This window comes from Strigops habroptila, chromosome 12 (genome assembly GCF_004027225.2).
Source record: "Strigops habroptila isolate Jane chromosome 12, bStrHab1.2.pri, whole genome shotgun sequence".
NCBI lineage: Eukaryota > Metazoa > Chordata > Aves > Psittaciformes > Psittacidae > Strigops > Strigops habroptila.
Window position 1 is genome coordinate 19240164 of NC_044288.2, and position 144179 is coordinate 19384342.

Sequence of the window (144179 nt, forward strand, 5' to 3'; positions counted from 1 at the left end):
TGCCTGTTCACCATCTTTTTAACATGAATGGTTCATGATTACTGCTTACCCAGGAGCACAGGAAAGATCACACTGATTAGCAGTGGATATAGGTCCTGAACTATGGCAGCATCTGCTTTGGAAGAGGGATGGTAGCACTGTTACCCAGGAGGTAGAATATCAGGGGAGAGCTTTGTAAAGCTGTGGAGTCAGCTGAGATGCAGAAGCCAGGTCTTGCCTGATGCTGCCATTTTTTTCTTGGTTGTTTCAGCTTTCTCTCTCCTCAAGGATCAGGAATGTTTTTCCTCTATGCTGCAAAATCTTCAGGAAAATGAATGTATTGGACTATTTCATTATTCTCTTCCACAACAAAATTAACAGATTGTAGGTCTAGCTGTAGAATTACGTAAGGCAGCCATTCAAATCTGGATTCTTTCTTTTAACTGAAGTAACTATTTTTGGTCACAGTCTAGAAGCTACTTAGGGACTGTCTTCTACTTATTTCATCCCCTGACATAGCAAGGACTCCATCACCATAGAGCTTTTAAGGGCTATCTTGCTGGAGATCATAAGCAATCCTTCTTCATTCCATTTCTCAAAGGGCCCTTATTTAACTATATGCCATTTCTGAACCTAAGCCCAGTGTCAGGGCAAAATGCATGGTAGTTTTGCAGAAGCTGTGATGAGAAAATGTGGAGCTAATTGTTGCTTTAAATTCAGGAATGTCTACAGGTCTTCCAGATTTGCTTAAGCATAACCTGTCCGGCCCTTTTCCATATATGTTCAGCTCCTTTGCACATTCAAATAAATTTGTTATCTAGTTTTTATGGTAAGTATTCTTATAGCGTGGTCTACTAAATAGAGGAGTGACCTCTAAGAACTCATGGATGACACAGGAAAACCACTTCTCTGCCTCTGTTTTTGTCCTCTCAACAACACACCAAGTCATGACTGTATTACATTTATTATTATAAAAACACTTCACATTTTGTAATAAAATGCATAAGAAATTGACACCTTTAAGCTCAAAGGAAATGGACCATTTAATGTAAGAACATGGCTGTGAATTGTGAAGGCTTCATCTTAAGTCTTGTCACCCAAGGTCCATTCCCAGCTAGTGAACAAACATTTGAGCAATCTCACAGTCCATTAACAATAATCTCAGCTATGCCTAATTCCTTGCATTTTGTATATCCTGCAAAAAAATCTCTTTCTGAATTGTTTTACAGCTGACAGTTAATACTTTAACAATTACAGTTCTAGGTATGCTCTTGCTCTGGCTACCAGAAAAGCCAGTGGCAGATATGCTACTTGATTTTGCCTGAGTTGCTTTAAAGTAACATCTTGAAGACTTTAGTTAAAGTAATTATTATAACACACACAAGTTAAACTAGTATTTTCTAAATATAAGGTTATTAAAGAGATCACACATTGTGATAGTAAATAGCCAAATTAATATAGCATGTATAAAAAAATGCTTAAAACCTACTTAAGTCAGAAGCAGCTGTAGATTCATAAAAGCATAGATGGCTTGAATTTAAAACAGTTCAGATTTCACCCCACATTGTGAAGAAAAACTTGGGAAATGGTCTTAGTAGTCAACATTTCTATAAGAAATACCAGTCACCTTTCATTGCATTGCAATAGGTAGTGATGATGGTGACATTTTTTTCCCCCCTGCATCTTGTTGCTCTGCGATACTGAAAGGGATGAATGTATTATGCATATTTTGGTCATTCTACGCTATTTACTTACTGCAATGTGATTAGTGACCTTCATATATTGCTTGTCAAAATCTTCATTATTGAGATCTCCATCAACTACTGAATGTAACCAACTGTGGGGAGGAACATAATTTATACTTGATTGAATGCAGCAACACTACATAGTAATATAGAGAATGTAAGGAAGAAACTGAATTTCTAGATGAAAAAGCAGGGACAAGTTTCAAATTCTAGAACACATATCCTTGAATTTGACTTGTTATATCTATCTCCTTCTGTAGGTATGAAGTAGACTCCACTTATCCCTGAATTATTCTCTCAGTTCTTGTAATTCAGTATTTGCATGTTTCTACTTCGTAAATTCATTTGTCCTTTTCTTAACAGTATCAGGTCAAAACACTGGTTGCATAAAAATAGTGAGCTTACTGTTCAGGGAAACAGACTATAAACTTAATATTGTTATACTTATGAATTCCATATGTTAAAACCTGGAACATTCTGTCATCTCTTTCCAATGCTGTTATTCTGCAAATATCTTTAGTACCAGGATGTAACATCTTTTCCAGGCAGAACTGTAATTTTTAAGTTAGTAAGGTCTTTTTAAGACTTTGATAGTAAAAGCTAGAGTGGGATGTGTTGCTCTAAGACTTAATATAGAATGGATTCTCTTTCTATTACCTCAATAGCATAATACCATTGAAACATCACTAGTACAATTACTCCCTATTACTGTGAAAGAAAAATATCCCTTGATGAAATAAAGTAATTGTGCATTTCTCAGCAACTGTGTGATGCTCATGTAATATTCCTCCAATAAGACAAAACCAGGAAGATCACGAAGTCATGTAATGACAAACTACATGCACACTTAGGAAAAGTCACGTTAGAGATGTTATTGCACTACTCCACATGCCTCTCTCTACTTTTGTAGCGAGCATCATGGTTAAGTATAAATAGGCTTTTAATTTTTCTTATAGTATCCTTCTCCACATGGACTGTGGATCCCATTTCTGAATGTTTCTTCAGAGTGTCACTGCACTTACAGATCGCCGATGACTTCCATGGTTAAAATTGTTCACGTTACCTTTAGTCAGTTTGCCACTGTCCTGTCCAGGAGTTGTTACCCTGCTGGGTACAAGGGGGTAATGGCCACAGAAAGGTCCTGCCGAAGGGTCTGTAGCAGTAGATTCTTCCTCTGCCCACCTATTAAAGAAATAGTAGCCTTTTTCAGGAGTCTGTTTCCTGAGAGGATTCACTTCGGAGGTTGAAAGTCTCTGACTTTCTGTGTCCCTGTGAGACACTGCTGCTGCCACTGGATGTAAAAATGGTGACACACATAAGTGTCTGATGTTTTGGTCAAGATCATCATTAGATGTAGGTGATGGTACAGGTGCACCAGAAGTAGGTTGTTTTCTTGATCTCAGTTTCTGGATTTCCAGGTCCTGTTGCCCTTTAGGAAGTTTATCTAGTTGCTGTGCTTTCAGAATCAGAGATGTTCCAATGGTTCCTCGTAGAGCAAAAATAAAGAACCTGATGAAACAGGAAAAGAATGGATTATTTTACTAGAGGGTTACTTCCATAATCTGCATCACAGAACACAAATCCAGTTGCTAATTTTCCATTGCTCTACAGGCATCTAGTAAGCACCTTATACCTGGGTAGATGAAAGTTGACTCCTGAATCTTAATGCAAGATGTAACTATACACTTATCTTGACCTGTCAAGTCAACTACAAGTATATAAATACTAAATAAATTATAATAGAACCACTTGATTGCTGAACACTATAAGAAAGCTTCACAGAAACTTACCAAGAGGTGCGGTTTTTGAGGATTTTGAGTTATATTTATACTGCTAAAAAAGGCTAAAGAAGGGATCTTGATTTGATAGATATCATGAACCCAGAAATTTAAAAACCTCAGCTTGTGTATTTGCTCAGGAGGCAGTAAAAAAAAGAAAGTGTCCTACCTGCGTTTTGCAGAACAGAGAACTAATATAAGCATATATTGTGTGCAGTGAGAAAGCACACAGCCTCTTTCCATGTCACGTCAGTTTTGTCTGAAAACCAAAGTCTCTTTCAAAGCATCTTTTTAATAGGATTCGACCTTTACATAGATGGCCTCAATATGCATTTTAAAACAAACATGGAGACTCTTTGAAATTGCGTTAAGAAAGCTGCTGTCTTCACATCCCGCTGCTAAATGTATGCATAAATAAGTATAACAAGATTAAAAAACCTAACAAGCTAGACATAGTACAGAAAGGTCTTTTAAGGCAATGGATTTCTCAGGCCTATCTGCACAAGTAGGAGTGGATAAATATATATTTGTTGTGCCTGGGCTCAGGCTGGTTAATCCCACAGCATCTCAGGACTGGGAACTGTTCAGTTGCTAGTTAGGGTTGGGCAGCTGAGAGCACAACCACAATGAGCCCAGGTCTGTCTGTGCAGATCTGGTGTGGATCATATTGTCCTCTCTCCCCTCAAGCTGTCCTCTGTGTCCTCTGTGCAAGCTGCAGGTGGACCAGACAGGAAGACAGAGAAGGGAAGGAGAACTCTGTATTTCGTCCCATGAACCGCTTTCATGCAGGGAGGGCACAGGCAAGCTCCCACGGAGCGCCTGCACTGTCTCAGGAATGTCAGCTAGCACAGAAGGCAGTAGCAAAAGAGAGAACCAAGGAGAGCAAGGATTTTAACAAAACCTCTTAAAAAGAAAACAGAATCTCAAGGCTCCACGGTTTCTGAAGGAGACAGGGAACTGGCAGTGTGGCGAGATGAACAAACTGAAATTAAGTGCACTTTAACAGAAGGTGGTTTCACCACTGCTGTGATACACTGACACAGGTAAATTATAGCAGAAACTGGGGAGTAGATATTCTGTGAAGTGAAGGAGTCTGCGGAAAATAATTTGGGGTACTTACATGTAGGAACTGTAGTTCTCCAACTTTGAAGACAGGAAGATACAGATCTTTAAGCTCAGTATCCTGCTAAGGCAGCAACAATCTTAACCTTGCTAAATTCCCAAGATGGAGATACAAGTTCTCCAACCACGTGTTTAATGCAGCTCTCAGTAGAAAGCTCAGGGTCAAAAATGACACTGTGAATGAGGGCTGATAGGAAAACAAAAATCACACAGGGGCAGAACAGACTGGGAAAAGATGCCCTGCCTAGAACACATGAGACCTTACTGAACTATGCGCTGTTTATCCTGACCTGAAGTTATATAATGCAACATGAAATCATAAGAGCATCTCAACTCAAATGGGGAAATAATAATAATAATTTGAAGAAAAATATTATCTGGTCTTGAAAGGTTCCTTTTTAGACAAAGTTAAGGCTCAGGTTCTAATGCTTTAAAGCACTTGCAGAATCAGATACTAAAAATATTTTCCTGATTCTTGCAATACCAGTGTGCTGCATTACATGACAATTAGAATGAAAAGGACACTACCAAGATAGTGAAACCAAACATTTCTGTCATTATCCAAGGACAAATAAAGATTTTAAATAAGTAGTGAAACTCAGACAAAGCATATCTGCTTAAAGAACGATTAGGATATTAAGTATCAAAAGTAGTATGGTTACCATATACATATATAGGAACAGAATTGTTATGTTTTTCAAACAATTTTTTTCAGCGACCTGTCAAAATAACTCTCTCTCTCCAAATATTATTCAGCCTCAGTTAAAGCTATCTTTATTCTACCTGATTTGCCACACAGAGTAAAACTAAAATTCTGGATGCAGAAAATTATTTAACATAGAAGCATGTTTTTTAATTTGGCCTAGTAATGCACTGTAATGTACTTCAACTGAATACATTCTGTAACTTTCAAAGCATATAGGACTATTTCAAAGACTCACTTTCTGGTCTTGATCAGCTCAACAACATTGTGTTTATGATAGGGAACAATTATGTAACAGATTTGTACTGGTAAACTTTGTTAAGCACTCCAGAAAGAAAGGTTTTCCTGGTGGAAAACCAAAAGCGTTAGATATAAAGTGACTTTTCTAGGGTCGCATAACTGAATAAATTGATGGTTCTTGAACTGCAAAGTTGAACCCAGGCATCTGACTTCCACACTGATCACTTATCTGTGTGCAACACGTGTCCAACATATCACCTATCTGTACCGCAGCGTTACTGTTATTTCACTCAAATGCCTCCAAATCCACAAAATGAAAACTGAGAGGAAAACAGTGCATCATTCAAACCTTGGCAAGAGTGCAATGACGGGGGTAATAAGACAAAGTAAATAGAAGGTGGGGTCTGAAAGCTGTCTCTCCATAATCCAGTAGGGATTGGCGGGAGGGTTGCAGAGCACGCAGGAGGCATTGTAGATCAGAGAGAAGACCAGGTAGAACACCACACTGCCGATCATCGTTACCAAGTGGAACAGCGTCTGTAAGCAGAATGCACAAAATGACAGTGATGCTTGTGACTGTGGGTAAAAGGACATATGGGTGTAAAGTCAGATTAGAAAGAACATATCCAATAGTGCATCTGCTACCTACTTTTTCGAACACAGAATTCAGGTAGATGACTCTGATAGACAATGTCTACACAGTATGCTGTGTTCACAATAGAAAAATAGTCAGCGTGAACAGGACAGGTCAAACACATACCCATGTTTTCATTTCTAGAGCCTGGTGCAAGAGAATGGTCAGGAGGGAGATGGTATTCATGGGGTTTCCAAAGGAAAACACATCTATATCAGAGTCCTCATAGGTCTAGAAAAAAGGCAGGTAGACTGTGATGAACGCTGACAATTCAGAAATGAATTTATCTGGGTTTTTTTAAGGAGGATAGGAAAATGAGAATATTAATGACCCTGGTACTTACCAAGTAGGGGACAAAGAAGCAAACGAGGCTCTGATAGAAGGCATCCAACATTGTAATAATAAAAGTTGATAGGTTGTATATCTGTAGGAGTTTATAGATAAGAGTCATTATGTGGGAAACACATCTCTAGGCTGTCCTGAAGACATAATTGCTGTCGGTTTTTCTTCTATTCATACTACTGATTCTAGCTAACTGGTCTTTCTTCATGAGTAAACGCCTCCTGAGCAGCTGATTTAGACCAAACACTTATCTCTGAAAATTCTTTTTTGCTATGTTAACTGAAGACAGACCTTTACTAAAGACGGACCTCAGGAAGATTAGCCAGTCAGCTAGGAGTCTTATAAGCTGAGTGTCATGAATGTCTCCCACCTCCCCAAAGGACCCCATTCCTCAAATATTTTTTCAAACAAAGATCTTACTAGAGCTATAGAATTGGTCAGATACCCTTTCTGTTAAGGTTCCTTCTACTGAAACATCTATTTTGTGCCATTTTAACTTGATTACTTGTCATATTTAAACTTATCTAGTGACCTGTGGGACCACAGCTCCTGTGGAGTGGGGTGCATTATTGGAGTGAGAGAAGACTGGACTCATGTAGTTGTAATGCAGACAAAATGCCAAAACAACAACAATAAGCTCTTCAAAATGATAAAGAACATATATTTTGCACATATATGAGGTCCAAGAGTTCCTAAGAAAAGTAATGAAAAGTTCTAAAAGCCTCAAATTCTGCACTCCCTTGCCTTTGTTTATTAAACTATCATTAAACACAGTGTGAACCTCCAGTGTTCATCAGTGCCAAAAATCACAGTCCAGGATAATGAAAGTAGATATTAGGAGAAAAAAAAGCAAATTCCTAATCACCCTGCAATTTCGCAATTTTAAACTAAGATAACTCTAAATTTTGCTCATTAACGTTCTCATAATTTCATATTACAAATGTTAAGACAATTGGGAATAAGTGCTACTGTACTGTATGTATCTGCAAAACCAGGTATGTCTGTCTGTATATGTGTCCTCCTCGCAAACATACAGATATCAGACTGGTTCTTGAAACCTGATAGGCAAACTGAGGTAAAATCATATCCTATTTCATGCATATTTTCTGAGGGTTATCAACACTGAGTAGTCAAAGTAAAAGAAGTAAATAAATGAAACAGTTCATGCCTGTAACAGCCTGGACACCGAAATGTGACAAAATCCTTTAAGTATCAACAGGTGTATTTCTGAACTTGAGAGCAGAAAAAACCCCTGTTGTGTTGTTTATTGATTTAAGGGTTTGTGTTTCAAATCACTTTGCTGTAATCTTTTTAAAAAGCTTTTCTTCTTCAGTAGGTTGAGACTGCTCAAAGCACCGAATCTGAGCAGAGATTAATCATGGACCAGCAAAACTGTTTTAGCCTTATTTGTTACATTTCTTATCTTGTTTTGTTATTTCTCCCTATGCCTTCGCTGAGAAATTTTCTATCAATGTGGTGTGTACATACACACACACACACACATTTGCTCCATCATCTCCTCTTCAAATCAGAAACACCAAACACAGGGCTGATTCACTAGCACATCACTTACTATAATGCAGCGTGCTGGTATCAAACTGGATTGCTCCCTATATTTAATGGCAGAATAAACCTTCCCATTTACTTCTTCCAACTATGGAACAAGCACCCAGCCTCACTTCCAGGAAGTAACTTCAATCATATATTCCTTACCAGTTCTTCTGACAACTACAATTACACCTTCTTTTAGTGGACATCGGTAAACTGGAAACCATAAATAGATCATTTGGTTCCAAATAAGTCTCTAATTCCCTCCTCAGAAAACCAAGACACCTGCAGTTCTTTGGCTTATCAAGCAGCTATTTCAACAATCAAGACATACCTCTGAATTTTGTCCATTCTTATACAACTCAGGCAAACCTAGAAGTGTTTCTGCAGAAACATCTCTATCCAGAACTCCAAAGAGAAGAGGGGGCACTGAGGTGAAGAAGAGATTGAAAAAAATCATCTGCCAGTAATCTATCATTGTGCTGCCTGAGAATCCGCAGAAGAACTGGTACCAGAAGAGCAGGTTGACATAGCTCTGTGTAGAAACAAATACAAACACAATATAGAATCACAGAATAGTTAGGATTGGAAAGGACCTTAAGATCATCTAGTTCCAAACCCCTGCCATGGACAGGGACACCACACACTAAACCATGTCACCCAAGACTCCATCCAGCCTGGCCTTGAACACTGCCAGGAACGGAGCGTTCACAACTTCCTTGGGCAACCCATTCCAGTGCCTCACCACCCTCACAGTAAAGAACTTCTTCCTTATATCACACCTAAACTTCCTCTGTTGAAATTTGAACCCATTACCCCTTGTTCTGTCACTACAGTCCTGAACGAAGAGTCCCTCCCCAGAATCCTTGTAGGCCCCCTTCAGACACTGGAAGGCTTCTATGAGGTCTCCATGCAGTTTCTCTTCTCTACGCTGAACAGGCCCAACTAAACTATCCTCTTACAAGCTGAACCGTGAATCCCCACACGAGCAGAAGCAAATCCTTCAGGCTGATATGATTTCATTTCTCTGGGTTGTGGGAGTTTTGAAGCTGCACCTTTTCTGGGGCCTCTCCTTTACATCCTCTTCCTTTCCCTACGCTGTTCCTAGACATTGCAGCTGATCTGGACTTTAGTTTGCAATGCATAGATGATCTATGTCTCTCATAGTTTCACCTATGAGGTTTATGTAGTACACTGATTATTAACAGAGTCTCCCAAGAATATGTTATTTTGGTTACAGGTACCATCAGGAGACAGTTCTGCACTTTATTTCATAAAGCAGTATGTACTAAGGATTGTCTTCACACTGATCCACCATGATACAGCTTTCTAAAAGCCATTAAGTTTGTTTAAGAACATATCTTAGAATAATTAAGTAACTGTTCACAGCTCTGAGCACCAGATTTTAAAATCCTTTTGCAAACTGCTTGTCCAGGCAGAATCAAAGGTCTCCTGTGCCCTAATGGTACTGGAGAGATAATAGAACAGCAGCATCCCAGACTGGAGAGCTGTTTTGCATTGAAGATGACTATCCTTTGAACTCTAAAAGGATGCCCAATCAAGAAAAAAGAAGTTTCCATTTCCACTATAAATTTTAACAGTGATAAGAAGCAATCTTTATTTATAATTATATACATAAATAAAACCCAACCCAGATACTTTGAATTCTAAGTAAACAGTCTTTCATGCTCAGAGTGTATTTCATGTCAAATAGACTTGGTTGCACAGTCTTGTAGAAACTGTATTACTATCAGGTTTTTCCACTTTACATTATTCTTCAATGCACAGCTCATTTGCATATACATTAAATTTTTAATAAAAATGCCAGATATGACCACATCATTACTTGCAAGTGGTTCCTATCACATTAAATTCAAAAATTCAGAGGTTTCACAGGCAAACAATTCTTAGTGCAGTGTCATCTTATATATTCCAGCACTAATAATCTGCTGTTCCTTATGCAAATTTTATTTTGAGGCTCATGGGTATTATTAATAAAGTTTCTTGAACTACCCTATAAAAGTTACTAAGCCTGGAGTCTTTTTCCCTCTGGAATAATGCTATTTCAAAATATATTTAGAACCCATATTTTCCTCAGTACTTTCTACAGCACATTACTAAGAAGGAGGTAGCATGTTAAAAACTTGCAAACTGAAGAAACAGGAACTCTAGTTTCATAAAAAGTAAGAACCAAAACCAAACCAACTGACCAAAAAATCCCAGTCCTGGGCTTAACCCTTGCTAGGATGAAAATTTCCAGAGTTTGAGTAGTCTTACCACATTTTTGTAGAAAAAGTAAATCACCATCTTTGCCAGGCGAGCATAACACCAATGTCCATGGACAAGAAGCAGTTTTTTGAGATGCTTAAATCGGGATATTGCAAAGTCACTCGCCATGACTGCCTTTGGTAAAAAAAATAGAAGTTAATTTACAGTATGTCCTTTCCCAATCAACATAATGAAATCTGAACATGGACACTGAAATGATTTCCTACTGTTGAATATTGTAGAAAAAAACCCAAACCCAATAAACCCAAACCTTGAGAAAATAATTGGAACTTTCTATCCCTGCAGAGCAGTCTATCTTAGAAGAATGAGGAAGAGGGATACATAGGAAGATATTCGGGGCACAAACCACTGAAAGAGAATCAACGAAACCTGGAAATGCTATAGCAGAGAGGATTCGGAAGCCAGATGCTGACCTAACACTGGACAAGCATCTGTTAATTTTCCAGGCTTATGAGCAAACGCACGTTTGTCCATGCATGGTAATTGTTGGCTCAAAACACTCTCTTTTGGCTGAACCCATAATTACAAACTGCATATTAATTTACAACAGTAATGATGCCAAATTACATTTTTAAGATGACACTTGAGTATAGGGCTCCTATGAAACTTATTAAGCAGCAAGAGACCATGTGACAAATGAGAAAAGGAAATAAACTGAAGGCATACTTGCATGCCTTCTTGGCCAGATATTCCAATTCCGATATCAGCTGCTTGAATCATGCTTACGTCATTTGCACCATCACCTAGAATGGGAAGACAGGAGGGAACAATAAAGGTGCAAGAAAGGGTCCTTAATACAAAATACCTATATCAGAACAAGAAAAACCCCTTAGCTATGCTGATAAACAAAGGCTATTCTGTACTACCTTGCATCTTAGGTTTGAGATACTTATGGTAACTCATCATCAGCAGCAAACAATCATGACTTCTAGGCTCTTATCTTGGTTGGAACATCTTCTTTCTCAGAAGACCTGGATCCACCAGGGCTAACCCCAACACTGGGACCATCTGCGTGGTGGTATAGACACCCCAACACCATCTACATCTGCATTGTTTTATGTTTCTGCTTAGTGAATTCCTTATGCTCAGCAACATGCTTTGCAGCACCCCACTTCACTGAGTTCTCTAAATTATACGATAAATTTGGTTGCTGCTGACACTGTAACAAGCCAGTTTCAGGAGTTATTCTGCTTATTTCAACTTGCAGCCATGTGTTATATACATAACCAAATTTCCATGGAAAGAACAGCCATGGTTTTTGCCTGCAATGTGGAGATTTTGAATTAGGTTAGCTGGCAAAGCAAAATAAATGAAGCGGAAGGCTGAAATCTTGTATTTTGAACTCTAAGGCAAAGCAAGAAATTTTAAAATACATCAGATGCTTCCTTTTCTGTTTGGTCCAGAGAGGTGTATTTTTTAGTTTTAAGTCTTAAAAATCAATTCTGCAAGGATTTTAGTGGGAACACTTACCAAAAGTGAAGCAGGAAACTTAAAGCATTTCACATTATTTGGAAGTGAAAAGCAAAAGGTTTGGTGTTTAATACCACTCTTGGGATAACTCTGTTTTCATCAGTTCTGATAATCTGACAGGAAAAGGGCTTTATGAAAAGGCAAAACAGTGACTACTACTGACTGCTTTCCATGCCCAAAGGAATGTGTACATACATTTGTACTGGTGAACATGAAAGGTACTGCCGGGATATTCTGAATTTGAAGTGCCTTCATCTTGTTTAAATGGGGGACAGGTTTGCTCAGTGAAAGCTGAAGAAGGACTTTTATACGATTTTTGATCAGGAAAGAGTATTCAATGATGTTTTCCCACTGTATTTATCTGAGGCACAAGGAATAATGCACACAATATATTCCACACACTTCCATATCTGATAAGGAAAAAGCTTCCCCTTTTCTCCTGTGAGATTCAGAATGGAGGTACCTATTGATAGGGTCATCACTTTAAGCTGCCTCCGGACAAGCTTGGCCACCATGCTTTTCTGAAGAGGTGTGGAACGGCAGCACAGCACTGAGTGGCAGTGTTTCGTCAGTGCTAGGAACTTCTCCTCCAGACCCCCCTGGAAGATGACGTTCAGTGTCCGTCCATCAATCACCAGCCCGAACTCAGGGCCTGGGGCCTCAGAGGATGCAAAAGATGCTGGGATAATGCCAAAAAATTTCCTCCGTGGTTTTTCAACCTCATAGTTCTTCCTAACCTCTTCCAAGGTTAAATTCAAGAGAGATTCACAAGTTTCCTGTGAGAAAACAGAAGTAGTTCTAGAAATAGTTATCTCCATCTCCCTTTACAGCATAGCACCTTACAAAGTGTATATTTGTATAATCACGCCAGTGGGTTTAAGCCTATCAGGTAAACGTTAGAGAAAACCAAGAAACTCACTGATTCATCAGATTGGAGATTATTTCAATGACATTGTCAAATCCTTCAGTGAAACACCGTGGATCTTATCAGCTGGCTAACTGTAGTAAGAAATTATTTTAAAAGAAAATAATCTTCCCATCAGGAGGATATATTTGTATTTGCAATGCTGAGAGTTGAGAAATTTAAAAAAATTCCTTTTTTCTAAAGGACATTTTCATAATCTAGTTCTGACATGAAAGGCGTGAGGTATTGCAGCATTTACTTCCCTCAGAAATAAACTGGTAGAGAAACAAGAGGTTCGGATTTTCAAAATTACTTGGTAGCTTTGACAGTTTGGCCTTTTCTAGGTAGCAAATCAAGTGTGTGTCACAGTTAAGGACAGAAATAAAGCTTCACATTGCCCAGCACTGTGCCACAAACACAAACTAAGTCTTTTCCTCTTCGCAGATCTGCCTCATTTTTGCATCTAAAAGTCCCCTTTTAGATGCAAACAACTGGAATTAAGTTAGTCAAATACAAAAAGATTTAAGGGGAGTGCTTTTACCTCTCCTATACAGATCTAATATGGCACACTACTATCAGAGAAAATCCAGAATGATCTGAAAGTATTTTTGGTGCCTGTTAGTACTAAAAGTCCTCCTTCCATGGCATGGCACTGAATACCTGAGGAGCTAATCACTCCCTGTTCTACCTTTTCTGTCAGCTTTATTGAGAGATGATTCAGTTCTAAAATGTTATTTTCACTTTATGTTGCATAAGGTACATGTGTAGGATGTTTGCAAGATTTAAATTACACTTAAGTGGGAGGTTCTGGAATCAAATGTACCTCTGACATCTAATAAAAAGCTGCATCTAGCCTGCACACTTAAAACCTATAAAAAAATATCAAAGCAGCATCATCTTTCCATGAACAAACCAAAAATTGTAGTGGAAATTCCTGCTTTGCCTTGGCTTTCTTTTTTAAATGAATCCCCCAAACTACCTCCTTGTGTTGGTGCTTCCTGGAAGATATTTAATTTTCAGTGTTTGAATAAGCTGCTGGGCTCTGGGGGTAAAGAGAGTCCCTTCCCACTGAAGCCAGTTCAAGGGTTAGTTCTGGCTAAATTAATGAGTTAAACGTTTTGTATGCATTATTTGTTTTTCCCTGCTGCTGCCATTAGGAGACCCTTTCAGAACCAGTGTCCTCAGCTTCATTCTGAAAGGGAGGGAAATAAATCTTATTGTGGAGCAACTCCAGTGCCCACTAAACCACATGTATTCACACTAGCGCCCATATGTGAGCAGCTTGCATCTGAGCCTGGATCAAGGGCCATATAGGGTGCTATAGGTAAATGCACACGCCTCTGATTCCAGGAGCCAGGGTGGTCCCGCCTGCAGCACTTCTCTGACAGAAACCATCTTCTAATTTCCATCCTAAATATATTCATTCTGCTTTCCATTAAAGCAGATATGCGTATCAAATGAAATTACACATTGAAGCAAGGAATGTATTCTGTGCCAAATTCCTTATCATCTTTGCGTGTTTCCCTATTTCCATGACATTAAAAGAGACAGACATTTGCATAGGATTTTATTCTTGTTTGGAGAGCTACTAACTGCAGACAAAAGCATTTAGAAAGTAGGCCATCTAACTGCTCTATACAATTGTCTATCACAAGAAAAACGGTCAGCATTTTAACTATATTTAATTAATCCTCACAATAGCTTTATAGAGAAACGTGAACTTGTGCCACTAACCCCTCTTTTGTGGGGAAAAAAAAGCTGAGGTAACCAAGATCTTGTTGAGGCTTGTCTTATGTAACTCCTGATACTGCTGAGTATGGGCCACAAGTGTAGGCTGCATAGAAAGGACAGAGCAGCACACTATCAAAAGAGCAGCGGCTGCTGCCTGGAGAACCCCTGGGCATCCAGAGCTATATGAGAAATGAGAAGTCACTAGCAAGTAAATAAAGAAGGGCATCACAGCTGGCATTTTGGACCCTGCTTTTGGGTTTTAGAAATGATCTCGACTAACCTCTCCTTAGCAAACAGGTCTGGTTTAACCATAATGTCTGATCTCGCTCTCCCCTAAATCCATCTCACAAAGCTATTTCTCCCACCAGGATGCCCGGAGGGGTGAGATGTTAGGCTGTACACAGTGGTGACCATTTTGCTTTCAGAAAGCAAAGTGTGGTTTTCCTGATACCCTACATTCACAAACCTGCTTCACAAACTGTAAAAGCCAAGAATGTTTTTCCAATGTCTTTTACTCTCACCATCCTCAATGGCATTTATCCTCTTTGAAGGTTAAGACTCTTCTTTTCTCTCTTCCATTCATACAGTTTCAGGAACAGCCATAGATTACACCACACACTTTTCACTGTATTTCAGTGAGGCACAGGAGCTGACAGATGCCCCTTGAAGTGATTACCCTCATTTTGGAGTATGTTTGCTTTGTCTATTGCCTTTTTTATTGCCCAGGGAAATTCAGGGAATATCTGTACACATCAACAACTACATGCATCACCAAGGAATGTCAAGAAAGTGACTGTTTTTTAACTGGCCCACAAGAACTGTATTCAGGTTTCCAAGAATGTGAAATGATGCTTACTCAAAAAATACAGATTAAATTGTTCACTAATAAATTTCTAATTAAGTCTAACCCTATTAGGGAACATGCAACTAGAAAGTTCTGAATTTAATTGAAACTACACCTGCATACCTTTTCCAGACTGACTCACACAGTACTTTCCAAATGTCTTCCTACAGGTACCACGTAGGGTTAAAATATCATTGTAACTGAAATTTCCATTGCAAGATCAAAACCCAGATATCAATATTATTAAGAACTCAAACACTTAACTTTTTTAATGAATATTTTCATTTGGAAAAATCATTGTATTTTAATTGAATAAAACTCTACCTAACTGTGGTGTATTTAGATTCATCGTGTTACATGTGATCTAAAGGGTTTCTGGCCTAATGCTGCTATGTAGGCTTTGGGTTGGCTGTTTTGTGTTGGATACAGTCTAAAGCAAAACACTGCCAAGCTGCAAGACACAAAGAGAGGGAAAGATAGTAAATTCTGTGTGTCTCTCTACTCACCTTACTTTCCGTGTTAATGGTGAAGACAGTGTCTCTTTGGTTCAAGAGTTTACAGGAATATGCAATGTTAACTGCTGTTTCCTGTTTGTCTCCTGTCAGCACCCAGATTTGTATTCCGGCTTCTTGAAGAGCTGCGATAGTGTCAGGCACTCCATCTTGCAGTCGATCTTCAATCCCTGTTGCTCCTGGGCAAACAGGAAAAGAAGTAAACTAGTTTTCTTTCATTCGGAAATCATGTTGCTATTTTCTTTTTTAAGAGGAGGTCTTTGACTTCCAGTCGTGATCCTGAACTTATCAAGAGCTGAGCCAAGATATTGTCCAGCAAACAAACACACAGGTGCAAGATCTGCATTTGGATTAAGATCTGAATGTGTCAGCAATCAAGTTCTGGCATTTCATTTTACTCATTGCTAGAACAATGCATTTCATTTATTTTTAATAATCCAAAATGACAATGTACTGGCAGAGAAATTACACCATATGCATTTTTTAAGTACTGCATTAAGTCCCATCAAAGCAACCAGAAGATGAACTTCGACTATTTAAATGAATGCTATCCCTATTGTCAAGTCAGATGCTTCACCTATCAAAGAGAGAAGCACTGGAACAGTAAGTTTTCTTTTTGAAAATGCACAAACTTAGAAGCAGATGCAAACACTCATCCTGATGACAGGTCACCATCTGTGTGTTACAATAATTCTCCTCTTATCTCTTCCACTAGAGGTCAGTTTGAAGATGCAGCAACTCTGATATGTTAAACATGGATATTGATTTAAGCTAAAAGAACATTTTTTGTGAAATTAAGAATGAAAGCACACAAGATCCTTAAGAGTTGGCAAAGGTAACAGATTCTGACAAGATCAACATTACCTCTTACATGGTTCTGCTTATGGCATTTACTGTTATTACTCTAATTTTTTAAATCACTACAGAGATTATGAGAAGCCATAATGCTAATAGCTTGCAATCACAGAAATTCAGAATAATGAAGTATGGGCACAGATTGTATTCACAAAGATGAGACTGAGACAACTCCAAAAATCAAAGTCCTAAAGAGCAAAATGTTTGGAAACAAAATGAATTACTCCATAATTCAAAGAATAGTGTTAGGTACGATGGTGATGGATGATGCACAAGTGCCAATGAACGTAAGCTTTAACATGAAATATTCTTTTACAGAGTGCAGAGAGCAAACATGACAATACAACAGCAGCAGGAATTCAGTAGCAAAAATGTCTACATGTGTAAGTTACCATTTTTTATAATACAGTTAATTTATAGTAATTTAAAGGTTTATCTAAGGACACAGACACATGATTGAATTATGGGAACTTCATTATCTACTGTGTCAGCTGAGCCACAGTAACAGCTGATGTACATGGATTTTGCTCCTGGCACGTGATAGTTTCAGTACACTTTTTCAAAGTTAACGCTGCTCAAAATGTTTAGACACTGTCATTGGTCTGTATACCCTAGCCCTGAGATTTCCAAACCTCAGAGGAAGGCTTTTTGATATAAATTAGTATAAGGTGTTGTCTGTCTGATTGCCAAGAATATCACAGGAAAGCAAGTGAGATACTTCATGCGATGTCAATTCTTATTTTTAGCTACCCAGCAAGGTGAGCTTGGTCTCCAGATGCTGTGCTGTCTCCATTAACAGCTCATCTCTGTTGTCAATTGCAGCTTCTGCCTCCCGACGAAAATTGGCCCATTTCTGAAAGTCATCTTCATTCAAGACCTGAATAATACAATTCAAACAGAGCTCATTTAAAATTTAAATAAGAGAAGAATGCCAACATTCTGGATCACGAAGACTTAACTCCTATCCAGGCTGGTAAAGTTCTGTGTTGTCTTCAAAAAAACATAAACTTTTCCAAGAGAAGACTGCATGAACTAGTAGTAATGAGAAAAACAGACCTGCCTTCCTGTTTGTATACATGGCCTACAGCTGAGACTTTAAAAAAGTGACCCAGAGAAACTCTTGAACACCCAGCCCTTCGTTAGCACTCTGAAGTGGAAAACACGGTTTCTGAAGGTTGCTCTAGGTTTCTGCAGATCTTGAATATGACCCGTGTGCTGCACATAGGCAACTTCTGTATTACAGTATCAGGCTAAGATGTACTAACCCAGTCTGAGAGCAAGATTTTTGAAAGCTGAATGCTAAGCAAAACAGAAATAGGTTGGCTCCTCTGTGGGCTTTTTATTTCTTGCTTGAAATCATTGTAGAGAAGGTCAGCTAAAGTTACCGTAAGAGAAACAGAAATTAATGTTTTCGAGGCTGACCAAAAATCCATCATCTGCTCACAGTGAGGAAAAAGGAAAAAGACTGCAGAGCAACCAAATAGAGGGACAAAAAGATGGTCTGTGTCTGACTTGTTCTTTGAAGCACAAAGACTTATAACCACTATATTTTTCTAATAAATCTATTGACATGTACAGAGCAAAGCTGTCAACAGTATTAGGCTAATGCCCTCCTACCTTCTTAGCTATGCACAGAGTTCGTAGGCCATCACGGGCATAGTAGTCCAGATGCTTCTGTGTTTTTTCTTTTATTCTTTTCATTTTCTTCTCTTTGCTAATGTCATCTGTGAAACACAAGGAAAAAAATCCTTATTTTAAGCAAGACCATTTCAGATCTAATGGCCTAAGGTTAAAAAGGAGTGGGCATTAGTGAAAATTGGATTCCAATATAACAGCAATTCCTTTAAAAGCCCAAAAATGTTGGCAGTGCATAAGCTGAAAGCTTGCTAAAGACACTTGTTTCCCTTAAGATAACATTGCTTGGATTTTTTTGTTTATTTGTTTGTTAATGTTATAGCACTCTTGCTGACAAGCTGAAATACGATGGTCAGGCCCTTATGACAGTATTATTGCAGAGTACACAACCCACATGGGTTGGCACTGTCAGTGAATTTTAATTAGCCCATTCCATATTCTGAGCACTACTCAGGTTAAATAAATACCTCACTTTTGATCTGCAAAGATAACACTAGAGAAAGCTGCTTCTTTTTTTATACTTCTAATGCCTAGATATATTTCATGCAGAAAAGAGTACTGCAAACTTCTTGTGCTTCTTTAGAAAAGACACAACAAAAATACCTCATCAGCTAATTACCTTTGGCAGAGTCTTCCAGCATGTCCATTATAACAGAGTCAGCTCCTTTTGTGTAGACAACAATCTCCTTGGTTAGAGGGTGTCTCACCACTACAGACATCCTTTTCCTTACTGAGTCAAATCCCAAAGTGCAGAGAATATCGAAAGTCAGGAGCGTGCCTTGTGGCAACCGTACTGTCACCTGTTCAGGAGTTCGGGACACTAAAGTAAAACCGTATGCCTGGGCAGCATAGACAAGTGCTGCCTCATCTGGGCTCTCAGCCTCATAACAGAAGTCTGTTGGCAAAGAGCTGTTCGTCACAGATTTAAAAACTTCATCCAAGGAAGCACTACCGATATCTGTGCTGTCCTTGCCCTGGAGTTCATCGCCTCTACCGCTGGCACAGCAGTCATTGCCATTGTCACAGCAATCCAATGCAGCAAGCTGCTCTTCTGTGTTCCTTGCACTGAAACTAGCACCTAGATCTGAACTAGACTGAGATGATGAAAAAGACTGGCTAAGGCTTGCTAATTTTAGCCGCTGAAATATTTGGTGAATCTTCTCCAGGGTGATTCCTGAAGGTTTTATTGGTGGTGGGACTGTGACCTAGAAATATGAGAAAACCTATGATTAAAAAATAAATAAATGTGAACTACAAGATACTTTTCAAAACCTCAACATATTTTTCCGTTTCTAAATAATGATAATGAGAAAATCAACTTTTTTTCTATTTTTTTTTTTTTTCTATTTAACCGTGATGGGGAATTCAGTAGAGGAGTCACAGGTGAGTTAGCATCCAAAGTTGATGGTGATTTGTATCTCTACCTCTGAAGCAGAGACAGAATCAAACCCCTTGTAGTTCTGTCAATAGCCTGGGAGATCAGAGAAAACCCAGTATATTCAACATATTTCTTATAGCATATGTAATAGAAAATCTAAAAGAAAAAATGAAGATACGTGGTAGCCATAGCTATTCGTCAAACATAAAAAGCCATGTTAGGAAGAGATATTCACAGGCAGGGAAACAGTAGATATAACAAAAAAGGTTAAAGAACTAGAGGAGAACTTCCAAACAAATTATTTTTCACCATTTCAGGTTTCACAGAACACTGCATTATGTTGTTAAATGGAAGCATAATCAATTTTCCTCATATACTTGAAGTTAGATTACCCTTTGTCTTGGCTCAGTAGCTGTGGAGACCAGGACTGTATTGCAGATGGCAAGGGCAAGAAAAAAGTCAGTGAGGGATGTGGAAGTCTTCATATGTATAAAAGGAGAAAGGTTTTCAGTCTGGAGTGCAGCTTCTCTCACTCGCCTCAGCAGCCTGCTATCAGGAGTCACATCCTTTTCCTGGAAGAGAAATTACTTAATGAAGATTTTTCCCATTTGCCCTTATCCTTAAGGAATAACTACCAACTTGAGAGCTGCTTCTTGCCTCTTACTGAATTTACGCCTAGAATTACATAAGGTAAACACCTTTTGTACTTAACATCTAGGGAAAAAGGATACATTTCTAAAAGTTGTATAACTAGATTATTTGAATGAAATACATCTTGAAATAGAAGATGATTTCAGAATTTAATTTCTTTTGAGGTCTACTGAAAATCAAGAATAACCTATACTGCGTCCCCTAACTTTGAAACTGCTGACTACTGAATTAAAGAGCATTCCAAATAGATGTGTACTTGGGATATCCTATTTCAGTTTGGGAGCTGATTGTTATTTCAACAGAGAATACTGTGCTTATGGCTTACAGCAGTAATGGTTACAGCAGTATCACTTTTACAGTATCTCTTTTACGGCAGTATCACTTTTTGTTTCCAGAGTAATTTTGCTTTGTGCCCAGAAGAAGAAGCTGTCTCAAACTGTTTATCTTCAGTTTTTACAATACATACATACATACTTCATTTGTTCCTGAAATGTTACTGTAATTTTACTACCACACTTTTTCTAATCAAACTTAAATTTGCAAGCCAAACTACTTAATGTCATTTACCTATGATTTAATTTGATGTAGGGCTATGGGAGTATTACTTTTAATGGAAATTTCATGTTAGCAGAGCCATAGTTAACAATTGCTTCCAAATTTAAGAGAGACTTTCTTGTGAGCCAACACTTTCGGATGCCTTCTTTAAGGAACTGCCAACGTGATTTACCTGCTTTCTAGTTCATCTCAGCTATTACCCTCTCATCCTTCAATCTGGCACAGTTTTCCTAAGTTCCATATATATGCAACAGAAGTCAGGCATTCACCTTCATGGCTGTGTTTTGCTGAGCTCAATATGTTGCATAGTAATTCCTGCTTGCTAAAGTGAATAGTGGTTCTTAAATCATCCTAATAATTACAAATAAATCTACTGTTCATTTTGCAGCACAGAGCTCAGTTGAAATCCAAAGGGGGAACAAGGTTTTGCACTTTCTCTGCTGCAGGAGGCTCTGGTTCCGGTGGCTCAGTGTTTTCATGGGTTTTTTTGTTTCACGTATGGGGAAATATTTGAAGTATAGATGCAGTTGTTTCTCCAGAAAACTGGTACATACTGAGGATAAGCCTGATTTTTTTTGTTATCTTCTCAGGTCTATTAAAAGGAATCAGAGGCTGAAAAGTTAAAGCTGCCATTCTTTCACAATACTGCACTGCAGGAGACAATTACTGTGGGTAACTGTGTCTGTTGCCAATACTGTGCTTTGTCCATATAGCAATCTCAAATAGCTTAACTGGACAATTCCAATGAAGAACACATATGCACAGATACAACTGTCAAAACAGTTATGTTGGGAATTATATTAGATTTAAAACATGAGAGATCAGAAACTCACTGACTTGCCCAGCTATTCATATAATGTCCTCGTGCATTTTCACAATTAGAATGAACCTCATGAACCACAAATTACTACTCACAGATCTCAGCCTCTCCTATCTGTCATCATCCCATCTAATTTCTTTTGCATCTATATCCTCAACATCTGCCTGTAGTTCATGCCAAAATTACAATGCACTAGTGGATATTCTACTTCAGCAGAAACTTTCTGAACCCAAAATTTTCCTCTGGAAAAGTAGAAAATCATCAGGTTAACTGTGGCCTCAGAGATAGGTTTTAAAAACAGTGATATAAGAATAAAGATTTATCAGAAAATAAATTTTCTTTTTCACAGTGAAAATGGGGTGAGCTGAATTTCCAGCCTTATGGAACTTCAGGAGATAAAAAATATTCAGACAAACAAGTCTGTTCATTGACCAGCCTGAACTTATATGAAAACAAACTAACAAAGCCAAACAAAAAGGTAAATTAAAAAACTTTCATGATGATGATCAGTTAAATGTACCACCTTTTCAATGTTAGCAATTTTTTAGGGAAAACACTGTTATAAAATGGCTAGTACCATTCAGTTTTTTAAATATCTGCATCAATTTCATAACATCTCTTCTAATTTATGACACTAAAACCTCGTGACGATAGGACAATTGAAATCTTCATGAAATGTTTTTAATAGCAAGACACTTAAATAGAATTATTAAATCTAGAAGGAATGTACTGTCATGATCTTAATTCCTAAGAATACCTAAAAGGCAGAGTAAATGTTAATTGTCTATCTTGTTCTGTTGTTCAAAGATGGATTTTTTTTTTAAGAAACTTTGGCTACTGAGGTACATTCAGGCACATGATACTCTCTGTGTAACTGGATTTCTCAAGATGTTCCAGATTTGTAGTAAAGTACAAATGTATCAGAAAAGGTGATAAAAGTTCCAAAGCGCAGGAACCACAGAGACATAGAAAATTTTATTATCCCCATTTCATTAATAGGGAATTGGCTTGCCTGGTAAAGAAAGATACCACTATGCATCATTTGAAGGACATCAACACACATTACGCCCTCTGGGCAATTACTACATGTTCGTATTTGTCGTAGAGGTTAAACGATTTATCCAGATAGAGTGACACCTATTAGCAGCTAAGGCTGGTTATTTCCATAACAGAAGCTTAATCTTCCTCTGCACAGGAGATTTTTGATACTAGTTCCTCAGATGTTGCTTCTACAGTGGAAAAATAAGAATAACATGGCAGTGTATTTATAGAAGAAAATGAAGATGTCTGGCAGCAAAAACAATAATTGGTGATATATACTGGCAAGAAATTCATTTATCACACTTTGGAAGTCTTATGAGGACCATAAGAGGTCCTCAAAAGTCACAACCTATGGTTCTCAAGAACCAGTTGAGGGGTTCTCAATATCCCATGAGGCCTGGGCTGGCAAATGCTAGGATAACAACTGACAAACACCCGATATTTCAAGAACAGAAGTGCTGACTGATATCTGCTACATGACAGAGGAACTGAATGGGGCAAGTAAGAGCTTATAATAAATTTAAACTTACATCCTCCCCAAAAAAGTCATTAAGTCAAAAACTTTGCCAAGAAGTTTTGAGAATTTTGAAGGGTTTTCCAGGCATTTAATTTTAATTAAATTCTAATTTTGAAAGTGTTTGACATTCTCTTAGAGTCCACAAAAGCCTTGTCTCAAATGTCTGTTAAAAAAGCTTTCAAGAAGAAAAAAACAATCTGATTTTACTTGGGTTGTCTTAGATTTTAAGACGTTTCAGATCTAAAACTCATCAGAGTCCAAGATTTTCCTAGAATTGCAATGAAGACAATGTGTACTTCGAAGTCAGTACGCGCTGGGTGAGGCAGAGGCCACCTAGCTACTGAAGGAGGACAAAGCTCTTCAGCATCTTGCAGATTTCAACACTTTGCAGGGTTTAAGACCTAATCCTCATTAAGTCCTTTTAGTTTAATTTCTAATATCTTTGTGCTGCTTTCTTTTTTTGCCTTGAAAAATGCAATATTTATCTTTGACACACTAACAGACTCCCAGAACTGCTCTGGAGAGTGAAGCTTGGGCATTTTGCAGGCACAGTGCAGGCATGACTAAACTTTGTTTAATGGAGATAATATTTTGCAGTGCTAGTTGCAGAAGTAGTTTGTGGCTATCTGAGCTATGTTTGAACTCAGACTTCAAAGCCATATTCTCTTCCTGACCATCATCTCCCAGGAGGACCTATGCCTCCTGTTTCTGCATAGCCAGGCCCCAGACTCACATCTCTGGGTCCTCCTGCACAATCCCAGCCTAGAGTCCCCACTTCATTTTGGTGCACCAGAACAGCACAAAGAGCTCATTCCTCTTTGTGCAAAGTACCTCTTGTTGTTATGAACCACAGCCTCAGTCCTTGGACTCCAAATTCATGTCTCCTCCTCCTGTCTAGCAACCATCACAAAAACTCACCTGTATGTTCCCTCTCTTCTCCTGCAGCCTTTGATATACCAACCCAGATTCCCAAACCCTCACCTAGGTCCCTGCAACTGCAGCCTGCACACTCCAAGCGAGGACCCCAGTGCTTTGTCTCCCCCACAGCTCCTCTAGGGCTTGGATTTCTCCTGTCCACCTACTGGATTCCCACCAGAAAATGCAACAGAAAGAACTTAAAAGCGGTTAGCTCAATCTGTTTGTACTCACAATGGGACTGCTGAACGCCACTTGAGACTGGTTGCTATCACGACGACCAAGCGACCTGTTCCTTGTATGTCCCTGAAAATGAGCCCTAGCACTCTGGCACCTCCTTAAAGGTCTCATGGTCTTCTGCTTATAAGTGTCTGGTGTCTCAATATTAGTGGGAGGAAGAGTGAAGTGCTGAAGTTTTGCAAAGTCTTCATCATCTAAATCCAACTCTTTGTGGGTTTCCAGGCGCCTGGCTGTAAAAAGAGAAAACGAAACCTTACTTCTTACTCTGGCTGTTTTTTTTTTTTTGCATTGCTTGAGAGAAATTCCTTGGCTGGTGAAAAAAACTGAAACAAACCAAAGCCAAAACTTCTCAGGAGCCAACACTAGAAAAACTTCCCTATCCACTTCAGTTACTGTCAACTCCCACTCTCCAATGACTATTATTGCAAGAGAACAAAAATACATTTTCAAACCGATCAGTCATTTTTATGGACTTCTGCTAATGCTTGGTCTCTTTGGTTGCATTTTGCAGTTGACTGGAAGATGAGAGTGAAATATGGTAATTCACAGATTTGCTAATGTTTTCAGTCACAGAGCACAGACATCTTTTTGGCAGCTGCTTGCCAGATTAATAAAATCCTTTGTACTATGTAGAGAGAAAGCGACCAAGAATGGGCCTGAGTCAAACCCCCAGATTCAGAGCACTGAACTCCAAGAGACTTCAGACAAGGACTGCAACTAGGGTCAACTCAAGAAAATGTGTAGCTGTAGCTTTCATATCACACAGAAGACTACGGTAATTACTTTTGGACCCACTGAGTTTAATTACTAACTAATCTCAGTTTGTGAGCTTATGAAAGGTTGGCTGGCATTCATTTAGAAATGAAAGAGAAAATGTTCTCTCTGCGTGCTCAAGTGGGTATTGAATTGCGGGCAGAGCCTGAGATGTCTGCAGAGGGAACTGGAAAACTTTTCCCATCTGACTTCTGAATCATTTAAAACACCTTCGCTTTTGTGACTCTCTGTAATAGGAGTCCCTCACAGAATGAAGACAAATTCACAAAGCTCTGCATTCAGTCAGAGGGCTCATTAGGCTTAAATATGAATATTTAAATTAATAACAGTTAGTTGCTTTGAGAGAAAAGCTAATACAAAAAAGTCTCTCACCATTTTCCTGATGTGAAAACTCAATTCCATCAACAGTACAGCGTCGGAATACCATTTTATTTTCTGTTAGTGTCCCAGTTTTGTCTGAGAAGATATACTGGATTTGTCCAAGATCTTCAGTAATATTTAGGGCACGGCACTGTATGGGCAAATCTGCTTCTTCATTGTACAAGTCAACGTCATTGTGAATTAAGAAAACTTGGCCCAACTTGACCAATTCAATGGACACGTAAAGAGAAATGGGGATTAAAACCTGAAAGAATTTAAATTGTTACTGAGGGATGAGATAAGTCTTACTGCTTTCTGTCAGCAATGTCCTGGCTCAAGTATACCAACATTTTTCAGAGAAACAGCTCTTCCTAGAGACTGTTGGACTCAATAATACTAATAGTTCGGAGTAGAAAAAAAATATCCTGCACAGAGCAGCAGAGGATAAACAGGGACAAGAAGTGGCAAATTTAACAGAAAATTTCTATAATACCAAATGCAAAGATGGGTCCTTCAGAAGACTGTCTTACAAAGCACACTGTCTGGACTGAGGAGTATGCTTGCTCTTACCCTCCTGAAACTCTGAAAGGAAGCAATAGCACAGGCTAACTCTTCATGTAAAGAAGTTCAACAAGCAACTCCTTTGCATGCAACACTTCCCACCCACTAGGTTTCCTGCCCTGAATAATGAATCCTTAAGATGCACAAATATTCTGTTTCAGTAATGAAGAATAATCCCCCAAGAAACCCCTGAGCAGCTCTGAAAGTTATCTTCACATTTCGTTCGTATTAAAGAAATTCTGTCCACTTAAATCTCAGCAGTTACTTCAAGAAATTTAGAAAGTGAATGTGATTTTTTCCACCTATCCCATAAAATGTTCTCTCCCAATTAGGCTTAATCAGACTCAGATATGCAAGCATCCTACTTCTAATTTAGTTTCTTCCTTAAACCAGCTGAACTATATCTAGTTATTATTCCCTGTTGGGAAAAAATTACATTTTTTGTTTCACCATTTTCCTGAGATATTAAGTGGTATTCTATTTTGGAATTCTGGACATAGGCAGGGAAAAAAAAAAAAAGGAAAAGCTGGCATTTGGATGTAAACATCCTCTCTATTGCATATGCTAGAGATTCTGGAGTTATTTAAAGATATAATATGCATCCTTCCTATCTATATCCTTGTGGGTTTCAACTGCAAGAAAGAAAAATCTGCAGTTAGAAAGAAAGAAAAAAAAAAGATACATTATTTCGCACTTGGATGATTTGAAACACTCCTAACAATATTTTCAAATAGGATTAAGGATGTGCTGCACAACGATTAATTGATATTAATTGTTCATTAGTACTTATACTCAGTATTGAATAGCTTCTTCCTTGAAGGTAACACAGACGTTTTTGTCTTTTACCTGCAACAGGATTATCATTGTCAAGAACATATAGAAACCAGCAAGAAATGGAGACAGATATTCGCCATTCTCATCTGGGACATCATAAGGTGGATGCTCTGAGAAGCTTCCAGTCCAAATGCCATGACCTGTAGGAATGACATACAATATTGAAATATGCTGAGAAGTAAGGTGATTGGCAAAGCTTCTGAAATTTGCAGACATGGACAGCTATGACAATTAAAAAAAAAACCATTTGCAAAGCAACAGACCCCAAGCAATGCTGTAAATCTATTGGAGAATGCAAAGTACATGCAGAGCTCTGTAACACATGCATATAGTTGATATGCTAGTAAGAAATGAGTGGTCATGGATATTTTTCTTCTCCTCTCCTTCAGCACATGTTTCCTAGGGCTCCCAGCTCTGCACAGATCTTTCCTCATTCTACATCTTGCAGCTGGAGGACTCCATGTCTACCACTTATCTTTAAAAATTCTCAGTGCTGAAGACTCCCATTCCTCTTTCTAACAGAAAGAAACCTTGTAACCTCTATGTAGACAAACTGAAATATTCCTTACCCTTCCTGACCATTCAAGATTTCAATTTGTCTTTAGAGTTTACAGCCCCCGTATAACTCAGTCTGGGCAGCTTGTTTTTACTTTCCTTTCAATGAAGTCATACCCCAAAGCTGCTTCTTCCCCTTCTTCTTAAATATCAGTAGATATCATTGCACTACTACAACAAAGCCTTCACTTCAGGACTTAACAACATCCCATCGTGATTATTTTACCATCTTTCACACTGCCCTTACTGAAATAAACTTTGCTCAAGGATGTTACTAAATTTATAGCAGCAGAAACTTCACACAGAGCTAGGACAAACAACTCAGTGGCCCTCCTTGCATCATAGCTCCAGATACCAAAAACCTCTATTAGTCCACTTCCCATATCCAGCTCTTATAAAACTTGCATTAACATCAGTTAAGCAAGCAGTTGCTTCGCAGCATCTGCCTACTAAGATGCTGCCAAAGAAATGTAAATTATTTCAGCAATACTCTCTGGCTGCTAGAGACCACAATTGGTCTGAGCAAGGACAACAACAAACCACTTCTTACTCTATTTCTTACCCTATTTTTCCCACTGTGAACATCATTTTACCTTTGTTGTTATACACAGGGAACAAACATCCACTCAGGAGGCAAATCTCATTTGGTAAGTACCAATTCCTGCAATGCGTTAAACCCAACGGATTTCGCTTGCTTGCTTTACACACATTTTACCACAATGGAGATGGGTCTTATCTGAAATAGTTATAACCATGGATGAATTTTCTTCCATCTGAATTGCTCAGATTTTCCATTTTAACTTGTCTATTGGAAAGACCAAGGAGCCTAAAGACCCCAAGAGCATTCAGCTCTAGATCTGGTCTCACTCATGTCTATAAAATCAATTTTAACCATTATTTAGAAAAAAGCAATGAAACAGAAGATGATTTTTGTCGGTGCTTCATACCTACAGCTCCAACAAGACACATCACAAACAGGAGTCCCACACATAAGAAAATATCCATATTCATCTGTCGCTCAATCTTGCTGCGCTTGTAACGAGGACCGTTGTTATTTAGCATGGCCTTAGTTTCATGACCTTCAAAATACAAATGAATATCATCAGGTTTATGTAATATTTTGTAGGGTTTATTGTGTTGTTTGTAGTTTGGTGTGGGTTTGTTTTTTTTTTTTTTAAGTATTTTTCTCACAAAGTGAGAACATGAGATTCATGACTAATGTTAATTTAATTCTACTTTCATTCAGTAATTTCATTGCCTATCGTCTCATTTAACTGAATAGCAGAATATATAAGAGACTAAATCTAGAAGATTACGGAAGACCTCCATTACATTACAGATTTCAGCTGTCATACACATTTTATTTTCCCAAAGACAGCAGATTCAGTAGGATCACAAGGTTTATATAAATATTCAAAAACCAAACCTCCTTGTGAATAAAACAAAAAAGAACAATAATAATATATTTTTGTATTTTACAAATAACTTGATTAAGTGCTATATAGAGTCCTGAAACCTATGTTTGAATATTTTTCAGCAGCTATTTAAAAGCCACCAGACACATTGAAAGTATTAACTTAAATAAAAATCAACATGTAAGATCCAGCAGTGAGAGACACTAAAGTTATATAGTTTTTTGTTATGTGATAGTAAAGTGCTAACAAAGCAGTGGGACAAGAAATAAACCCACTCCCCCACCCCAATCCTTAAAACTTACTGAATTAGAATTGAGTTGGTATGTTTGTAATGGAAAAAGGAGTGCTGTGAGAAGCCAAGAAGCAGAAATTGCTTTGATCTAAATATTATCTAAACTGTGGCTCCTCAATTGGGATATTTGGATACCATCTGTTTTTATATTAAATGGTATCTTTAATATTTATATTTCTACAGTCCTTTTCCTTGAAAATACGGACCCTGTAGACTTGTATTTAGTTTTCATTTGTATGCACATGATGTGTGTAAGAAGGACCATTTTCCAAGGTACCTATTGGTTTTCTCTAGGTAAGTGATTGTAACTAGAAGCTGGAAGTTAGGTGCTGCTCAATCACTCGTGCTGGATTCATTCCAGGTTTACATCAAAGGTTATTAATTGAGGCAGAGAACAAGAGAGAAAATTACTCTCCAGCCTTATGTTCAGGACATTCACCCAAGAGCTGGGACTCCTGGCTTCCTGTTCCAATGAATATGTAATTACTTACATTACACAGCCTGGAGCTATGTCAGAGGGACCAGCTTATACTACCAATGCTCCTTCCTTTCCAATTCATGTCTGTGTACATACCCACTCATTCCACACAGTCAGGTATTCAGGCTGGAACTTGTGAAGCAGGAGATGCATGTTCACTCCCATATGGGCAGAACTGACAGCAAAACCCGTCTTCCCTTCAGCGAACAAATGTTCTAACCACCAAGCTACACAGAAGAGGAGGGTACTGCTGCCTGCACTTCTGTTCCTCCAGCAGCTGTGTGAATCTTGTTCCTCACTTTTCTTTTACGTAAGGCTTAATAGAATTGTGTTGAAAACACAGCCCCTCCCAGAAAACCCTCAAGGAAATGTTGATGGATTCATTTCAGGAATTTAATAGGAAGAGATTTCTTTCCAAATATCAGCTCTATCATTCCCTTCCATTTCAGCTGACCAACAGGAAAAGGACACATCTGTAATACAGATATCACCTTGCAAGAAACAGAATATTAAGAATAAGAGGAATAAACTACTTTGTTCTCCACTAATCCTCACAGTTCCATATGCTGTGCAACACAGCTTCTCACCTACTACCCCACTAGTACCTTGTCTCTCTATTGCTGGATGCTGATGGGCTTATCTAAAACTTCATAATGGCACTTTATTATCCGAAAAGCATATAGATCTTGCTGCAGTCCCTATCACGGTGGGAAAACTACATTGGCTGTCACTCAGTAATGAAGTTTTTGTGCATTAATGCTATTACTTTGTGCAGAACCATGGGTAGCCATGAAAAGTATAACCAGATTTGGGTCAGATGAGAACTGCACAGGTTAAACAATCACATTAAGTGATGGCTGTATTCTTCCATTAGAAAGGAAGTTTGAGGAGTAATAGAGTTATAAAAATTGAGAATGTGCCATATTATTATGTGGCTGATTTTGATTGTTCAGAAAAGGTCACAGACCATGATTAAAAGCCAGGGTATAATCAAAGAACCCTAGAAATTAGGCTGGTACTGGCTCAAGTGAGTCTATTTTTAGACGAAAAAGAATAAACTTTTATACTGACATTAAGAATAAGATGTCAGTTGGAAATTGAATTGAAGACTTACTCAGATCAAAGACACCATTATCTTGAGAATGACTTTAAAACTCCAACCTTTGCTACTAGCATTTTCAGCAACATTAACAGAGATCCACATTAGGATCTGTGCTGCTAGTCAAAGGAACATACTGGGAAATGTTGACTAAAGAGAAGAAAAACAGGAATTCTGTCAGGAAAAGGGAAGACAAGTTACTCCAATTGTATAGGGAATGATCCCTACAGAGGTTTTTATATAGTAGTTGCACCCAAAAAAATGAGTGATGAATTTGGCTCTGGCTTTCCTCCTCTAACTGGTAGGCACCATCTTTATATGTGGCATCCAGAGAGACAGGCAATGAAGGATCCACAAAGAGAAGGCTACTTTAGAAACAAATGAGAGCTCTGGACATTCAGAGTCCATGTCTGCAGTAATGAAGTAAAATGGTCAGTTGTCACGTAAAATAATCTGGATTGTCGAGATTAATCTAAGATAAGTGACTCTTGCAGAGATGGTGATTTTTCTCTTAGGTGGCTTAGCCTTGAACCCCTTGCTGCTGATTAGACATAAAACAGGTGACGCGATTTTACTGGAAAGATAAAGATAACCAATAATGGAATTAATTGTTGTGTGTAAATTGATTTTTATTTAATCTACAAATAAAGAGCATACCTGATACACTTTATCTGAAGCAGAAGAGGGAACAGCTGGCAAAGTCAATGATAAATCATGCTCCCTGAGAAAAAGCAGTGGTAACACTCCAAAGGTAAAAGACTCTGAGAAAAAGATGGACTGACCTTCTGCTGAACCTGGCACTGCTGCATTTGATCTGGGTACTGACACTGTCTTGCTTGGTTCATACCTCTACTGCGTGAAAGTCATGGTTGCATAGACACACTATATCTATGTCAGCACAAACCTGTGCTGCTGCCGCATCCGCTATCACCTCCAGCTGCTGCTCTCACTGCCTCCTGTGTGCTGGCACTAGCACAGCTTGGCTTTGTGATGATGTTTTTTTAGCTGGGTAGGTCTTCAGCTGCACCAGTTTCTACCCTAAGGAGCCAGTGAGACCTCCCTTGGGGCAGCTGTGTAGATTTTGTGCCAGACAGAATTAGTGTTCTAATCAGAGCTGCAGAGCTGAGAGTAAACTCACCTTAGCAATTCTTTACTTGTCTAGATATTTTTGCAAGGTATTGCAGAGAGCAAGATATTTGACATACACAAGGATGCTGTCACTTGCCAGAGACTCAGTTCAGGACCTGCTGACTTTGGAGATGGATGAGTAATATCTTTACTTCAAGAAGTTACATAATTTTCCCATGCACAACCAGTTCTTAAAACAAACTGTTGTGCAATATCAGACTACACTTATTTACTGAAAGATATTTACTGGGAAATTCTATGTTTACCTAGATAGAAAGTATATTTTACCTGCATATATAACAATTCCTATTGCAACCTCAGTATTTCTGATTGTACATCCACGAAGCAAGAGGCTTTCAATGTTAAAACCAACCCGTTCATGATTTGGCTGCTCCCTAGAAGAAATAAAATAAAACAAAAAGAAACGATGCCATTTTCTGTTCTAATACAGAAATAAACAAAATTTTTGTGTGCATTTCTGTTTCAAGTTGAAATCAAGAAACTGTGAACGCCCTATTTTGCTTGTATTTCACTCAGCTTCAATAAAGACCTCAAGACTGTTCGCATGGTGTGAGTATCATGATGTCAATACAAATCAAGTTTGGCTTTCAATTGGTACCTTATCTGGCAGATTGAACACCTCATAAAGAAAGCCAAGATACATTATGCACCTTCATTCAGATTAAATTCTTTTAGAAAGCTGAACAGGGTTTGCCTGTTGTTGGAGGTTCAGATGAATACATCTGCACCCTGCAAGAGCCTCTGGCTCTCTCTCAGCCACCAAAGGGCAAGCCAGTTGAGCCTCAATAGTTTATTAACTGTTCTTGGAGATAAATGTAACCTATTCCAAGTAATTTGTGTTTACAAAATAGCTAAAATAACAGTAGACCAAAGACAAGCTCCACTAACTGTTAGTAAGTAATTTTCATTGGCAAATTCTTCCATTTAGCCCTGAAGCAGGGAGAGAAAGGCAGCTAATCCCATATTCCGCCAAGCAGGCGAGATAATAGGCATTTACAAAAGAGATTTCTGTTACAGACTTTCAATAGAGATTTGAAGATCTTGAAACCAGTCCTGGGGCTTAAGAGTATGTATTTGTGTGTGTTTTCTTGTGACTTATCACCTACATTTCTGCAATCTCAGTGCTCCTGTGCCATATTACAGCAGGATAATTGGAAGGATTGCTTCAATTTAGATTATACCCGATGGTCCTCAAAGCCAAGAACCACAGTCAGCGATCAATACAAACCTGACCTCTTTTTCCCTTTTAAGATATCACAGTAGAGGGGAAATGGCATTGCTATTAGAGGCATCTTACTTGCAGGGCATAAATTCTCAAGACAAGAATAAGCACAATCAGTGCTAATGGGTGATAACCCCCTGGTTTACTCATGTCAGAGAATCTGTCCATTTGCAGCTACGCCAGGGCAACACTCCTTGCATTCTTGCAGAGTTCCTAGTATAACTACTAGTAACCTTAACAAGGCATGGATAGGGATGCTGACACATTCATACAATTAAATTACTTGCATGATGTGGGACATGCATTTGGTATGGGGCACTGGGTATTTCTTTGATGTGGTGTGGGAACTGGCATGGACCAACAACTGCTCTGAAGAGGGTCTTGGGAAACAGCTGCTGCATATTAGAGGGTAGAGAATTTAGCACATGAGCCATGCCAGACAAATTTGCCTTATAGCCAGGAAGTGGCCTTAAATCTGCTGAATTTGCAAATTTATCAGTAGAGATTTCCCTGTTATGCCTGTTCCAGAAATATTTAATGAAGAAAGAACATAAGGAACAGAGGATGTAGCTTTTTCCTCACATACATAGTAAAAGACACTTTTTTTATACCACTTGAACACATTGGTTTGGTAGGATTTTGCTTGCTTGCTTGCTTTTTCTAGCTGTAAGAAGAAAATCTGATTTGTTTGTTAGACCCTGGATACCCTTTCCCTGTGGCTGTAAATACGAAGAAACCAGAGCCATGCAGGTGAATATCTTTAAACATTGGGAAGGGTTTAGATTTAAAATCTAGCCTAGCCTGACCCTCAGGTAAAACATAAATGAGCTTATGTGTGAATTCTGAAAAGAGCTGAAGCCTTGTGAGAAGAGTGTATATGAAACAACAGCAAATTCATTGTCAAGCCTTTGTTCTGCCTTGCTTCAAAACACATATTCCACTCTACATTTTACATTGACTTCTGAAGCCCGGAATAGATAATAGTGACATATAATCATTTTCTGCAAAATATGTTCCTTCCATTCAGTTCCTCCAAGAGAAATATTAAAGTTCAGATACAAAACACATTTGCAGATAACAAATACTTACATGTACCCTTTGAATTTATTGAGATCATTGTTGGGCATTTCACAGATGATGGTGTTTTGGAAAAGTTCGGGTTCAAAAAAAGTATTCTGCTAGATGAAACACAGTGAGAATGACTGTCAAATATGATGCATACTTGAAATGCTAAAACACTAAGAGCAGCAGAATAAATGCCACCACCATAGTTGGGGGCTAGAGCACTTGCCTTACCAGAGGCAGAGGGAGTTTAGCTAATTCAGCCTAAAGCAAAGCTTTGGAGGGGCTGAGTAAAGATCTGAGATTTTCCTCTCTTGGATTAACAACTGGTTAAATTAAACACAGAAAATGATGTGCATTGGACAAGACATCACAGATGCCAATTAGTGAAAACATCTGTCTTCATTTAAAGAAAATGTAACAAATAGTTCAAATTATTTATGAAAGCAAACCAGCCTTCAACCAAAAGCAAACTCAAATGAAAATAATTTCAAGATTTATCATGACTTTAAAATACATTAGATGAGTTTTGTTACTGGCCAGGATGGTATAATCATAAAATAAGAGCCCACACATTTGAATAAACTATTACATTCCAATAAGACTAAAAGCAAGACTAATATTAAATAAAACCCACCCAAAAAACAAACCCAAAATGGACAAACAAACAAACAAAAGCAAAAGAGGGAAGGCAGTAGAATAAGCCCAAACCACTGGGATAGACAAAACAAGACAGCTTTTCAGGCTAAGTGTTCACTTAAAAAGAGCTTGGAGCTGAACTGAGACACACAATTTTGCTTGATTTCCCCTGTGTTCAAGGAAACAGGCATGGGTTTTGGACTGCATGAAGCAGTCTGGAAAACAGAGCGTGAGAGGTACTTGACTGACATAAATAGTGTGGTTTTTCTTAAGTGAAAAAATACAGAGAACTTTTATTTTAGATTAGAAACATGTAATAAAAATGGGAGGTGAGAAATGTGAAAAAGAATCATTATTGCTGTGTCATAAAATCTTTAAAAGAACCAAAACTCACTTAAATCCAAACTTCTCCCATTAGGAAAGCCAGAGATCAAATTTGCTGCTGGGCCTCCGGCCTCCCTACCTTTTTCTACAGCAAGAGAGACTTCCAGAGATTAGTTTCCTTCAGAACTTGCAAACCATGGGAATCCTTCATCGAAATTCACAAAACTTTGCCAGACTGCAGGAGAGCCTAGTTGATTCTATGATTCTATACCTTCCTTACCCTGCCAGTCCTCAAGTCTCAATTTTTTTCTCCACTGTGTTTTAGTGTTTTAATTTTTATGTTATTTTCTCTCTTCAGTTCTTAAGGTTTTTTTTTTCTGAGCAATACATATATATTTAATATATGTATAATACCTAAGTACAAGCAAGTAGAGAGTCTGATTTAAAGAAATGTTGGAGGAAATATAAAAGCTTAATGAATATAAGGGTATCTTGTATACCTTCTGACTCATGTGGCTGAATATTTTTCAAATCTCTTTTAAGAAATATTGCTCATCTCTGCTGAATCTTGTTCAACTCAGTGAACTCATCAGGAAAATCAGTACATACTTGGTTGTGTTAGAAATAGCTGTGCAACAGGAGAACAGGAAGATGCAAAAGACAAGTTGTGGACTCATTACTAACAAAGAAAAATAATTGGCTTCTAGATAGGGGTAGAGAAAGATGATTCTTCTCCCAAAATTTTTTTCTCTTGATGACAATAATTTTGTATTTGAAAATTCAAGTTAAAAAATTGCATAAGAGAAAAAAAGATATAATCCTTCCTCTCAGTCTTTTCCAGGTGGGTGAATTCCATATTCATAAGCATATCTTAAAACAAAGAACTAACCCCAGTTCATGTATATTTCCTTTTCCTCCCTCCTTAAAGACTCACACTTTATAGACACAATTAAATCTGAGTAATTTATGCAGCACATAAGTTGCAGGACTAAACAAACCTCAAAGAACAAGGAAGCTAGCACAATAAAACCTGTACATGTCATATTTAGGGCACTGGGCTGGTTTTTGTTTTTTTTTTTTTTTTTTTAGACAAGGTATTTCCTACACTAATACGTTAAAATAATAGAGTAACATAGTCGACTATTTAAGCTTTGACCTTCCCGAGCACTGGCTATCACCACGCTCAGAACTACATTCCACTCTGCCAACGTAACAAGACTTTGTAAGTATAAACACTCCTGGACATACAGTTTATCTAAATAACAACTCAAAGTTTAAAGAAAATAACCAGGAAGAGGTAATCTGGAGCATGATTTGGCACGGGGGGATTTTCTGATTTAAAGAAAGACTTCCTCATATTAGAAATGTCTGAGGCAAATATTTCATTTTGTGTGATGGTAGAGTATTGTTTTCTTAAAAAAGCAAAAATACACAATGCAGCATTTTAATTTTTTTCTATTGACAAAGCCAGGGTTATTTTTGATTTTTTTTGTTTGTTTGGTTGGTTTTGGGTTGTTTGTTTGGTTTTTTTTTTTTTTCTAGATCTCAACATACTAAAAAATTTCAGTGATTCTCAGGGAAAAAAAAAAAATGCTCCCTAATCATCATTGCAGGGCACTGGAAAAGGAATGCTTTATATTATGGCATCCACCTGAGAAAGTCCATAATTGTGCTTGCAAAGTAATTTCCTCTTGAGCAAAGAGAAAGTAACACTGGAATCCAGTATCTGACCACACTTGGTTATGGAAATGGTGTACTTTTATTTAATAAATCTGATTGCTCACTGGCAACTGTGTCCCACCCACCCCAAAAAGTCTTCTTAATGGCACTGCTACTAATGGATAAAAAATTGGATATAATTCCTAGAATTATCTGCCAGGTTTTAAGATTTCTTGTCTGCTGGAGTGATTCCAATGGAACAAAATATTCCTCTTCACATGCTATAGCTTCTTCAACTTGTTCTGTGTTATTTGAAAAACGGCCCTGTTATGTTTGAAAAGATATTTTAAAGTGTAACAGGTACAACTGTCCCTAAGTTATATTTTCTTGTTTACTTCAGGTTTGTCAAACATGAGTCAAGAGACTATTCCAGTAAACTGTTTGCAAAAAGGAAACAATACAGCCTGTGGAAAAAATATATAGTGATTTTAAGCATTCAAGCTGAATTCCTGCTAACAATCAAACTGATGTCAACCACGTAACTTTTATTTAAGTTTTCACATTTTAGCTTACCTTGAGTTCCTATTCAATTACTTGCTACACTCCTATAAAAGATTCCATTATATCATTACAACTTACAGTGCCTTAGAGCAGATCCTAGTTGAACTGCTGTACATTTACCCGCCTAGCAAACAAGCAATGGTACAGCAGTTGCAGAAGAGATGCAAAATCTGTAAGGAAGCCTGCGGCCACTTTGGAAGCCGGGCTATGAGCTCTCTTCCAATTTCCATAGAAAAATAGTTCATTCCATAGTAGTGGCTTTGCTGTGGGATGTGCTGTGTGCTGTGACAACCTGTAGGGTATGGATGGCTTGTACATAGAAAAAACTTGCTGCTCTCTGGAATGGTGGTACTGTGTGTGGTTGCTTAAGCACCTGCCAATGCAGTCTGCTGCAAAGAACAATTGTCTGAGCTAATCTTTCTTTTTATACAGCCATCCCTGTGCCAGAATAACAAAAATCTTTTAGGACTAACTGCTCCTTTTCTTACAGTGCGTTAACTCCAACAGCAAAACTCCATCATTGCTGTATCAGCACAACCAGCCGGTCAGGACTGGTGCACTTTGTGGCTGGAGCTGGTGGGCAGACGAGCCCAGACCAACCCTGCACTGCATGGACTGCATTTTCAGCAGGCTTACCTGGCTGGAGAAGCCCATCACAACTTGTCGTTGTTTAAGGTTGGTCTCCCCATCAAGGTTGGCAGTTTCCAAGTGACAGATCCCATTCTGATCAGAGGAGTAAAGCAGTAGGATATCAGCTGGGATGGTCTCATTACACTGCAGCTGCACAAAATCCCCCACTTGGACATCCTTCCAGCATTTCTCAACATAAGCATGTTCTTCCCTGTTGCATTAAAAACACGTCATGGGTAAATGGCAACATTAGGCACGCAGGCTTCCTGATTAGTGGGGTTTCGAAAAAAGAAAGAAAATAGGGGTGTGGGGTTGCACATTGCTGTATTTTGTTTTAAAAGACACAGCACAACAGCTAGAAATCAATGATTTAAACTCAGTATCACTTCACCATTTATCACATTCAAATAAAATCTTTACATGGAATAAAAAGAAACTACAACAAAAGTTCTCGTTCATTCTAGCATTGGCCCTATAATCTCCACAGGAAAAGATAGAAAGTCATTCAGACTAAGAAAGGTGTTTTAAACTGTCTTATTCAAGAAATCTAGACACTTTACCAAAAAACGCTGGTTTTGACCAAGTGACTATTTCTCAGATACTTTCAACAACACAGATCCTGAAAGAAGTAAACTGATATCTCAGCTACACTTGCTTCAGGTCTTTCCAGTTTGTAACTCACAAAGGCAATTACAAATCTGAGCTTAGCCCACAGAAACAACCTGAAAAGGTAGAGCAGCATAACAAATGACCTCTTAGTATTATGCAAAAGAAATGCAACTAGAGCTCAAGTTTAATGGAAAAGTTAAGGTAAGAAACAAAGAGTTTCTAAATTAATTAAAAAAAACAAACCCCAAAACTAAACAAACCAAAAAAGGAGTAAGGAAAAAGAGCTTAAGGGTTTCAAGGAAAAGAAATTACTATTTCATCAACAAACCAATGCTCAATGATTCAGGAAACAGCAAACTTTTTTGACATTACATTTTCATGAATTGATCCTTCAACTGTTCTTAATCATCTAAGCAAACTGAAAACTGCACGATAAGCAGGGGCAACAATGGCCCAGGTCCTCTAACTCTTTGAGAGGAAATCGTTTTTCAATAAGAGTAACTGAATCATCTTATGTCTTGCTCTGTAAGAGAAACAAATGCTAATGATACTTTACCAGACAGACAGTAAAAGACTTTTTATAATGACTCAGAGTCTTATTTTTGCTTAAGTTTTTAATCATCCTCATCTATTGCCTGAAGAACACTGTCTTTCAATTAAGTGCTTGTATCATGAAAAGGAGAGCAGTGATACAGTTCAAAGCACAATTCCAAACATTGCTCCAGAGCCAGGTCAAAGGCTACTTCCTGCTAACCTATTTTCCTGGCCTTCCATAAAGGAGAGCCAGGCATGATGCTGTTAGGCAAACCCTTGCACTTGGCTGATATCCTTATCTGTAAAACAACATGAAATAACAGCTTCCTGAAAAGGTTATGCACTCAGTTAATTTCTGCGCATTTCCTAGTGGCATCCCATTTTTATTCAAAAAAAGACACTCCTCCACTCCCTGCACCCTAACTATTTTAATCCCTTTAATGCTGATTATGAGGAGCTTACTAAATAATGGTATTGTAGCAATCATTTTTCTTCTTACTTTAATTTTTAATTCCTGAATTTTTCATTCGTCTTTCTTTTGTCTGACTCTACTTATCTGCATGTCTTTTGCTTTTTTGCTCAACAACAGGCATAAAAGACCACACTGAAGAACAGAGGTTTGTTTTAAGTCAATTTGACACTGTTGCACATTTAAAAGAAAAAATCCAGATCAACTTCTATTTGAAAAGTATTTAAGCAGATGCATGTTAAGTATTGCTCTACAAAGTAGATTCTAATGTTAATATAGCAAATCAACTAATTATGAATCCTCCATGTGTCAAACATTTTCTGGGTAGAACTTCTCAATTTGCTTGCTTAAAACATAAAAGTGAGAGTACAAAAGCGGTTTAGAGCAGGAAGATGGCTTGTCTTGCTATCCTAGACATATGGGTGCTGTGTATAGTTTGCATATAGTGTTTGCTATGGCTTCTGCAGAGCAATCCTACCTCTCTGTACGTCACCTCTTACACAATTCTGAGGTTTATAGAACACACTTCTGATTTTTTCTGATGATAAAATGCTATAGAAGGGCCTTGCCCAGCTGGCTGTCTTCCACATCAGCCTAAAGAAACCAGGTTAGCAAAAATAATCCACAGAAATCACAGATTCGTAGTAGTTTTTCCAATAATTCCCTATGAAACATACATTACACATAAAGCTCCAGGTTCTGCCCATTCACTAATTACAAAGGAGACAGTGAGTCAGTAAAGCCAAATGACCTCTTTCAGAACAGAGTAAAAGTTTTAGTTAGCACAGGGACTGGAGTTCAGGAACTATTAGAATCCCAAACCTGCATTCAGGTGAACAGACTGTCCCTCTCTCCCAACAAGCATTGAATTTGGTAAAGAAACACATTTGCTTTTCCTGAAAGAACTATTCGGCTGGAGCTGTAAGATTAACAATTTCCTACAGTACAAAGGTTTTCCACAACTTTGTAGAGAATTACCAATGGATGAAAGGAAGAAAAGTACTTCAAAAGGAATCTGGTGCACCCCACAGCAGCACGGGCCCAGTTGCCTAAAAAGATTTTTCAAATGAAGCAGTTTCCTTTTAGCAATTCCTGTAACTGGGAACACTGCCCATTTCCTGTTCAGTGATTAAAGTTCATAGCACAAGCTCCAGTTGCTAAATAAACAGAGGAGCTTCATAAAGATAAGATGGTCTGACAAGAAACATACAAAAAGGGCAAACACATTTATCCAGTAAAATAAACAAGATGTGGTGGTTTTCGATAGGTGGAAAGCTGATTCTTATACCACATGGCATAAGGACTGTGACACATCAAAGACGTGATCCAAGATAAAAGTTTCTCAGTACCTTCTCTCATTTACCAGTCAATTTATCAACAGCACACTCAGAAAGTGTTCCCTTAGTGTCCTGGGATAATGGGTAGCATGGTAATGCCTATCATAGGACAGTGCTGACAAAAAGAAGCAGTTAGCCTTGAACAGTTGAAGTCTGCCACAATTTGTTATTGGATTCATTGTATCTTACCAGAAGGCCTGAGCTAAATAGACTTTACAAAGTGATTTCTGGGAAGAAAGGATCATAAAATAATGCTGCTGTGGTTGGAGATTGTGGGATAACATGAATAAATTATTGACTTTGTGTCAACAATTCCGTTTCACATTCTTCGATTCAATAAAGATAAATCTCAAGCAAAAACTGGGTTAAAATGGATGGTGAATGGGAACAAATAAAAATTATTGTTCTGCCCCCCAGAGAGATTCAAATAATTTTTCATGTGAACCCCACAGCACATTCATGAGTCCTAGATTGTCTTAGAGAAAGATCTTCAGATCTTTCTCACTTTATTTACTACCTAGAAGTATTATATCAACCAGCTAGTTCAGTGAAACTTATTTCCTTGAATTACTAGAAGCTCCAGCTAGGATCCTTTTCAAATTGAAGTAAAGACATTGTTTGCACCTTCTAAATTGCCACTAGGTTGTAAGACTTATTAAAAATAACAGTGTTACAAATAGACAAACCCAAATGTTTGTACTTTATCATATGTAAACTCACTAGAATGTTATATTTGAAAATGGCTCCCCTCAAAAATCACCTGCTTTATAAAAAACGCTAATGTTCTGAGATTCTCTGTTCTACGCAGACCACAGGTGTACTTAACCTGTACAATCAATTTTTGCAAATAGAAAACCTACATATTTTTAGGCTATCAAAGATTATTCCAGCTTTTACATGGAAAAACGTCACAAAATGTTTTCAAAGACCACTTTATGGCCATGACTTCCCGGATAGAAGCTAATGGCAGAAAACTTTGAAAAACTGACAATAAAGGAGCAGATTTAGGACTTGAGGCTGGACTTGAGGCACTAGACTGGAAAGGAATCAATTCTGAAACCTGTCCATAGGTCAAAGTGCAGGCAACCTGGCTGACTATATTCCTAAGCAAGGGGCATTATCTGAGCATAAGAAGATACTGTATTGTTCATGCCAATTCATCACCGGCTTCTGCCACGTTACCATTAGAGGAGCTGCGAAGGTTGTTTTTGTGATGTGGACATCAGCCCAGCAGCATCAATGATGTCATTTAGCAGGGGCCAGTCCTGTAACAAGCTCTCATTAGCAAGCAGGTATAGTCTTTCCCCATAGCCCCAGACTTTCAGGATTTCAATACTACTCTAAGACAGCAATGAGCATCTTTTAAAGATAATGGGAGTGAAATTTTTCTGAGGTCTAATAAAATGCATCTTTAAACCATTTTGGCATTCCAAATTCCTTAACGTTAGGAACAGATCCTATCTTTTTATGTGCTAAAACTGTCTATAGGATCCTAATGAGGAAGTTATTCTCTCAATAATAAAAGCCAATATTAAACTTCTGTAACCAATTCAAGTTTATGTGAACTTTAAGTAAGTACCAGAACTTTATAAATGTATTATACGTCCATATACAAGGTTTGGGATTTCTTTTAACTCGCCTTTTTTAAATCTGTTTCAATTTTATAATGACCTGTACCAAATGAAGAAATAAAAAGTTATGGATTATTGTATTGAGGAAAATCCCATGTTTTTTTAAAACTGCCTTGAACAAAATGCTATTGCTATGTTTTTTCTGGCATTAGTTGGAATGAACAGGTAGCTCCAAGGTCACTTACGTAATGACTGCTAATCATGAACATTAGTTTCTAAGGACTCCCGTTAACTTATCAAGTTTCTAGAAGCCATAGCCTAGATCATTCTTTTTTGCTACAATTGTCTCCTTACATGACCATGTAGCTCTTGAGGTAACATGGTAGAAACCTGCTTCTCTCTGAGTTTTAACAGTATTTTAAAAATTCAGACAGTTAGGATGGAATTCAATGCCATGAGATCATGATTCTGCAGGTCTCTGAGCCAAAACCATAGGTTCTTATTTATTTGCCCTTTGCCTTTAGTCATTAGCTTCTGCTGCTGTCTGCTAAACCATTGCACCTTTTCTGTGAAGCAGCTTTAAATGCCTTGGCAGGTAACAGATCTCAAAGAAAGCTCTGAGAAAGCAATACACAAACCAGTCGTAGCATTAGTAAGGTATTTATGGATTTTCTTCCATAGAGACTGAGGACCCTCACTGTAGCAATACACACTGACAGACAAAAATTTCTAGCTCACTGCTCTTTGACTTGCAAGTGCTGCTGCCTGGACAGCTGAGTGCTGAAAACATGACATTTTAGTTTTGCACTTATTCAGTTAGGCACGTCACATATTTCTTCACCACACAATCAGCATGATCACCATAAGCGGAATTCACGTTTTAATTATTCCTTCACAATTTTGGAACCACTGGTTTCAAGCACTTGCATGGTGACATAATAAACCTGTTTAATGTTGGTTCAGGCCATTTTCTCAGCTCACTGGAAGTTTGAAGAATGTCTCAGCTTGTGCAATCAGAAGGCACATCAGTAAAACCCACTGCTAATTCAAGTATCCATAGTTAAAGTAGGTACAAAAATTGCTTAGTCCTGAAGTACATACAAAAGTTATACAGGTGACAGAATGATTGGAACTGCCCTGATGGATAGTGAGTTGCAATAACATCATACCACAGAGTAATCTTACAGTCATTGTGAGTTATTCATATTGCTACTTTTATAAGAAATAATTAATGTATCAATTGCTCAAAGTTCATGCTTTGTGGCTGCCACAGGAATGAACCTCAGCCATGCAGGATTGGAGATCTTCAGGAGATCTTAAGCTTCCAGCTGATGAAAATAATGCACTGTTCAGACAAGGCACCACTGAGGTGTAGAAGCCTTGGTATTGCTATGCCCAATAGCAATTGTGTAGTGTATAAAATGAACTCACTAAAACATCCAGCAGTCTCCTAGTCTTTAAAGTTATGCTTTATTAGAAAACAAAAATAATAAACAGAAAGAAAAAGCACCTTAACAGGTGAAAACTCAGTGCTGCTGAACAAGACTTTAGATGAAAGCATTGACAACAAAAGTCTTTTTGCTTATTGTGCCCTTGGCAGAATGGTATTTTCCTCTCATCCTGCTTTCTACTCTACAAGCTTTCAGGTTCATCCTGGGTTGAATGAGCTGCATGTGATGTCTCTGGGGTCAAGAAAAACTGTCTTTTTTATTTCACCTCTGAGATTTGACAGCAGGTCAATTCTTTTTTCAAGCATGCTCCCTACTCTTTGCTGTGTTCCAGAGGCCACAGACCTCTGTTGGTCACTGAGTCCCTTGCCAGTCTCAGTTGCTCTCCCAGACATGGGCAAGATCCAGGGGAGGTGCAATCTCTTCTCCCTTCAGAAGGTCCAGCTGATTAAAGCATATGAATGTTGAAACAGAAATGCAGCCTTTGTCTTCACTACCCAGTTTTCCTAATTTTAAGAAAATATAAGGTATACTATACATATGGGGATTTCCATTGCTGTCATGGAGGTAAATTGCCACACAAAACTTCAGTTGACTGAAATGCTTTAATTCTCTTTCAAATCAGTGAGTCTAGCTTAAGCCAATTCCAGCTTTTCAGCTGTTGGCAGTTCTGCGGAGATGTGTTCTTTGTATTTCCATATTACTGCTCTAGGACTAACCCAGAATTAGTATTGATGCAGAAATCTTTAAATGCTGTAAAACTTTACACTAGGCAGATAAAGAGTCACAGCAAAAACCATCCTGAAGTTTTTGTATCACAGATGTCAGCGGACCTACAGAGGAGGAGGAGGTTGGTGCTTTTAGGAACTACTTGAAAACCACAGGGCCTGAAAGCAACACAGAAGAACTTTCTACTGGAAGAGTAATCAGGCTGTTTTATTTCGGATGCCTATTGACTTAGTTATCTGACAGCCCTACAGGATCATTCAAAGCATGTAAACAAGGCTCCTCTGAGTCACTGTCTCAGATATCCAAGTTTAGGTGATTAAATGTGAATAATTTAAATAATGTTAATGTTTTTATGGCTGCTGCTGTCTGATGTACGTGCATTCAGCCAAGTGTGTTGCTGTGCCATCTTGAACTGGGCATAGTCCTTGCATTTGTATCTGAATGTCTGTTGAAACTCTGAGAAAAGAAATAGGTTAAACCTTTCAGAAGTGTGAGATTTTGTCTGGAAGCTATGAAGTTCAACAAAGCAAAGTGCAAGGTCCTACACCTGGGTCAGGGCAATCCCAGGTGCAGCTACAGGTTGGGCAGAGAAGAGATTCAGAGCAGTCCTGCAGAGAAGGACTTGGGGGTGTTGGTTGATAAGAAACTGAACATGAGCCAGCAGTGTGCGCTCGCAGCCTAGAAAGCCAACCGTATCCTGGGCTGCATCAAAAGAAGCGTGACCAGCAGGTCAAAGGAGGTGATCCTGCCCCTCTGCTCTGTTCTCATGAGACCTCACCTGGAGCACTGTGTGCAGTTCTGGTGTCCTCAACATAAGAAGGACATGGAGCTGTTGAAGCAGGTCCAGAGGAGGGCCACGAGGATGATAAGGGGGCTGGAGCACCTCCCATACGAAGACAGGGGGATAAAGTTGGCGCTGCTCAGCCTGGAGAAGAGAAGGCTGTGTGGAGACCTCCGAGCAGCTTCCAGTATCTGAAGGGGGCCTACAAGGATGCTGGGGAGGGACTCGTCATCAGGAACTGTAGTGATAGGACAAGGGGTAATGGGTTCAAACTTTAACAGGGGAAGTTTAGGTTAGATATAAGGAATAAATTCTTTACTGTGAGGGTGGTGAGGCACTGGAAAAGGTTGCCCAATGAAGTGATAAATGTTCCATCCCTGGCAGTGTTCAAGGCCAGGTCGAACATAGTCTTGGGTGACATGGTCAAATGTGAGGCATCCCTGCCCATGGCACGGGGTTAGAACGAGATGATCCTATGGTCCTTTCCAACTCTAACCATTCTATGATTCTATGATTTACAGACTGTTATATCTTAATCTTAGGGGTATATCAGATCCTGGCAATATATTAATTACATATCAAGTAGTTCCTTGAACATTGTAGAATGTCGAGAAAATGAAATAATAGCTTTTAGCAACTGTTGGGTTGACATTCACTTACAGCTTACTTACATTTAGTGCTGGCCCACGTTGTTAGTAAGTTAATGACAAACTGGAGAGAGTTCAGAGAAAAGTAACCACAGTAGGTTTGGAGGGATTGACTGACAAGAAAGATTAAGAGTGTGATCTATTCACAGATCTCGAATACAAGGTGTCTGGGCATAGCAAAATGAACATGAGAAAAATCACACATATTTGAAGATTATAATTAAGTGTTCTGGATGAAGAATAACTGCTTAAGTTTGCATGAAACCAGGTGATCTGAGGAATTAAAATGCAATTAAAGAGGTGTAATAAGGCAGAGCATCATAGAAAATGCTTTGACAATTTTGTAGTAGTGGAAGCTCCCTTGCTTGTAAAAATTTAAAAGCAAAGTATACTTTGAAGAATACCAGGAGAAAGGAGGCAATTGAACATAGGTCTGTACCATCTGTAACTGAATCTTTTGTTCTCTTCTTCTGGTGTTGACCGATTCCTTCTGACAGCACAACAGCTGGTATACAATTATTATGATTCCAGAAGTTTTGGTTCAGAAATTAAAATCTCCACAATCAAATATTAGATCTAAGTTATTGCATCTCCCCAAGACACTTCAATGACTATTGTCTCCCATTTTCTCAATTAAATGTCCTTTAAATACATTACTTGAAGTGTCTTTTCCTTCATTTGACTAACAGACTAGATTCCCCAGTCCAGCTGATCTCTGTAAAAAGAAAATGAGGAGAAAATGAGAAGAAATGTGTTTACAGGGCAGCCTATTTAATTTAAATTTCCCTTGCTCTGTGTTGAAAGAAGGCAAGTTACTTAATTTCCCCTAGTCTTCAAGAAAGTTTTAGATAACATTCAGCATTTGGTAAAGATTGTTCTGCCTTTGTATTTATTTGGGGTTTTTTTTGAACAGGAACCAGAGTTCTTGTTACTGAAATCTGAAATAAAGACTCTATACTCTTCAAGATTAACTCTTAAATTCTAAGTAATCTTTCATCTTAGAATGAAAGATCAGTTGTGTTATTAAAAAGAATATTTTGCTGCCACAAGACTGACAAAATTTGCAGTGTTTTTAAAAGGACTTTCACCTATGTTAAAAAATTATCTACAGAAGATGATTCATAAGGAAGAAAATTGGAAGACATTATGCTCTTCCATGACTTTGCAGGTAGCAAGAAGAACAAGAAATATCAGCTTCCCAAAGCGCTATAGAAGCCTGATTAAAATTATTCATGATATAATAAGCTGTAGCTACTGATCCAATGGCAATTATAATTACTAATGATTTTTCCAGACAGGATGAATGCTACAGTCTGAAGCTCTCCTCATTTTCCTTTCCTTACATCATGTTTTTGGGCAATAAAATCTTGGTGATAGACAAGATTCTAGACAACACTTATTCATAGACCAAAATCTCTTTTATGGGATGGGATAACCAATTTTAAGACAGGCCCATGTCAAGTTTTAAGTACTCATGGCTATAATTTGAATTTGTTCCTGTACATATGTTATAATTCCATGATGGACATTTTTCTCTTATACAAAACAAGTTTTATTGTATTCCCCAATTCTCATGTTCCCATGCTAAAAGGCTTTCACATAATTTATATTTAACATGGTTGCTTTATATAACGCAGTAAGATACCTATGCAGATTCATTCAGTAGTACCTACTGCACCACCTACTCTCTCTCCTACTGGTTTTAACCAGTATTAAGAAATAATCCATTGCTTCATGTCTTAATGCAATATTGAAAAGATTAAAAAAATACAACTAGATTGCAATCTCAAAGGTAGGCAGAAGAGGCAATTTTGCGACCCCACCCAAAGAGCTACAGTTATTGACAGGCTTCAGGGAAGAGAAGAAATCTTAAAGGAACAATATTAAGAAACTTGTAAAATGTCTGCTTTTTTGGACAAGTTGGCAAGGAAAGCAGTGAGGTTTTGTTTCTAACAAGGCATTATCTATATGTGGGGATAAGTTTAGTCCCCTGACAAGCAAATCCATTGTTTTCCTATTTAACCAGCGGGGTACAAAAATAAAAATCTGACAAATACATACAAGCGAAATAAACAGAAATGACAGCATTGTGTGATAAAAGCCAGAGTTCTGCAAGATCTTGCTTATGAAATTGTACATTATATAAACCACTCTTGATTAATTTGAGGTATGACAGGCAGCATTCACAGAGATGGAAAGTTTTGCTCTTCTGACTTTCAGATGTGATATTTTAACAAGGAGAAGTAATTTTCCACTTTGCTGAGAGAACAGTATTGATACAATTTTCATTGTATCGAAACATAATTTTCAAACTTCTCAAAGTCCTAAAAGCAAGAGGTCATGAAACATGTCTAAGTAGTGAGCATAGACATGAGCTAATTCATTTGGAGATGACTGAGCAAAGGCATATATTACTATCTCCCATTTTTAAACTTCATTTTTACAGTTTTATTTTACACACAACCGAGTAAAAGAGATACAACTGAGAACTAGTGTACGTGTAGAGAATAAAACTAAATGTATTTCAAAGGGTTATATTTTTACGAGGTTTTCTTTTGCATCTAAGAATGTAAACAGGTCCTGCGACACCATCTATTTTCACTCCATGTTTAAAAGGCCATAGCCAGACCGATACCATATAACTCAAACTTACCTTCCCCAGTCTGAAAATGAGGTTTAAACAAAAAAGAAATATCTTTAGTTGTATCAGAACAAACACCAGGTGAAATATAGTCCCTGTGATTTTTCCCTGTTTCATTTAATCACTGTGATTGTCCCTGCCCATGGCAGGGGGGTTGGAACTAGATGATCTTAAGGTCTTTTCCAACCCTAACTATTCTATGATTCTATGATTTTCCATCAGTTATTTATTAATTTTCATAAACACAAAGCCTCACCATTGAGAAAAGATCTCAAGCCAACTTTTTTTGAAAATAAAAGCTGTATGAAACTCACCTGCTGTAGATGTAGCAGCCCATATGATTGATTTCTTTGTCTAATTTATACCGCCGAAAGTCCTCCCAAACATCTTTAATGGCTGTAATGGCCATTATAACACAAATTGGGATCATAGAAACTTCTGGTTGGAAAGCATTCACCACTGGCACAAAATTCAGCAGTGCAATGACCACAAAATAAATATTAGCAAAGCGGTGAAATTGCTCATAGATATTTTTAGGGAGGAAAGTCAAGATGGTATATTTTGTGGTCTTAATTTTATTGGAGCCATAGTATCTGTTTGGATTTTCCTTCCACTTCTTGCTTTCAAAGGGCAAATTGGAGATGATCACTCGTTTATTTTCATTTTTCTTCTTTTTTTTCTTTACTTTTCCTCTCTTCTCCAGCTCTTCATTTTGGATTTCAGTGTCTGGAGTACCACACTGGCAGCAGGTTTCCTTGAAAAAATGTTTTTTCCATATCATTCTAGAGAAGCAGCCTGGAACACTTTTCCTTGACATCTTGTTTTCCTCTCAAAACACAGCCTCAATTTGAAATCCAACAAAGTTAGAAGAGTTCAATAATCCAAACAAACTCCCAAGTGGCAGAGAGAAGCGTCAAGGTGTCTGAATCCCAGGGCTGCCTCTCCTTCCGCTCCAGCCTCCACCTGCCTAGGGACAGGTATTATCCTGACTCAGCTGCGCCGGGTCCTATAGACTGCTGGGGAGGCTGCACCTTGCATATGACAAAAGCATCCTGAATGTTTTGTTATTCCTGTTAGCATACACCTGGAGGCCCCATTGAGAGCATTTTCCTGGCATTGACTGTCTGCTCACATGGAGTGTCTCTGTTTTAACACAGAGCAGTAACAAAGCTAGGAACACAAACACAATTTTCACAGTTCACTCCATGAGTTTCAGAATCATTTTATAAGCTTGGGTGTTGCCAGGAAGTTCAAAGGTAATAGGCAGAGCTGTGTCCCAGAAGTCAACAGGTGATTGCTGTAAGTCTCAGTACTGACACTATTTCTCTCTTCTACTTCCTCTATCTGCTGTTTGTTTTCATGACCATAAAGTGGATTATTAAACAAACAAACCTATGATATGGTAGTTGCGAGAATTATACATAAACATAGGCAATTGAAGGGCACCTTACCTAGATTTCCCCTCAGCCTGATCCTTCTCTGATAGACCTCCTGCTTCTGGACACCTAAAGCATCCTTCTCTACCCCAGTCACCCCTTCCAGCCTCTCATTTCTTCTTCCTCATTGGTTGCTGTGTCTCTGACACATAAGTATGCAAGCACAGATGAGGGCTATTTTCCATGAAAGCTAATGAGATGTGTGCAAATCATAGTAATTTTTCTCTATGACCTGCGCTTAAGGAGATGAGAAAAAAAGGAAGAGATCCAAACATTCAAACTTCTTTTAAGTGAAAACTCCTATCTATTTCAATACATAGTCACAAGCTAAGTACTCTCAAGTCAAGTTAGCACTTGGACAAGAAACTATGATGAAATAAAAATGTTGCAATAAGAATTGCACATGAGAATATTTCTTCCTTCTGAGTCAGTACTGAGCAAACGTTGCAGCTTACTACAGGTGTTTTACCATTTCCAAAGTGAAACTGTGCTGTATTGATCACCTGTGGTTACTGTAAATCCTATACATTGTTTTTCAGTTCCTGGTTATTCTTGGATGTAGTTGATTATTAATTTTTGTATTAATGGTTTTAGTGTGAAAAGTCAGAAAGACATTGCTCCAATTTGTTAAACAGCCCCAGTAATCCTTTCCAGACTTGGATACATTTCATTTTCCCTCTGGATTCTTCTGCTGCCTGGGGAGGATGTTGTGTGTGTTGGCAAGATGATTTGGAAACTTGGAAAGAAAACTTGTATTTCAGCAACACTGCTGTGATATGAAACAGAACTTCAGTGATCTCAGGATGACTAAAGTGAGAGAAATAAGGCATTTCTAAAGGCAGAACAAAACTCTTTTATAACAGCTTTTCCAAACTTATTATACTCCAAAGGATCAGTGCGGGAATTATTGCAAAATCAAATAAGCAGTTTCCACCACATCAAACACAAGGAGAAACAATTGGTTTAGTTCACTTACTTGTCATATACCCTGGTTTTAGAGGAGTTTATCATCTTATCAAATTGGTATTTTCTATAGTCTTCAACAGCATCTTTAATCATACTGGCAAGCAGCACTACAATTAGAGGCATCATAGTAATCTCCCTGTGGAAGACTTCCACTTGTGGGAACCAGTTCAAAACCGCCAGAAAGAAGAAATAAAGATTACCCAGCCTGAAAAGGTATAAAATAAATTAAAAATAGTCAGAAATTAGAATGTGTCCTTTTCTTACTGAACACCTCCTATTTTGTGTCAAACGAACATTAATCATTTCAGTCCTTTACCCTCCTCTTCCTTTCCCAGAATGAATTAATCAATTGCTTAACTGAGATGCTAATTTTCTCTTTAGAAGAGCCAGTGATGTACATTTTAATAATATTACAGCTACCTCAATTTTTCCACTTATTACAAACACCTTTTGCCTTTAGGAGCTGAAACTTCTTTAATGATCTCCCACTGCCTGAGTCCTGAAAGTAAGCACAAAATCAAACAAAAGCTTCCAAAACCTTCAAAACCCCAAACCAGTGTAACAGAATGGGTGTAAAACCCCACATATTCAGAATGGAAGGATCCATAAAGTATTCCACTGGTCTAACATACAGAATGAAAATTTCAAAGCTAGAGATGTACATACAACTTTCATTTATATTTATCATAATGATATTTCCATGAGCATCTTATTGACACAATTCATTATGCCAGGCACATAATTTCAAACCAGCACTTGGAAAGAAACCTGACCTAGCATTTGCATATTCATGCATACTCTTTATAAGCTAGTAAACAAAGTTACTTGCATGCCTCTGAAATCTACAGAATTTCATGGGTGTCCCAATACATCCAATGAATGTTTTTTCATCTTCTTAAAAAGTAAGGTTTATTCAACACAGAAACAGAGGAATTTTTAAATAAAAACTTGAAATTTTTACATAGAAAACTCTTCTAGCACTCAAACAGGAAGCTGGCCACAGCATCGGTGAAGTACACCTAGTGTTTACTTGTTTTAAACATTTCAGTGTGAATTAAGTGGCATTTGGTTACAAATAATCATCACCTAGATTTTAGTAATGTGACAACTACAAAAGCAGCCCTTCTCCATCACTCTCACATTACTGACTCAGAGAGACCTCTTAAATCTCATGTATCACTGAATTATTTTTTTACCTGTGAAACTGCTCAAAAAGATTTTTGGGCAAAAAAGTGAACCACGTGTATTTTGTGGTCTGTATCCTGTTTCCAGCATAAAATGGAGAAGCTTGTTTCCAGTCTTTCCACTGTCTCTTATTGTCAGGAAACACAATCCTCTGTTTGTTCAAGTTGAGTTTTGGTTTGTCTCTTACAGAAGACAGCAGTGGTGTTGATTCTGAGAGAGTCTGGGAGGGACTTTTAGCTCCTAGTCGTCTCCAGCGGTACAAAGCTGCATCCACAGACAAAGCCATTCACAGCAGGGATGTCAGGCTGAAAGACAAATGCATGGGAAGAACTAAAACCCAATTCCATTCTTGTAGTAAATTAACTTCACGTCTTGCTAGCAGAGTTTTAACGCAGCAAACAATACTCAGTGCATTGCATGTTCAGTCTTTGATATCAGCACTTTCTGCAAAGAATGCACAGAATAAAGATACAACAAAATCTTCAATATGGAAAGAGCTATTTCTATCTTGGGAGGAGGTGGAAATCCCAAAGCTATTTTCTGTGTGTTATAACAGCAAACTACCTTAGATAAAGCCACTTTAACAGAGGTGAACAATGGCTTTCGCATCACAAATTCTGTATCATTTCCGTCAGTCATAAACTGCCACCAAATCTATTCAGGTATTTTTCCTCAAATGTCTGACTTTCTTACAATACTTTTTCTATTCACAGTTACTTACAAAGGGACCGATTCAGGTGTTGAATCTTAAAAGCTCAGATAATAAAGAACCACAGCATCGGCTTAATCTCATTTACACTCACATAATAGTTTTCCAGAGTCTCTGTAGAAATATATTTTGAACAGAAAATGCCAGCCAGTGCTAAAAAAAATCGTGTTTTATTGGTTGGAGAGATAAAGGAATTAAATCTCCCGGTGCTAATCCTATTATCATTGAACATTTGTCTTTTGATTTGTTCACACATCCGCAACTGCAGTTGCGATCCAGCGTGCAAAACACTCAGGCTCCAGCAGCAGAGGTGTATCTACCGTTATGTTCAATCTAAGCACACGTAAAATCTCGAACCAACAGCAGGAGTTTGGGGACTGGAAGCTGCTTTACAATGATGAGGCACTAGACGTAAAAAAGCAAACTGGAAAAATTGCTGGCCTTGAGCAACTTCAAGGTTCCACTAAACAAAAAGTGTGAACTGAACCCACCTCACTTAGACTTGAAATACACAGGAAAAAAAAAATTGAACTTGGACAATGGTCATTTAGATTAATTCATGGAGTAGCAGGTCTAAATTTTATTTTATAGCAGCTGTATTTGAAGCAGACTGAGAATATCTGTATGTGTTTGTACCAGTGTAAACAAACATATTTCAAATGAGTTAAACCTTTGAAATTGCTTATACCAGTAAGTCCTTTGTTTCTCCAGCTTTCCCTTCCAAAAAGCCCACCTTCTACTGCATGCAATATATGACTTCCTTTGGAAAAAACCCTTATTAATATTTAAAATATGTACATGTTCGAGCTTGGAAGGGGGAAAAATATACTGTGCTGAATTTCTCTAACACATTTGAAGTGTGTTGTTTCATCAGCAAACAAGAAGTATTGTTTATACACTATTACTCACTAGCTGCTCAAAAACCTTTAATTCCAAGTTCAGGTTGCTCAGTAGTGCCTGGGGAACCTCTACAATGTTGGGAATGGCTGGTGATGAAAGATAGAAGATGCAAATATGATACTTATTATTTCGGATCAGTAAGAATTAAAAAGGAGCCTAAACTTGCCATCAATGTTAGGAGACGACCTAGCAGGAAAGAAGAAAGTACTCAAAGATATGTCCTTCTGAAAAATGATCATTTTCTATAGTTCAGCTAACTGCTTACATGAATTTTCTAACTTACTGGCACTTTGATGTGTTATGAACATAACACATATATATAAAAATATTGCATTCCTCTGGCAATATACCTAATGCATCTGTCCCAAATCTTTCTAAAAGAGCTTCATAAGATCCCTTTTCTGCAATTCTAGTATATTTTACGTGTCTAGACCCATTTGATTTATACTTTTACAGAGATAACACTAAAAGAACCATTCAGTGTGGTTTTTTTCAACATTCATTTACTGAAGTGATTGGTTTTCTTCCATCTAGCATGTTCAGGATTTGCCATATATTCCAATTCAGCACAGATGAGGTCAGAAATGACAGAGAAGCATCAGGCATGGCTGCAGAAAGTTGCATTATGCTCATTTACCCTTTAACTGCTCGAGGTGCAACATGATGAGAAATACAAGGAAAGCATGTGGCTGCGCTTCAGCTCAACACCTGTCAGACTTGGAAAGTAGGGGACAAAAAGAACTCCTTAAAATCACAAAACCTAATAAGTGGGAGGGAGCCTGGAGAAATTATTCACGAAGTCATACAGAGGAATATCCATTACAATTTCCCTCTATTGCTATATAATCATGGCAGCATAAGCTTTTAGTGTCTCATTGTCCAGTCTTTTGTGAAGTTCTAGTAAATTAATGCTATTACTATCATTCCCACAGAGTTGTAATCAACAGCGTAGAAAGCCTCAGTTTCAAGAAACTATTTTCCCTCTTTCTTTCTATTCCATTATTGATGGATGTACTGCAGGCAGGTCTCAACAAGGCAGACACATATTTCCCACATGATTTTCCAGGGAGAAAAAATTAGACAATCTAACCTAGGACAAGTTGTGTCGCTTCTTGTGTAGGTGCCACTCCAGTTTTCCACAATCACAGACATATATTAATTATATAGATTATAATTAATCATTACTTACCTTATTCTTCCTTTTAGGAAAGACACTCCTTCCCTCAGTCCTGACTTTTGTCACTGTTCTTTGACCTTCCAGTGGAGCTAACAGGGTCTCAAGAGACAGGCAAGAAGCTAAAACATGTCTAGGTATCTCAGTTCCTGAACTTCTGCATTTGGAAAAAAGAAAAGCAAGGTATAAGCAATTAAACTAATATCTCTTTATAGCAAAGGTATAGAAGTGTGTCAGCTAGATACCCAGTTACATTAATATGTGAGATGAGAAATGTGTAAGCTGGTCTTAGCACATGAGGTTAGATGCAGTAGTCACATTATTTCATAAGCCTCTATCAGTATTTTTGAAAACTGAAGGAATAACTAAAGCTCAAAAATCTTTGTACCTTGCCCATAAAATTATGGAAGAATGTATGTCCAAGAAATCTTTCAAGACTTCTGCTTTTTGATGGAAGAGTGAACAATACACTGTAAATTAAAATGGCATCATTCACACTGTCATCAGGAAGGTCTTGAAAGATCAGAATTTCTTTACAACAAAAGGAGGACTGACATATTCTTTCTGTAGAGTCTGGGTTGCATCAGGCAATTCAGAGGGATAACATCATTTAATATTTTTTTTCTTTTCCATCTGCATATGAATTAAAATATCCAACTTCTATTAACTAAAAAAGAGTGTATCCTGCTATTCTTGGAAAATATATACATTTTGCCTAACAGTTCTGTAATGGTACTCTGAAAAAATACTGTTTGTGAAAAGTTATTGAGTATCCTGTCTCAGAGAGATGATTTTGCATATGCAATAAACACAATAGGAATGCATTTATTGCAACAAGCAGCCATTAATTATATCTTATAAAACCTAAGGTCACCATTTATGTTTTGAAAGCCTCATCTGTTTTCCTCTTGCTGCATTTAATCAATGAATGAAACTGCCACCATTGTTAAGATTAGTGCTACATTTCTGCCCTAAACATCTTCTGAGAAGCCAAAGCACGCTCAAGATTTAGCAGACCCTGTGGTAAGTTTTCACAGGTAGCCCTTGCTTGTATCTATAACATAAGGGCATCCAGGGGATGTGAATGTATTTGGGAACTAGAGAGAAACAGGATAATTATTTATTCCTTCTGTTGAGAGAAGAGCTGAAAGACAGAAACAGAAGAAATGATGCTGAGTCCTTTCCAAGTGTGGATTTCAACATATTCGAGTGATTCAGCATATCAGAGATGAACTACTGTATACTGCTCTGTCTCAAGCCCTCTCAGACAGGCCTATTTTTGTTTTTTTATTATTTTTTAATCTCATAACATAGTGGGAATATGTAGACATTCTTATACAATTATGATTTTTTTTGACAAGAGACATACCTTAAATAAGAAATAAACCAGAAGCAAGATAGCATTAGACCTAGCATGCACTTGGTATAATTTGGAGCATTCTCAATCTTAGAATGCTCAATTGAGAACTTCTATTTGTGAGCACTGCAATTACAAGCCAGCAAAAATATTTGGGAAATGTTTCCCTTTATTGGAAAAGGAATGCCCAATGATGGTGTTTTCCTCTTGCACACTTGTGTTGACAATGGGAAGAGCCCCTCTCAGTTTTTCATAGCTAGTCTATATGATTAGCATCCTGCCTGTGATTGCTTAATCTCATCCAACACTAAAGAAAACTTTCCTTTTTTACGATAGAAACAGACTGCGTTCAAGAGCCATGCCAATGCTATTAACAAGGAAGGATCAGTTGTGACACATACAAGTATTCTTTTTAAAAGTTATCTCTTTTTTGAAGCTTCTTGTACTAAAAAATGGTATTGTTGATTGTGAGAGAAAACTCCTCAGAAAGTCAGAAATAACAACCTTTTCTCTTTTGAAGTTGCTTCATTCCTGCCAAATGACAGGCTCAGCTGCAGATCTCTGCATCCCAGACTTCAGAAGCTGAAGATGAATCCTGCTTCTCATGCGTATACACAAAACCTTTTACACAATCATGCCTCATGTGAAAGGAGACGATAGATCCACATCAAAAAGAAAACAATCCTGCTTATATGCATATGTAAAAACAGCTTCAGAAGCTAGCAATACCAAGCTGCAACTTTCAGAGCTATTAAAGAAAGACAAGGTCTATACCTCATTTTCAAAGTTGGTTGAGTATTTCTGAAAATCTGACTTCAGGGCAAAATTTCAGACAGGGTGGAGCTTATTTTTGAGAATCAGTACTGTGAAAAAATGCAGAAGTAGCACTTAAATGCAGATATGTGCATTATCAAGAACTACAACTAAGAAAATGGCCTTCTGAGTTTTCACCTGATATTTTCATTTTGACATTGCCTGTAAGGCAAGAAGACATTAAAGACAAGTCCCTCTAATACTTAATTCCATTACTCCAAAACTTCTATTATATTTCATAATTAAAAGCAGCAGCAATTTTTCTTCTTGATGCCCTATATGGATGATGTGGCATCCATTCAAAAGAGTCATTCGGGGGAAGGTTTGGCTGGGGAGATAAACATTACCAAGTGAGCTGAGTATTCTAGAAATTTCAGCCATGAACTTCTTTATCTGCTTTGCAATTCTCTGCTAGGAAGCTCTTTCATTTTTTGGTGATACTATTTAGAAATATCTCCTCAGTGACATCAGTTCAGAAAAACAACGTTTTGTGGTTAAGACTAATGGAAAAGGGAAAGGAGACTGGGAAGAATGAGGAAGGAGATTACATTGATTAGCAAGATACAGAACATAGCTAAAATTATACTGTAACATTTTATATTAGAGAAATAATACTTGCAGTATGAAAGTTGCTATAAATTAAAAGAACTCCAAAGAATTGTTTCATTCAAAAAAACCTGGTCATTGAAGAATGTTGTCTTTCAGCTGACAAGAGACATATATTATGGATTAATAATTATATAATGTTTTTGAGTGCAAGTTTGTGTCTGTGTGGGATAAACAGAAAAGAGCTTTTCATAAATCTAATGTGTCATTAGACGACAGGGCTTCACTACACTATTATTATAGTAGATTGACACATTTTTCATGTCTTGACTAGATTCTCTTTCCTTGGGAAATAAATCCAAAAATCTTGCAATAATAGGTTAATTATAAGACTCTCTGCTGAGGACAAACTAGATTTCAGTGCCTATGCACAACTTTCCTTTAGCTTGAGCAGTGTGGAGGCATGTTCAGGCAGCACAATTGTCTGCAGGGCTGCAACTGTGTTATTAAGACTGGTTTCAAAATAGATGTGCTCTCAGCATGTGCTGACATACAGGTCACACAGAACAGGATTATTATTAGATATTATTCAAGAAGGAAGTTTCCAACTTGCAAACAGTAATGTTGGATGCTGTGTTTAGCTTCATTCTGGGAATAAGGAGCTTTCTCTGGTCTCCCATATTACATGCTCATTTAAATAAAGAGTTAGACTAAAATTATCTGTCTAGATGCAATGAGTATCATTGCTGCCAGCATGACCAAATACTACAGTGATTTGTTCTTACTACATATGGGCCCACTGCACTTTTGACAAGTGTAGGCAGAGGTACCTTCTACATCTTTATTACCTTCCGACATAGTAATGACATTTGCCCCACTCACACTTTCAGCTGAGGAGACATTGGGAAGAGACACTTGGCCAGAGCTTTTACAAAGTCCAAAATGGCAAGAAACCAGGTCTTTTTCATTACTTTGAGTGAGGCGATCTTGAGGTTTCTCTTACAAGTTAGTGCCCAGACACAGGCAGTGAATTCCACTATATATCATGAAAATGTTTTACACGCACATATCTTTTCAAATATGTAAACAGTTCCAGACACCAGACTTCAGGGTTCGGGCCAGTACAGAAGAGTGGTCATTATAAGAAATAGTTGGAACTACACATCTTGGCATGTATGTAGTTTTGAGGATGCACAGTGTACTGTTCTAAATACAGATGTTTTATGAAATCAAGCCTTTGTTACTCTTATCCAGGCAGTGTAAGAGCCATCATATGGGAACTCCTATTCATACTTAGAGTTCCCTTTAAATAGTATATATAAAAAAATCTGTGTCACATGAACATACATTGGCCTGAACATAACTGTATACAATAGTTACATGCCTGTACCACTGGCCTTTGGAAGCAGCCTCCATGTAGGTTCTTACATACAGGCAAACATTAAATTCTTTCGTTGATCATAGAAGAAAGGGTAATTCGTAAAGTTCGTAAAAAGCAAATAAAATCAAAAATGTTCCAGACCTACCTCCTTCCTGAAACCTAGCAAACTACATCTCCATTCTTTCCATAACCTGGTTATCAGAAAATGAAACTCAGATAAGGAAATGAAAAGATGCCTATGCTACAGTGCCTCTCCCTCATTCATTTGCCATGTCACATACCTCCAGCTCACCTCTACTTCTTGGTATACAGCAAGTTCTGCATCTGAGGTCTCTGTCTTGTTTATCTATAAAAACACATAAGTTACTAGTAATCAGCGAAAGCAGCAGTAATCTGCAACATCATGGTTCTACAATAGTGACATCTCTCTGTGGTGGTGAAAAGTCCATCTTAAAGGATTTTAAAAGCATTAAAGAATTTTGGGCCAAGTTATTCAATTACTTCTTGAGCCCAAACCAGTCAAGTCTAAAACCAGTAGTGGAGTAACAGACTGCAATAAGCCCTCCAAAACATAAATTGTGACTACAGAAACTCTGCTTGAGCAAAGTAACTTCCATGGCACACGCAGCCCAGGTGGCAATCAACATAGCCATTTGCTAAGCCATCTCCACCCAGATCCTGGAGAAAAAGAAAGCCCAGAGGACAGGTATGCCACGTCAGGGCGGCAAGTCGAGGTTAGGGTAAGGCACAGTGAGGCAGACTCTAGACCACAGTACTGGAAGCTCAATTAGTTAGAAAAGGTTGACTTAGTAAACTGCAAATATACACATCCAGGTTGGCATCTAATTTATGTTGGGGTGGAAAAAGGGAGCTTTTTGCACAGCTGTATCTTGTTTTACTGAATATATCATGAGGAGCATTCTCATCACTGCAGGTTGGAGAAATTTTCCCTTGTGCTCTCATCTGCCTATTCAGAAATCTTTTGAGTTTGCTCTTGCAAAAGAGACTAATATCTGTTTCAATCTAATGTATGCCACTATCTCTCTGACTGGTCCTGCAAACTACTTAATTAGAAGACCATGCAGTTCAAACTCCAGCAATGGCAGAATTTAGTTGCATTTTAGCCTAGAAATGAGGACACTCAAATTAGAGCAATTGTCTGAATAATAATTTTTTTTGTTTGTTCCACTTAATATTCAAAATCAAAGTGAAGTGGCCTTTAAAAGACAATCTAATATTTATAGCGTGTATGATTATAAAGCACTTATGATCAAAATTATGTTGCAGATGTTCATGTGGGAACTCAGCAATGCTGAAAAAGTCCAAAAGGAAGCAGAAAAATTGAATATAAATTGGAAACTGACCAGAAGATCCTTTATATGTAAAAACCTTTTATGCAACTATGTTTTTTGTCAGAATGTGCTGACTCTAATTTCAGTTCTCCAAATCTGAATATTAAAGTGCCTCAAAGAGAATAGTTACTTATTTATATGAAATGGAAAGAAAAAACAGAGGCTAAAACAACTGCCAATTCAGTAGGGCACAGCTCCATGTCAATCAAAGATCAAGGGAAAGCTTAATCAGGATGTAATCACACAGTATTGTTGAAGGAACATCCAGTAACACCTGGGCTGGGGAACCAGGTACATACACAGGATAAAGTTATTCTGGCTCAGTCAAGAGCAATGTTTTTCAGACCTTTTTGACAGAATGACACGAAAATGCCTTCAGCCAGAAAGGTAATCCTCGCAGCAGTGCACCACATCAGGAGAACTGAGAAGACCATATCAGCGAGTGGAGGACGGAGCTAGGAAAAGATCTCCCCTTCCTGCTCAGCCACAGGTTTCCTTGGCCTCAAAGACCACTGCAAATTTCCATATGAGAATCTGAGCATAAAATGCATAACAACACGTACTTGTGAAATGCTCCTTGAAAGCATTAAGTTCTTTTTTTGAAACAGTAAGATTCCCCTCAATCCTATCTCTTTTTTCCTTCTATACTCTCATCTTCCCCTAGGCTGTAACTGGGATGCAAATTTTTGCATTTAATTAAACTAGATAGATAAAACAGGATAATACAACAGAAACCATTTTATAAGACCACAATAAAAGTATAGTATGAAAGTTCATTTGCTGACAGCATATTTCCCCCCAGCCCCATGTTAATAAAATTTAAAACACTAAAATTTACAATATGCCAAGTCAAGTCTAGTTTTCCTAGAAAGGTGTCTAACCACCTTATTTTATCTATCTCATTTCCTCTGTGATCTCTTTCCTCCACTTGTCAGGTCACAGATATATAACATTAACCTTAGGAAATGCCACCTTGACAGGTAGCCAGCTTGGTCAGCAGTGACAGGAGAAGGTGGGAGAGGACCGGGGGAGTAAACGCTGCTCCACTCCCACTGTAAATTATTACAGGCGATTACAACTAGTTAATCTATTCTGGCTCTTTCTAAAGCAAGAAATTAGGGAGCAGTGGCCTACAGGCAATGTTCCACAGAGACGGAAGATTACATTTGTACTGCGAGGTGACTCTAGCCAGACCTTTTGCAAGGGAACAGTGATTATTACATAATCTTGGGAAACTTCGTGTCTTATTCCAGCAGAAAAATACATACCGAAAGCAAGAGAAATTAACCTAGTCACTTCAAAAACTATGTATTTACAGGATATCAGATGTACTGCAGCACAAGCAGTTAGTACGTTAAAAAAGTGAGCTCTATAAGAATTTCAGAAAAATGGATTTTATTCCAGTACTCAGGCTGCATGTGGAGAAAATAGTGATTATATTTAAATATCAGCACTATTAAGCAGAACTAGCATGGACCTGATGAAACACCTCTTTGTTATTTAGCAGTGCATTTCTTTTATAAAATTAGGCAAGTCAAAGACTTGCCAAGAAGAACAGGCTGATGGGAAGCATAAAGCTGTTACGCTCCATGCTGTGACTATTTTGGGCCCAACAGAGACAGTTATCGTAACTGAACATCTCCTCATGCTGGGGTACAGATAGATACTTCTTTGCCAGAATCCCTCAGGAGCACAAACACAGAGTTCAAACTTCCTCTCCCAATCTATGTTCAAACTCTATGTTTCTAGCAAGGTTTGTCATACAATCTTTAATGAACAGTAAGCTTTAGCAAATTCTTATTTCTGGTCTGAAACCTCATATGAAACCTTAAGGTAAAAAGCAAACACATGCATCGGCCATCGTGAAGATTCCCTAGGTTTGCTTTTTTTGTTGCTTTGCATCTTGTGCAGTCATTTATGTGAATACAAAATCAGCATGATAATGAGCAATCAGTTGAGTGATTCCAAAAATTGAGAGGCAGAATGGAATAAAAGTGATAGTAGAACAGCCGGTGTCAAGACTGAAACAAAAAGGAATTTAAGAAATTAATTCCAAACCTGAACTTTCCTTGGTACTCATTACGACATCTGAGACCATATTATCATAACCTGTATTGTTAATTACTACCTAGCCAATGGAAATGAGGGAATTTTCATTCTGCTGAAGATTGCTAAGGTCTGAAACATACCTTTAAAGCAGAATGATAAGTATCAGACTGTGAAAACATTCTGAAGAATTGTCTTAAATGACAACACCACTCCCCCTTTTCTGCTGTTATTGTTTTAATTTCTAAAATATCCAAGAAACTGTTTAAGAACCTAAATCTTCACACATGAAAAGCTATTTTCTTCACCCACCCTGAGGGCTATTTTTTTTGTGGTACACAAGAACTTACTACTATCATAAACACTAGCACAAAATTCAGGTTTTAATTACTAAGTAATTAAAAAGCAGAACATGAAGTATACAGTCACTCTGATGATTTATAGCCGGGGCTTGTTTCAACAAAACAGCAAATATTTTTTGCTTGCTTTTAAAGTATGACAGTGGCTGATTTCTGATGCAAATTGAAAGACTGGTAATTCAAAGCACTTCATTCCTTTCACTATTACACAAAGCAGATGACTTTCAAAGTCAAACACAACAAAAAGTGTTAGTAAGCATACATGCAGTTTAAGTCTGATGTATAAATGACTTCACTTCTAGGCTGACTTTTTACATACAACAGTTTCCACTGAAATTGTATTAGGTCATGAATCTGTTTTTGAGTCAAAGGAAAAGAGTTATCATCTTCTTCTTGCTCATACTGTTGGCATAAGAGACTTGCAGCCAACTTTCCCTAACTAAATCTGAAGTGTTACAATTGGTCCCACAGCATGTGAAAGCTGCTCTTCCACTACATCCAAAGACTGTGCTTTTGTCAGAGCAGTCGTCTTGTGTGTTACTACAATGATTTCAGGCTTTTTTGCTTTTAAAAGCACCTGATTGTAATTTATATCTTCACACTGAAGTTGATTACAACCTGCTGTTACACATGGTACTAGACTCAGTAATCTTCTCCAATCATTAACTGAGCTAGGTTTAGCTATAACCTTGAAGTAGATGATGGAAACCATAATTGTTTAACAGCTTTGTTTTGAACAGGCGATACTATGAGCCTGTGAAGTAGTCAGCTTCCTGGAATTTTGTTCATTTATTAGTTATCTTGTGTAAGCCCAACTGACCTACTGAAAACAATGGAATTTCTTTTCCTTTAAATTCAGAGACAGATTCAAAAACTTAAATTGTGCTCTTTCTTCTTTTCTATTTCTTAAATATTTTCTTAACTTGAGTGTCCTGGGTGTTGATCCTGCTGTCCCTTCTCATTGTATCAGCACATAGCAAAGTTATAAATATCATAGGAGTTACAGCCCCTGGAATAAAGGTGTGAAAGTTGTAGGCGGCTTGTAATAACTTTTAACTGCCACCATTGCTTGCATGGGTGAGGGTTATAACATAACCACTGCAATCTGTAGTTACTATTACACCAGTCTGAACTAGAAGCTACTGCACAGCAATTTTACTGTTCTTCTGCAGCAGTTACAAGATGAAGTCTTTTGGCAAAACCATCTATTTCTGTAGCTAGTATACCATCTTTTCATTCATCAGTGCACTGCAGCACCTCAAGACATGGTTTGTTATGGTTTCATGTGGATTCCATAAAATTATTTTCAGGAGTACGTTTCCCTTGGACAAAAACCATAGGTTGAATTGGTCAATCTTGCCATTACACAGCAGTCTGACTAATCTGTAATATCTGAGCACCTTTTTTCAGGAAACAGTAGTATGAAAGACAATATATACACTCTAGGAAGCTTGTTCACAAAAGCTAACAGTGCAGTCTTTACCAAGGAGTTGTATTTCCACTGGTAAGAGAAAAGTGAGCTGTTTTAAAACCGGACTGTTAAGGTTCCTAGTCTTGTAGCTGTCTGGGGCATGAGACTGCATAGCCCGATTTTCTGTTAACACTGGCCAATACTTCTATCAATTTGTTCCTGTAATGAGTATAAGTCTGTGCTTGAAGAAATAAAATAGGTGTCTCTCCTAAAACATATTTTCCTTAATTTCATAAAATATAGGTATGTAGCATATATAGACACATTCATGGTGATTTCCAGCCGTAATTTGAAAGGAACAAAACCAGTTTCAAGACTGTTATATAGGAAGTTCCACCTTTTGCTGGCAACAAAACTAAGAGCATTGCCAGCTGGTGTTTGGGATTGATTAGTGGTGCAACATGAGGCAGTTCTCCTCAAGAGATCTGTCACACACTATGCTGTATGTAGATGGTTACCCAAAGAAGAGCAGTGCAAATGCTAAGATTACAAAAGAAAATGTGTTTTAGTGATTTTTTCAGTGGAGAGGCATGACGAGGGGTTTGTGCGACCCTAGCTAATTACCCAGCACCTATTTGCCACACCTGGGAGAGGGTTTTGCAGAGCCGAGTCTGCTTTGCCCTCAAACCTCACAGCTGAAAAGTGTTTTTGGTTATTTCTGTTCAAATGAAGCCCCTGAGACACTGTTACTGAATTAGGGCTAAAAGTCCACAACTGTCACTGGTAACTAGTGACAGCTTCAATAAACAGGCAGGATGTTCAAATATTAAATGATGCTGTATCTAATAGATTCTGGCTCTGATCAACATAAGAACAGGATAAGAAATAGTTTACAACTTCAAGTTCTCTGTCTATATTGCAAACATTAACTTTGCAAACATTAACTAGGTAGCCATTGTAAAGAGTTGATGATGTAAACGAACAAGCCATTTTGCAAATAGGAAAATGGCTGTTAGCGTCACAGCAAGGACAAAAAGTCAGGAACAACTGTTTCAGCCTTACACTTCATTCCAACAGGATTTCACCATATAGAGAGAGATAGAAAGCAATTGCCTCATAAATGTAGCATTGTGCAGAGTATGTTGAGTCAACCCACAACAGCTGGTTTACTTGTAAGTCACAAAGCCTGGCAAATTCACAGCTGTATTTTTAACAGGCACAATACTTCAAAGTCAAATAGCAGGCAGAGAATGTGGATTCAGGGCTCTATTTCCTATATATTTTTTATTATGTTTATGTGTTCTGGCTTTGCAGGCCACTCCCATTTTTAAAGAAAGAATAACACACTATTTTGTCCCAGTTACACATGTAACAGCATTAAAGTAGGTCGGTACCACTTATTAGAAACAAATGAATGTTTTAGTGTAAACAGATACTTCCATTTGTTGTGTTGCCCCTAAGGAAAAATTCTACAGGCTTTACTAGAAAAAAGGCACTTCTCTACTGACTTAGATTTTGAACATAAACTTATCAAAATCTTTCATTTTTTCTCAATAAACCTAGAAGGGGCCTTTCCTGAACTATAGAAACTAATTTCCTTTCTGAGCTATATGGTGTTAAGAAACAAACTAAAACCAGTAAGAATCTTTCCTTTTATAGAATGTGTAAAACTAGGAGTAGAGTAAGAATTAGATACACACCTTTTTAAAATTTACTAGTTGCTCACAGCCCAGATTTAATTTTTTTTTCATTAGGTAGCACTGCACAGATTAACAGAACAGGCACAAAGGCAGTTTATGACTGACATGGCACATTGAAGATGAGCAGAACCGTCTAAGAAAAAACTCACAGACACTTCTATTGAAAACATCTCCGCTCAAGTCTGTACTGGTCAGCAAGTGAGGTATAAACCGAGCGAAGACAACTCTTTAAGTAGCCATGTATTTATTTTACAACCTGCTCACCCTGCCTGCCTGCTTCCTCTATTAGAGCACTTTGCTGCACACATGAAGAGCTCTCCTGGAGGCAGTTACATTTATGAACTGTTTGCTCTCTGCTCGCCTTGCAGCCAGCAGCAGCACAACCATCATTCACTCCGAGGAAAAGGGAACCAGGTGAAGAAAAACGACTCTCCCCCGAATGCCCTCATAAATTTACATGGAGAAATAACCGTGCAGCACTACCCAAACCCTTTAGTTTTATTAATGGCCAGAAGGCCATATTTCTATCCGATAAATCTTCCTAGCTTCACCTACTGGTCAAAATGGGAGATGCACCATTTTGGCCAGTTCTACCAGCCTCATTATTACAGATCCTGCAAAATATTAAATCACATAGTCTGCTTCACAAGACTGCCTGCTGGCAGAAATAATACTCCCGGAGAACAAATAAGTAACATGGGAGGTTGAACACCAGCACTTCTCCCCATGCTCAAGTACAACTCCAACGGCCCTGAGGAGGGCAGTACGGTAAATGGGGCGGGAGTTGGAAATCTGAGCATAACCTGAAGCTTGAATGAAACTTAAAGTAGAGTGGGCTCTAATTAAATGACAGCAGTGTTGGTGCACTTGACCAGAATACAGATCTTGATACATATAGACTGAATGAGTAGCACAACATATACTGTTTCTTGTTAGATAATTTTCCCTTGTCTGTAGTATGGTAGCAACATTTACCATCCCACATACCTGCTTTGAGGCTACCAATATTAAAAAAACTGGATTTTTAAAGTGTTACAAGAACGACAGGCACATCAAACTCGTGGCTATTTGATTGTAGCTGAACTGACTTCAATGCAACTCTTTCATCACAAGGGAAATTAGCTGAACTCTCCACATTTAAAAAAATAATAAAACCCATAGCAGCTGTCCTAAGTGCAGATCTGAGAGAGCTAGACCTCAGCCTATGGGAGACTGTGTGTGGTTATTAGTGTGTGTGTTTTGCAGATAGGAAATGACTGACACAAACTTCTGTGCCAGGAGCCAGGGAGAACACTGCCACTGGCTTTTGCAGTTTGTCTAAAGAAGAAAGAAGAATATACCGCATTCAAACTGCAGGTGAACCAATTCATGAGTCAAGTGCATGACTTAGGTGCCCCAAAGATATTTCAAGATATGTTAAATATAACAGAGTAGCTTTTCAAAAATAAGTGTAGATGCAGCAATGATTTCACATCTCTTCTGGCACTGCATTTTCCTGGACTTTCAGTGTCACTGTTAAAGCAAAATCAGCTGTGCCTTTGAACTAACCTGCATTGTAAAGGGGCCAGGGGTGGAAGTACTCCTCATAACAATCATAGGAGTGGACAAAACCAACTTTACTGCTCAGCTTTGCAAGGTTATGCTGTAGGCAACGTTTCTTTCTAGCCTCGATGCAAAGGGAAGCATGTGCAGTTGTGGTATCAGTCCATTGATCATTCCCCTTTTCCTTTCTCAGCAAGAAATTCTGAATCAGCTAAGTTCAATTTCAAAGACACCAACACCCCACAACTTTGGTGAAAACAAGCAGCCAGACTACAGAGACACACCCCAGGTAGCCTTCCCCAGATGAAGGGCTGTGGTTCAAGTGCAGTTGCGATACTCTGCAGTGGCTGATAAAGCCAGGAGAGTTACCCCGCCCCTAAACCAGGCTTTACAAGTTGCACTGCTCAAATAACTACTTGTTTGTTTTTATGAAGCCTGCAGAGCATGAACACTGTGAGGGTATTATCCAGGTTACTGAAATGTGGTGTTATTTGCAGGAACATTATAGATTCATTTTTTTGCTACAGATCTTTAAGTGGGAGGCTCATTATGGTATTGTTTTCAAAAGCTGAGAACAAGTTTGTAACTCTGCAATGTGCTCCACAGGCTTTGTTCCATTTTCTTTTCCTTGCCAGTGAGCAGCATATTCTCCTAAACTGAGAGAATTTTTTTTTTTTCTTTTTTAGAGGAAGCTGTGGGAGACAGGATGGAAATGGCATCAAAACATATTTTCCACAAGAATAATGTGAAGTCTACCTTCCACAGCTTAATATTTTTAATCTCTTCCATGCATATACCTTATGTGAGGAATACAGTTAAAATGATTTGTTTACTGAATAGTAGCAAGCCTAAAAAAGCACAAATAGATGAACGGATACTCTAGTGTCTGCTTAATTACAGTTAAATATAGGAGAACAAGTATAATTTCAGCCTTCAATACCCACACCTGGCACTAGCCACTTCAGAGCTTTGTATGATAAGCACTTTGAGCATCAGCTTTCAAATGATCCTGGAAATGGAATTTACACATAATGTGGATGGCCCAACTACTGGGTTGACAAAATCCCCTACGGTACTGAAGGTGCTGACAATGATCTACCTACTTCTCTACTACTTCATTATGTCTGATTAGATGTTATGACTCAACATTATGGCCAGATTCAGGAAGAGAAGAAGCTTCTACAGAGGGAATAATCTCTTCTTACCACCGAGTCATTTTAACCACAGCGGACACTGGCCAGTGGTGCCTTGCATATAGTGATAAAATGATCAAATACAAGAGAAATGTAACAGACTTATTGCCAAAGCAGCAAAACTTAACTGTATGATAGAAGAATGGATATTTCTAGGTAAATCAGAGGTGACTACTTTACAAGTACTCTTTGCAGAAATATACCACTGGGATCAGAGAAGCTGGGATGAAGAGTGCATGAAAACTACATATTTTTGCATGGATTTGCAATTTATGATGGGGACACCAACAACATATATCAGGTCACCTCGCTTGTCACTGAAATGCAGTCACCTGTAGAGTGGAAGGTAGTTACCAATTAAGAGCAGATAGCGACATTATAATAACCGCTTTGGGCAACGGATTTCGAAAAGCCATAAGGGGAATTTTAGGTAGGCAGAATGTAATTATCCATCTGGAATTTAGCCAGATATACATAACTCTCTGAACTCTGCATTTGCTGCCAATCTAAATAACACTGCATCCCCATAATTTGCAGCGGCAGGATTGCTAGGCAGATCACAAATTAAGCACTAGGTACCTCATGAGCTATTTGTAGGATGGTTATAGCAAACCCTGCTGTCTGGGAAGAAAAAACACAGTAAAAGCCAGAAAACTACCAGGCAGTGTGACAAATTCTCTGTTACTTTGAAGTCAAGGGCAAAACCTTTTTCACACATTAGAGATGTAAAAGTTACTTGGCATATCAACCTTCTTGCAAGCAACTGCAGCCATCTGGCTTTCTTTCAAACCTCCCGCCCAGACAGCTCCTTTATTTATATAGCCCCTGGGGAACCTTACACATTTCTGACAGCTCCAGCAGACGGGTACTTTCCTCCCTCTGTTTCTATCTGCCTGTATCTGTGCTTTGGCTCACAGTAGCTTTCTGTTTCCAGACATGCTGCTGAAGCTGGAAACAAGTGCCAACTGAATCAGATCTTTTCAACAAGACACACTTGAAGCTATGTTCTCCGCTCTTAACAGGCCATCTACAGTCCTCTGGGCACACACTCTCATTCTGTTTTCCTGCTACTACTGGATTTTCCACACTGTGCTATTCATCTGAGGAGACAAGCGTATTACCCATGTTAGCAACATGCTTTGGAAAGAGGCCCTCAGAGTCCATCCAGATCACTTCACCTAGTTACTGCTGTAGTCTATGATGCTCTTTTCCTCCAGTCTGTTCAAGCACCATTTAAGGGAGCAGCATAGTAGACAGTAGAGCAAACAGAATGTTCCCCAGATCCTGAACTCTTTTCCCTACTGACTTATTAGATAGAGAACAAGCGATTTTTTCTAGTTTCTCAGCACTCCTTTCAAGGAATAGTTTGAGCTTGAAGAGTAGTAGTGAAAACCAAAGATTCATAAGGGAACATATTTCACTGGGAGCATTTTTCTTGCTATCAAGATTAGAATAATAGTTGTATCATTTACCACTATATAAGATTTATGGATTCTTCTTGATTTTTCTGCTTCAGGGAATGAAGATTTAGATTACACAGGTCCCCTAAAGATCCAACCCCCTCCACAAGAGCAGGGCCAGCTTCAGAGTTAGAGCAGGTTGCTCAGGGCCTCATCCAGTCAAGTTCTGCATATGTCCAAGGACAGAAGCACCACAAATACTTCTTTAAGAAATTCAGAGACATGTAGACCAGAGGTCTAACAAGGATAGAAATTTTTGCCTGTGACTGCAATAGCTCTAGGGACATACTCACAGCCAAAATACCTATATTCAGATTCTGATCTTCCTTTAGCTAAAATGAAAGGTGAGAGTCCTACACAGGCTGATTTGAGAGAATCTGAGATAATGCAAGGATCCTGTCTTTTCTAATAATGTAAACTGTCTAGTAAAATAAGACTACCAGGTCAATGTTTTAAATGAAGTATCTATATTTGGGAGGTGTAAATATCCAGCAAAGGATAAATAAGAATTTCCTAAATATCAGGAAAACCTAGGAAAACCAGCACCATCCACTATTACTGTAGCACTATTGTTGTCAGAGATGACACTGATGAACGTATTTAGAAATCTCCCCAGTTTCATATTGCCCCCCTTGCTTTAAACAACCAAGCCAGTCACACACAATATGAACTGCAAAATACAGGTGCTTTGGGAGAGGTGGACATGACATTGAAAGCTACAGTCTTTTATTCAATTCACTAAGCTTTTTAAGTAACTCTTTTACTAAAGCCACTTGAATTTGGACAAGGTAGTAGAAAAAGGATGGAAGAAGAAATCAGGTACTCTTCTCTCTGCACTATAGAATCCATTCATGCTCCAGAGAGGTACAGATTAAAGGGCAAACTTTTCTGCAGCCAGATTGCAATATGACTCTAGTTTGTTATGGGTAGGGTGCCCTTATTTTTAATTACCAGTGCAATACATATTTTTAGGGCTGTTAACCTTAACAGGATGTCTTTAATTAGCTACTTCATCAGAAGTAGGACACTTAGATTATTTCCAACACACCGTACTTAAGCTTTAGTAGAATGATTCAGCTTACTTTTTTGGATTCAAGGATTTACTCAATCAAAACTTAACATTCAGAAAAGTATGATGCTTGTTTTCATTCAGCAATTAGCTACATCTTTAATGCAACTCCTTGGACAATGTTTTCATTATGTTTAACTAAAACTAGCCTTTTTGAAACAGACTGCTGAATTTTTAACTATGAGTTTAAATGAAAGCTCCGTTACTGGACACAACCAATTTGAAATGGTATACTCAGGTCAGGAGACGATCTGAATCAGCTTGGAACAGACTTCAGGTCTGATAAAACTGACAAAAACTGGTCAGAAAAATCAAGACTATAAATTTTTCATTAAAAACATAGCAAATATGTGAAAGCTATGTATGAAAGCTTTGAGGTTTTATCATCTTCTATTATAACACTTATATGATGCTGTATTAAGGATGGGAGAAGACTGTGAGGGATCCAGCCAGCCTAACTCTGTCCCCCTTTGACAGAAGCAGAGTACACGTTACAACATAGACACCAAAGCTCTGAAGGGAGCTTAGAATTTAAGTTTCTAAGCTGCATTACAGCGGGTGAGTTGTTCCTCCATGACTGGTAGTAAGGATAAGGATTAGAAGTAAAGCTAACCCCCCACACCCTAATAAATGCCAAATAAATAGTTTGAGGGTTTTTTAAGCTGTTATTTCGTTGTCAGCAAACAAGAATCACAGCTACACTCAGTCATAGTGGGTGAACTATTCAAACTACAGCAGTACAACAATTGTCATTTCCTGCTAGAAATCTTTTCCCCTCCTCCTTGAACAGTCCAAGCTAATCAAGCAGAAACCAGACATGGCTATCTCAGCATATTCTGTACTTTGCCTCCTCACTGCCCAGCATATCACTGATGAAAATAAACCAATTTTTTTGAGAGACACCATATTTAAAACCTGTGATGGCAGAATTATATTAAGGAGAGCAAGAAGTCGTAATGCAATTAAGCTGTATCGTTTACTTAGGATAACTGCTGTCAAGTCCACTAAAATTAACTGTGCTTGTGCCACTAAAAGACAAAAAATAAATACAGAATGCTACATGGTGTGATTTTCTGCCTCAATTATTCCAGCTGTGGTTTATTGTTAGATTTTATTTAAAGGATGGCACAAGTTTTTGAACAGGCTAAACGGCAAGGAAGCAAGATGTTATAGGATATTTTAATTTCCAGGCTCCTGATTGTAAAGCAGTATGTTCTTTCAGCAGCCAACACTGCAGAGAAGTCAGTTTAAACATCTTCGATTTTTACGTGGGCTTTCAAATGGAAAGGATGACTTGTAGCCAAGCAACACATTTGAACAAAAGATTGCTAGTGGCACTGCTAGAACTCCCAGACAATGTACTACATTAGCACTTGCCTTCTAGTGCCCTAAAGGTCAAACCCTGCTTAGGTCTCTCAGAGAGCGTGGCTGGAGAGGTGCTCCTGTCTAAGCACTCAGGGAATCGGAGTTTCTGTCATAAAATGGCAGCAGCATTCAGCATGGTTGGCAATCTGTGCTGTGGATGAGCCCCAGATGTTACAGGTCAGCGTCAGAGCTGCATGGGAAGCTCACAGGGCTTCTGTAGGCCTATCTGGCTGCTGTACAGGTTGTGGTGAATCAGGTTTCAGCAAAGTTTACTGCCAGGCATTTCAGGAGGTTAGGAAACTATAACTGAAGCCATATTTTCAAGTGTTCTTGGCAGCGTGTGGCTCTTGCTAAGAAACCCCTAGGCAGATTTGCAGCAGAGCCCAGAGGGGAATCTCAAGCAACTTCCTCATGATCTGCTACCTTCCCAAGGAAGAAAGATTTTCTGGATAATTCTGTCATACCTTAGTCACTGACCATCATTCACCTGACAGCAGCCCAAAATACGGTTAGATGAAATTTAAAGGAAAGAGGTTGAGTTTTCAGCAATGTTTCTAGGTAACACATTGCAGAAAACTGATTCAGAATACACTCCCTTCTGCTTTCTCCAAAGAGATAAGAAAACTAGATATGAGAAACTGCATATGAGAAACTAAGATACAGAACTACAACAGCAGCTTTCCTGACCTTTTCCTGTTTTCTCCATGAAATCCGTACTCCTTAATAGTCATTTTAGTTTTCATGCTCTCCAGATGGAGAAGACCAGAGAAAGAAGGTGCTTCTGAGCAACAAAAACAAACTTGCAAGCAGGCTAATCTTATGAGATGCTGCCACTTCATTTTCCTGGGCATCTGTCAGTGTATTCATCCATGCTACTCTATTGCAAAGAACTTTTTGTGCTCTGAGAAGTGTTAAGGCAAAGCTCAGTAATGGCCCTTTTAAAGAAAAATTCCATTGCACATGCCTCGGTAAAAAGGAGGATGACAGCAGTGACACCTATTTGGTTTTCTGACATGAAGGTTAGTGTCTCAGTGGATTTATGTCATAGATGGACAGTGTTCATCCTTCTGGGGAAAAAAAATAATCTTTTTTCATGTTATCCAGTAGGACTGAACTCAAGCTCTCTGACTGAAATAATTTGAAAAACACATTCACAGTTTTACAGATGCAGCTGGAAAATGGCACTGAACAAAAATGCCAGGTTAAATGACTGAGTAGTTTGGAGAGGCTGCAGACAAGGATGTTTCAGCATTACATTTCTCTTGGGTTTTTTTAGAGAAAGTAAGTAATTCTTAGGTAGCAAACTGAAATCTTGTGGATTGAATGAGAAGAAAAATATCAGGCTCCCAGTTCACCCTTCCTGTTCACCATTTAGAAAATTAAGTATTTTAAAATCCACTTCATATTCTCAGTCCTCACCTATGAAAACTCTTTGCGAGACATCCTGCAACAGAAAGAGGAAGCAATAACTTCAGGGTCTCTGTGACTATTTGGCAGGCAGTGAACTTGCCAACACAGGGAGATTTACCACTGCAGTTCCAGCAGTATAACCTATTCTGGCATAATTATTAAATAATGATTTTGACAATTCGACAGGGAAAACCAGCGTGTTTATAGTTAATAATATTCTAGCCTTTATTTCAGTCAAAACTACCAAACTAGCAACAAGCTAAAGTAAAATTCGAGTTAACATTTTGTAAAACTGTTATCCATCTTTTCTACCTCCTGGTAAAAGTGGGATTTTTCGATAATCTCTCCTCTGCATGGTCTAGTATCCCTCTTCTGTATTTGTATAAGCCATATGCAGTATAATAGATGTCAATGTTAGGGACTGGATTGCCTTTCCTGTTTACCACGTCTAGGAGGTACTGATGTACCGTGCCATTTTCACCTTCAAATCTCCTCCCTTTGTCAAACATTGAGAGAAATCAACATTGTAGCATGCTCCAAAGGCCACTAAACTTTGGTTCCAACAATTTTGTCTTAGCAGTAGGAGGAACGTAGTCTCCAAGGTTACTGGGACACAAGTAATTTAGAAATTTCAAGCAGCTCATTGAATTGCACAGGGAAGATATGTTCCCTGCAGGAAGCAACACTGTGAAAGCAGATAGACATTGTCTGCATTAACTGAAATTTCCGAGTGCTCTGCAGAGTGAGCCCAGTTCAGCAGCACAGGCTGGGGGTCCAAATGCCTGGGCTCCCACAGTGGGGTCCTGCAGACCTTTTGACTGTGAGGATGGAAAAACCTTTGCAATCCCCACACTCAAGGCTCAGAGCTGTTTCTGAAAGTCCAATCAGTCTCAGTGCAGACACCAATGATGCTGTACTCGGCTTGTCATCTCAGGATAGCATTTGCAATTAGATGCAGAAGCAAAGGGAACTAGCTCCTTTCTATTCCAGTCATACACAGCTCTACTGTGCAAGGGATCAATTGCTTGATCATTTTCTCTGATGCATGCAGCAGGGGCAGGCTTGAAGATGTTTTGCGACCTTTCCTATCTCCAGAAAATACTTTAGGGTAAAGCCCAAGTATCAGAATTGGTGTATATTCCTCCACTTGTAACAGAATGAGGCAGGTAAAGGTCTGATCTCAGTTACCCAGGCAACTGCAAACAGCATGGCCTGCTCATGCTCATTAGACATTTTTTTTCAAAAGCATTCATCCTGGAGTCTGCAGTGTTTCCAAGTAATTATATTCATATGGTGCATATATGCTGCAAAAATAGCTTCTTCATTCTCTGCCAGACAACTTAACCATGAAAACAGACCAGTTTAAGGATGTAATTATTATAGACTAATTTTGCAATCTGGGCAGTCAGTATCACCTCAACCTGGGCAGCAATATCTCCTGGGATTTCACTTGCCTGAGGCTTTTACAAAGAGTAAGACAGCTTGGAGCATACACTAGGCAGGGAGGGCATGGAGGCAGGAAAAGTTATGATGGAATGGGCTCTTCTTTGAGCCTCATTTCTGCAAACACACTGCTGTAAATCTTCAGCAAAAGCTCAGAAAATTACTGGTATGGCAATGGGGAAAGATATTCACTCCCACACCAGGAGCTGAGATCAAATGTCTTCATATCTTAAACAACTAGCTAAATTATCTGGACAGCCCCATCTGAACTGCATTTTGAGGTGGACTTGTCTACAAATGTAAAATGGGACAGTCAGCGGATATAAGGCACAGCACACCAGTAACTGTCAGGAAAAAAATATATCTGTTTCCAGATAGAAAACATATTTGCTGTTCTGGACCCTGAGACATCTCAGGTGGAGTAGGTTTCATACTCTGTCTTTCAAGAAGACTATATGAAGGTATGTCCCTCCCATCTTGGTGGTGTTGTGCAGGGAGCAGTTCTGGTAAGAGGGAGAACAGATTTCAGTGCAGCTGGGAGTCTGCCTGCCCCAAAGTGCATGCCACCTTCATCCCCAGCCCTGCCCCAACAGCAGGCTTCAAATGCTGGCATCATAGCTGAAAAGCTGTTTGCTACTCTCAGCAACTTGCCCTCCTCCAAGGGCCCTACCTTCATCATCCTCACCTGCCCACCTCAACTGCACCGCAAGCATTCCTGTTTTTCCCTCAGTCTCTGAGGATCTGCTTAGGCACTTCAGAAGAAAACTTGTTAAAAGAAGTTTTCTCTCACTTTTTGTAATATGCAGCAAGGAGAGTAACAAACCTGCCTGAATTGGCTAGAAGCAGCATCAAAAGTAAAGACAAAAATTGGACTTTGAGTCAGTGTAACAGTTGCGCTGCAGCTTGTAACATTTGAAAATTAATTGCTTTGAACACTAGACCTAAGGATGTTAAATTCATAACGACTTACAGTATAGTTGTGAAGAAACATCCAAGACAAGCACCTAACTTAGATGAGGTTACACAGTATTCAGAAGAGCAATGATCCTCTCTCTTTCCACGGATTATAGGAAGCACTTAGCCCCTATGACTTGGTGGTATAAATTCCCTGCTAAATTCCAGTACTACTTTGTTTTAAGACGAAAATTTGGGTTTTGTTGTTTTTGGTTTTTGCTCTCTCTGCTAATGATAGACATGGAAAGGAATGCATATCATATATGCTGCTTCAATACTGCAGATAAATTTTAGTAAAAATACAGCATTCTGAAAAAGCACATATGGATTTCCAGGTTACTGCTCTGGCTGGATAACCTCACATGTAAAATCTCAGCAACTGAAAAAACAAACAAGAAGCCATATTATGGTAGTGATGTACTGTTGAGGACTACTATAACTTTAAGGACACTGTTACGAAAAGAATGGATATCAATAATTAGAAAAGGTTTTTTTTTAAAAGTAGGTGTTGGTAACCCATTTCAGTTCCTCTATCATAAAAAGCAGCAATAAACATTAAGGCGCAAGGAGATCTATAAATATTAATTCATTCTTTAGATTAGGCCTGAAAGACAGTAACATTGAAAGCTACCAAGACTATTTTTGGATGGCCCAAAAATGAGGACAAATGTGGATTTTTAAAGTTTGAAGGAAAAGAAGACACCTCAAGAGATATAGTGATGATAAGTTGATGTATATAAAGCAGAAAACCAAAAATAGACACAGCAGACAGAAAATGTGAATAGTAGCTATGGGGAGCATTAGCCAGGGCACAGCCAACTGATTCTCCACTTTTTGTCTGTCATCCAGAGTGTTTGTCACAGAAGTTGGTTGCTATTATCTTAACATTAGACACTTTCTCTACAGGAGATTTACCAAGGTGGACACTTTTATGAAATACCTTTAGAAACAAAATGCTCTTTTTTATTAATGTTTTATAAAGAGATAACTTGATGAAGATCTTTAAAAGTGTCTGACTGTTTTCTGATATAACACATAATATTAGCTGTAAAATCTTTAATATAAGGTCAATTTGTTAAAGGACATTACTATAAATCTATATGAAAACCTTTGCGTTATTTTAAAGGAAGGATCCTGTCATTTCCTGTGAAATGCTCTCAGTTGGTGATTATTATTGAACTTATATTTTTTTTTTTTTTTTGCCTTTCATGTAATATGAACTAGGTGGGGAAAAAAGTTTTTTACATCAAAGAACAAATATAAAAATAGGTTTTAAAAGCTTTGAAAAGAGGATGCTTTAGAAAACACATCAGATACCATTCCAGTGTCAAAGCGAAGTAGAAGTTATAAACCATACATCTAGAGTTAGAAAAGAATAGTTCACTCTGCAGGAGGAAGATGAAAGCCCCCTACCTGTTAACAAAGAGAAATAATAAGTAGCTTTTATCTGTATGGATACGGACAGTTACAAATGAATGGCTGTAATTGCTACTGTGCACTGGGCTAAAAACTACACGCCTTGTTATGTTCATCACCTCTTTTCCATCAGCATCTTGATGCTTTTTCAGTTGATGCTAATCACGTAGACTATATTTGCACAGAACACCTCTGGGTAAATAATTGGTTCCGAGATTGCAGCTTTCGTGATTCAGGGAGGATTCAGAGAAGACAACTTCCACTTCTAGGAAAACCCGATTCATATTCCTGGCTGCACTCTCTCAGGCCAATTCCACTCAGTTTTGAGGTGGCTTTAGCTATTCCGCCCAATATCTTCAAGAACATGAAGGGTAAATTGCAGCTGCTTTTTAGCAAAGCAGAAGGTTTTCACCATCTTGTGCACTGCTTTTCTGTGTTTAGCTCAGACATATGAATCAAGCATTCATGTATTTAACTTCTGCATGTACTGCAGGCATTTCTGCCTGTTTAAAAGAAGAAATCCTTGAACACAATGAATGTTCTTTTTACTTTTAAATTAAATGTAGACTTTCACTAAAATGAAAAAAACAAAATTTAAAAATTTATTGGCAGGATCATCTAAGAAAATATTTCAACAGCAGAAAACTTTTATAGAATAAAGATGTGTTCAGTCCAGTTCAAGAACTGAGGCACAGGGGTCCCTACCTTTAGAACTGTATACATTTTACAATAAACTTTTTACTTACTTTTTAGCCAATCCAGAACACACAACCAACTATTCTGGCATCTAGGATTTTCACACGTGTAAGGACGAGCTGCATAGTTATGCAGAACCTCTAAATTTCTGTATTTATATCCCTTCAAATCCCAAAATCAGCTTCCTTAGGCAAAGCTGTACTACAATCTTTATTTGTTTATTAAATTCCTGAAGCGATTTAGTACCCCAGAAAATAACAGCCTACTGAACTTTCCATTTATTCAAGTCTAGCTCTGACCCGTAACTTTATTTGACATAAGCAATTCATCTTGTTGAAGCCCCCATTTAAAGGTTATGACAGTTTGCACATGACATGATAGAACTTGTAATGTCATCACTGACAAAGCTACAACCTTCACTTGTTGACATCTTATCAGTCTCATTCTTGTTCAAATCTTGGCCTGAATTACTTAAAATGACACTTTTCCATTGCCAGCAACTGAGTCAGCCAGTAATTGCTACCCAAAATAATACAAATTCATAAAAATAAATGATAGGAGATAGTTATTTTTAACATGTTTGACTTTGTTCCTGAAATATCACAGTGACACAGAATAACAACTCATGCAAGGGTGAACCAGCTAGAAAGCTGGAATGGATTTACTCATGGGATTGACAGCACTGTAACAACACAGGAGGCTCTGCTGCCTTCTACTTTCTTCCCTCCCACTGCTGCACCCAGCTTTTCACAGGACCTATAAAAACAATCATTGTGTGGGTCATAACTGTCAAACTCTGCCCAAACATCTGGAAACCTTTAACTGCTTGGTCAGGGACACATGAGATGAGACAGCAAATTTCTGGGGTTAGTCAAGCTAGTTTTCATTTGTCATCTAACCAGCATTTTAAAACAAGCATTCACAGGAAAAAAAGTTAAACATTTTAACTACTAAGAGTCTTCTCTCCAAAGCAGAAGCTTGCAGATACACAGCTACACCATTAACAACACTCAGATGTAGCACATGAAAAAGACAAACTGAATTTCAATGTCAGAAGAACCACAAATCCCAAGTCAAATCCAGGTTTATAGTTGCAAAAGTATGTTATGTTGGCCAATTCCGTAAATGAACTTTTCATTACAGGTAGCCAGAGGTTTACCACATTCTCACATTAACATACAGCATAGATAAATGATCCTGTGGAAAAATCACTGTCCCCCAGGCACTCAGCTATCTGGACAGTTGTTTTACAGCAACAATGACCCTTCAAAGCCACTACTAACCCTGAGGGTGGCAGAAATGCAGCCTTACAGGAGCTGAAGGAAACCAGAGGCCATCAAAGCTGTTAGTGACGCTGAAGCTGACACTAGCTACAAGTATGCATTTAGTCTGGGAAAGGCAGACTCCCTCAGGGAAGGCACAGTATCACAGAAGCTAGAAATATAGTCTTTAAAAGGAAATGCTAAACACGTTAATGAAGTTGCTGAGCAGAACTGATAGAGCAGGAAAAATAAAACCCCCAAACCAAAACAAACAAACAAAAAAACCCCAATAAACAAAACAAACACAAAAAATCCAAAACCCCAGAACAACAAAACAGGAGAAATCTTAAAGATCAAGACATGACACATTAGCAAGAATTGAATTGCTTACTCATCACACAGCCATCGACTTTAACATCATCTGTGTCCAACTCATTTCTTTTTCTGAAATAGTTCCGGTTCAATGGAAGGGAAGGGCAATTCATGTCTAATTTGAAGACTTTTATTAACATAATACCAGAAAAAGGACTAAGTTTATAAGATCTGGAGATGAATATATGTTTCCTACATCTTTTCTGTTCCCAAGGTGGTGATCTAATAATGAAGCCACGTGCCCTTGTTTGTTAACAGTGTCTTGTTCTCATGGGTGGCTGCTGCTGGTAGTGGGAAGTCAGAGTAAAACTGTGATGTCTGCATTCGGTTGTGTTTGGGAGACCTTTTCCCATTTTCATTCTGCCACAGCTTGTTGTGTGACCTGCATCCCTTTGAGATACTTTTTAAACTACCTGTTTGGATTGCAAGATATTTGGGGCATGACTCAAATATATCACCAGGGACTAATAGCAGATATTTATTGCAACATTTCTCTAAAAATTTAGAATTAAAAAAAAAAACCAACCAAAAGAAAGAAAAAACAACTCCCCCCAAAAAGCCCCCCAAACCAAACAAAAACCCCCCACACTAATCATTCTAATCATTGACTGCTGAACATCTGCTCTGAATTTATCATGACCTACAGGAGGATTCCTCTTTTTTGCTTTTCTTTCTCTTCTCACTGACAATGAGATTTTTTGTTTATGACAACTCTCCTATTAAATCAAACATTTATTTCTGAACTACAGTTCTCATTCATTACTGTGATGAACATTTATGAAGCATGTTGTTCCAAAGTTAAGTGAGTTGTTTATCAAGCTGATTGATTTTTGAACCTGGTTAAATCATGCTTTACGTTTGTCTGCGCTGTTTTGGAAGACCTTACCTACACTAACATATCCTGCTGAATTAAGCAAATCTTTTTGAAAAATCTTTATGTCATGAGCCAGATCAATCCCCTAGCTCTGATACTTTTAAGCTAGTTTAACCTCACTTGCATCATTAAGCTGTTAAATTATCAACTAGGGATCCCTAGAAGCTCCAAGTCAAGGCAAAGGAATGTGTTACTATGTTTTACTATCAGTGCTGCTTCTTGCTTTGTGTAAGAAGCAGTCTCTGTATACAGGATGAAAATCTAGCTGTGTCTGCATTTCTGGGATAAAACTTTTTGCTCCTGCCCTTCTCAGATGTCCAAGACGCAGGTTTGCCATTTCACTGATGGCACAGCAAATCACTCTGAATATCTTCAATGCTAACTGGAACATAAAAAAGCAATTTTTCCAAGTAGTAGCTGTCCATGAATCCACCATCATTTATGTTTAATTAATATCCTGTTATTGTAGACAGTATTACATTGCAATACCCAGAGATCACAGAGTGTTTTTGCTTAATAGCACTTCTCTTGCTTTGGCAACACTAAACTGCATTTCTAGATTAAAGAACAGCTGTTTCTTTTCATTAATCAATTATTTAATCAAAAAGTGTGATATGCCAAGAAGGAGTTACAACTGAAAGATGGTTCTGAAACACTTCTTTGCTTGTGTATGTGTGGCTCTGGCTTACAGTGCTTGGTTTGACAGAAACAGAAGCCCAGTTCTGTGTTAACAGATGAGAAATCAAGGGATAAAGCCAACAGAATCAGACATATTTCACTTTGCACTCTGACATCTACCTCTTCTCTTTCCAGACAGATCCAGAGAATGAGTTGACTGACCTAGTTAGAGCTGCCCAATTAGCTGAATGAAGGACACAGTATTGAAGAAAGTGAAGAGAGCAATACTCTAGGGAGGGAGCTGTCAGAGGTTCTGCTGGGAGTGTGGAGGATCATCCTACTTATGATGAGCCCAGACTTCAGTTTTTAATTCTGTTACTCCTACTTCTTGCAGTTATAGGAAACTTAACAAGGTAGGTCAAAAACCTATAATGGAAGATGTATTACATTCCTATGCATGAGACAGTTTGTACTCATTCTCAAGGAAAGGCTAACACTTCTTTCTGACACTATTATAAACTGCACTAACTGGGAAACAAAATAACAAAACCAAAAACAGGGCTCAAATTATTTTTTCATATTTTTCACTAACAAAATACTAAATTTCTTCTTTCAATATGCTGAAAAGTCTTATTTGCCAAATGGTAGCACCTTCTATGTTACTAGGAAAACAGACACATGTACCTTTTATTTCCCATTATTATCCTTAAGGACATAGACGTCTCACCTTAAGATAACAGAGGAAAAAAAATAGTGAAAAGACAGAAATCATAGCAACACACTTTAGAACAGGAGAATGGACCAAATCTAGTTATGCTGATTTCCTCTGACAGCAACTCTACAAAGGCAGCAGAACACAGTGGACTTGACTTACAGACTACATTAAAGCAAAGCCTCTCTGCTCATGCCAGTCAAGTAAGCCTCTCTATTCTGTTACCACAGTGCTTTGGTGGTCTTCAAGATTTGCAGGCCACTGAGAAAAAGCCTGATCGTGACACAGTAATACATTCAGGATAATCAGAGTGTCATTCTCCTGACAAAAAGGCCAAAACCGGAAAAGAAATAGTTAGCACTCAGAAACTGGATAGAATGTCAGAGATTGCACAGGGAGAAAAAGCCCCAAACCCACCTTAAAAAAAAACCATCTGGTGTTACCCCTCTTTTCTGCTATTAGATTCTTCTGTAGCCAAAGAAAATTAGCAGAGTGAGTGCAATGTCACTCAATCAAGTCTGGTCATCAAACAGTATGGCAGGATTTCCTTATTACCAGGCACTAATGATGTAGCATTTGTTTGTGTAATTAACTATTATTATAGTGAAAGGTTGCATAATATCTCACAGTGATAGTGTTGCCAAATAAGCAATTAAGAAGCAAGGTTTAAAGTCACTGCTTTTGACCAGCTGTAAAAGTAGATCATCGCTGGTGAGATGATAATTCTTCATCAAGGAAAATGCTCTGGTCCCTCCAAACCTTTCCTGTTTTGCATGGAAGTGATGCTGTTCAAGTAAAGCATTTTCTTCAATTCCAGTCCCATAGAAATTTCTATATGCTGATAGTAACTTTATTTTTTGATTCACCTCATCTGCCTAGCCAAATTATTTCAGGAGTGACAAACTCATGACCCTACTACAGCGTGTGCTGTATAGTTTTTTTTTCAAGCAAACTATAAGAGTCTGTGAGTGGAATGAATTTTTTCCCTATAGAGGCTCAGAAAGCAAGAATACTGGGAACCAGGTATAAATCACAAGGTATAATTTCTTCTAGATGATGCAAAGCTATAAAATGGGCTATACATCTGATCTCCAGACATACACTTTGGTGGCCTGAAAGTCCTTATATCAGGTGCCTATAGGTTGACAAATAAACACTCACGGTCTAGATCAGATATTAAGACCTAAAGGAGAACGGCTTCAGGCTCCCTCCTTCCCAGCAGCAATGTGTGACAATTTTTCATACCAGAAAGGAAAAGGTCTTGCAAGTATAAGTGATGCAGCTTCAGCATGGCTGCAGCTTACATGGGTGATTCCCTTCCTTATGTGTTGCTGGAGCAGCTGAAGGGGAAGCACTAGTGACTTCATGCTGCATCCTTGAGGTTAGTGGATGTGAAAAGGAAGCTATCCTTTGCAAGGACAAGCATTACCTCAAAAGGAACAAATAGCTTAAGAAGCAGAGCATGTAGCATTTCTGGGAATAAAATCACTTTTCATTCTTGTAATTAAATTCTCTCACACATTTTTCGTTTCAGCCCTTTCCTCCACCTGAATGCAACAGAACCATGATAAAAATGAGAACACATACATGTAACTTAAGACAGGAGAAGCCATTAACACAAAACACAAGACTTGTTCCCAATCCTCATTTCTCAAGAGAGACCTTTCCTGATAAAGGATAGCAGTACAGAACTAAGTGAATCATACATCCTGGAACATAAAAATTCAACATTGCTATGGAAAATTAATTATGTGGCCCTTAACTTCAAGATTTTTCAGTCATCTTTTTCAGTACTTAGAGGTAAGATAAAACAGTTATTTTACAAAGACATGGGAACATTTCCTAATTTAAAGTCTGTGAATAAAAACTAAAATAAAAACTAAACTCCAGAACAAACAAGGTTATTATAGTAATTATGAATGCTGAGTGAACTTTGCTGTCCTCTGACTGTTTGATGTGAGATTCATCATGTACACCTTAACCAAAACGAGCTTGCTGTACAATGCATTTTCTTCATGGATAACCATTTTGGTCATTTGTAAGTTTTAAATGTTATTACAAATCAAGGTGGGTTTCACAAAACCTTTCCCATTCTCAAAGATTTTAATACTGTCAAGATTATCCCTTCACCTTTCAATCAATTACGAAAATCAACAGAAGGGGAAAGTGTTATTTTTGTAATGAACAGCTTTTAAGTACGTAGAAACTACATGGCATACAAATTTTACAATGCTTCTACATTCAATCCATTCTGCACAATTGCTATATTAAATTAAATCACTAAGCCCGATCTGCAGACAATTTCTCCAGACACTTTGGTTTTCTTCCTGTCAAATAGCCTGCAGGTATGGAAATAAGCATTCATAGTCCATACCAGATGTCAATGTCTAATTAAAATACATAATTTTAAAGGGTATGCTTCTGATGTTATCTACAATCTGTGACTTTCTGTACAGCACATTGTTCCATACTGATAGTGAAGAGTGAGAGACATATTGACAGAAACTAGTGAAACACACAATTCAATTACTAATAAATCAAATTCTACTTAGAAGTATAATGAAAGCATTAAATTAGATCCAAAGGTTGCCACTACTTTCTCAAGTACCAAAAGAAGCTAAAAGTTGCTTCTTTTACTATCCTCTCTCCCCATGAAGAATGCAAGACCAATTAGCACTTCGCTCATTCACACAATTAAAAGGATGACCACTATCATGGATAGTAGGACAAGAGAAAGCTATATCAGTCTGGATCTGCCACTTCTGATGGACTGGCCCTAAAGAATTGCCTAACAATGGAGATTTAAAAAATTGCCGTGTTTAAAATAATGACACTCCAACATAAATTTTTCTTGGGTGAGAGAGCTGCTTTAATAAAACATCAGTTAGCTCAGAAAAGGACAATCACTGTTAATTATTTTCTAGACAGGTAATGACCAAACAGTTTGGCAAATCCAAGAAATACACTAGCCTGGGAGAAGAGCTCTCCTCTCCAACCTTAATGCAAGAAATGTAATCACATTTCATTCTAAGGAAACATTCTAGATTCAGTTGCAATTTTTTCTTTATTAAAAAAACTTAGAAAAATAAAGCTGTCTGAAAAAGTGCTGAAGGCTAAAATTATAATAGCTTATTGTTGTATTAGAACAATATCGCTACCTTTATTTTAGAACTCACTTCTCTTATAGTCTGAGACTCATACATTTGTGTTCAAAGTGGTGAGGACATAGCTTACATAAACGTGTCTTTTCTACCTGTACCAACATCTTTGTTTTAATCTTTTGTATGGTCCATCTGTCAAGTGATGGTTAAAACACATTTTGTATTTTTCCGAAGTCCTATATCTACCATCACTTTCTGTAAACAGAATAATTTATTAAAGCAGAATAACAAGAGCACTGTGAATGCTTTCTTTTTTTTTTTGAGGGATTAGGTTAACTATTGATTTTTTAGTATTTCCCAGGGCTTCCCAACTTTTCGTGGGTTTAGTGGTCAGCATCATTATTTTTCTCTTTTCTGACAGCAATATCTTAATCTACATTTAAACTATGATAATTTAATTTTTTTTTTCATTACTGATTCTATTTCAAAACTACCACTCTGAATACATTCAGTAATAGTGTTCCAAGTTCTACCCAGTCAGACATTTTAAATGAGGACATCTTGAGAAAGTATACAATTTATAGGCTTTTCTATTCTCTTTATCCTTCATCAACTTAGGCCAAAAAATACAACAGAAATTCTTAAAAAGTTAGCACAAAAACTGTTGCAGAAGGTTGCGGCAGAAATTGCTTACTGTGGTAATTCACTTGAGCAAGACAGTGAATAGTTTTCTTTCAGATAGAGTTTTTAGGTACAAAGTGTTCCAAACTGATTTATGAAGTACCAAGTTCTAAAGCAGCCAGACAGAGCAGGCACAATGAACTGAAAGATACATTATACACTCAAAGGCTCCACAATGTTTTGAAAATCAGATGGGAAACTAGCTGCAAAATTGGAAATGCTCAGGTGGAGATGGAAAACAAGGAAAAATAGTGGAGAGCATTACCAAAGGACTACAACAGGTTCTGATGGATGAAGGATCATTCGAATGTCAGGATAAGAGAGAAGATGGACTTTTAGGTTTAATGTTTGCCCAATCACCTCGTTATGTGGACTGATATGCCATATTCAGTTGAACCATCAGGTTCAACTAAATACTATTAGGATTATAAATACTATTAGGATTATAACATTAGCCTTGAAGTAATGCCAAGGTGTTCATCAGTCTCAGCCTGTCATGGGAGACCACAGAGAAACTGCTAACTCCATCCTGGCCGCTGAGAAATGCATTCAGTAACACTAAATGGAAATCTGTGGCTAACTTATAGATAGTTTGCTCTTCACAGAAAACACTCAATATAGATAAATAATAATAATATTCATATTGCCAATAAAAACTGAACTCCCTTAGAATTCAGGTCCTGCTCGAACTTTCCATAAGAAAAAAAAAAAAGTAAGTATGTTGATACTTGTTGGTACATAAATATACACTCTCTCACACTATTTTTAATTGTGCTTCTATAATTTTTCTCTTCTAGGCCTTGAAACATGAAAATGAGAGCATGTATCCACACATTTGAGATGTGACCATACATTGTAGTTCCAAACCAAAAGCCTCTCTGTCTTCTCTTGAATAAACAATCCCAGAGATCTCCCCATGTCAGGAATCAGCTCTTCTCAAGATTAATCCCTTTTAATGTTCATACAGCAGAAGGCATGGAAAAGACAGCAGGAATTACCTTCTGTTTATCAACAAGGCACCCCCTCCATCCGCAGCCCCTAAATCTTTCCACATTGTCTTTCCCAAAACCCCATGGCTGGACCAAGGCAGCGGCCAAGCACACCTTTCACAGCAAGGTCTGTCTTTGCAGCCAACTCCACACTGTGTGAAGTCTCTATGCCATGAAAAATGAAGTTGAAAAATCATTAATAAAATGCATATCATATGGCAATAGGTTTAGAAATTCTGAAAGTTAGTTTTGTCCATTTTTAGATAACCAGTCCCAAATGCATGCTGTGCTATAGAAAAAATCTGCTAAAATAAAAAAGTAATCGTGTTAAATAAAATGTGATAAAACAGATAAAACCCCATTCATTAAAGTTCATTTTTGTAAAGAAGAAGAAATTGATGTCTCAGCTTGGACTTTCAGCATTTAAAAACCTTTCTTTGCTTATAATAAAAGACATACAATACAATAAAAATGGAAAACTTTTCACAGGAGGGGAACTTCCCTTTCTGTTCTAAGTGGTTGAAACAACTACTAAATCCTGTGGAGTTTCACAGGTGGAGCTGAAACAAGCCATCAAATGGGAAGGTTATTTTACAGAGAGTAATTAATAATCTAAATGGACGTACAGGTCTCACTCCTCTGTATTTGTCATAAGAAACCAGTCACGAAAAGAGCATCACTGCTATCTTTTGCTGCAAAGTGTTCCCCCTTGCAATCAACGGTTTATCATTCAGATAAAATAAGCATCCTTTTATCGAACCAAAGAGGAGCAAATAAGACAATTTGAAAAAAAAACCTTGAAAAATCTTTATAAGCAGCAGCTTGTTGGAAACTGATTGCAATAAATTTTTACTTAAAATATTAGATCATTGGTCCAGAAATGTTTCTTTCATAATATCTTTTTTTCTCATGAATAAAGTTTTAAGTGAAAATTAAGCACAGAGTAACAGAGGTATTTAAAACATCTGTTTTTACTTACTGAAACCAAATGTAAACTACATTTTGTAAGAATTCATGGTAATCATCAGACCAAACCCAACAAGATCCATAGTTGATTTTCCCCTGATGAACCCCACTGCCAAGTACTGAAATTATTAACTTTCTTTTTCCTTAAAAAACAAATATTTTTGAGTGTATTGCTCATGGTTAAGCCCCCAGAAACAAATAAAACAATGAACTTGGAGTGAAAAAAAAAAAAAGTTTTCTAAGAAAAAAAACGTCACTGTTAAGCTTCTAAACAGCATTCCACTCCCCTTCAGTATTACTGGAGAAGGGATTTAAAAAGTTCTAAAAAGACACTAGAAAAGCTTGAATCTTTAAGCTTTCCTACTTGGAATCTTATCACTATGGTCTCTGACAATCGATATTTTGGGAACAGTTTTCTGGCTGAAAAGCCAAGAGGCGCCAGCCTGTCCCTTTAGTTCTCCCGTGAGATTTAAGTACTTTTAGTGCCTGCACATACAAAGAAACACTGAAATAGTCTCTCACTTTTAGAATTAACTTTTGGTTGTGTAGGTAGCAGCAGGGACTTATCAGGTAATTAGAATTATGGCAACTTGCCCCATTCATTTGGTTACTTATTTTCAGTTCAAAATATTCCATGTACAGAAGTATAATCTCAAATGTACACTTTCACTTTTTCTTACTGAAGTCAGCAGACCATCACAGCCTCAAAGACAAATACATATGCCAACGTGACGCTGTGATTTGTCTACTTATTATTTTGTGTGCAGACATAAGTTCACTCACCCATATTTTGAGCTCACTAGAGGTGAATCAACTGCAGAGCAGAAGGCTGTGTATATGTGGGTGAAAGTGTTGAGCCCAGGCTAATGAGCCCCTTGGAGACAGAAGATGTAATGGCCTGGACTCAGTGTCTGCTAACATAGCTACGGTGCAGCCCCTGCCTCAGATTGTGTTGTGTTGGGCACTTGTGTTGGGGAGATGGAGAAAAGTCTGCCAGTGAAGACATATCAGCATCCTCTTATGAGCCTGTGCCATTGGTTTCATGCAGAGACAAACTCCGAAATCACACAGGTACTTTTGATAATTCTGCTTGGACTTCTTAGCTCAGAACTGGTTGAAAACAACTGGCAAATCTTGCAGTAGCAATTCAGCAGGTCATGTCCCTGAGCTCTCTGCCCAGATTTTCTGCCAGAGGTCACCACTCCTCATCACTGAACACATGCCCATGCACACACCTCCAGCTCCTCAGGGCTCTGGTTCCCAGCTTGGCTCTGACCAGGACACTGCGCTGGGGCAGCAACTACGAACCTTCCTGCTGATTCCTCTACATGGCAGTGACCCAGAGCTGAGGTTAGCAACTTCTAAAACTGCTGTAACAAGACTCACTTGCACTCAACTATCAAGAATAACTGCAAAACTGTGAGCAGCAGTGGGATGAGTAGGCTGTGCTTTTAAATTATGTCTGAATTACTTGGTTGTTGTGTACAGCACTGAGAATCTAACCTTTTTCAGGAACTGGACCTTTGGAAACCTGCCTGCTCTTTGGAAATCACCACAGGTAGCAAAGGCAGATGCTAGGGATGGATAGAAAAAACTATTTTTCATGTCAAATATGAGTAACTCCAGCTGCTAAGAGCTTTAGTTACGGAGAGGCAGAAAGCTTGGCATGTAGGTCGATGTTAAAATGGGAGCTGGTGGTAGATTTAGTCTTCAGCAGACTAGTGATACTGCAAGAGTCTGGGGCAGCTTTTTGTTCTCCACTCCCCCCTCCTGCTTCTCTTGGTTTTGTTTATTAGTTTGATTTGGTTCTGCAGTGCAGGAGGAGAGAGCAAGGTATCTTCTGCGTTAAAGAAAGGGTTTTAATAAGAGTTGAATTGATTTAAAGAACATTTTAGCTCCATCTGTTACCAAAGAAAGCAATCCTTACTCTTTATTTTACGTCAAAATGTTTATTTTGAGACTGTCATGGATTTTAAGATAAAAAGCCACAAATCCATTTTGAAGCAGTAGTAACTGATCATTCTTTGCTTAGGAGTCATATCCCCTCTCTCAACACTACAATATGAATCTGAAAAAAAAATTCAAGACGTAAACTTAGAATAAAATCAATCTTTCCAATAATCCTCTGGGTCAGATTACACTACCAAAGACTTCTCAAATACTTTATTAAGCTGACCCTTTGCCTGATATTCCTTTGGTCTCAAAAACATGCAGACAAAAAGCACTGACAAAAGATCAGGACTAGACTGCTGCTACAACACTGCTTTCCTCATAAATATAGTCAAAACATGTAATTTTTTCTTACAGATCCTATGTCTCCTGAGATTATCATAATACAAAGAGACAACAGAGGGAAAACATTGCTCTCTTCCCAAGTGGTTTTACTTTGACAGCATTTTCTACTTAGTGGATATCATTGCTTTTCTTGTATTCTCACTTTTGGTGTCTACATCAAGTTATTTAATTTCCTGGCACTACGACACGACTGATGGAAGTAACGTAGCTGTCACATCACCCACATTTTTTTCTGAGGTCTGGGTAAAATAGTCGCATTGCCAGCTGCCAGCTGGCTTCAGATGTAGTATAGAAGGAGAATGAAGGAGAAGAAACCACTGCAGGTAAGACCCTTACATTCCAGTTTCTGTCCTGGGCAGGTCTGCCCCATAAAAAAGATACAACTCAAGAAGACACCAAAGAGGAGCAATTTTCAAGCAAGTATAGCACCTGAACCTACCTTGCAAGAGGTGACCGGTTTAATTAATGCTTATAAATAAATGAGAGCTTCTGTCAAAACACCATGTAAGCACGAAGAACAAATGAGCAATGGTAAATCAGATAATAAAATCTGTGATCCTGCAAAACTACAGTAAGGACACCTACAGCTTCTATGTCTATATGATTTATGTACTTTAAGAACTACTTAAGGTCAAATTTCCAGCTGTGAGTACTATGGCTCTTCCCTAAAGGTATTTGAAAGCAGTGATTCATGTCCTCAATTGCTTTGATAGAAGCTTACTCAATGTGCCAATAAGCTGATTAAGAGTGGAGAGGTGCATGTACCTAATAGGATATTTGGCCTTAACATTTGCAAAACCTGCCAACTCCCTTCTTTATAATCAAAAGGCAGGGGGGGTGTGGGGGGTGGAAATACCCAACAAATCTGACTAGACTGATATCAGATGGGAGTTTTTCCTGCAAGCATAAACACACACACGGAGGCCCACACTCTACTGGCCACGCAGCATAGAAAGCCTCAGAGCTCCCCAAACCTCTCTCTGGCTAATTAAATTCCACATAAGGTGGAAAATCATTGTATTAGTTCCTTCTGTGCTGGCTGGTTTTAGAAACAATTCCTAATAGAACTACCTGAGCAGCCTTTTAGCAAAAATAATGTAATGAGTTGGTAAAAAGTAATAAGAAAGAGCACCCACACCCCCATCCACCCAAATCTTATTTCACAAACAAGCAAGCTGCACACCATGTGGAAAGGCCAATTCTGAGGATAGCAGTGTATCATCTCCCAAAGGATGCTAATGAAGAAGAGTTTCCCTGCACACAGAGAAAGGAGGAGAGGCAGAGAGGTGGAGCACAGGGAGAAAAGCTTGTGAGAAAGACTCCATCCTTGCCTACTCCCCAAACACCTCTTAAGTAAGCACTGGCAGTTTGTTGTCCAATCCAGAATAGACTATTTATGTGTTTTCCACAAGTCTCAAATCCACAAATTAATTTTAAATAAGAGGCTGTAAAATTGTTTCAGTGTGACAGGAGCATTAACACTGCCCAGTATATGCAAGTACTAACTTTCTGAATTTCTGCTTTTCAAGTGTACTTTTAAGTGTTCAAGGCTAAAATATGTATGCTGCATGCTCAGGCAAACCTCCAGCTACATAGAAATGAAATATTACTGAAAGAGGTTGTTTACAAGAGCCAGCTGGAGCAGCTAATACATATTATAATATGCCAAGCTCCGATAGTCCCATATCACTTGCAATTACTTAAAAATGCAGTAGCTCTAAGATTGAGGCAAATTAAATTCTCGTTAGTCATGAAGTAACTAAAACAATGGGCAGGAAAATAAAAGAGTATCTGTAGTAAAAGGTAACAATTGGTAACAGACAGGCTGCAGGCAGCAAAATATGCTTGTTGACTGCACCCTGGAGAATGGTAAAAAACCCACCCAGTTTTCTTTAATTGTTTCTTCTATGCATTTTTTGATCCAGGCACTTAAGCTCTATTAAACCACTGAAAACAAGCACCTTGGGTTTACTCATTACATAAAGTTTATTTCAAAATGAGACTCTAGGTGCCTAGCAAACACTCAACTTTTCCAAAGATTTTTTCTGAGAACAGCATAGACGCGCATGAGCCCAACCTGCACACAGAGAGGCAGGCCCAGGTCTGCTCCTCTGAATAACTGGGCCCACTCCATCAATAATCAAAAAGCTTACTAAAAGCAAGAACAGGGGAGAAAACATGGTGTTGATTGGTTTGTTCAGACTGATGCTGCACAGAACGGAAGCCATAAAATAAGGGGCTCAGCTCAAGAACAAACATGCACCATTCTGCAAATTTAAGGGTTGTACTCTGCTTAAACGTGTATAGTACAAGCAAAATCTCTCCCACCTTGGTTATCCCTTGTAAACTGAGAATGAAAATGAATGCTGGATTATTTTCAGTTTTGTGATTGGTGAAGAAACTACTAAAAGCATGTTCCCAAAGCGACCGAGAGCATTTACAATTAGATAACCTCAAATCAGGAGGGGTCTGCCTGCAATACCACAAGGGAGGAAAATCTGTCCAAGTGCAGAAGAACTCAAGGTATTTGTAACCAGAGGTGTGTGAAGGCACGAGAGTGAGCACTGGCTGCTGAACCTGATGTTGGCACAAGCTGAAGAAATGGGAACAGGCAAATCCCAGAAGAACATTATCTAAACATGATGCATCTCTGAATCAGGAAGAAAAATTTGTTCAGCAGAAAATAGCACAAAACCATAAATATGCATGTCTATTAACAAGCAAATAAAACCTTACTCTTCAGTAGAACCCAGAGGTCTCTATTATGAAATATAATAGCAGTAATAAACCAAAATTAGCTTTGTTTCAGAACGGCAATGGGTATAGGGACAATGGGGTATAAGGTCTAGGTCTGTAAAATATAGGGGACACAGAGAGACTTACAAAAGGATATGGCTATTAGCAACATTAAATAATTTAGAAAATGGCTCTCAGGGTCAGGAAGTTTGGTAGCCCCTGCCCTGCAGCTTCACTTGCTGCATCAACTAGCACTCAATAACTGAGAAGCTTAGAGCCATACAAGTTTTGCACAGAATTTTATCCACAAAAGATGGGAAGAACAAGCAGCTGAACTAGTAGTCCAAATTAAGCATCAGAAATACAACAGAATCCTAATATTGGTAGGTGTTCCTAGTCTGCACCTTCCTAATCCTCCTGAAAATTACCATACAAAGGTTTGCTGCAGATATAGCCACTTAGTGATCACTTGTAGATAAACTTCATTACTGGTTACACCGATAGGAAGATTGTAAACAGATAAGAAAAGACAGCGAGATTTGAATCTCCCACAATTTTGTAAAAAGAGTATTTGAAATGAACCTTTTTGAAGTCTTAATGCAAATATTTCTGCACAGATGGACAAAATATGGCATTAGTGCTCTTATCTTTCCGAAAGAAATTACTATTAGCTATAACAACCACTCCCACGTACACAACCCGAACCCATGGAGAAGACTGACAGAGATTGATTTTTCAACTGTCTAGTTGGCCTGAGGATATAGGAAATTAACTGGATCCTGCTCTGTCTGAGCTAGCAGCTTTTCTGTTTGCTAGGAACAGAAAACAAGCAAGATTACATATTACTTATCGTTTTGTCCATTTCTTGCTAGAAAAAAATTAGAGGTAGTTTTCTCTGCTGGGGTAATTATTTCTTTTGCATAGAAGCTTACAATTTCTGGTTTTGTTTTTTTTTTTTTTTTGCTTGATACTTGTTTGTTTGCTTGATGCTCGCTTTATTTTTTTAATTTCTAAAAGCTTATTTAAAGGATTGGAATTAAGGAGATTATTGATCTGGAATGGGGAATGGTGAAAGATGAGTCAAAATGCGCACAGAGGTAAATGCAAACACATCACTGCTTCTCTCAAAGTTCACACAATAGCCCTGCAATGAAATGGCTGAGGGCAAAGGAACATGCAGAGCACTGACGCACCAGCATTACTAACATACCACGCAGCCTTTTGAACTCTTTTTTTAGACTCTGTAAGCAGTCCATCTTTGCTTTTTTTTTTTTTCCTTAATTTATCTTTCAGTACTTGAACCAGACTCAGCAGGCAATCTCTGAGAAACGCTGCTCTGAGCACCACTACCATAAAGTTGTGTTTCCTGTGGCTGCCTCCCCGTTAGACTTCTTATCACCTAACATCGGGACTGAATTTACTCTGCACCCTTTGCATTAGTGATGTCACACTCACTCTCCGCTTTATTTCCACAAAACATGTCAAATTTGCTTACTACATGTAGAACATGAAGTTATTACAGAAATTACCTCAGGATAAAGGGGACAACGGTTTTCACCAGTGCATAGGATTCCCTCCTTAACTGCTTCCCAAACCAGGCTTTAAAGCATAAGCCAGGCATAATGCACACAAAAGTTCCCAATGCAGTATTCTCATTTTGTTAACAAAAGGTTTCTTTTGCTATTCCTGTCTCCTTGAGAATTTTTTCATTTTCATATTTAAACTTCTATATTTCTTTCCTGAATCTCCCTAGAAAAGCTCTTCTGCAGTCTTCCGTGAAGTATTATCAATATCAGTATTCTGCTGCTAATTCAGCTCCTCTGCTCCACAACCACACAGCAGAGTAGCCTAACGTAATCGTATTGTCTGTGATCCACAGCAATAATCTTTTCTGAACCCCCTCACATATTGGCAGTCTGTGGTTTAATGGATTACTCTTTGGAAGAGTTTAAGACTGTATCTAAAATGTACAATAAAACTTTACCAGAAACAGCTTCAAAAGTCAACAAGACAACTGTATATTAAAACTGAAAGTTTTTATTTTGATGTTTCATTTCTTTCCAATATGGATTACTTGTTACAGAAAAAGTCTTTATTTTGACTGTTCTAAAACATGGGTGGTTTTAAAGACCCTGGAAAAATTAAAAAGTCAAATGAGCAATGCATATTAATGTTGCTTTTTGTATTACCGAATTCTGCAGTAATGTTTACTGTTTCGAGGGGAGTTTATAATTATGCAAATGGCTAAGCAGTCTGCATAATGTACAACATGTTTGGGTTCACTGACTAGAAGCTGAGATACATTTCTTTAATGCCGCTTGTACGCTATGCAATTCAGTTTGCATTTCTTACGCTCCGCTGCGCTGTACCTGTCTCCAGCAGTATCCCTTGTGTTTTAGAATTTATATGCATCCTCAGTACCTTTGCAGACATTTGGCTTTCAGAAATTACTTAAATAATTTATGTGCCAACTTGACGTTTTGCAAAGTGAAGCAACATTTTGATAGCCCTATAGTTGCTGAAACCCTACTGAAGAGACTTTCACCCTTTTAGTTATAAGCTCAATTATTGTCATCATAGTTATAACTTAAACATTGTGAAAGCTGTTCTAACTGCATATATGACATTTAAGTGGGTGTTGGTTTTTTTTTAAATCAAATTTTTTTACATGTACTCCATTGCTTTAAACACTGCGTACCTCCTTCATATCATAAATATCTGGCTGTAGCCACTAATAGATTGTTTCCTGATCCTGTTTCCAAAGGCATACATCATTTTCACCTGTTTGTGCAAGGCAGTTCCGAATGGACATGTTTATGCTGCTCGTAGCGTCTGGTCATAGCAAGGGCTACAAGAACGATAACAGAACACCTTGAGGTGGGCTGGCAGGGCCAAACAGCCCCCTAAGCCTCCATCACCCTGTGTAAATATTCTACTCTGTGTGAAAGGTTCATCCACTCAATCACCTTCTTAAAATTCCATCTAGGCCACCGCCAGGCCCCTGAAAGCCAAACAGAAGTGACTAAATACCCCTACAGACAAGTGTAGGCAGTGATCAAGCTTTTCTGGTGTTTCCAGCTATGATCAGCTCTGTTACAACCTTGTGAATCCTATGCTCATGAGTCAGATTCCCCTGGCTTTGAAACAAGATCAGCTCTTGGCTCTAGCCCAAGGCCTGGCTAAATACCCCAAATTGATTTGGTCAGCCCTGTGGCAGCACTTAACTCCACACTGTATTCAGAGTTATCTCACAGCAAGGGGTTGGGTACAAGCATCAAGTCAAGCATGAAAGCAGCTGGAAGGTTTTACTCTCTTCAATACCTGCTGCTCACTGCTATAGCAAGGCAGAGCTCACTGTCTCTCGGGATTCACCAGTGCTGACCAGCAAAGTGGGGTTTCCTATTTAAATGTTAACAGCAGCCTCTCAGGATCACAGTTAACACTGGCCTGAGCCCGTTCTGCATACATCCCCCCCATGCCATAACAGCACAATTTTAATAGGTGATTAATTAGGTCAGTTATTAACTTCAGCCCATCCTCAGGGTGTGGACCATGCAACACAAACTGATAGACTCAAAACCACAGAAGGTCTTGACTCAGCTCTGGTTATGCTTTTATATGATCTCTGTGGGACAGTGATGCTCAATTAACTTATATTACTGTCTACAAACTTAATAGAGTTTTTATAGCTGGAAGAAATTTGTGACTTTTTTTTTTTCAAGCTCTCATGTCTAAGTTTAACTGAAAACTGCTTTTGTCCTGCTGGTACAAGCCTACAGTGGGTTAGATCTAACAAGCCTAGGTCTAGGCATGGGAGAGGCTGTGCAATGCCAGTCTTGTTTTACCCTGTTCTCCCCAGCTGTCAGTATGAAATCCACTCTTATTAACTCTTTCTGAAAGAGAAAATATTAAATCCACATTTACCCTTTGAAATAAAAGGAAAAAACTGGGAAGAGATTATTTTTTTCCATCTTGTGTCTGCTTCCCACATTAGTTATTTTGTGTCTACAGTTCAGCTGAAAATGGATTTTATAATTTTCTTAATATTCTTATATCCATTTACTTTAAAAAAGGAATTTCTTTCAGCATTTTTAAGTTCCCTTGTATAATTATATAAGGAATATAAAACTTTCTTCCTTCAGGGAATAAGCCAGCTCATGCAGTTAACAAAAAATTTTCCTTAGAGACAGATAATTTGTAATTAGCCACTACAGGATTTCTTGTGGCTTCCAGCTATTATGGGACAAGAGACATTTGACCAGCCTGACTCACTGGCCTCGAACAACATCACTGTCACCATGTTCTGACTGGAGTGGAGTGGAGTGGACTAAAGCTCTGGTAAAAAAGTATCAGCCTGCCAATGCCAGTCATGTCTCCCTTTTCTATTCCCCCCTCTCTCCTTTCAGGTTTTAGTCAAGGTTAATCTTAATTTACCTACTGAGTTTATGTTTACTAAATTGAGTAGAATTTGTATTGGTCAGGATATGCACCTTCTGCATCTCCTTCCCTTCTGGAAGATTTTGTGTTTGTTCACCTGCCAGATTAGGTGACACTTCTCCTATAGATATGGAAAGTCTCATATTGAACATGGATGTGCAAGATTCAATGACAAAGTGACATCTGATGTCACTACAATAGCTGTTGCTGTTTCTTTGTAAGAACTCAAGAAGCTACTGTACAACAATCAGATCTTTCTTGTGCCAAGACATGTAACTTATCAAAATATGCAGAAGTTCCTGCTTGAAGGAATACACAATTTCACTGAACAAAAGACTGTGGGAAAGGGAAAAGAAGAATATAAGAGCTACAGTGAGAAAATTGTTTGTTGAACATCATAAGAGACTCTTGAGAAATCTAGAGTACAAGTCCAGATTCTCAGTTAACAGATCATCTTTATTCCTCTTTCTGGAATATGCTCATTTTCTTCTAAACAGAACTATTTCCCAGCTATATGTCAGGTGTTACAGGGAAATACAGCCGGTAGAGAATTTATTAGTGTTGTACCTTGGACTTCACTGATCACAGTAACTAAACCAAATATTTAATTCCCATTGCTATTTGTGCATTAAGGGTCTTTCAGTCATTTCTTCCTGTTCAAGAGAACTGCTCAAATCAGTCATACTCCTTAAAATGGCATTCAGATGGTTGTTGCCCAGTCAACTGCTAAGCAAACAGTGCTTAACTAGTCATATCAGTGGGTCTAGGCAGCAGGACAGCTTGAATGAACACTTTGGGAAAGAATAAATTACAATGCTATGTACCGAGATCTAACCTGAGGGAAAATAATCAAAAAAGAGCTCTTAAAGGCTGAAAAGATGAAGCCAAATGATGGATGTAGGAAGAAGAAAAAGTTATGAACTGAAGCAGATTGAAAAGAACCATAATTGAAATACATTAGCGCAAGTTATTTCCCTGATGCTTTTTATTTATTTTCTTATCTTACAGTTTGATATTGCTAAAGTTAATGCTTTGTATGTATTTCTCTTCTCTTCCCCCATCTAAGCTTTATGGCACAGTCCAAGCCTTACCTCTTGTATCTGCCTGGTGACATGTCCTTGACCAGGCTCATGTTGTCTATTAATTTCTGACCCATGTGCCCCATACTGAAAAAGAATCCTGAAGAAATGAATACTTACACCAGTCTGAGTAAGAAAAACAAAAGGGAAGAGTTGAAGCTTCCCAAGAAAAACGAACGCTTAGCAGGCAGCCACACAGAGACCATATCAAGGACCTCAAAAAGGGACAGTCAAATGGAAAAGAGATGAAAGTGAAAGCTTAGCTTTAAGTCTATTTAAGCAAAATACAACCTCAGTATTTCCAAGCAGAAAATAAACTCCTGAAGGGATCAATTACTATTGCTGAGAATTTGCACTGTCACAATACCATTGTGCTGTGGTATCTATACTTAACAGTTGCATGTTATGACTATTAGAATGAATACGTTTTATATAAAGGCTGTATGTTTTTATAAAGGCTGTTCTAACACAAGTCTACAAATAAAAATCAGTCAGGCTTGTGAGAGGCCTAGCTAGGTGTTCTGCTTTTTGTTAAACAGAGAAACAGAAATATTCAAATAAGGAGGAAAGACTTGTACCACCTTCGAAATAGAAATTCAGTGGTTTATGGGTAAGGAAAGCATGATTTTCTTAAGCAGTGAAAGGAGCCCTAACCTGGTAATGCATATGATGTCTTATTTTGAAATGTTTGCAATTAAGCTATTATAGCTGTAAATGTCCTTATAGTTAGTTAAAAGAAAACAGACAGTAGTTATTATCAAATAAATATTGTGACTTTGAGTGATGCAAGTGTAACTATCTGAAAAACTTGTTTGGAAGTTATTGTTAAGAACCAAACCAATGAATATTCCTTATAAAGGCAGATTAACTGCTGAAAATTGTTTGATTGAGAGTTTAGTTAAAATGTTGAGATCTTGTACATTTGCAGTCCTTTCTCTCATCTCCAAAATCAGGTACCCTAACATTGTACTTTGCTGGAGTGTTATTCAGTGTAAATAACACACAGTGTCAACCTACATTTATTTTTTGTGTGTGAAAGGGTAAAACAGCTAAAAAAGCTGTAATAATTTTTACATGACTGTATACAATAATGAGCGTCAATAGATAACAAATATTTAACTGACTTCTTTGTAACACATAGCCAGGTGCACAACTGCTCATTCTTCAAACGGCACTAACATTTGCTTCCTAGAGACTTACTAATTTTAAATGCCTGCACCTATGTTAGAATAGCTTTACAGTGCTTTTTTTCCATTTCAGAAAAAATATTCTTTTAATTTCACTGTCATGTAGAAAGCTCTTTTGAGATACATAGGAAATATTATAAGCAAAAGGAAAATAAGACATTCTGAGTTGTTTACAGGTAATTATAAGTTCTGTAAGACAAACGGTACAAAAGGAACTTCAACATACCTTTTTTTTCTGGAAACAGATTTTAAATGGAGATGGGCTCTAACTTGTAACAGATATTTACAAAAGAAAATGACCAGAGAATAGTCTTTTTTTATGAAACACTGCTCAGATTTTTCATCACAAAAAAACTTGTGAAATCGATCAAATGAAAGTACAACTATAAAAGCATCAGACATTTTTCATTAAACCTGGAGAACACAATATCTGCTTTATCTCTGCATACATTTCTATATTAGGTTTGAGTGCTTGATGATATTCATAATGATTTGCAATTCTAATATCATTTTGCTTGAGATGAGATCTGTAGCTATTTCAAGGGGTGAAGGGCTAATTCACATGCTATTTATTGTGACTTTGAGTGCACCAAAATATGAAGGACTAATCCTGCTCCAGTTACAGTACATACGGATTATCCAACAAAGCTACAGAAAGCACTGCTTTTGGTTTATTGACAAGTCTTGTGATAGCACCTGTGTTCTTCATTTTGTAGGGATGCCCACCATGGAAGTCATCTCACTGGCTTTAGAGGACTATTTCATAATTCTGTATTAAGAAAAGCCTGGCAGAACCCATGCATGGCTGGTGAGCTTTTCCTTGGTCTCCGTGGAAATTAGTTACTCTCAAAGTGGGCAGTATTTGCCTGAAGGAAAGATTCCTTTCAACTGTAGTAGGATGAGGCAAGGTCTGAGCCAGGCAGCTCCATGAAGAGCAGACAAGAGAAACCGTGGAAGCTCTCCAGTTCCTACAGGTGAACTCCCTTGCTGTCATGTTTCTTTGACCTCTGATATAAAACTTTCTTGCTGGCTGATTACACGCATCCTACACATGCCTTTTTTCCACCTAAAATCCCTGCCTCCCGGGGGCCTCTCTCTCCTGTAAGAGCCTAACACAATCACATTTATTTGTGGATGATCAACTACCTGAGTTCACAGCACAAGCCAATAGCTTATAACGGTTTATCAACTTGTCTAAAATTAAGAATGGACTTGGAAGATTTTTGCTTCTGGGGGAAGAGATTCACCTCCCTAGTTCCAATGCCTTCTGCTGAAATGAGAAAATTAAAATAACCCTCCATACCATAAGGCATGGTGCTTTGAAGCAACTTCTAGTCCAGAGAAATGCAAGCATACTGTTAATGTACGCAAGGAAGGCAACAATAAAATATTGCTTATCAACAGAAAGAAATTGCTTCCAATTCAGTTAGATACAACATTTACTTTTTATGTTAAATAAACATAATTTTCCTTAGATAGATTTGCAAGACTGATTTGTCTACATTCCTACAATATATACACACAGCAACTAACTTTTATATGTCAACTAGATACTAAAAATTGTAGCAGTATGAATCTACAAAATGATAATACTTGCTTAAAAATAGTTCCATTAGTTTCCACTGAACAGGAAAAAGATCCAAACACACAGGGGGAAAAAACCCAGAAAACCAACCAACAATCAAAACTATACCAGAATTGCTTTTGTCACACACGTGAGCAAAGCTTGCAATATGATTTAGTAAATTTGAGCATCTTTTTAGGTCTTACATTATCTCATTAGGTGAGAGTATAAACTAGAAACAAAAACCACATGGGCACTGTATAAACAAGACAGTAAGCATAAAGTAATCATTAAAGCAATTTATAAGTGTTTACAAAATGATAGTGAGGCAATGTTTCTCTTAACTGAAGAAATGCACAGGTCTAAAGGCATATTACCAACCTTGCCTGACATATTTCCTCATCTCCCAGCCAAATAATTGTAAATTTTTACATAAAACTTCATATTGAGACTGTATAAACACAAACAACAGCCACCTGCCAACCTTTTTTTTAAAGGGGATCCCCGAAGTTGGTGGGTTTTACATCTGTTGATCTTCTATGTTTGTGAAGAGAAAGTGGCAGGAATAAGAAATCTAAAAATAGAGGCAAAGCATGTTTCCCTATAGCTCAGCTCCAGGCAAAATAAAGTTACAACAATCCCCTATGATCACATCACAGATTTTGACTGTGAAGCTTTCTGCAGTTCCTCTAAATCACTGTAATAGCTATGGTCTGATCTCTGCACTTAATATTGCACTGAGCTCTGCTGAATCTATGCTGCAGGTGTTTGCAGCTGGAGAAAGGCTGAGCTAAGTGCTCCTGTCACAGGCTGGGAAGATAGACCCTCGAGAAGAGGCTCTTCAAAAGGTGGTTAAGGCACCTTGGCTCGCAAGGAAGTTCTTCATATTTGTGTCTGAAGACAGGCAGAAAAGAAAAATCAATAATGGGAATGCGTAGAAGAGAATGAATCATGGGGGTGCAACAGAGCAGTAGATAAACAGGCAGTCGGACAGTCTGCTGGGGCTATCACCTGCAGTTCTGAAAGAAGTTTTCACTGCAGCAGTTCATTTTACTTAAGAAGTGAATAGACCCCAAAATCAATGCATCTGTCAAAGAGGTACATCTATGTTTGATTATATATGCTTAAGTTCTGTTACAAACACCTAAACCAGGAACAGTCACAAGCTTAGCCTGACTCAGCCTGCTTATGCTACTGCCCAGGATGCTCAGAGCCACAGACAAGTTCTGCAAGCTGTCTGTGGTCACTATTAACAAATGGCCTTTCCCCAGTAAGCCATGACACTTCTTTTTACTCAGAAAAGGCTTCATAACCCAGTCTGTGGGTAGCTGGAACTGCAAGATAATTTTCAAGTTTTCCCTTGCAAAGCTGTGACTTGCATTTCAATGCACCTACGTAATTTTCCTGTTTCCTTAAGGTTGTTTCGACCTACAAGTTCTGGGACACCCTCTCCAAGTGAATTTTCCACCCCACAAGTTGAATCAGACTGTGTGGTAAGATGCTAATTTGTGCCAACTCTTCAAATAGCTTCTACCAGAACAGTTAAAGGAAGAGCACGGATAGAATTTATTCTCTGTGCTTCCTGCCCCAGTTGGCTCTTCACCATACTGATCACAGTCCTTCTGAAACTGTATAAAAGCTGAGATTCTTTGCATCATTACAAAACACAATGTTATTATGATGTTAGGCATAAAGTTATTTTTTTGAGAAAAAAAAGAACAGTATTTGAAAAAAAGGGAAATATTTGAAGCAAAAAACATTTATATCAACTGAGCAACCCACAGTTGCAATTGGTAGTCAGAAAGGCTATCTGATACCACCGAACTGAAAAAGTGTATATAATCCAGTATTTGAACACTAGATGGCAATGTTAGATTTTATTTAGTCATGTGATTGGAACAATGATCAAATGCAATCTTGTAAGAGAGGAAAATCCTTTTTTGGGTTAAAAAAAAAAAGAAAGGATTGCTTGATTTGGCTAAGTAAGAATAAAGGTCTGAATCATGGTGAAAAATTCATCTAAAATAATGGAAAATGAGCAAAATAGCTTTCCGTGAGACACGAAATATAGACAATCTGGATATGATCAAGTAGAACATTATGAAAAAAACCCATATTGTGGTAAAAGCTCAGCATGCAGTAAAACCATAAGGATACAGTTTCAGTGCTTCAAAGTAAGAAACAAGAGAAACATGAATTTAACAGTCCTTTACTAAATTCTTCCCTTCTCTGCATTACAGGTATTGAGACATTTGAGGACACCAAGCTTCCCCGAGCCATGACAAATATAAGCTTAAATTTCGCTAGAGTCTTGAGCAGTCAGCTCTGTTTTAGTAAGAAAAAGCAATATTTGCACCTAGCATATACAACTGCAAAGAAGAAATGTCTTTAAGGCTATTCCTGGGAGAAATGATGATAGGAAAAAGTTAAAGGAGAGATGATACTGCATTTTTATAGTATGCACAAAGCCTAGATTTTTGCCAAGACTGTCTTTTTAAACCTATTTCACAGAGACTTTAGGCTTGAGCCTGTCTCCCTACACAACAGATAATGTGTGAAATAAAGGGTAATATCTTTTATTTTACCAGTCTAACAGTCTGTTTTCTTTGTTTTTTTTAATGAGTGTAAGAGCCAAGCAAAAGTACTCATCAGTCTCATTCGTGCTTCCCCAGCTGTTTCATCTGTCCCTGCTGTACAGCACCCTTTTATTCAAACCTATTTCCAGTTGGATGTTCAAAAGATTCTTAAAATCATATCTGTCTCTCTATATTAGTAATAGTTACAACTAGTAATGAACAGGCAAATTAATAATATTTTATAAATGAAATCATCTGGTCTAGTTATGTTGCCTCACAGTCAAATACTTTTTATTCTCTGCTGCACAGGGAGTGTTAAACATGTGACCCCTCATGCTCTCCCTGGGAAATATACACCAATCTCGTAGGCAAATAGCTTTCAGAAATGTTCCTAGTAATTCAGTAGTTGCTTTTGCTTATCATTATACTTGCGAAGAATCCCATTATTTAAAGAACATCCAAACTAAATTCATCCAAAAAGCCATCTTTCTTCAGCTGCAGACATTCTTCTTTTCATAGGCTTTGATAAAACTACATTTATGAGAAAGATTTAATGTGTCAACAAACTTAGTCTTGTGACTAAGTGACAGTAATGATAATTTTAATGACTCTGGCATCAGAGATAATTTTCTCAGAGAAAAATAAGCTCAAGGTTAAATAATTTCAGAAAGAGGACAGGAGTACCAATTTAAATTTTACAACAAAATTTACAGCTTTCTTGCCTTATGGTTTGCTAACCTGAGAATAGTGGTCAAATCCAATCTGTCTGGTGGGATGCTATGCTGCTGCTTTTTCAAAGCCATAGGGACAAAAATGCTTGTATGTTAATCTAATTATCTGGTGGAAACACTTTAGGCAGCTTGGTTAAAAAGAAGAAAACACAGCAGGAGATGCAATACAATTGCGCTACTAAAACCAATCACAGATGTTTTCTACCTGTCTTGGCCAAATTCATCTGTCATCCCTCCTTCCACCAGCTCAGTGATGGTTCAGATTTTGACTCATTTCCCTAACTACAACCATAAAAGAAGCATAACAGGAAGAGAAGGAAAGAGGAAAGACTACTTAAATTTTATTTTTAAATTAGATCTGAAATTTAAAAAATGGCAAATTTTTTTTCTTTTTTTTTTTCAAAAACAGATGTTCAGAGCAACTTGGCCTTGAAAATGCAAAATTTGTGTTTTGTATTTTTATATTTGTAAAGTAGTCCCTATATGCCGGTTAAAGGAGATAAATAAAGTTGAGAAGTACATTTCTGTGGTTATGTGGCACAACTGTCTCCCATCTGATTGTTATTTATTCCTGGTGCAGCAGTGCCTTGAGGTCTCAGTAAATTCCTGACTCCCTAGTGCAAGAAGGGAAATTTCTTGTCCTAGAAGAGAGAAACCAAAAGGAAGGAAAGTAGAAGCAAAGGACTGTCAAAGTTAAAGGATGGTCCTAAATGATGTAGTATATCAGTGGCAGAAAGAAAAACAGATGAGGTTTTCTGGAGCCCTGGTCTTGCGCGCTGACCTCAGATGGCCTAGTCTCAACACTTGTTGACGTTGTTCTGTTTACTTAGGACATACCAAAGCCTGCTATCCCCAGACTCTTGGCTCTCCATTAAAATCTCAATGTTTCATTAACTGGTGCTTTACAGTTAATCTAGCTGGGCTGGCAATGGACATGGATCAAAAATTAAGGGTGGGCAAAACTGCAACTAGAAACACAGGCAGTAATGCAGTTCATCATTTGCATCAGTTCAGATGACAGCTCTGCATGAACAACTAATGTAACCACCCTGAGCAACCAGAATACAACACTGAGACATGGTTCGTTTGAGTTAAATGAGCTTGAAAATAATTCAGGTGTATAAACTAAAGCTTGCTTGGCAAGAAGCAACACCTGGTTTCACTGTAAGGAGAGGACTCCTCATGCTGGTTACCATTCTCTTTTTCCAATACACTTGTTTCATGTAGCATAGTTGAAAAAGGCACAAAGAGCGGTCAAAGCATTCAAGGAGGAGTTACTTTTTTACTTGTTGCAAAGGGACTTCAGATATAAATCAGCCTTTCTAGGGATTTGATGCTGCCCTTTTGGCTAGATACAGCTCTGAGGGAAGTTTAGTTATGTCAGGGCAGCAATCTCAAACTCTTACTTCTGCATAAATAGGATGATGTTGTTTTGTTACAATGCTGAAATGTAACAGCAAAATGCATTAAAAATCTACACCCTGCATGAAAGTTACTCTTTCTACATTTATAGATTGCATACATGTTGCAGTATCAGAAACATACTTCTAAACATAATGCAAGTTTTCCTAATATATTCCATAACTCTATTAAAAGTTACAATAATTATTCCACTGCTAGGATTTTCTGAAATGAAAGTGAAACCTATGAAGCCCCAAAACCTGAATTAGTTTAGATCATCTCTCTACAATGAAGACTGTAGAAGTTACTTCTATGAGCTAAAGGTCTCCAAAATACTAAGTTTTAGTTACTTCATTAGCTTAAAAGAAATAGTAAAATATTTTTCATATTTGAAATATAAACAGATTGACCTTGTAAAGATTCAAAAAAAGTGTATTAGTATGTAAGAGTTGACTTTATGTTGTTCCTCCAGAAAAGCAACGCATTTTCCATAGATCAATAAGAAAAAGGAAATATCCCAAATACTGGCTGTGTTCTTTTGTAGAGATAACTCTGCTCTGAGCAGTCTGCCCAAGAAATAGCAAAAGATTTTGTCCAAATAAAGACTGCATTACAAAACAACTACACAGCCTTCCTGCTTATACAAGTGTCCGAGTTTTGCCTCCAAGGCTTCGTCTTGGCTCCTTTTTGCTGCAGTTAAAGATAGCACCACGCCATCCACTGCTGGGTATACATCAGTGGGCATTTTGGTTTCATCTGTGGGAGTCCAGTCCCTCAGTTTCTAACACAATAATTCATCTTGGATTTTTCATTCTAACTATGACATGCCAAAATAGTCCATGTTAAGCTTCTCTTCAAAGCAAACATCAATAATATTATATACCACAGATTTAAAAAAATTCAGTGAAAAAAACCAAGTAAAACAGAGCAAGGACCAAAGATTTAAGTTATTCCTTCCATTTAAAATCAAGGCATAAATCTTAACATGTTTCTTTGTCGGTAGTGGTGTTTTTGTTTGTGGGAATTTGTTTTTATTTGTTTCTTTGGGTTGGGTTTGGTTTTCTATTAAATAAAGGAAAGGTTTAAAAAACAAAACCAACCAAAACAAAGCACAAGCCAAAAAAACAAACAACAGATTTTGATATTCCACTGATACAGGCTACATCACTAAGACATATACTTTCCCAAAAGATCTAGTACTTACAATAAATCTATAGTTCCAGTGTTCACGCAGGTTTACTGATTTAAGAATGTAAATGAGGCCACGTTTATAGGGAGTTATATGCCTTTTATTAGATCAAGTGATAGAGTTGGGGAAAACAGTAGATAAGCTTTCGGGCACTTGTAAACTGAAGGGAGTCAGACCTCTTTGCTACTTAAAGCAGAATTAATCAGAAACTCAATATGATCATCTTATTTCTGATGATCTAGATAGTATAAGATAGCATATTTACTTGCTTCTTTTTTTCATATACATTCTTGGTTTTTACTATTTTGTTATTCAGAGGGTTAAATCAGGATGCTTGAATACTTTCATATCTTTGTTCTACTGGTCAGATAAAAATAAGTTTCCAGGAGACTTTAATAATGAGAAGTTAAAAGTGACAAGGAAAAAATCCTGGGAAGGTGACCAAAGCCATAGGACACAGGCACTTTTGATCATGATTGCGGCAGATCTTGGAGAGGGCTTTAGAAGCTCCCTCTGCTCCTGCTCTGCACCCAAAATCTAATACTCAAATTATATGCGTTCAAGGTATCTGGTAGGTCAGAGTTCCCAAAGGGTATAAAAGTAACACAGCAGTTTGGTAAGGCCCTTTAAGTTCAAGGTCTAGCCATTTGACAGACTCATGTGAGAAGAGCTCAAGTGGATATTTTTCTCATTAATTAAATAGTGCTGTTAAGGGGACTGTGGGGATAGGATGCTTTCATGGTGAGTAAAAGAGCAGACGAAGATATTGAAAGGCCAAGTATGCACGATATTTCAGTGGATGTAAAAACCACTAAATGTATTGCATAGCAAGATCTGAGTTACTTAGCAAATACAAGTCTGCAAATGTATAGTAGCGCATATTGCTGTCTACATTATGGTACAGACACAAGGCACAATTACCATTCTTTGTTCAGCTGAAATCCCCAGTTAATCCCAACAAGAGCTTCATAGGTACTTGGGCTTCAGATTAAAGTATTTTTCTGTAAAACGTACTGAAAAGTTAAATTGCACCAGTATTCATAATTGAAGATGACTTCTCACAGCAAATGCTCCCTGAAAACCTTGTGGATAAACAAAATACATTTCCAAAAAGCTCTGAACCACTATGAAAAGCAGCACAGCTAACAACAGCTTGAGAAGAAGCGGTATGTTAAACACCAATTATTGAAAACACAAGCTTGTGTGCTCCAAGCAATAGCATTCCAAAACATTCTATTAAAAACCAAGAAAATTCCAAGAATACAGAAAACAGACGCTTGGTAAGTCTTCTGTCTACTAACTTAAAATAGGCTTTCCTGAAGGCACCAAATGCGTTCTTGATGACAACAGTTTTGATGACAAAGGTTTTTAAATGTGGTATTAAACGGCAGCAGTGACGGTACTAGATCTCAGGCTAAGCTGAATTATGTTCAGCATAGAGCCCAAGGTAGGGCAGAGGTTGAAGCCACCTTTTCTCTGAATGACAACTGATTTCTTTGAAACAGTCCTGTTCAAGACATACAGCAGCCTTGAAACTCCAATTTGTTCTGAAGTTTTGCTTTACAATTGTTGCAAAGCTGCTTTAACTGGCACAGTTCTGGGGCTCGGGTCTGTAATAGATGGGGTTGGTATAATGCACAGATCAGAACTGCATGCTCTTATTTGCATTTTGAGATAAAAATTTTTAATACATTAAATACCAATTGATTATCCAAATCATTAATTAAGGATTAACGAATATTAGAAACGCACATCATGCGTAACCGCTAATCAGCAGCAAATCCAAACTTAATAAACCGATATTTAATTGTATCTTAAATTTAGCAGTTGTCTTAATTAAAAGCAATTCCAAGATGCAATTTTAATCATGACCAAAACCTCTTGCGAGTCCATTTCAAAGCAAAAAAAAGATTACCTGAAGTTGCTATTGACTTCTTCCCTCCTCCAAGCTGACCACATTAATTTATACGCAAGCCTGTGTCTGCCCCAGTAACCGTGATTAACCCACATCAGGCAGAGCCAGAAAAGCTGTCCAAGGCGACAGCCAAGACAGACAAGAAAATAAAATCTAACTACACTACCAACAGCAATAAAATGTTTTGCTTCACTGCAGTGATTTCTTTGGAGTCTCACCTGGCTGGCAGCATGATAGTGCTACAGTTCTGTGCGAGACGATGTGTTTGTAGACGACTGTACAATGCTCCTATGTGTTGTGCGAAAATGAAACATGCAAAATGAGGCATGTAACTCACAGAAGTCAGCTGCAACAAAAGGGACAAGGACTTTGGATTTACACATTCTTTCATCTCAGTAACAAAGGATTGCAAGGCCCAATTCTGTTCTGTCGGTCAGATTCAGGTAGCAGGAAGCGCATATTTGCTCTGTTGTCTTTTCATCAGAGGAGATGGGGAAGAGCTTTTCAGGCAATACACACTGCCCCAACACTTGACTGTTCTGTTGTCCCTGAGAATGTTCTGAACACTGCTCATGCAGCTATATGAGAAGGGAGGAGGTTGCATGTAAACCATGTACCTATGCATGGCTGAGGACAGAGCTGGGAAATGTTGCCACAGCCCATGAATAGGATCCACCTTCCTCTGGTATGACAGCAGAAGCTGCACCAGCTTAACTTATACCTCCTATACGTCCAGCAACTCTGGTACAAATTGGCCTGTTTATGGAGTCCACCTTGAAGTTTTTTGGGCATACGGTCTGCAGCTGAATGGGCAGCATTTAATAATACATTTGCATTATATCCATAAACAGGAGAAATGGAGTGCATTAGTGTAACAGAGAGACGCTTTACTTCCTCTGTAGACGCCATTTGAAGACAGCGAGATTAGAAAAACGGGGACCTACATCACATGTTTTTTCCAGAGGAGTATGGATGTATATAAGCACAATGCCAGAAAGGACAGACATAACATTAATTTTGCTGAAAAACACATGTACACAGAAAAAAAAAAATAAAATTGTTCTTTTAATCTAGTAACCCAAATTTTCACTTTTCTCCATGTAATTCGGTGGAGAAATGGATACTGAGGCAGCTTTCACCCAAATTGTTCTTACTGCTTTGAAAACCTGCTTTTAGAATTGCCTTGCAAGCCAATTCTCCAATACTTTGAAATAGTTTCAGGAAAAAGACTGGGAATAATCCTCCATGGGCCAAATAATCAGATATGTAAATATGGAAAAAATCAAGCGCTAGAGCGAACCAATTAGTTCAATGGGAAACAATAGAAATAAACACATGTTTTCTGTTTGCTCTTTGTATCTTTCTACTTAGGCTGCGGAAGCTATAGTCCTTGAGATTTATTCTTTTACAGTTTAAATGAAGTTTGTCTCTTTCGAAAACTTTTCCTGTTCGCTGCATCGTGGTATACGTCTGTCTATATTAAAGCTCATTTGATACACCAGGGCTCATACTTCAGTCTAGAATCTTTTCAAGTCTCCCTTCTTGTTTGTTCCACAGACTCTGATGCTTCAAATTTAGTTTCATCAGCAACTAACTAGTTCACTCTTCCTGTCAGTCATATATATAAATTTGACACCGTATATGTTCAAGGACTACCCCTTTGGGAACCCTGCTTAATACTCCTCTCCAATTTAGAAGAGCTTTTCTGACAAGCAATTGCTTGTTCCCTTTTTTTTTAGCTAGTCTTTATCCTCTGTATCCACTCATGTCCTCCCTTGGCTAGCTGCAGCTTTCAGGTTAAGCAGAAGTCTGTGAAGTGGAACTTTTGCAAAGACTTTCCTCCAAATCCATAAATTAAGGTGTATACAGTCCACTATGAAGACTATTGCTGTGTCTTCAAAAGAAACAGCAAGAAAACTTGGCTTAGCAGGAGCCACTCTGTGCCTGCAATGTTGCTTCTGCAGTCATGCTGGCTAGTTCCTCTGCGGTTAACGTAAAAGATGAATGTTTCATTCTAGCATGTTGAGAGAGATTCTGCTCTGGGTGACATCAAATTATCTGTGGAGTAACTTCACGGATTTCAGAGATTTAGTGTTTCCTGCACATTTCCCCTAGCAAAACTCAACATCTGGTATTACGGATTCTAACATTTAGCACAGTTACAAACTCATACGCCTCCTAACTTATTCAAGGAATCAGGCTTTTCTTAAAAAATAGCCACAGACCAATCAAAAAAAAAAAAAAACCAACCAAAAAACAAAACCGCTAAACAAAGGAAAACAACCCAAACCACTCTGAGATTAATACAAGTCCTGCACGTGAAACAAGGGAATGACATGCTTGGAATTTGCTGTGCAAAGAAGAGTCCAAGTTGAGAATTTTGCCTTAAGGGCCAGCTACTTCCCTCAATCTGTGCTTTCAGCTTCCACCAGCAACACTATATTATAAAGCAGTTAGACTTCTAATAAGGCTACATCCAGGCAACCTTCATGACTATTTAAAGTCTCCATAAGGATTCTCTTATGATTTGTAACCAGAACATCTGCCATCTCTTGTTCAGTTTTACATCTTGTCTACAGTCTCAGAGAGCATCCTGATCCTCTGCAAATACTGAGCCTAAATGCATATATAAAGATGCTGAAAATTGTTCCCTCAACTACTCCACACTTAACTCCATTCCCTGGGCATCTTAATGGTGCTACAAGAAACTAGCCATGTGTTTGCTACTATTTTCCACGGAAGTTGATTGACATGGAAGTAATAACCTAACACAGCCAATGCATCAACATTTGTGAAAGTGTTTTCAGCACACTATTTCACTACACTGAGAGATGAGGTAAACTCCTCCTGCCTCTGTGAAACTCTAGGAGTATACTTGGGAAAACAATATGAATACATCTCAGAGAGTGAAATGGCAGAAGGAAAGAATAGGAACAAAACTGAATTGGAAATATAAGACCAATTCTTCCTCGCCTCTTGCTTTGGACTTCGTGATGCAGTCACAAACATGTTGCTTTAGGTTGAAGAATGGAATTGGATACAAGGAGAATATATCAGGCCATATAATCTGACCAAGGAAAATCTTGTCAAAGGAAAAGTAAAAAAGCCAGGCATGGATCTTACAAGCTAAGGTGTCCTTAATTTAACTGTTGCATAAGAATTCTTTCTCTTTTCCTACAGTAAACCTGCATGCAGAATCCCCTCAAATCCAAGGAATTAATCTCCTTCTCTTTGCATACAGCAGTTGAACAAGAGAGAAAATATAGATCAATAGAGGTCTCTGTGCCATTAACAGGTTTGTTGCAACTTTTATATTAAACCGAAAAGTGACTCAAATCAAGACTGCCAGCAGAATGTGCATCTTAGCTGTTATAAATGGACAGATGGGGAATAAGGCTAATAAAATGAGAAGATAGCACCTCACTGGAAAAGGTGGAGGAGGTCTTCTATCTGCATTCAGTTCCAAATCCCATCTCCATAAGGAAAAAGTAAGTGCCTTTGGTGAAGATGAAGGAACAATGTGCAGATGTCCATCCTGAGGCTGAGATGAATGCCTAGGCACAGATGTCCAGCCCAAGGCTGAAATATCGCCTCATTATAATGTTTAAAAATAAAGTTGAAACTACACCTTCTGTTACAGTAAACACCAAATAGTGAATATACATTACTGTGGCATGGCAAACAAGGACATGGGAAGTGTGGGATGCCAAGCAGCCCCTATATGTTCAAGGTGGACTGACCTAGGTTAAGGGTTCTACCCATGCCAGGGGTTCCTGCTGCAGGTTATGAACTGAATACGAAAATGTGGCTCTCCAGAGGTTGTGCAAAGCCATTAGAAAAAACTGCAAAAAGTTCAAGGATGAAATAAAATGTCACAAGCTCTTCTGAAGCCAGAGTCCTGTTTCAAATTCTTCAACCGTTTCAGTGTAGATGTCATTTTACAACTTCCTATACAGCTTTTAATTCGAATATTTAAGCTACATTGTTACTTTACTTCAGTAACAGACAAGCATAAAGACCACTACTAAAATCCTATTTTAAGGCCCTAACTAATAGAAAACTCCTACTGTGCCATGCATCATAAAGCAGATCATTTTTTCAAAGAAATCACAGTAGAAATAGGTAGCTGTTAACTTTGTTATAGAAACAGAGGTAGGAATTTGCCCAAATCCCACAACTTTTGGAGTACTGACAGAAATCAAACCTCCTTTGTCTAAAGACAGTTCTTGTATTCTCCTTCACAAAGCCTTTTTTCCCCCCCCCCTAGTTCTACTACTCTCTTCCATGCATTTCCAACAGAAAATGAACTCATTTAGTTCTTTCATACATTACTACATAGGGAGCCTAAAGAATTTTTAGTCTAAAATCCTGAATGAAATACAAAATGTAATTCCTTCATCAAGATGGTAATTTGATGCGAAAGGAGGCTTTCTGTCTTGGTTTAATGGTTACAGGCAGTCATATATTCAGTGGGCTATTCCAATAACTACCATTTCATTTTTTTCTGAAAAACTGTTTTTGAATAAAAAAAATAAAAAAAAAAATATATTTTTCCTTCATGCAATGCATTGAACAGATCATATTTATATTAGCACCAAAAATCTTTCTATAACCGCACGTGGAAATATTACAATTCAATAAAGAATCCACTGCATGGTAAACACATATTGAGTTGCTCACTTGCTATTTTTCAAGCCTATCACTTCTGTATATACTGTTTATAGCCAGGTGTTACACAGCTCATCCATTGGCCTTAAAGCCAATTTCCCATGATCACACTCTTTTCCTTCTCAGTTCTGGGGTTTAGCATCACAGACATGAGTCCTGATGCAGCATTTAAGTACACTACAGAAAGTTTGCTGGACTGCAAGCATAAGGAGGAGCAACTACTGAAATTTTGTAAGACAGCATAAGAAAAAGTGGAATAGTTAAAGGATTTTTCCCTATTTATACAGAATATAGCTAGCTCAGAAGACTGACGTGCTTCGCAGTAAGCTTTTTAGCTTATGTTCAGGACTAGTTGAATATATTGGATATGCTCCATTATGTCCATCACAGTCTCTTTTCTCCCATTTCCTAAAATGTTCTGAGCTGTACATTTGCTTTTACAAATATGCCACTTACAAGCACATCCTGTGTGTACACAGGTATGCGTTAAACATACCTCTGTATCTGCAACTGTAACAGAAAATAGGTAAGGTTATAATACTATTTCTTTATTAAAAAAAGCTATTTCCTTTTGACATTTCTGATGTCACCAGTCAGTAGTCTCCATAACACAAATGAAACAAAGAAATTTCACCAGTACCACAGAGAATTGCCACATTTATGCTTGTGCACCAAACATGACCAAAGAAGTCCTCCCATACTGAGATGTAAATGGCATTGACCAGCACCATACAAAAACATATCACCCACACATTATAAAAAAACCACCCGTTCAAGTATGATAAAAGGCTCTACTGCTGTAGGGAGAGCCTTAAACAGCTATTTTGCAATTGGCAAAATGACTGTACAGAGGTTTACTATCTCTTTATGGAAAATAATCAATACATAACAAGAGAGATCTTGCACACGACTTCACATGGGAAAAAAATGAAACTCAGTTTTCACATGAAGTAAAAGCCTGTCTTCTCTGCCTTCTCTCACTCTCTTTCTCTCTCTCTCTCTCTCTGCAGCTCCCCCACCCTCCTTCTCTCTCAGCTATACATATACCCCCTGCAGAGTTATAATCTATATATTTCTTAGCAATTTAGCCATGTTTGATTGAATTTTTCAGAATGCTCAGTTATTATGTGACACTTGCTTGGTAGTAGAAGACAAAATACTTCATGTTGTAAAGTAGGCACTAAAAATTCAAGAAGAAAATGAGATGTAACAAAGGCCTCGTCTGCTGAATTTATTTATATCAGACCTTAGAAACCACTGTCTGAAAAATCTGGTGACACATCTTTCAATAGCATTGGTAGAGCCTTAAACTTGAAGAATAGGACTAAAATACAGATGAATTTACCTCTGATCAAAGCGTAATGACGTGAAGAAACACCAAGGCATACATCATTTTCCAATCTCACATTGACGTTTTTAACACAGTACTTCTCTGGGTTGCAATTTTAGGAAGGCAGATAGCATCACCTGTGTCATCATTCCAGACTCCCACAAAAGCAGACACAGCAGAATACTGCTGCAGGGAAGACTGTTCTGGGAGCACCTGGGGCCAGGATTTAACCCACTGAACATCATCCTTTGCTGGGGACAAACCGTGCAGAATATGTTGGATTACATGTAAGCTTTTTTCCATCCTGTATGTATAAGTGCATTTGGAACAGTTATACTGATTCTTTTGTGGTTTGTATCTGTTTTTATAAACAAAAAAAGCCCCCCTTCCCCATTAAAAATTCTTCAGGTTCTTGAAACATGGAGTGCTTGCAAAACTCACTGTACAATGGGTGCAAGACTTGTTTGGAAATAATGAGTAGTGATTGATTTAGTAAGAAGGCAGGATCTAAGGAGCCTGGCTGGGTTTACCTGCTTTGCTACACAGTCAGAAATCGGTGAAACTGCTATTCATGTCCAGATACATGTCTCAATTATAGAGAAGCCCATCTTCCTGGGGAAATGGAATAGAAACAGAGGAAAATAGCACAAAAAATTAAAATTAATTTAATTTTAAATAACTGTTTTGGAGCTACAATAGAGAAATACTGATGGAAACACTTCTAATGAGCATTTATACGTGAACAGAGTAGCAGCCATTGGAACAAATGCTACCCAACCCTCTTAATATGGTATAGCTACAGTAACAGCTGAGGGCTGACGAAGTCCACAGTTGTGACCATGCAGCCCTGTAATGAGTCAGTCACATGTTTGACCCAAGAAAAGATGTCAGTGAAAAATGAACATGTATTAAGATGAAAAGGAAATGTTTGTATTCCTCCAGCTGCTTCTCTGTCAGGTAGCAATCACCAGTCCTTTTAGGCCAAATCATTACTATTGAATTCAACGACAGCTGGTAGAAGAGTAAGCTTGAAGCTAAGTAGGGAGAGTAGTCTACAAATGAAACAGTTTGTTTGCATCTCGTTTATTACCAGCAGTGGGCACGTGGACTGCCAGATGCCAGCAATAGCACACAGATGCTGAAAGTGAAATCTTGCTTCCCTTTAACCCCTGGAGAATCTGAAGAAATTGGTTGTATTCATGAAACATAGTAACAAGCACATTCCCTTTTTTACCAGGTACCAAAGGATTTAGTACAGTATATGATAGAATCTGCTAAAACATATATTGTCAAATGAATTAATAAAACCAAAGAAAGAACTAGAGCTGCACACTAGACAGCAAACCCCTTAAGACACACACATCATGTCACTGGGATATGAAACACTAATAACGTGAAATTTGTATTACCCTTGCAGAAAGATGTTTAACACAGCTGTTGCTCCAGACATGGACTTTGGCTGGTTTCTGCAACATCATTGTGCTTTATCTGAGAATCTATCACACTTAAACTATGATGGTCCTTTGTGGTTGGACAACTCTGTCTCTCCATTGAAAACATTTCTCTTTATATCTCACTCATCTGTTCTGAAACAAGCACCCTCTTCCTACAGGAAAGTGATTTAGGAATTTCTGCTGTTATATTGCAGGAAAAGAGTAGCAAGGTTCCTATTTTCACTGCTCTATTTCTTTCCATTTCCACTCTGCTTCACAGTTTGCCCCTTGCTTTCTACCTTCCTGTTTTCCCCAGATTACATCCTAAATGTCAGCTGCCAGCACTCCAACCTACTTACAGCCCATCTGGTGGGAAGCAATTGCTACAGATACTCAAGTTATCACCACATCCAACACATATCTGTACTTTATTTAATATAACTTTTTTTTTTCCCCACCTAGAAAGTACCTCAGAATATAAATCTTTTCAGTTACCTTCAGTTGTTTAACTAAAATAGCTGTTGACCTGCTCCCCAAAAAAATGTTGGCTGAGTTGTCTGTTGTGGTGGAATTTTAGAAAATCCTCTGGAACCTTGAAAATTAAATGTTTATCACTCTTCAGATGAGAAGAGGTGACAAAGCAGTGAGACTTCAACAAGTGCTATCAGTAACTGCAGAAGCACACTACAACTCTTGGGTATGTAAGCTGGCTGCTCATCAATTTAAGAGCTATGTTGCCTCAACATTAAGCCAGTCTGGAAAGACACTACAATCAAACCATTAATTCCTCATGTTCTAATCCTGGAAGAGGCAAATTTATCTCTATTCAGATAGAGAAATTTAGGACTGGTATCTTAGATGTCATCTTTTACTCCAATCAGTGTTTTGTATCTCATCCACAAGTGGAGGTAGAACTATAAAGATGCATTTCTATAGAGAAGTCTGAACAATCCACAGCAACTTCCTATGGTACTTACATGAAAGCAGAAGAGGGCAATGCAGGAGAGGAGAGGGATCTAAAACATTTGTTTTCCCTTTGTGCTGTAAAACTCAGTTTGGTGTGTCCCTAGTAGTGGAATATACACTCACTATCCCAAAGGATATAAAATCACTGGAGAAATAAAAGATTTAGTAACCATGTTTTGATGAGGCAACAGAAAACAAAATAAGAAGAAATATTTACAAATTAAAATAAAAGCAGAATTTAAGGTAATTCGTATATGTAAAGAGAAAAAAAAATAGACCGTCAATTCAAATGAGATGAAACTTTCAGTAGATGCTATTATGGGTAATTATAATAACATTCTGAAAAGAAAACAAAATACATGATTTGCCTGATTAGTAACTTAATATAACAGTTCATTTGTTAATATCCCTAGAATCACCTGCTAATCGTGGCTGTATAATTTCAAGACTTGAAAACAGTGGCAGCTTAGACACAGAGCAACACTTTAAGCTTCTCATCTGCAGAAAACTTCAACTTCCTTGCCTCAAAAAAGTTCATATTATAGTTTCAGAGGAAAATCCTCATTTTAAGATTATAACAATGAGCCAAATAATAGCTTTAAATAGATCCAAGTACATAGTGGTAACAAATAATGTATAAATAAATTCACAAAAATTAGTGCTTTCTGAAGGCCTTGACTACAAACACATTCTCAGTGAAATGCCTCTAACATCAGATAGAGGTAGAATCCAATTCATTTGCTGCTGAGTAGATGCAATTTTAAACTGAACCTATTCTAAACTTAGCAAACTATCTCCAATGGAAGGATTAACATAACAGCAGTTTGCGAACAATCCACTTCAGAGTATCAAAAAGGAAGGAAACACTAGAACTATTCTCCCTCGGTATACGTGCCTCCCACCTGAGGAGTCAAAATGAAACTTCAATAGAATATGTCATAATATCATCACACCTGTCAAACACAATGTTGGGAAAAGTAGAGACTCCAGGCACATTGCATGAACCCTAATTTACTTTGGTTTATTAAAATGCATAAAGCTGGGCTAAGAACATATTTAGAAGCATAGGAATTGCTCTTTTCCAGGATGGGTCATGCATCTCTTATCTTCAAGAATGTACAGATTTGTCCACCTCCCTTACCTACATTGCAAGCCTTTAATCCAAACCTAAACCACAGCTAATATTTTTGCAGCTGGCTGAGAAAGTGAGAATCTGTTTTTAACTGTTACTATTGCAGAGTATCTCCTCAACTGTACATATTATGAGTTAGAGATCAGCTGGGATTCCAAAAGGGAGATTCCTCTAAAATAATAACAGCTAGCAAATAAACAAAGGGTAAGTGGATATGACAGTATTAACTTGAGTCTGCAGACAGGCTGAAAAAACAGCCCCAAGAAGAATGGATTTTTTCATTATGTGTTTGACTATGAAGTCAAGCAATGTTAAATTAAGAAGTTTAACTTTTTCACTATTATTTAAACTGAGGGGAGACAAATTTTAAAGTCGCAGAAGCTACACAACTTGTAAGTTACTACAGGCATGTCAAAATGCAAGTTGGTATAGTAGCGTACAAATCACTGCAACAAAGGATGAATACAACATGCAGAGTTATGGAATCGGCTAGCTCTGAGCAGACTGTCTTCAAGCCCCTTTTTTGCTCTTGACCCATTACAAAGGAAGAGCTAAACCACTATGTGTGAAGACATCCTAAATGAAGAAGTGCTGGAAGTCATATTTTGCTTACATAGTTATAAAAATTCAGACTAGCCATGTTTCCAGCATGATATGGGTGGAAAAAGAAATCAATTGTTGGATTGGCACACCCATTTTTTCCCTCCAATCATTTGATTTAGTATTATTATAATCCAGTTTGTTTCATGATACAGAATCCAATTAAGTAGCTATGCCTCAAGGACACTTGAATGTAAAAGTAAAAGTTTCTCAAACTGATTTTTATGTGTATATTGGCTATTACACCATGACCAAAGTCTATAAATCCCTTACTTGAAAGAATAATAGCTCTTATTGGTTATAATTTGAACATGCAAGATAAGGCAAGTGGGAATAATAAATCACCTTTATGGATTATTTGTGTACATCAAGTAAATGGGATTAAATGCATGTTTCACGTTTGCTGATGAATTTGATTTGTATGTAACTAAGGATGTTGCTGTGTATAATCTCTTAATGAACTGTCACAAAGAAACGGAAGAAATATTTTCAGTCATTTTAAACCATCAGTCATCTATCTCAAGAGCAAACACACTAGCAGTGCAGCACTGGGAAATACTGGCACATAAATGATCTTATCATTAGTCCTAAAAGCAGAATACTACATTAACTCAATCAAAAGGCTGCATGAAAACACCAATGAAATTCACCAAATGGAAGTAGATATACCTGGAAAATTACCCATGCCTACTTTAATTGCACATACAACAGCTGTTCTCTGATACTCTTAGGACTTAAACTCTGAAACTGAAATGACTTTACAATTTACCTAGATTATCTGAGTCACCCAGGAGATATCTGTAACTTGCTATGAAGAATAGCTCATCACTGGATTCTCCAGTTTTGAAAATTATGTCAAAATAGTCTGGATTTTTTTCCCACAAACATTACCATTTAGGCACTTTTCATTCTGCTGTGAATAACAGATTGTGCAAAGCTGAGAAACAGAAGAGATACAAAAGTTTCTCCTACTTCCTAAGCTCTATTCCCATTACTCTCAGAGCTATAGGATAAATTCCATTTGCAATAAACATTCTAAAGTGATTAGTTGAAATTCTGAAACGTAACACAGCAGTACTTAACACAGCAGTCCTAAATCTGCCTTGAAAGAAATGCAGTGTTACCCACCCCAGTCTTCCCAAAGTGGCCTCCCCATCCATTAACATAAAATCTAACAATATTTCTCTCTTACATTCCTCTCTCCATTCTTTCTGCCCCCCCTTCCTCTTTTGTTCATGTATTTCATCAAGAGAAAGAAATATGGGGCTTTAGCTAGCCTGTGCTTTTCTGTGATCAAACAGAACTTAACTCTAGTTCCCATGAAAAACTCAACATATTGCTCAGGAAAAATAAAATCAAATAATTAAATCAATGAAAGATTTAAAACCTCAGTTATGGGCTCCCTAAAAGTGCTAGTGTGGTTAAGTGGCTGTGGTTTTTTGAACTCATCACTACTGGTCAAAGGATCTTGCAATTTTGGTTTTAGTTCTCATAATATTGGGTGTGCCAGAGGAATGCTTCTCTCAGTTTACAGAAATGGAAACACAACCCGCCAAAGCACCTGAATGGCTGAATTCATTACTTCCAACCATACACTATTTACTCCTGAATGACAATTCACTGTTTTGTCTACTAGTGGAACAAAATGTTGTCTCAAGGAGAGTTGGCTGTGCAATAAGATTATACAGTGTCAAAAGGCTATATTTCTATTACATTACATACTTCAAAAAACAATGACCTTATTATGGCAAGTCATGTCTGCAAAGAACACTAAAGCTATTCTCTGTTTGGGAGATCTGAAGTTATATGGGCAGCAGAGCACAAGTGGGAAGGGCATTCTACGAGGTAGGAAAAGAGAAAAATATGCCATCCACCCCTTGCACCCCTCCACTGCCAGTTAAAACTGGATCCTGTGGCAGAAGGAGATATATTGTATGTACGGATAGTCATCCAGAAAATCAGGCAAACTGTAAGCTAAATCACGCCAGTTCTTATTTCTAACCAGGGCCTTTTAGACTCTTCTGAATATTGCTCAGGTCAAAATGTGACTTTGTCAAGACATTGAAAATGTAAGCTTAAAAATAAAAACTACCACCAGCAAACACAGATCTTTGACGTTTAGAAAGAACAGCAAGTTGAATAACTTTTAACCAGTAAAAACCAATTTCCTTTCTAGACAATAATGACTGTTGAAACTCTCCATCTCCTGAATTATTAAAATTCAAAGCAAGTGTGATAATGCATTGGTAAAAGTCATTGGATGGTCATAGGGAAGAGCTTACAATCCCTGGAATGACAATTAATTCAAATCAATACAGAAATTAGAAGCAAAGATCAGAAACTGCTGAAATTTACCCAGTGACAACAAATTTATATTTTTAGCAAAATGAATCCTGATACATGATCAGTAATTTTCAATTAAGAATCAAGCTGAAATTCTCCAACTTCTTTTTAAAACAGAGTACTAGTATACTACCAATCTTCAGAAAGAAATGTGGCCATTTACTATAGTTTGCAGTAAAAAGCTGTAAAGCTTTGGAACATGGACAGCTCAAAGTCTGTGACAAAGAAATGAAAATCTGGCAGAAGCAAACAAATGGGTGAGATTAGATTATTTAAGAGGTCTGAGCTGCAACAGGAAAATGGTACTGCAATATTTGAGCCTGACAGACACGGTGTGTTGGAAGGAATAAATTTGTTTTCAGAGTAATCACTGAAAAGACAAGCTGGTGCCTCATGAACATTGCAAGGGCCAGCTCTCAGCATAGGCACAGATGCAGAGGAAAGGCACCATCTTGCTGCCCAAGCACTGCAAGTTTTGGTTACAGCTCAACATATATGCACACATTGAACCACTATTCATTCATTCATTCCAACAGAAACAGCACACTGTAAAATTCAATGCAAGAATTCAAAGCAATTTTCCCTCTGGATGTCTACCAACAAATTCTCATTATGTATCAAGGCTGACAGGCAAAGCTTTACAACATTCTAGATAATTATCTGAACTTTCCCCTCAACAAATCAAATAAATCATGACTCCGTACTCATGTTGCAGTCCCCCTCTCCTGTTTATTTTCCCTTCATTTGACAACAGAGAATGTTCTGATGCTTTTCTTTTTTGCCTCTCTGTGAAAAAGGGCAATAAAAACTGGGAAATACATATACACACCAGCAGATGACAGCCTGCCATGACTGTAAATTATCTGAGGAAAGAGCTGTTTCTTACAGGTCTCCTGAAAGCGTTTGACATATTGTTGGTATTTTGAAAACCAGCAAGCAGTGATTGTAAGCAATGATAATAAAGCATTTTCCTATAATCTTTCTTAGAGGGGATGACATTACTGAATAGATTTCTTGCCCCTCCACCCATCGCATTTGCCTAAAGCATCACAACAGTAAATTAACAAACATCACACTATCATCTCTGGTAATGCAACAGGTCACTGCTGAAAGCACTCCTCTCTCATGCCTGCAGCCTTCTGGAAAAAAAAAAGAGAAATCCTGAGGAAGCCATTCCTCTTTCCATTTCTAAAGGTGTGTACAATCCTAATAGGTCTGCTATTAAGAAAACAAGGACAACTGGAATTTCTAGTCAAAGACAGCTTGCAGAACCCACCTCCTGCACGTTTCATTATAAGAATAGGGCATTTGAAAGAAATGAGCTTATACATTACCAGTCTGCAGTGTTAAGAGGAAGGACAGTGTGTTCAAGTCAGGCTCTTCAAATGACTTGAGGAGCCATTTGCTTCCAACAAACACATTTGTGCAAACATTGACATTAAGATAAGCTGGTCTACTCTTTCTTATTGCCACAAGTTACCCAAGTGACAACAGAGGAAAGGTGCATGCAGCTCTTCCACCTCACCAGCACAAAAACTGGAGTCAGACAGCAGGAGGCTGGCATCGCTGAAATTACCTGAAAGGAAGAAATATTATATGTGATCTTAGATCTCTGTGAAAGGGTTTGTCTTTTCACAGGGAAAACAAGGGGAGGAACTGCCAAAAGTATTGGCAGATCTTTCAGGATGGTTCTCTTTCAAGACCAGCTGTTGCTAACCACAGCAAGTGCTCCACCTTTGCTGCTCTTTCAAGGAGAAGTTTATGCTTGTCACCTTGGACCACTTGCCTGGTAATTGTTGAGCAAAGCAGTGGAGAGGAGGAAGGGGAAATTAATCAGCAGCCAGACAAAACAAAGGCCTTGTAGAGAATATTTGCCTGAGATAAATTCATGGTAGGATACAGGAGGCATGCTGGAGAAAGAGATGAAACCACACAGACTGAGAAGCGAGGCGAAGGGAGGGGAACTATAAGGAATGTAACACAGTGAAACTTTAAACATCCTCCTCCTCTTCTGATAAAGTTCTCTGTGACATGGAAATAAATCATCCAGTTCTACCAGCCTAACAATGCCCACGATATGGGCGCAGCATCATTTGACCAGATAATAGTTTTCCTGTTCATTTTAAGTCAGTTTCTAATTAATGACCTTGTCAAAGGACTTCAACTTCTTTTCTAACTGTTGAAACTTTCATTAAACTTGGCAGACTGGTTTCTTGTACTATAACCCAGGAGAGCTGGACTATCTTTAAAAATGGGGAAACATTGTCAGCACATTAAGCCTCAAGCTACATTTACTTTCCAGTCAGCAATTTGAGAAATTAATAACCCCTCACTAGCAAATTTTCTAGAAATGAGTGAAAAGCTGCATGTAATCTTTGGTATTAGTAACTCAGTGATGGGAGATGAGAATATCAGCATGGAGGTTGTATAATTACTAAACAAACTATGTATAGAGTGGTGTTAATGATCCTAATATCTAATAAATACTAAATAATATGATATTTAAAGAATATTTTAGTTTTATTTCTATATTTAAGTAATTTTTAGTATAAATTACACTTCATATCCTTTTTCAACTTTCTGTAAGGCCTAGATGTCTGAAAGGATATGGCATCTCAAGCACTGTGCAATGAAAGTCACCCGAGACTATAATTTTCATTAGTGTTTTCTTTATCTTACGCTTTCAGCTTTCCAGTAGGAAAATAGCTACAGGACTTTTTGACATAAAGACTGCATTGCTAGCATATTTCCATGCCTTCTGCAGTGCATATATCTTGCATTGGGAAGTCTATAATACTTGGCAATGTGCTGTTATGAAGTGGCCTCAGAAATGACCATAGAATCATAATAGCACACAAATCACCAGACTCCAAAAGCCATAGATGTGACCTTCTTGGCCAATGAAGAACTCATTCTAGGGTAAAGATGCCCTTCTGTCCAACCAGTCTATCTGTGGGAAATTCTATAAGCCTCTGTCTACAGCCTTTCAGCTGAAAAAGCTTCAAATGAAAATGGAAAGCTGCAAAACCAGGAAAGGCTGTGATTCTGGATAAAACTGATGACTCATGTAGAAAGACACGTAAGACTTTAACACCTGCCTGTTTGCTCATAACATGCTACTGACATTTGGTTTCTCAATAGCTTCTCTGTATCAGCAACTTCAGTATAGCCTCACAAAGAACAAATCCCTGCACAACAGATAACAGATATAATAGTCTGCTTTGGGATTTTGTATGTCAACAAACAGTTTTATAGAAGAATGCAGAACTAAAATCCTAAGAAAAGGTTATAATGCAGGTTTTGAAAGCTGAAAGAATTTAAGGATTTTTGGTATGATTTACCTGCTCAAGTTCCTCTCAAATTTTAATTAGGAAGATTTGTTAGCAGCTCTCCTTTTGGATTCCCACCTATGTTGAACTGGAACCAGGTAGACTTGTGGAAGACTGCAAAAGGCAACAGAAGACAGCTTGAATAGTGTCAAAGCATGAGCTGAATCAATTGCATTGGGAGACCTGCATTGAAATAAGGGAGAGAAGCCAGAGCAGATGTGAGCATGCCATCATAAGTGTGCTAGAAGCAGTGGTTAATTAGGAGATAAGGAAAATGTATTAGTACAAGAAAAATAATGAGCTCATACAATTGAGTACATGTGTCAAAGAAGAATATTGGGGAGAACACCAAAGGTTAAAGGAGGGGCAACTGCAATTTCCAGTCTTAACTGTATCTAAGATTAAGATTTTAAAAACATTTTTGAAGTTCCTGTACTTAAAATTAAAAACCAAAAGGCTTCTGAGAAGTTCAAGCCCTTTTATTATTCTTGACATGTGCACTTTGGTTCTTTCTGTTCATACTTTGCTAACAATGAAACTATGACCCTGGCTGCCCCTATTCAAATTGAAATCTCTACTCTGAAAACAGACATTCTCTTGAATTCTCTTCACAAAGACACTTGCTTTGCTGTTTACTACCCAAGTATTACTCTGCACAGGTTGCTGCTCAGCAATCCACAAAGCAAAGCAAACACTGAAGAGTCGGGGGACTTAATAACTACTGATTAATTAATAAACATTGGTAATTATTACAGATATTATTCACTGCTCTTCTGTTCCCAGAAAGGTGGAAAAAGGTCTGGATCTAACAACACTGACAGTTAAATAAGTTGCTATGCTTGAAAGTATTTTTCTTTTTATATTTCAGTTGAAAATGCTGACAATTCCATAATCTTTTGTAAAAAGTTTCAGTGTATTCTGAAAGATCAAGTTTCTTAGGAAGCTGGAAACTTCTGTCTTTGGTGTAGGACCTAAATCAGTTACATGCCTACTACATCATGACCAAAAAAAAAAAATATTGACAACATTTTCAGAAACCTAAGATTTTCTGGTCATGTTTCCTAAGCCCACCTTTGTTCCTGTATTTTTGGAAGGAGTGGGAGTCATCTGAAAATTCCCTACTTGTTAACTTTTGTTGACATAAGTAGTCATTTGTTATCATGTATAATCACACTCAGCTGTCAACACCACTCAGAGTCCGCAAGAAGCACGATGAATGTTTCTCAGGGAGGTACAAGTCTTAAATACAGAGAATTCATCAATAAGAAAGAAAATAATAATAAAACCCTACGAAATGCATATTTACTTGGAAAGGAAAGCAGACCTAGGCCGTTTTAGCATAAGATTGTGAAAGAAGATTAAAGTGCGTCCAAAACTCTCTGAATGTCATTGAGATTTGGGAAGCTATATCCCTTCTGTATCCATAGAATTTCCCAACTTATAAAAGTTTGGCTTTGGCAAGTCAATCATCATGGTAAATTGGATGTCTTTTGCTTTGATCTTTTGGGTCAATTCAAACCCCCAAATTGAAGCCAAATATGTGGCTTGGGAACCTGCAAGAAGGAAAAACAGAAGACGGTTTATAAATCCCTGTAAAGAGATTAGTAAAGCCCTATGTACTTGGCTGTAATCACAGACAGGAAATGAAAAGCCACAATATAAATTACACAGACCAATGGCTTTGGTTAGAAAAAGAGAAAAATAACCCTTGGATGTTTGCTATGAAGGTGTTGTGACTATTATGCTGGTCAAAGGCAAATAAAAAGCAAAAATTGATAATCAAAACCTCACAGCAGACCATAATAAAGTTACTGCAAACTTGGTCATGCCTGTGGTTTTTGGCTGCACAATCTTTGTCCATTGACATAATGTGAATCTCGACAGTTTGCTGTCAGAAAAAGAACACTGAGAAACAAAACAGCACCTCATTATCACACCCACGTAATCACCCACCAGCTTTTCCAAAGCACCTGTTTGCCTTCGTGTGCAAGCCAGCATCCCAGCTAGCCTGAGCAGCCTGCTCTGCCCAAAGGCCTCCTAACACTGAAGATTGCTGTTGAAACAGACTTGTGAAATCCTCACTAGTATTTCAGCTTTTCCTTTTAGAAGAATGAGATTCAATAATCTTCTTTTATGCCCCCACTCATCCTCCCTATAAACTATGCTAAAATAAGGGAATCATAAAAAAAACCCTTATTTGCATCTCTGCACTTCCTGCATTTTGCTTTGCACAATGTTACAGAACTGACATTAATATTTAACTGATAGTACTTTTAAAAGTGCATCATAGAATGAGACACTGTCCAACAAGATCCTTAATTGCAAAAGGTCAGAATAATAGAGTTTAGAAATGGATTAACCAATTGCAAGCTAAACCTATGATTATATCTCCTTCAGCTGGATTAAAAAAAAAAAAACCAAACAAAATAAACAAAATAATAATAATAAAAAAACCCCAAACCCAAACCAAACAACCAAAACCACAAAAAAACCAAAACCATACAAGCAAACAAAACAAACCCCCCACAAAACTCCCCCAAGAAATAAAACAACCAAAAAATCCCAAACCCAAGCACCCTCCAATCTTCTGGCCCCAAAACTAAACCATGGATTTTCTTATTTCAGAATTAGTTGCATTAAAAAATTTGGTAAGTACTCCACAAACACACCAACTACATCAAAATACCCTTACTATGCTTGAAAATATTTACCCATGTGTCAGTGAGGTCCATTATGGAGTAAGGTACCACTCAACATACACAGAGTAGCAGCATAAACCCAATATTTGCTTAGAATTTACATAAAGCCTTAAGCCTGCAAATGTTTTATTCATGTTGCTCTCAAGGTGTGTTCAGATAAATGACTGATGGATTTGTAACCACCCATTACATGGTTCAGTCTCTTGGAAATTTCCTTCTCTAGAAATCAGGTTTGTAAAGTACCATGAGACTGAAAAATCAAGGGCAACACACAAGTCAGGGGCTTGAAGTTTCTGTATCTTAGGGGGATCTCAAGTCACAGCTCAGGAACAGTCAGCCAGGCACCTCCAAACATAGGTGCATGCCTAATAATATCACCCTTGCAGCTCGGGGTACACCAAGAATTTTTATTTTCTAATCTCTAGGAAAAAAACAACCAGTCACAGCAGGCAGATCCTGTGTGCTAGCTTGGAGAAAAAGTTTTCACAACTCATCTGTGGCTGGCCTGCCAGCTGAATTAATCTTCAGTTCTATGGCTGTCCATTCAATGTCTTTTAAATTTAGTAAGCAGCAAGGAATGGCTTGTCAGCAGATCACTAGCTGCATGACTCAGTGGTGGCTTGTAACAGTGAAAACACAGAACAGGACATCTGTGAAAGTTTCCTTAAAATACAGAATTCAGCCCAGGATGAACTCTCCATAAACACCATTTGTAGAGAAAACAAACACCCCACGTAAGGAAGGCTGTGCAAAGCTTACTAGCTAAGCCAAGCACAGCATCAGCACCTGCAGGCATTCACTGCTCTATCTCCAGCAGCTTTCTAATCACCGAGGCTTCACACATTTGCGCATAGGAAATCCATTTAAATTCCACTGAGAATCAGGCCAGGAATCAGATATCAAACTTGACTATGAAGCTATCTCACTTTACAGGCAGCATGTACTTTCCCAACAATATAAACACAAGATTAATGAAGGTAAGTGCTACAGGTGAATTCAGGCCCTGACCCAACAGGCTGCCTCTGCTTATGTCTCTGCTTTTTCACTCAGATCATTAAGCAGGGCATGGGGCATCCTACAAGTAACATTATCTACTCCGAACATTTCAGGAGTTCTTATAGGCAGCTGAACTTAATGCATTAGTTCCAGCCCCAACACAGGAAACCTTTAAATGGAAAGTTCACCAAGCAGTGCAGAAATCAGTGAACATTGCAGTTCCCTGGAACAGTTCATACTCTGAAATTACATAAGTGATCTGAATTGGGTGAGAACTACAACCCTTGGGAGCAATTTCCAACAGTGCTAATGAGAGTGTATTGAGTTCTTTATGTCCAGAAACTGTCACTGTTTGTTTGCAATAGTATTTAGAGCACATCTTGATGCTGAGTCACAGATGCCAAGCATATTATATCACCTTTCAGTGGTTCTGTTTAGTCAGCTATGAAGTTCAGCATCTGGTTCCCACTGGGGAGTTTATTTATACAAAACACCTATTTAGATTCTACATACAGGGAGATTAACTGTAAAGACACAAAGGACCGACGACTAACTGAAGCATTAATGTGAGTACAGAAGAACACATTCAGCTCTATATACATAGGATGAGGAGAAAAAAAAAAAAAAAGAGCCAGGTTGAGAGGATTACTCAAGGGTTTCAGGTTATGATTTCTAGGAGCCAGAAGTTGTTAAATTATCGAGGACAATCATAGTGAATATAAATCACTCTTTCCTTGAATCAGTTGGAAGTTTTAAGTTGGCCTTCTGAGTTTCTATCTTGTTTACGGAATAGTTTTAATGGATAAATGTTTGAAATACTCTGATATTAGCACATACTTGAAAAGGGGCAGTGACTGAGCTGACTGGAAAAGCAAAGCTGTGCTATTATTTCTGACTCTCACTGGGAGATCAGAGTTTCACAAAAAGATTTTTATTAACAGACAACACCAATAATGCTCAAGTACAAACCTCACTGGTTAGGAAGCAACGTTTTCTGTTCCTCATCACCACGTCTTGAAAAATACAAAACTAGGTAGGTTCTGGTCCAATAGCATATTCCTTGATACACAATAGACTATACAAAACAGGCTGTACAATGTTATACGTTAAAAGTAAATAAAGTATAGAATGTTAAAAATTACCCTTTAGTATCCTTCATTTTGCTAATCTCAAAATCTCTCCTCCCTGACAATTTGTATTTAATAATTGACTTTACTAGAGACTGTTGAATTTGCAGCCTAGTGGTTTGTACCACATGAAAGTTTGGAATCCCATCCTTCAGACCGTGCTGCAAAAGCCTCTGCTCTTGTTGTATTTTTCTGATATTGTTTCACACCAGATACTGCTAATCCCAGTTCTTGGACCAATCTATAATTCATTCTCTCTCACGTCAAAGCTACACTCCAGAGAGTAGGTCAGTTATGCTTTGCATATTTGTAACTGTAAGTGTGCTGATTTCAAGTGTGTACCTCGGAATACACTTAAAGGTTTCTCCCCTCTGTCCCTACAGCAACTGTGTGATGGATATATCAGACATTTGCCACCAGAGGGAGATGACAAAATTCCACAAATGGAAAAAGACAAGAATTGACTGAGACAGCTAAATTCTGCCCTCCTCTCCTTGTCATGGCTGGAAACCAGCTACATTTCACAGTACAAACTAAGTTCAATGTGCATGCCATATTTGATGAACATTTAAACTTAATTTGCAATTTTTACCTCCAGTAGAGCAAGGAAAAAAGAGGAAAGGATTTTCCTATTACAGAACATTATCAAAATGTTCCTTTTTAACCATTAACATTAATTCTTTGTCCCTTCTATAAAAGCAAATTTTTGACTAACTGATATTCTGTGAGGTTGCTTTACTTCATATATAGAAATATGTGTGAGAAATGGAACTCTTCCTTAAAAGGTGGTCAAGACATGTTGGTTTAACCAGGAATGCCCAGAGGAAGTGGAATTTATAGGAGGCCTTTTCCCTTTTTTAAAAGGACAGTGACCATAAGAACTAGCAATGGGAGAAGCTGGGATTCAGCCCCAGGTTCAGGAAGCTCTGTCCTGAGGTCAGGGATGCACTGAATACACAAGACCCCACATCCACACAAGACTATTTTGTCAGAACCAGACATACATACCATTTACAAAACCAAAAAGCATTGGAATAATCTAATAATCTAATAATAAGCTGAAAGTACTTAAAAGTTTCTTTCAGCCTGGCTGGAAACATCAACAGGGAAATATATTTTTAATTTAAAGGAAATAAAAAAAAAAAAAATAAAATCTGAATTTTGATGGCAAAAAGCTGCTGCCAGTTTCTTTATGGAAGAGAACTCAAAGCAAAATCCAGATCAGCTTTTGGACTATGGCATACAAATATTCACTCCATTGGCTCGTATTTAACACAAGCCTTATATACAACCCTCCCTTCCCCAAGATCTTTGAAATTTGTGCCTTTACAATGATTTTGGTATGAGTGATCTATTCTGTATATGAGTTATAAAGTACCTTTAAAAAAAAAAGTCTGCTCATTACAGAGAAATATAATAGTGGGAGAAATCTCTTCTGATTTTAAGTTCATAGTTCCGTTCCTAGGCATTTCTTCAGCCTCTTTCTTTCCAGCTGTAGGATTTCTTTTGAATACAATTTTTATCTTTTGTAGCCAGAGATTAGATCTGTGAATGCTGTCTTTTTATACCATGCTCTTGCCTCTTCTTCAGATAACTAATGCTCCTCACTTCTGAAGTTACACCTGGCAACTGCCTGATTAGAGGAATACCTACTGGTGTCCAGAGCAAGTGCCTGCAAGGGAATCCACTTAGCCCCATTGCTGTTCATTACTCTGAGGAAATTGGTGCCCCCCACTGTAAGGCTCAGGGGAACCCAAGGCTGATACACACCAACCATGCTGTGCTGGGTGGGCAGAGTGACCCTGTCCATGGGACTGGTCCACTGACCCCCCAGACCCTACACCACAGCCATACCACAGAAGCAGAAGTAACACAGAAGGAGCAAGTAAAGTCAAACTAAGAGAGAGGGACTGTTTCCCTGATTGCCTTAAAGCTTCTCTTTCCATATTTTTAATACTCAAAACTGACTGAGAAGGATTGGTATCACCTTAGAGAGAAATTGACAGAGGCACATTTAAAAAAAAGACAATCTGTGTAAACTGGATTGGCCAGGTGAGCCAGCCAGCAGAATCACAACTAACTGCTCCGATTTCTACTGAGTGAACATCCTCCAAATACTGGCCTTGAAATTAATTAGATTGACCCTTCCCCAGCTACAATTTGTCTGACTTCTTTTTAAAATAATTAGCTCATAACTTATGGATGTAATAGACACTTCTGGCATTTCTTGCAGTTTCAAGCCGAACAACTTCTAGGACTCCAGGTGTTTGTTAGGCAGGGTGAAATACCACACAGTACAGGGATTCATGGAGCCTTTCCTGCTGCTACAGTAGGCAGCAGTGGGTAAAGTAAGAGACAGACTGCCATACTGAAGAGTTCATTGGGCCACTCTGATTTTCAATTGCTATCTCTTTATAACAGGAGCAGTTTTTAACAGAATCACCCTTTTAATCATCACAATTAGCTCCACTAAACTTTTTTTTTGTTGTTGTTGTCTAATGAAGTAACAGGACAAAGAGGAACATCCTGTGGCAGTTTCCTGTGCAAAAACAGCAATAAAAGTAGAGAACACTGAAATGGATAGTTCACACTCTATGAAACAACATAACAACCAAGTCTGTTAATTAAGGCATTTTTCTTCAGCATTTATTCCTTTCACTTCTGAATTATTTCTTTTCCTTCAAGAGACACAAATCAAAACCTCTTCACCTACATTATTAACCAAAATTGCTCTGTCATCACACAATTTTTGCTTGAGCATTTAGATTAAAAACCATGCTATATGCTATCAGAAAGGCAATACTCTGTTTTAAAGTTCCTACCCAGGACCCTTACTCTCTACACTGTTGATCTTATTCTGGAATCACCTGAAAAGTTTCCCCTCTTTAACTGTGAGGAACCCAATCACATTATGAACTGGGGTTTGTCTTTTAAAGTTGCATCAAATTCTCCATTTGTAAGACAAGTATATTCCTAATGTTCCTGGCAATTCAGATGAGCACTACTAACAGATGTGAAGTTTATACCAGACTTGCTTTTTAAGTCTGTGCGCTACAAGTATTTGGGAAAGACAAAAGAAAGACAAATTCTCCAAAGGACTGTTTCATACAAGAAGCTGATATTTCTTTTAGTCTATCCTTAAGAGTCCCTAGGAAAAGTTTCCAACTCTTTTCCTTCAGCAAAACACTGGATTTGGAGGATGGGTATTACATGAGAGCTTAGCATATCCCTGTTTTTACATCGAAACAAAGGGAATTTTATTTCAATTAAAGCAAAATTTAACCTACTACTGACAGTTTTGTTTTCCTCCCTAGAGCTACACGTTGTTTCAGTGAAGGAAAATGAAGGATAAAAAAACCAGTAAATTCCACTCCCATTAGAGGCCTTGCTTACCAGAGAAGTATAACAGTATTCAAATGAATATTGGAAGCTGAAGGAAAGCAGACTGCCGAGGTCACAGCAAACAAGTGAGCATTGCTGTATCCTTGGCTCAGTGGGCTTCAGCTGGAGGATCAGCTCTGCCCAAAGCAGCAGCATCTCTCATCCCCCCTATTCTCACCGTGTCCCACCTGCCCCAGACTGCCTAAGGGAGGAGTTCCCAAAAGAGGCAATTAGAAGGAAAGGTTCACCTCTGCTCCAGGGCTACATTTTTAATTAAATGCTCTTCACAATCAGCAGACAGAAGGTTTCCAAACAACAGCCTCTATTATGCACGATGACTACCATTAAAATACTGCTTGCTAAAAATTGGAGTGTTAATCATGTCTTCATTAAGGCATTTTTACCTGTATAAGTAAAAATTATGAAAACTGGAATAAGAGATGGGAGATGACTAAACTTTCAAATAAATCCATGGTGGTTCATTTCAAGGAAAGACTGACATCTGTTAATGACTTGCAACTCCATGTTGGGGATAGGGAATAAACTGTAAATTTACAAAGAACTATATAGTAACTGAGAAGAAAAAAGTTAGCTGTTTTTATCTCTATAGCCAAACACCTAGTGATAAATATAATCTACCTTTTGATTAAGCCTGACTTTGAAATCTGCCTTCTTATGAAAATTACAAGTCATTTTTTAGTAAACTGTGGTTGAAATTAAATAAAGAAGAGACCAATGTATTATTGCTTGCATTACAGAACGTTTTCTCAAACAATTCAAATATTTCTTTTTAAAAATGAACTGCACTTTGGCTATTTGTTACATCAACTAATTAGTCATCACATCACATTCACTTAATTATGGATTGTTCATTTTCAACAGTTAAGTTTGGATTAATTATCAGAATTCTCATTAAACTGCCTGCCACATCAGACATCACATTAAAAATTACACAGCAGGCGGAATGAGACCATCACTGAATCCTAGCAGACATGCTCTGGGCAAACCTCTCCCTTTGCAGCATGGGGTGGGGGAAGTGAGCATCAGAAGCTCTGCAGTATAAAGTAGATCATTTTATGGTTTTAATAAACTGTAGATTCTCTACTGTAAATAGAAAACTTGCATTTGCAAACCTCTTATAGCTTAAGCTGTATGAAACAATTTATCTCTCACTATAAAAAAGGTCTGTGGAGCAAGATGAGAATATTTAAACAAAAGGTTTTAAAACAAATGCAAGACAATCACAGGTGAGAAAGTAAGTAGTTATTTATGTACTTATTGTTATAAAGTTATCAATAAATGGAAGGATTCCAGCTGCAAGAGGTGCTCGAATATTTTCCAATAAAACTTCTTTAAACTTCTGAGAAATATTCAAATAGAAAAGGAAAGGGAAAATCAGTTGTGAGGAATTTCTAAGCTCAGTACAGCTATTAAATCAAAACTAAAGATGGCATGTGATGATACAGACCTAATTTAAATTTCAATTTGAAACAACATTTTGCAATTTAACTTAAAATATACTCTGATGACACAGCAGAAATGTGAAACCAAACCATTTTGGTTAAGCCTATGTATGTTTGCAGGGTTTTTTGTTTATTAATCTGTGGACATTTTCTGCCTCACTTCAGGATGATGAAAATATTTCACTTTCTGATACTAACCCAGCTAATCCCAAAATAACTCTTAGAGGACAAGCACTGCCCCAAACCTCCTCCCTTGTTCAAGGAGACAAAACTGGAAAGAAAAAATGTTTTGGAAAGGTGAGTTGCTGAAACAGCTTGAGGCAGTGGCGGCTGTTCTACAGAACACAGTCATATTAATGTCTGTTCCCTGCCAAATATACAGGAAAAATAAAGAGAGCTAACAGGATAGGACAAATTAGTAGATCGAAACAAACAGACCTACCCCAGTCTTCTAAACACTGTTCAGCTTTCTTTGGCAATGTTTTTCAAATAAAGTATACAGCACTCAAGCAATATAAGAAACATCACTACATTAATAGACATTGGTGTGGGGAAAGAGGAGATGGAGCAAAGGTTTGAGCTGGATATTCTCAGTGTAGAAACTTGAACAAATCAATACTAGAAATAGTGAGTAGGCTAGAGTAAATTTACTTGTGAGTTTTTAATCATTTCAATTGCTTGTTAATAAGTACACTGAAAGTATAATTTTTGCAGAGGTACTTGCGAGAGAACATGACTCCTCCCAAAAATAACTCCTCAAAAAAGAGCTTAAACATGTTAAATGTAACAACCAGCCCTCTATATTACCCAAACCTTAAAAAGATACTTATTCTTAAGTCTAGTTGAAAGTTGTCAGACTTTTACTTTAAAAAATCCAACATCAGTGTCAGATTTAAAAATAATGCAGGAAGCAATTTAAGACAAATATAATGAACTACAGTGCCTGAAATGATAATGGAAATTAAGGATCAAAAAGTCAATCCCATCTCAGAAGTCTAAACCCATGTAGCTTACAGCTTCATATCTCACATATGCATAAAGAACTATAATATCCTTGTAATAAAACTCACCACATAACTTTAAGCACAGTCTCCAAATTTAGCTCAATTAAGAAGCTGAGAAATGTGGGCTTTCATAGAATAATATAGGAGGCAAACGCCAACACCATCGTATACGTGAAAATAGACCATATATTTTGGATCATTCAGGGATCCAACTCAGACTGTAACTGATGCTTACCATTCAAAATCAAAATTGGGGCGCTACTGTGTATAACAGTGACCTATAAGTCAGTGCATACAGCAAACAGCATAAGAACTCTAGACAACTATGAGGAATTTGATAACAGAATAAACTTGAACCTCACAAAGAAACAACAGTCAAATCACAGGTGAAAAAGTGGAAATGAAAGTGGAAGCCAAGGCCCTGAACTTTCAGACCAGTGTTTTATTAAAGGCAGTTTATTTTCAGATCCACTTTAGGTCAAATCCAGATACCAATGTAATTAGTAAGCTTAAAAACTGAAAAAAGTATTATCAAGTTGTCCTGGCTAAAGCTCAGCTCTGAATCTTCCTGCAATTTGGAAACTCTCTAAAGGGACATTATAGTTTCCTACTTAATTTATCTTTTCAATTTTCATGAGCTTTGGTATGCACAAAAGCAAGCATACTTTTTTTTAAATAACAGCAGCTGCAATAACTACAACTACAACTTTTTGTCAATAAGCAGATTTAAATTATTGCATAAAAGCAGACTAATTATTGGGTTTCATTTAACTTTGCCCTCCCATTGAAATTAACCACCCAACCTCCTTCAAGGAGGCAATTTATGCTGAAGGCTGCTGAGAAGACTTCATCATTCCCATATTAGACTTGCCAATGCTGTCTAAGTAAAACACTATCTTTTCATTCTGCAAATGTAGAAGCAGAATGAATAACTTGGTCTGAGAAACAATTCTGTCAGACATTCTGAGAATGTCTGGTTTGACCAAACATAATTCGTGCCTGAAGGAGCTGAGGGCAAACAAATTTCCATCCAATATTTTTAAAACAACAGTTGAAGAAAGCAGAGTGCTGCTTCACATTGATTCTCTTTATGAAACAAAAAAAGCCAATAAACCCAACAACAGCAAAAAAAAAAAAAGAACCCACAAAAAAATCCAAAACAAAACAAAAAAACCCAAACCCAACCTTCAACTAAACAAAAAACCCCTCCACCTAAAACAAAACCCACAAAACCCCAAGCCCTCCCAAAAGTATTGCCCACAAACTGATCAGAATGAAGATCAGAACTGATCAGATCCACTGCCTTCCAGGTTCCCTTTTGTTCCTCTTTGAAACATGCAATTACTGGCAGCAAATATAACACTCATCTCTCTAAAACCATTTCCATTCAACTACCTCTGTTCCACTGAAAAAGCTACATAAATATAGATCAAAGAATCATATTGTGCTAAAATCTGGACAGAAAATAGTTTCTAGCATTCAGATAGAGTTTCTTTGTACGAAGAGTTCATATAGAGTTTATAGAATTCTTCTGTCATTGTCTGCAATGTTAAAAAAAAGTTATGCCCATTTTAAAAAAAGATGAAGAGTGAACAAATGGCTTATTAAAGTAAAGCATAGTTTTGGAAAGAGTCCAGCAGTCCAGGTTCTTTTCTCCTTTTATAGTCATGACCTCTTTAGAGACTTGTCAGGTGTAAGAAAATCCTCATATCTCTGAAAACATGGACCTTAGCAGAGATTGAGTGAAAAGAGGTGTGTAAGGGAATGAGAGCTAGGGACACACTGAAAGTCAGAAATAATAGATTAGAGGTAAGAATCCTAGTAAATATACTATATCATACGTGTATATATGATAACATGTATTGTGTGCACATGGCTGCTGAAAGAGTGCAGTATGAGGAGTGGCATTTCTAAAAGCAATAGCTATGCTTCATGATTATCCCTGAAAGACAACATTGTATTGTAATGAAGACTCAAGATCTGGAAGACCTGGGTTCTAACTGGGTTTCTAGCATCAAGATATGCTTCTAAGAATGACATCTTTTGAGAGGATGTCTCTCAAAAAAGCAAACTTGCTGTTTTTCACTTTTCCATCATGCACCAGCTAAATTACATGGGAATAAATATGTTAGCCTGGAAATTTGAAAGGGTGAGCCTCACAGATTTTGAAATCCCCTAAAAATAAGGGAGGGAAAAATCATTATCAAAAATACTTTTGTTTAAAAGCTTTGAAAGTGTGACTCAAAAATTAACTCCCAAAACCTGGATTTCACACTGAGTACCTGGAATTGGTATTTCAACAGTCCCAGATTACTTCAGTATTTTTTCCCTGCTACTCACTGGTGTTAATAAGGACAAAGAAGAAAAATAATTTTTGCTTTGTTGCTATAGCATCAAACATCTAAAGTTTCCTCTCTGAGATCTACAGAAATTCTTTTAAAAGTTAAAAAAATGAATCATTAGAATATGTTTGACTGTTCAACACTCGTCAGTTTCTTGTTTTCCTGTCTTCATAATTGCTTAAAATAAAGTCTAATAATCAGTTCTTGAGATAAGATGATGCATGCATCAGTGATTTAATTCAGGTTGGACAAAAGATCGTTGTTGCAAGTCTTACAGATCTTGGGTATTGAAAGTGTTAAAAAGTCATGAAAACTGTACTGGCCATCCATCAGTGTGAGTAGAAGAAATAGAGGCTGCAAACACATTGTAAAATGTTTTGCCATTACTGCTTGCAGCTTAGTCCCTGTATTTTCCTTCTGATTTTGTCACTCCTGTGCCTATGCAGTGTACACATACGTCAAAACAAACTGCCGTTTGGTTGTGGCTTCACCTATAATGGAAACAAATTGGATTTCTCTCACACTAGCGAGCTGCTGACAACAAAGCCTTCAGTCAGAGACAGGACTGTTTCTGAAACAAATATATTGATCTAAATGTAGGCACCAAAGTAAGTTAGAAAAAATCATTCATCCACGAAATAATGCTTCAGACATACACTTACAACTAGCTTACAGAAACAGAAAAACAGAAAGAAACTTTCTATATTTTAATAACATGCAAGTTCTTAAAAGTCTCATTAAGCCTCATGCAGCTTGAAAACAGTGACTATTAATCAATTTGTCATATTCAGTGACTACATAGAGAATAAAAGGGTGAGAAAATGGACTGATCTTAAAGTTAGTGTCATTTAAAACTCAAGCATTCTTATCTGTTTCAAGGGAGATGGTGAAGATAAAATGCTTTTCTCTAGAAATAATTTTAAGGACAAATTATTCTGGCCAAATTAGTCCCAAGAGTAACTGTTCATTTCACTGGAAGTGTACCAGAATTGGATTTGTCCTATAGGGTCCAATGAAGTAAGAAGGAGTATTTCAACCTGACTTAAGAGGGCATTATGGAAAGCTGTAGTCTATTTATATACAGAGTGAAGATCATACCAATTACATGGAGCTAATTTATTGTTATATCAGGTTTTGGGAGTTGGTTTGGTTTGGGTTTTTGTTCATTTATTTTTTCCAAAGTCCTCAAAAAAATCAATTACAGCCTTGGAAAAATAAAAGCGCAAAACTCCCATGTGAAACAAGCCTGGAGAAGTTTATTCCTCTAAAGCTGCTAGGCCATATCCTGTTTGTTTTCATACAGCCTTAAGTCAGAACTCATTCCACTGAGCCTTTAAGGAATTGCTTGGCTTTAAGGAATTTAACAGCACACTACCAGAATGTTATGTAGCTTATAGACCCAATCTACAAAGTTTTACAGAGAATAGTATTCTTTCCACTCAGTTCTATACAAAGAGCTTAAGAAATATAGAAAGGTATTGAACCCCAAAATTGACAGAAATTAAGAGTGTAACTTCTATAAAATTGAAAGAATACTCAATGAAGAGTTTATGCTAATGGCAGACAACGAAGTCTGGCACAGTTAGCCAATATAAAATAAACCCATCACTATTTCTGAGTAAGTCTGAATGAGCAGAACAATCTCATACCAAACTAGGCTTTGCATCACATGGCCATGGTATTTTTAATTCAGGGTGGAAGGTCCCTGCATCATATATTTATACTGTCTATCCACAGTCTTGTTTTGGTTTTGTGTCTTGAAAACTGGTTTCTGTGTTTTTTCTTGAAGTTTTAGTCACCTGATTTTTTTTATCCACTGAAAAAGTCCATCACATCCTGTTGCCCTGACCTTAGCCGCCTAGAGTGCAACAGGAATTTAATTTCTGGATAATTCTTGATTTTTCGTCATAACCAGCACACAGATGGGGGAGCTGAAACATGCACAAAATAGTCTTAATTATCCACACATTTAAGGTAAGTTCTCAGTAAACTAAATTGCAACAAAGTCCAGGACTCAGTAGCTATAGAAATGTGCATAAACAACTGAACAGAAACAGGAATTTTGTCTCTTAGGAGTGATTACTCTTATTCAGGATCCCTGATGATGCTCAGCAATTTCCCCTCTTTTTCTCCAACAAAAGGGGTTGATCACCTACATTCATTGTAGTATAGAATTCCTGGGATCTCTGACTGAAAGACCTCTTACCATCCCATCAGGAAGTCTAGCTTTGAATATTCTGGAACCAGTTTTCAGGAAAGGTGAAATTTCTGGTGAAATACTGATAAATGGTATATATTTTTGGTACCATTAAAAGAAAGAAATAGAATAGGGTGTTTCAAAGACACTGACTGATGCTTGAGGAGACTGACCAGACTGCTGACATGGCTCAGGTAAGTATATGTATGCTTTCTTGCTTAGACATTGTAATGCAAAAGTACATCTCTTCCTTGCTTAGTAAACATGAAAATACTGGAGATTTTCATATTAAGTTATGAAGTAGCATTCCTCAATTGAAGTTCTCATGAAACTCCATACCATTTCATTGTTCATGAACATCTGCATATTCAGCTGAATATTAACTATTTCTAAAACAGATTAGTTAAGGAGAAGCAAGTTTACCTATGAGAACTACAGCAATGTTGTATTCCGTTTTCAGCAGTAAAAGGAGCAAAAAACAGGGACTGAAAAAAAAACACCCCAAGGTCTTAAATGCTAGTTTATGGTACTTACAAGCTATAAAATCTATAAGCTGCAATATCTTTCTTCCCTTTTCATATTGCTTCTACAGCACAGAAACCTTTCTTATGCTATGCCTTTGTGCTTAAACTCAGGGATTTTTTGTTAGAAAAGCAACTTCTTGCTACAACAGAAAACCAAAAAGTAGCTCTGGTCATTTTCTGATACTCTCAACCCAATGTCTTTGCCCCACCAAGTTTCTATTAATATTTTTTATTATTGCTCCAAGGTGATATTGGAAAAAAATTATTAACATGTGGCTGGTTGTGTCGTAGCATCTGTGATGCATGAATAAAGAGACATTTCCGGAGTAGACTATACTCTATTTCTGTTTGCCATCGATTAATTTGGATTTATTAAGAAGTTGCTCAGTTACTACAGACTGAGATAAGAAGCCAAGGCGAAATGTGATCAGCGTTCCTCACTACCCACAGGAAATTCCTTTTTTAAATCAGAATTGGTTCAGTACATTTGTAACTGCTTAGAGGCTTGGAAGCCTACCTGTATGGCATGCTTTTCTTAAGCATTCTTCAAGTTACAATTTATACATCCATATTTTAAAAATCAAGCTTCTACTCTCTGAATAGTAAGCAAACTGCTTCTGCTTCTTACCTGTAAGATTTTTATCTTTAATAGCTGAAATGCTAAAGGCAAGCGTGTGTGATGGAGGTAACCAGCAGAATCACAGATCTTGATTTCTCAGCCTTCAGCAGGTTTTAAAGGTAAGGATTTTTACTTCTTACTACGTTTATTCAATTCCAACTGAATTCAAAAGGGCAGAGTTAATACCAGTAAGCTGAAAGCTAGATATGTCCTGAAACCCATACAAATGTACTCTGGGTGATAAAACTGGAGTTCATGAACTATCCCCCCCCTCCAAAAAAAAAGCCAAATCAAACCAAAATATATTACTTCCTATCTAGCAGTTACAATATGAAGAAATCTAAAGAACGCTTGACCAAAATTGATTTTAAGCGTTAATCAGCTAGACATCATTAAATGATGAAATATGCAAAAACACACCTTGGAGATAACCACTAACATGATTGAAACAAGTGATAAAACAGAAGATACCTTGCTGACATGAAAAGCTAGAAGTACTTGCAAAGATGGCAAGCATCTGGTAACTAGGTATGCATATGCTCCAGCTTTAGGTCTACCATGCAGGTAGCAAGGTGGAAAGCTTCTTATGCTAAATGCCTCAGTTTCATCCACCATAAAATAGAGAAATTATTTGTCTGCTTCATGGAGAAATTTTTGAGCATAATGCACTTCAAAGCAGTCAGTCTTTATGCATGGACTAAAGGGGCAAAAGGGAATTTTCATGATATCTAGTATTGCCTGAACTCAAGAAGACAGAAAGGGCCACAGTCTGTCTTTACATAACCATGAGAATGGAAAACATTCAGATCTGTGGTTAACAGTGCGATCCATGTACCCTTCTCATCAGTTGCAAGAGACATTGAGGATCAGGTTTATGAAAACATGCTGCTGAGGTGTAAAAATCTAGAAAAAGTAAACTGAAGAGAAATAATTGTCACCATAAAAGAGAATACATTGCATTTTTTTCTCTTAATTTCCCTTTCTTAATACTCTTGAAAATTTTCTTGGATATTATTGGACAACCATGTGAACCGGGAAGACCTCAAGGCAAACAGCATGTTTTGATATATGCTGAGTGACTAGAGACTTATTTGTTATATTTCTCCATGCACCTAGTCAACAGATACTGTGCATTTCATTGGCACAGTCCCCCTGTACATTATGCCAAGCAGACTTATGGCGCTGTGTATCGTAACTTTTCTGCAGTAGGCGCTTTTTAGCACACCTACCATGTGGACCATATGGTCTATTGCATCAGCATTAGCAGGCTCCAATTTTACCTACCAGGAAAATACTTTTCCTGCTATATTTCCACAAGTAATCACCTGAGGCATAACAAGGTACAGTTAAGTATTGGTGCAAATCAGCCAGTGGGTAAGCAGAAGGGAAATGTCTCATCTCCTAACCTTGTTCTGAAGAGCAGAATACTAATACCAGCTGTTTATTTTACAATTTATTTATTTGCTGATAATATATATATTTTAAATATTTTATTTTAACATATATGTATTATATAAAGTATATTAAATTTATATCAAAATCAGTGCCAGATTTACCTCAGTCTCTCCTACTTCAAAAAGATGCAGCCAAGCTTTCCAAAACTGACTTAACTTTAGATTTGGGATCGTTATCGTATTATGCTGTCACCAGCATTTTTTTCTCCTTTGTTGTTTCTTATTTCTTCCCTATTTAAAGGTGCATTCAAAGGGAATAAGACAATTATCGTGCAAAATAAGCCATTTTAGGAAAGTCTTGCTTGACTTCTGAAATTATATGGCATATCAATATTTCTGCCTGAACTTCCTTTTCATATTTACTACTTTTAGCAGTTACAGACATGGTCTCTGCCTTCTGACAACAACTCAGCTGGGAACAGCACAGGTGTTAAAAACAGTTCATAATACAGCATCTGAAAGCAGCTAGCTGACTTCAATATAGTCCTTTATACTTTTTTGTAATATAAGCCATATATAAGAACACAACTTGGTGCAGTCAGATTCCAGTCATAAGGCACTTACATATCTATCTCTTAAAGGCAGTAAGAGAAAGAAACTATGTAAAGATATAGATTTCTACCTGAAAGTACAGCACAAGCTGGCTCACAATAATGGGAGCTATACAGTCAAGGAAACAATTTTGTTACAGTGGAATTCTCACAGCTCTACATTTTCTTTTTTTGAACAATGACAACCACTTCCAGGCAGAAAAACAGCAAGCATGGTTTGAGCTTTGGTGATAAATTTCTTTTAAATAGTAAAGTTGATTGAAATTGGACTGTGAACAGTTCAAAATCTTGGAAGTCTAAAATAATGCAGAAGATTTAGTTGGAATACAGAGGCTTATTTTTAACATAAAAATGTGACAGCCTACAATGATATTTTTATATTTTAAAATTTTTTTTTAAATAGTGGAATTGTCCCAGAGAATGAACTTGCTGCTTTACCTACAAACGATTGCAGGTTTGTATACACTGTTAAAAAGATTCACAGCATCACCTCATTAGGGTACTTTATCTGGACTTTAAGATAATTACTAAGGTCTTCCTCAAGACTTCTTCTTTCATGCTATCAGCCCAAATACTTACATGTCTGAGGAGGAACTGTGAGTAATCTTTCAACTTAAAAAACCAA

General features: G+C 37.8%; 1 protein-coding gene across 1 annotated transcript; it reads right to left on the minus strand.

Moving 5' to 3' along the window:
- Nucleotides 1-924: 924 nt before the first annotated feature.
- ATP10B (ATPase phospholipid transporting 10B (putative)) lies at nucleotides 925-55330 on the minus strand. The gene is made up of 23 exons (XM_030504881.1): nucleotides 55214-55330; nucleotides 52427-52720; nucleotides 51241-51435; nucleotides 38069-38273; nucleotides 34277-34362; nucleotides 32233-32339; nucleotides 28480-28611; nucleotides 26990-27117; nucleotides 25595-25847; nucleotides 24443-24678; nucleotides 20102-20281; nucleotides 18951-19536; nucleotides 18314-18420; nucleotides 17447-17573; nucleotides 15836-16020; nucleotides 12314-12626; nucleotides 11047-11123; nucleotides 10369-10494; nucleotides 8426-8626; nucleotides 6545-6625; nucleotides 6328-6432; nucleotides 5917-6104; nucleotides 925-3233 (listed from the first exon to the last, which is right to left on the minus strand). The coding sequence occupies exons 2-23, from the start codon at nucleotides 52699-52701 to the stop codon at nucleotides 2726-2728; spliced, it is 4401 nt and encodes a 1466-aa protein (XP_030360741.1). The 5' UTR covers nucleotides 52702-52720; nucleotides 55214-55330; the 3' UTR covers nucleotides 925-2725.
- Between the last annotated feature and the right edge of the window lie 88849 nt (nucleotides 55331-144179).

Coding starts and splice junctions, on each gene's coding strand:
- ATP10B (XM_030504881.1), bottom strand. CDS start 52,701: ATGGCTTTGTCTGTGGATGCAGCTTTGTACCGCTGGAGACGACTAGGA. Junction 24,679..25,594: donor GTTTTCACATCAGGAAAATG/GTGAGAGACTTT, acceptor CTCTTTTTACAG/CCAGGCGCCTGGAAACCCAC. Junction 8,627..10,368: donor ACTTTTTCTACAAAAATGTG/GTAAGACTACTC, acceptor GTTTCTACACAG/AGCTATGTCAACCTGCTCTT.